This window comes from Lutjanus erythropterus, chromosome 12, assembly GCF_056507025.1.
Source record: "Lutjanus erythropterus isolate fLutEry1 chromosome 12, fLutEry1.hap2, whole genome shotgun sequence".
Lineage (NCBI taxonomy): Eukaryota > Metazoa > Chordata > Actinopteri > Lutjaniformes > Lutjanidae > Lutjanus > Lutjanus erythropterus.
Genome location: NC_139328.1, coordinates 3,562,139 through 3,704,388, shown reverse-complemented (window position 1 = coordinate 3,704,388; position 142,250 = coordinate 3,562,139). Strand labels below are relative to the sequence as shown.

The following is a 142,250-nucleotide window of genomic DNA, read 5'->3' as shown; positions in this document are numbered from 1 at the left end:
GAAAAACAGCCCAAATCAGTCAAGACCAGCCTCCTGTCAGCTCTACAATCAGGCCTCGGTCAGTATTAGTGCAGACAAAGAATGGCTCATTTAGCTCATTTAAGACAATATAATATGATTATGAAGGGTTTGGCATCGTTTGGATTTTAATTATCCTCTATTCTGATTGTTTCAGTGTCCTCTTTCATTCCTCACAGCAGAGTTGTGTGAAACATTAAAGGGATAGTTCACCCAAAAATGAAAATTCAGAGTCAGTTTTTGTTAGTCTAACAAACACTGCTGGAGTTTCACAGGAAAACAGTTTTGCAGAATCTTCCAAACAGTGGCCAGTTTTCAAATGTCAAAAATGCCTCTATGCTGCTTGTCCGGTGTAATCCAAGTCTCCTAAAGCTCTGACATACTGTTTGCACACAATCATAACACACACACACACACAGTTCAGACAGTGTGCACATGAACGTGGCTCCAAACTAAAGATCTACAGTGAAGATTTTTTTAGTCAACTCAGCATACATACATAAAAAAAAAAGTTTTTTAGTGTTATTGGCCGAGATGCCTCCTGCTTCGTATTCGGATTTCACTCTGCTCTTACATGTTTTCTTGTCACGCTCTTCCTCTATTACAAATGCATTACCGCCACCAACTGTTGCTCTAACGTCACATATGAAGAAGTTAAGAAGTCCTGCTGCCCAAATCACATCACCTTACGAGGCAGCTGGATTCGTGAGATCATGTCAGAATAGCTCCCACGGGTGGAAAGGAGATTATCAAATTTCTACCAGTGGATACATGCCGTCATATCGCCCAACCCTGCTCTGCACACTACATGGTGCTCTGAGGCCCACCAGACCATAGTGACGGTGGTCTCTTTTCTGGTTTCTTGAATACTTTATGATTTACTGAGGCAACTTTACTGTAACAAAAGAGAGTATCCCATAAAGAGATTTGTAGCATAGCATTTGTTGAATTGAGGTGATTCACACAATTGGTACTATTCACCTGTCAGTCAAACAACTTAGAAACTGAAAAGCTGAAAGCTGAAAAGGTTAACTGGCCCAATGCAGACAAAACTGTGTCTGAAACCGACCCAAACCTGCCCCTCATTTGCATATTTCAGCCTGAACCCGATTATAGCCCGACATTTTTCTTAACTTCCCTCTATGTACTAAACAGTAGGAGTTTTCTGTGACAGGGACAATACATGCATGGAATCGGAATTGGCAACGACTAAACTGGGGAGAAAATAGTACAGCCCAAACCCGACATGAGCCTGTGAAATATGTGAGAAATAAAGCCCGACCCAACCCGAACCTGTTGGGTCCCGTCGGATTTGGGCACAGAGCTCAAGCTCTAAGGTCAGTACACAGTTTAATTTGAAACTAGCGCAAGTGAGAAATTAAAGGTCGTAATTTTTGATTCTTATTTTGAATTGGTTCTTGAAGCCCAAGCCTAATCATGACAGCAGTGATGTGACTCACAGCGCAGGCATTGTCACTGCTGCATCCTCGCGCAACATTGGTGAGTTGCTCCAGGCTGTAAACCTCCACTGGAGTTGCTATGGGATAGAACTGCAGCCGTTTGCTGTTAATCCTCAGATCCTGGACACATCCTTTGAAGTAGCCGCCAAACGAGGCGGAGGCCCTCGCGTCTGGTAGCCCCCCAACGAAAACCAGATCCCCAGCATGGGCCTGGATGGGCCTGATGTGCATAGAGCCTTGGCTCTGGGCCGACTGGAGCAAGATGGCTTCCTTCGCTTCCAGCTTCACAGTCACCAAATGGAAATGGCCGTCACTGACCGCACCCCGACCGACAAGGGTCTCAAAGTTGTTGATCTGAACTTTAATCCTGCCTTCTTCCAGCCACAGGCGGAGGTACTGGCTGGTGCTGTTGGCCATGATGAGGAGCAGGCCGCTGGACTGTCTGGTGCGAATGAACATGGATACAGTCACAGTATCTCCTGGGTCATCGTCTACTGAGAACAAAGCATAACTCTCCAGGTCTCTGTTTCCAAACCTTGCAGTGATATACTCTGTGTGGATACAGAGAAGAGAGAGAAAAAATCAAACTTAAAAAAACCCTGAAAAGAACATCTTAAAGGAACTGTATATCAGTTTGGAAAAAAAACGTATTCCCTTTTTTACCAAGAGTTATTTCTGTGCATTAAATATTAAACTACAGCCACCAGCACCAGTTAGCTTAGCTTAGCATGAAGACTGGAAACAGCTATCCTGGCTCTGTCCATTGAAAGTAACAGAAAGTGCCTACCAGCAACTCTAAAGCCAGAGATGTGGACTTGAATCACATGATTTGGACCCAAGTCAGACAAATGTAATGACTTTAGCTTTGATTTGAGAAAATCTAAAGAGATTTGCAACTGGAATTGGACTTGATCCTCCCTGAATCAACTGATATTAGCGTTCTCAGCAAGTCTAGACTTAATTCCCAAGATTGACTTTGTTTGAACCTATCCATGAAGTGTGTTGACTTGTTGAGGACTTGGGACTTGACTCAGAACTTGCCTGTCTTGACTTGAGACTTGCTTGTGAATTGCAAAACAACCAGTTGGTGCCACCTGTTTCTAAGGTTCACTAATTACCATCTGTCTAATTTGTCTCTAAAACCAAAAAGTGTGAAAACTGTCTTGGCTCTTTTCCCAAAATATCAAACTATTCCTTTAAGTGAATACAGATTAGATTTTTGTGCATTTATCAACATCATGGACCTTAATCTACTCATTAAGCTTGTTTTCATTAACAGGTGAGGTTTGAAGGTGTATTCTGTGAAAAGAATGAAACTGCTGAGGATGCTGATGACAGTGACTCTGCGTAGCGTGCCTCTCTGCATGACATGTGTCCTTAAGACTCCCTGATTTGTCAAACTGAAGACGTTCCAGGTGAGCTACTAAAACCCACGTTTTTTTAATCCTCACCCCAGGTGTTGCTGAATGCCTTCTAATTGCATAACTCTGTGCTATTTCTACCAGGAGTATAATCTCCTTTAAAGTGTACAGTACTGAGAGACTTTATCACCCCGCAGGGTGGCTCTCTTTATAGCTAACCATTGAGATTTCTGCAGTGACGTGACTGAGGTTGAACTTGACTTGACCTGTGCCTGATTTTACAGCATGCAATTCTGACTAGAGAGAGTCATTTAGATGCTGCAGTTGATGAAAATCTCCAGTGTCTGTACTCCAGACTACAACTGGTATTTGTAGGAAATCTGACAAATTGTTATCATTTCAAGGCTCCCTGATTGATCAGCATCTGAAAAGACAATGGATAGAGAAAATATGGCAGAACGTGGGGCCATATTTCAAGGTAAAACAACTTTTTGTGTTAGATTAGATTAGAACAAAACAAGTCTTATCTTGCATTTTCCTTATCTTACTTATAAAACTTTTGTGGATGTAATCTATGAACACTGCACAGAAATTTGTGTTTCAGTGAGCAACATTTCACATAAAGTTAATGACTTAATCAGAACTTTAATTAACTTTAATTTCTGAGGTCAGGTGAAGAGACGCCAAGTTAGTTAACGTTGCATTGCTAGCTTGATTAGACCTCTCTATGTTGATACAACTTGCATCATGGAGTGTGAAGTCAGAGGAAAATTGGCGCTGTGTGAATATGGTGAATCAGCGGGGGCCGATCATGGGGTGGCAAAGGGTGGCACGGACCATAGCCACCATAGTTTGTTCTACATGCTTGGAAGGGGAGGGTGAGGTGAGCAGTATTCAGTTGGTTGCAACCTACATCTTCACCACTAGATGCCACTAAATCCTACACACTGGTCCTTTAATGGAGAGTGTTTTGGGAAGTGACCCTGAAGTATGATCTGGTTTTAGTCTATTTCAAATGGCCTGCAGTGTGTGTTACAGTGTGTGTATGAGTTTTACCCTCTTCACAGTTGCGTCCCTCATGTGGCCTGTGGCACTCGCACACGTAGCTCCTCCAGCCCCGGCTCACACAGCGCCCTCGGTTCTGACACGGGCTGTCATCACACTTGTCTTTGTCGCTGCAGCCCGCAGTGATGTTTGCCTGGGCGTCCGAATCTTCCGGCGCTATAACAGGCAACACCAGGTGTGAGTCCACAAACACATCTCTGAAGCAGCCTAGGAATGCAGGTGGGGGTTCTGCCTCATCCACCGCTCTGTCCAAACCCCAGTCGCCCCCCACCGCTCCTATGAAGAGGCTCTGACGAACTGCCCCTGGCTCGGGGAGAGCGGAGGCTTGCTCGAGCAGCTGGACGTCAGCGCTGGAGTCTCTGGTGCAGCTTCCCTCAGTGCAGAGCAGTCTGATGAGGCTGACCACGCCGCCCAGCGACGCTTCCACCGTGTGCCACCTGTTGTTGGACAAAAACCCGGGCAGCTCCTGAACCAGCGTGCTGGAGCCTGGACCCCTGAGGCTGCGCAGGCAGAGATGCCCATCAACCAGCTCGATGCTGAGGAGCAGGTCGTCCACTCTGCGCTGCAACAAGGTGCCAACCGGTCTCGCTGACCTGAAGCTGAATGTCACATTAAGAGGAGCCTCTGGGTCTAGAAGCCGAGTCTCTATGTACATGTAGCCTCGGGACTCAAATGAGAAAACGGTGGATGTCTGGCATTTTGGGCCTGTGAAGCCGGCAAGGCAGATGCATGTGTAAGTGTGCTGATCATCGATGAGTAAGGGGGAGCATATCCCTCCATTCTCGCATTGGTTATCATCACAGCCTGAAAGTGCAGTTGTGCAGGTCTCTCCCCCATACAGGCGCCCATCTAGGCTCTGCTGGGAGCAAAGGCATCTGAAACCTCCGTTGTGGCTCTCACATACACCACCATTTTGGCATGGCTGCTGTTCACATCCAATGATATCATCACTGGAGGAAGTGCCTGGAGCAAAGAATATGATCATTACTTCTTAAAACCATCCAAAATTAAACTGCTCTCACATTTTAAACCCCTGTGTCAGTCAAGCTTATTAAATTGAACTAAAATTAAACTAAAACCTAAAATTAAGTGTGAAGAAACATTTCAGTTTAAGGTATAATCTGGAACAGTTTCCTACAAAAATCAATATAGACTGACTGATGTAGGTGTGTGGCGTCTGTATTTTCAGAGGCCCCGCCCTTTGCCTTTATTTTCTTATTGTTTCTCATTGTTCTGCAGCACTCGAGATATTTCAGCGACCCAAAATACTGGTATTTGATGTCCTGATGCATTTATGAACAGCTTGGACAAATCCTGCTGACTGTATCTATAAGTAAAATTAAAATAATCACTAGACGTTAGCCAGAGACATTATGATTTTGGGTCTTCTGAATGCAATGTCTGAAGGCAGGGAATTTGTTCAAATGACCACTTGGACTTAGATTTTGGTGGTTGAAGGTCAAAGGTCATGGTCACTCTCATGAACGTATCTCAGGAACGCTTAGAGGTCAATTTGATCAAATTTGGTATAAACGTCCATCTGCTTTAGATATTGTTGGCCATAACTCAAAAATTCATCCACTAATTATGACAAAACGTCACATAAATGTCTAAGAGGATATTAGCAGTGCTGGAGAGTAACTACTTGAATGTAACTAATTACATGCAGTTAAATTCCAAAATAAATGTAATTGTAATCCATTACAGCCACTGCAACAAAAAAAGGCAATTAAGTTAGAACTGGCTATCAAAATATTGGTTATTACAAACATTACATCTGTTAATAATAATAAACCCAAAAAATTCACACTGAAACTAATATAAACAAAACTAAAATGGTTAGATCCACTCTGTAAACTAGCTGGAACTTAACTGAAATAGCAAAAACTAAAGAAAAACTAAAGAAAAAGGACTTTAACAACTCTATTCTCAGTGAGGTTCAGCCCACAGTCACATATGTGTGCATATGAATAAATTAACCCATAAAACAAAACTAACAAACAATGAAAAAGAAATGCCATGATAACTTAACTTAAAGTTTGGATAAATCTAGAGTTTAATATCATATAAATGCATGTCGTGCATTATACTTTACACTTATTTACGCCTGCAACAATTATTTTCATCGTTAATTAATCTGTTGATCTTTTTTTTTTAGGTTAATTGATCAGTTGTTTGGTCCATAAAATGTCCTAAAAAGGGTGAAAAATGGTTCAGTGTTTCCCAAAGCCCAAGATGATGTCCTCAAATGTCTCGTTTTGTCCACAACTCAAAGATATTCAGTTCACTGTCACAGAGGCATTAAAAAAAATATTCACATTTGAAAAGCTGTAATCAGAGAATTTTGACTTTTTTCTTCAAACTCAAAATGACTAATCTGTAAAAAAAAAAAAAAAAAAAAAAAAGTGTTCTGCAATTAATTATAATAGTTGAAACCTAATCGACTAATTGACAAATTGTTGCAGCTCTAAAATTGTTGAAATATGACAATAATCAGATGACAATCAGAAAAACAGGCTAACATATTTATATAGCTACATTGGCTAAAATATATGATAAACATTTGCAAACAACATTCACTTCTAATTACAACATAGTATGTGTATGTATCCAAACATTACCTGCATAAAGCAACCATAACATCCACACATGCACGCTGAATTTCAACATTGTCCTTAACAAGTCCTCCGAATCACAAGATTATTCGCAGTATCTTCATCTTAGGTCAAAGACAGGTGGGGAACACTTGTGTGTGCAGCTCCATGTTCAGCTCTGCTCCTCTGTGGATGTATGAGTTCACTGAAATGCTTGGCGCGCTGCAAGCCAGATAGGAGGGATTAAGCTAATGCACTTACAATGTCTTACACATTAAATGAGTTGGCGAAGGGAGGGGTTCATCCAGGAAGCTAATTTGAGCAACTCCAAACATTTTCCCTCGACAGAACCCTGATGTCCACTTGTATAACAACAACCGAGGTCCACCTGATGGAACCGATACAAGGATACAAGGAGATTTATTAACAGGTTTGTATAATGAGATTTTGGTGTAGTTCCCTTTTTGATAGACTGATTGGATTGGTTGAAGAGATAAAATAAAAATATATAACTTATTTATATAGAGTGTGTATGATGAATTAAACACTTTAAAAAAAAGTTGAGAGAACTCACAATTCAGTTTTGAAATGAACTAAATAAAGTTTTATTGACCTATATTCTTATGTCGAGATAAATGTTTAGTGTGTAAGATTTACTGGGATTTATTGGCCGAGTGCAATATTCATAAGTATTTGTTACCTGTAACAGAATCAGCTGTTTATAGCTGCAGAGCGTGAGGGTCCTCTTCCATGGAGGCCGTCATATTTCCACAGTAGCACAGAACAAACAAACCAAACACTCTAAATATGGACTTTTGCGTTTTTGTGTTGCCACTGTAGGTTCTTGGAAGGGGAGGGTGAGCTGAGCTGTATTCAGTAAGTTGCAATCTATGCCTTCACCAGTAGATGCCACTAAATCATACACACTGGTGCTTTAAATTTAAATAAATTTGAGTTTTAAAAACCTTAAAAAAGTTGTATTTCAGTGTTTCACAGTGAGCGGGGAACCTGATTTGTCATCATTTGGATGCGTGAAAATTAAATGGTTGCACTTGAAAATATTAAATTATTAAACATTATCATCACTTTTACCTCAGTGAGTTTACTCAACAGTATCTGATATACATTTTTCTAAAACACAAAGTAAATTATCTCAACAAAACATTATTAGTTGGTAAAATGTTTTCAAAACTTCAAAGTTGCTCTTCAGTCTGCGGCAGTGGATACTTCTGTATCTCTTGCCAGATGACAGCAGGGTGAACTGCCTTTTGCTGGTTTGGGTTTTGTCTTTAAGTATCTCTTAGGTTCTGCAGGCACTTCACCTTCCTGATACCAATAGATGCTCGGTTGATGGATACCAGTGATGTTCTGGGCAGCTTTCATCCCCTGCTGTAGAGTTTTCCTGTCTTGTGCCAGTTTGATTAATTAAATTTAAAATTTAAAAATAAAAAAAAATGATGGTGAACCTACCAGAGCAGTATTACGGTCTGTAGAAGGAAATATCCCCACGATTCAACTACACATGCACACGCTGGAACGCTGACATAAACATAATGCACGTGTACACACACATACACACACACACAAGTACTACAGAGCATGTGCTCAGCTGAGTACTACAGTATTTGGCTGCAGCAGTCGCCTGGACCGAGGCCCAGGCTTTGACAGAAGTAAACTCAGGCCAGTGGTTCTAATCTGGGAAGTATCTCCTTCATTAAAACATCACTGACGTCATTATGAGTCATTTCTCTGAAGCCCTAAGAACATTCAATCTACTCATCAGAAATACTAATGGCCTACCTGTTCTTTTTAGTGTTTCCTCTTTTACACTTGCTCCGGCTCAGGTTTTACAATGGAACCTATAGTCTGTTACAGCCGAGGATTTGGGGCCATGATCCAATATATAAATTAAGTGTATCATTATTATTAGAGCATGTTTATTTTGGAAATACGTATATGTATGCAGATGTAACTGATGTCTTTCTGCAGAAATTGATAGATGGAATAAACCCTGAGTTAAGAAAATCACCAGTGCTGCAATAAATAATCAGATGTTTTAACAATGTAAAAGTAATAATACCACAGTTTAAAAATCAAGTTTAAGTTGCACTCAGAATCTTAAAGTAAAGTAGATAGGTACTACTAACAATATTTACTTAAAGTTTAGGATTCACTGTGTAGCCAAAATGGACGCTGGAAGCGTTACATAAGGTAATTATATATTATACATTTGAATTATCATTAGTGATGCATTAACAATTAAGCAGCAATGTAACTGGCTGCACTTAAGGTAATTTTAATTTGTTTTAATTAAATATTATTTTATATACGTTTGGGTGCAAAACACATTGCGAATAGGTTTTTAAATTTTAATTTGTCATTTAAGCCATTGGACAAATGTACTGTAATAAAAAAATACAATAATTTCCTCTGCCCTCCATTCAGAACTGCAGGTCCCTCACACCTTGTACACAAACTGTTCCAACTTCTGCCCTCTGGTAGGCGCTACAGAGCAGTGTACATCCACCAGTTATCACTCCTGTGATCAGTTCAATCACTCTTGTCTAGTGACAATAAACTTGTAACACTAAAACATCCACTTACCTTGAATTATTAATATATAGACTATTTACAGTTTAAAACACACATAGTGCTTTAATATATACGTTGTACATATCATCTATAAATTCCACATGCGTGTATACATATATGCATATGTACACAGTATGCATGCATACATAACCACCCACTTAATGTACGTTAAGCAATCCAGTACTTTACTCATACAGTTGCACTATTTGTGATTTGTTTTCTACCTTGACAACACTTGACCTATACAATTATTTTCTGTTGGCTTTTCCTTTACTACCATGTTACTGCTTTTTATTGTTGTTGCTGCTTGTTATACTTGTATAATGGCATATAACAATAAGTCTTGCATTTTGAACAGAGAGGCCTAATAGTTTTACCTGTGTTCAGTTTTGTAGTCCTTGTTTTTAGCTGTGTCTGTTTCCATCTGTCCTGTAAGTTGCTCTGTATGTAAGAACACTGAGAGTAATCCAAAACCAGTGTCTTGTATGTTTACACTTGTACACTAGTAAAGCAAATTGTGATATGTAGGAGTATTAGTATAAAATATGTCAACTACATGAGTACAAGTCCCTCGGAATTGCACTCAAGTACAACATTAATACCTAAATGTATTTACTATTTATTTGCATTGCAAAAATGTAAAATACTGTAGACTATTCATACTGTCTATGTAAAAGATTGGTAGTATTTAATGGAAGCTATTAGCTTTCAGACTACATTACCCATGATACCCTCGTCTCACACAGCCTGGCGTGAGCCTTATGCTCGACAACACATCCTCTTTGTTTTATTCGTGATTGACTTTTCATGCATTACACACAAAATGAACCCATGAAGGTTCCAATGTTTGTATTTCTCACATTATTTTGTCAATTTTTACGTGTGTGCCCCCAAACAAGAGCTTCAGGAGACAAAAGCGGAAACAGCCAATAGGCGTGCGGTTTGTTACGGTGTCCGACATTTCTGGTAGGATGGGGTGGGTCCTGTCTATGAGGGAACGCTTAACCTGCGAAACTCTCGCGAGATCAGAACGTGTGGTTCCTTCCTTGTGGACTTATACAAACCAGTTATGTTTTATAACGTGACAACGCTGTGATTAAAATCAAAATAGATTATGGGACATAAAACACTCAGTTCGGGTTAGGAAAGGATCATGGTTTTTGTTCAAATATATATTCTCGCGAGATCTTTCGCAGGTCTGGGGTTCCCTTCTATATACGACCGATGTGGAGGTGGGGCGTTACAGATATTCTGGAAATTATTATTCCTCGGTTTATTTTCCACATTAGATACGCCAGTTGGATTGCACAGTGCTTTGTAAACGCTGCGCGTGTCTCCAAGGTAAGATTTTTATTTTAAAAAACGTCCCAATATAAAGGTTAATTTCCGGGGTAGCAGTGAGGGTCGTTTGTCAACACTCTCCTCGGAGGGGGGCCCGCCACCCGTCAGACTGATAACAAAATGTTAGGGGTCCTTGAGGTGGAGAGCGAATTTGCAAAGACAATCGACTAAACCGTAATAATTCAGGACAACAACACGGTTACGAGCTGAATTTCAGATCCACGTCAGGCCTGCATCGTCTACGGAGCGCAGTGTTCATGACAGCTGGTGGGAGACGTACTCAAAACGTTCCCAATAACCAAGCTAGGTTAACACATAACGTTCCCACAACATCCCCAGAACCCTCCATTCAGGTTTCCAGTTGGTAACCTTCCCACAACGTTCCAACAACTTTGTGCAAATGTTGTGATGCAACATACCATTTACAAAACATGGAACCAGTTAAAGTAACATTTTTTTGGTGGCAATTTTTGTGACGTTCTTCTTTGGTTTTTGTTCAATACAACAACAACAATAAACAAACAAACAAAACTTGCTGTTGTATTATGTAAGGAACATTAAGGGGAACATTCAGTAACATTCCTGGAACATGCTGGGACAGCAGACACAATGGTACTTCTACATCAGAAGAACCCTCTGTCATCATCCAGGGAACATTTGAAGGGGGAACGTGTGCGTTGGTTTTACATCAGACTTGCTGTTTTATTATCTAGAGAACAACAATGGTGAAGCGTTCAAGTAACCAACTTTTTAACCAGTTTTCCCAGAACGTTTTGGAAGTGTTACCAAAATGTTGGTTTTACGTCAGGCAATATTATTTTAACTTCCAAAAACGTTAAGGGGAAAATGTTTAAGTAACTGTCTTGGAATATTCAACTAACTTTCCCAGAACGCCTGAAAACGTCTCATTACCATAACATTATTTTCTACGTACGGCAAACTTAAGATTATAACTTTGAGGGAACGTTAAAGGGAAATATAAATAAAATTAAGTAACCATCCTGGAACATTCAGCTAACCTTCCAAGAATGTTCTAATTAAATAGGGAAACGTTCAAGTAACCATTTAACCTTCCCAGAACATTCTGTAAACGTAAAAATAACATTTTCAAGTGGGGAAAACTTGACATTTTAACATCCAGGGAATTTTTAAGAGAAATCTTCAAGTAACCTTCCTGGAATATTCAACTAACCTTTCCAGAACGTTCTGGGAATGTAACGATAATGTTTGTTTTATGCCAGAAAGACCAAAATGCCCAAAGACTGGGTCGGGACCCACAAGTGGATCACATGAAAATTTTTCTGGGTCCCTGCAAATTTAAATTGTTGTCTGCAGTACACCTTTTATAAAGCATTTAAAATGTTTACTGATGAGAGAAAAAAAACAAGAGTCTGTTAATTCTGTCTAAATGCACTTGATTTGTCTCCTTTAGTCTAAAATGTTTTATGTTGTTTTCCTGATAAGAGGAAATAAAAATGAGATGGCCTGTTAACTCAGACTAAATGAATTTATTTCTCATTTATAAAGTTTTTCCCCAGGAGAAAAGTTTTGAAAACACTACCCTGAATGTCACAATCCTGTCAGATCTGAATGAAAACTCATTACTTGACAGAGTTAGAACTGATTCAGCTTCAATCTCAGTACTTTTTCTTTCCCTCTGGTTTTCAGGAGTAACTCATGGTAGCCCAGCAGACACAGCAATGAAGAAAAAGCCGTGTAATCTTCTGCGTCCTAAACGCAGCAGGCAGGTCAGTGCCAACAGTGAATATGGTACAGAGGCGGACGCTCTCCTGGGCTCCAACGCCCCATCAAACTCTGAAACCGTCTCAGAACCAGCCTCACATGTGAGGCACCTGGTTATGACGCAGCACAGTCACAACCTCCTCAAGTTCTTGAATGAGGACCGGACCCGGCAGAGGTTCTGTGACGTGTCTGTGTCTGTGGGTGGGAAGCTCTACAGCGCCCACAAGGCGGTGTTGGCCCATGGCAGCAGCTACTTCCACGCTGAGCTGTCCAAGAACCCCGCCACTGCGCATGTGACTCTGGACCATGTGGAGGACTCCGTTTTCCAGCACCTGCTTGGCTTTTTGTACACCTCTGAGTGCGTCGTCATGGAGACGGACCTCCCGGCTCTAACCGAAGCGGCCCGATTCCTGGACATGATGGACATATTGAAGCTGCTGTGTGAGGAAGGCGACAACAACCCAGTACGCGTGATCCAGGCACAGGATGAGATAAGAGGGTCTCCTGAGGTGGAGATGACCTCCAGCGACTCGCCAGCAGGTGACGCAGACGTCCAGAGCCCGTCTGATGTTCAGTGCACCGTGTGCAGTCGCCGGTTTTGCTCTGAAAACTCCCTGCAGAGCCACTTGGCTGAGAGTCACACCGATGTGCGGCAGGAAGCCTCAACTGAGAAAGAAAAGACGACAGGTCAGGGGCTCGCTACCACGCGGAGATCAGCTCGCAGGAGGAGGGCACCCACCAAGTATCAGAGAGACAACGTGGAGTACGCTGTCCACGCTCCTGAGGACAAACAAAGGACTGTAGCACCAAGAGAGCAAAAAGAAGTAGAAGAAGCGGGAAGCGTGGCTGTGGAAAACCGAGCGCCCAAACCGGACGTGTTCGAGACATCCAGACCAGCTGAGGGGGACGACGTAGTGGACGAGGAGGAGGTGGAGGCGGAAGGAGACGTGAATGAAGACGTAGCTGCCCAGAGGAGAGCTGTTGATGTTTGTGCAGCAGACAAGAGCGCAGGTCAGCAGCGTTCATGATCATTTAGAATTTATCTAGGTCTGCAAATTAAAATTAGTTAATCATGTGTAATTATACTAATTCCTGTACATAAATAGACACTTAAATAACACTTCTGCAGGCTGAAGTTACAGCTAAAGTCAAACACAACAAGAAAAAAAACAAGCAAACAAACAAGACAAAACAGTACAACACAAAAAACTTACGAAAAGCAACTTGCATCCTGCAAGTTCTTGGAACATTCCCCTCTATGACAGTGTTACTATCTGATTTGTATTGTAATCAAACATTTGTTTAAATCTTCTTAATGTCCCACATGTTTTCAGTTCCTCACTAAAACTCTTCCATAAATAAACTCCTTTGACTGAGCCTGTTCCCGTCTTATTCCATATTTCTGTAGTTTCAGATGAAGACGGGGCAGAGCGGCAGGCCGTCCGAGAGGTGGAGCCACATGTGCCAGCAGCGGGAAGCTCCACCCAGAGTCCAGTGTACCCTGAGGGTCTGGCTCCAGTCATCATCCAAACGTCCAGCAAGAAGACTCTCAAGTGCCCCAAATGTGACAAGACCTTTGACCGTGCAGGTGGGAACCATGGAGTAAGGTCTAAATTATTGGAGTCATCATTAAAGGAGTAGTTTGGGTTTGAAATGAGGTTGTATGAGGTAGATGGCAGTCAGCACACCCCCAGTTTGTAGAAAAGTGCACCTAAAAAAATCAACATTATTTGAAGTTTGCACTATATTTCGAATATTTTCACCGTTTTACTTTGCCGCGAGACAGCAGCTTTTCCAAAAGAAAACCGCCGTTATATAAGCTAATTATCACTTTCTCCAAACCAACCAAACTCCATAGGTGAAATCAGTCATTTCACCTCACAGGACACTGCAGATGTTGGTCCACCACTGCCGTTACTTAGGTTGTGTTATTGTGGGAGTTTTGAGAATCCGAACTAACCTTTTAAAATGCTGAAGACACACAATAACACAAACAAACTAACGTATCGAGGCTGCGGTTGTTCAGCAGCTCCTGTGGTCTGCAAGGTGCAAATTAACGATTTTGCTAATGGAGGTTTAATGGTCAAATGAATCTGAAGTGGAACACAGAGTGTTATAGATGCAAGTATATATAGTAGTAGCATACTGAAAGTAGTGTGCAACCCTCCTCCTTCTGCCCAGGCATGGACTTGCCCGATTGATTGCACTATGGCAGATACTGAAACAGCTCATCAATATGACACCTATTGACACACTTACTGCTATAATTTCATGCAAAAAAATAAAGACATGACATGAAAAGGTTCAGTAGTTTCCTGAGTTAATGCATGTAGTAGCGTTTTTTTAATTAAATTTAGTAAAATGTGCACACACGTTTGAACGTTTTGCCCTGTCAGCTGTTTATTTATCATAAGACAACAAATACTGATAGCGCTGTCATTTATCCAGGAGCTAATTGATGTTTCAGTACTCACAGGTCACAAACTGTTACTGGTTTAGTATCCGCTTTTGATATCCATCCCTACTGATAAATGACAAATAATTATCAGAATTAGGTGTTTATTAGTGTTCTACCTGTTCTCTCTCCCCTTCTTAGAGGTAGGATAAGAGCTAATCATTAAAAAAAAAAGCAAATTTCCCTTGAGTGTGTCACCTGTTGCCACTGCCAGGAGCTCTCTCTGCTGTAAAAGTTATGATTGTGTTGAGTTGTAAGAGCAGAGGTTCCCTTCCTGTTTCTTCCTCTTAAGAATCACAACAAGTTTCCTTCAACTTCAGTGTAAAATTCAGTATTCATAAGAGTGCCGTGTGCGTCGGCAGTACTTCTGCTGTGGCCTCGGACGTGTCACTGCTGCAGCGTAATAACTAACACGCTTGTTCTGGGTTTTATAGGGAAGTATGAGAGTCACACCAGAGTGCACACAGGAGAGAAACCATTCCAGTGTGACATCTGTCTTCAGCGTTACTCCACCAAGTCTAACCTGACCGTTCACAAGAAGAAGCACGCCAGCGACGCCCCCTTCCAGAAGAAGGAGCACAAATGCCCCTTCTGTAGCAAACTCCACGCCAGCAAGAAAACCCTGGCCAAGCACGTGAGGAGGTGAGACACTGCAGCGTCTCAACATCCACTCAAGAATAATCTACCTTCCCAGTTATTTTAAATAGATTACCTCTGCAACTGTCATTTACATTTTCAAAATCTCTTCTTTATAAAGATAGAAAAGTGTAGCTTCAGGATAGCAGAGTGGAGAAAAAAAGAGTTAGAGAATTGCCGATCCTGCTTTTAATTTCAATCCAGTTTAATTTTATCATGATCATCTCGATTGGTTTATGTTTCAGAATTGAAATCACCTCTAATCTGAACTAAATTCAGTTTAAATTGGTAATTCCTGTGTTTTTCCTTGTAAATCAGTTCACAGTTACAATTTGTTTTTTAAATAACGTAGTCTTCTTGGTCAGCTACCTGTAGTATCTGGTTAGTTTGCAACGATTGTTGTAAAAGTGTGATTTGCACACAGCCTTTTCTGTTATCATCCATTTATTTTAGATGCCTTTGCTGAGTTAAGGAGGTAAAATATGTCAAAATCAATTGTTTGTACCACTTAAAAAGATTTGAACTTTTTGAACAGCTTTCATGATATTGTCCTAGTTGTACTCCACTGTTTACTAAAGCCTGATTGGATTGGATTTTTGAGGCAGGAGTAAAAAATTGATATATCAACCAATATTGCAGTATTGATCCCTGTGCTTATCAAACATCTGGGACAAAAATATGTAATGTAGGTGGGATATTTTACAGTTTAACAATAAACTTTATTGTTCAAAATGACAACAGGTCAACCTTCACTGTTCTGTGTATATTATATATATATGTGTGTGTGTGTGTGTGTATATTTCTGGTGAAATCTGGAAAAATGCTGCATGTGTTCCTTCTGATTATATTTGATTTCTAAGTTGATTTTGTAGAGCCGACTCTCATATGTCATATCTTCGCTGTCCTGCCAGGTTTCATCCAGACCACATCCAGGAGTTTCTTACCAAGAGGAAGAGGAAGAGTGAAGGCTGGAAATGTGCTGTAAGAATGAATTGCACCCTTAATATTTCATGCATATTTTGCATTTTTTGATCTTAAGTACAGACCTCAGATTTTCTTCTGAAATGTTACTATGTGATCACATAGAGATAAGATGATGAATAAATGCAATTTAATGTAACTGTAACTGTTGGATCTTGTGAACCAGATTTGCCTGAAGACCTTCACCCGCAGGCCTCATCTGCAGGAGCACATGATCCTGCACACCCAAGACCGGCCTTTTAAATGCTCCTTCTGTGACGAGTACTTCAAGTCCAGGTTTGCCAGGCTGAAGCACCAAGAAAAGTACCACTTAGGTGAGAAATATACAGTGGAATTACATTCTTAAAGTAAGGAGAAAGTATATGAGATAGCAGTTGCTGAAAAAATGTGAAAAGATGAAAACTATGTAGAACTGAATTGTGGTGGTAGACTGTTGTTCAGGAGCTTTTGGGCATGGCTCAGTGATGTACCAGAGCCATGAACGGACTCATGAGCGACACCGCCCTCCTCAACCCCCATCCTGAGATGTGGGTGCCGAGAATGAAGACAGCCAGGCTTTGTTTTCCAACTTAAATTCAGTGTACTGAGTCTTCTCATAACAGGACGACTTACTCTCAGATGATAAACAAAACCAAAACGGCAAAAAAAACAAAAAAACATTGCGGTTTCTGTACCCTCACTGGGGCAATCAGCTGATCTGGTTGTCATTATAACTTTGAAATGATGTCCCTGCTGTAACTGTGATATCTGTTAACAGATTACAGAAGTCAGGAACCAAGATTCTGTAGCAATCGATGCATTGGATGTTTGTATCCTTTCTCATTTTCAGGTCCGTTTCCCTGTGAGATTTGTGGCCGACAGTTTAACGACACGGGCAACAGAAAGAGGCACATCGAGTGTACACATGGAGGCAAAAGAAAGTGGACCTGCTTTGTTTGTGGGAAATCCGTAAGGGAAAGGTAGGTCTGTCCATCCCTAAACTTTCCCCACAATTTCCTGATTTCCACAACTCTTATTTTGACATGCTGAGCTGCAAGAACTCATGCATGACCCTGTGCTGCTTCATCAGGAAGTCTCTCCCCTTTCAGAATTTTTTGTTCCTTTTGAATTTTGTCATGAATTATACATCTAATGTTTGTTACTTTAAAAGATAATTTTACAAGTCAAGAATGTCACAATTTGTGGTGGCTTTGTCATTTTTAAGACTCTCTTGCAATATACTGCACACCACCAAAACCAACATTACTGTCTCGTGCAACGTTATCTTACCTGAAGTGTTTTATCCAGCGGCTCCTGGCTGGGAAGAGAAAGAACACGAGCAAGACCTGTAGCTCGTGTGACTGCATCACGGTTCAGCTGCTAATGTTAGCTTTGGAGCGAGAAAATATCTTTATAACTGACAAACTTCATATGGGTAATTCATGACACAATTCAAACAAGACAAAAAAAATCCCATGGTTCCCAAGTTCCCATGGTGGTCCAGTGGACGGGGCGCGACTTCACATCAGTGTGTTTCTCCTCCTATAGGACCACGCTGAGAGAACACATGAGGATCCACAGTGGGGAGAAACCTCACCTCTGTAGTATCTGTGGCCAGAGTTTCCGTCACGGCAGCTCGTACAGGTGGGTCTGCAGAGATGGGACCGATTTGCATTTTAAAACATAAAATAGCTAACTTAAACTTTTAACAGTGCATCATGGGAGATCGTGCAAATGACGCCCGTCTCTCAGACTATCAGCTCTGCATGTGAATAGGCGTGTTCGAGATGAGCCAGGCCTGCGCAGAATTGATCACTGGCGATCGCCACACAATGCATGCCGCTTAGATTCGTGTCTGTCTGAGATCAAGGCGGCTGCAGTTTTTGGGCCCAGGCGCCGTGGTTGCTCTCCACTGACTGCAAGCACCCGGCAGTCACCTGATCAATGAGCTGGCAGGCTTTTAATTTTGAGAACAAACACCATGTTTTCTGCGTAATTGTAATATTTAACACTGGATACATGAAGTTTTAATTTGTAAACAAGCAAATATTTGTGGCTGATAATTATAATAATAAAGGTTTATTTATGAGATATTAAACAGTTTCAAATTGCTTTAAAAGGCAGATAAAAGAAAAGAGGGTCATGTAACAGAAGGCCGTACTCTCTTCCTTCAGCTATGAACGTGGTCTGCAGACTACAGGTAGCCAACAGGTGATCTAACAGGATGTTAGTGTCTCTTCCTGTTTGCTCTCTGAAGTCTGCTGGAAACTGTCTGACTTGTCTGCAGCTTGTTGTCACCGCCTCCTGCTGCAGCTGCCTGATCTCATCTACTTTCCAGACGAGGCGCAGTTCAGCTCAAACAAGCCACAATCCTACAGCGCCCCACAGTGGTTGAAGGACTTCATTAAGTTACACTACACAAACTAGAGACTGAAGTTCAGTTTCACCTTCATGTAATCTTATTACCACTGCTAATAATAATAATGAATGATCATAAACATCAAGAAAATTGAGCACTAGTTATCAGTATCTGTATATATATTTCCACATTCAGATTTTGGGGTCGGATCAGAACTGAAACAGAAGTGGATCAGTACATCTCTACTTTTAAGCTCATTGGCTGTGTCATTGTTATAGTTGCCTATAATGAGCAGTCTGTTCTTTGGACAGGCTCCACCTCAGAGTCCACCATGACGACAAGCGCTACGAGTGTGACGAATGTGGGAAAACCTTCATCCGCCATGATCACCTGACCAAGCATCAGAAAATACACTCTGGTAAAGTTATAAGACACACAGCGGTGGGATTCTCGTGTCTTTCTTTGCCGGTTTCTGTTTGCCTCTTTCACACAGCTTTCGTTTTGCTTCCTGTTTACAACACACACCTCTCAGCGCCTCCAGTCAGTGTTTTACTTTAACTCAGCGCGTCTTTATTCCAGGTGAGAAAGCCCACCAGTGTGAAGAATGTGGCAAGTGCTTCAGGCGCCATGATCATCTGACGGTCCACTACAAAAGCATTCATCTGGGAGAGAAAGTCTGGCAGAAGTATGTTAACAAATCAGGCACACTTATTGTCTTTTTTAACCCTCTTTTTTTAACCGGAGTCATTATATTTTCAGGTTGTCCTTCCATCTCATTCTCGAGAACACAATAGATTAGAACACTTGGCACAAATGTCCACCCAGACATAGACAACATAACATATACTTGAAATACAAAATAAAGAACAAAAGAAAACAATCAAGTCATGACTGATAGCTCCGTATTGATGATATCAAGATAGCAGAGTTATCTAACTTCACTGTTATCTAACTTTGCACAAACAAGTAAAGTTTTTAAACTCAGATTTTATGCATATGGAGATGTGTTCTTTATACTATGACAGTTTTCCTAAAATCAGATTAAAGAAAAGTAGCAATATATCGACTCATAACCCCTGTGTACGTATCATACTGCCAAATTTCTTCAGTCTTCACCATGTTATACCAGTCTGGACAGACATGGATGTAAACTGGAACTTTTAGCAAATGCTCTTGGTTTCTGTCTAATGAGATTTTTTTTTTTTAAAGGTATAAAACTGCTGTTCATCAGTGTGAAGTTTGCAAGAAAGAATTCAAAGGGAAGTCCAGTTTAGAAATGCACTTCAGGACCCACTCAGGTAAGGAAACAAAGAAGTCACTGGATATTTTTGCCTGAAAACACGTATGAGATGAGAAAAGTGGCAGCAAAACCGGGGGTAGGTGGTTTATTTTTGGCCAAAAAATCCATACTAACCATTCAGGATAATAATTCAAGCGTCTGACAGAAAATGAGACCTCTGCTCCTCCTCTTGGCTCTGTTTTCAGGCCTTAGAAAATCTAGCCCGTAACAGGAGACTTGTACCGATCACAGGTCATTTCAGAGCGAGGGCGTTCCTGTGTGCTGTTATTGCAGGGCGGCCGACTCTTTCTGCTGCCGTTTGGACTTGTGGTTTTGGTTAGAAGGACTAAACGGAGTGATTTGAAGCTACAGAGAGAGGAGGAGGACGATTTTGCAAAGGTTTTGCAAAGGTTTTGCATGGAGAAGCTTTAAAGGGATAGTTCAGATTATTTGTGTTCATCATTTATTACTTTTTAAAAGTGCGGGTGTAATAGAAATGGTTATCTTTTTTGATCATGCTTTTTTGACTTTCTGTTGTGACAGGAGAGAAACCCCACAGATGTCCCGAATGCAACCAGACATTTCGGATCAAGAAGACGTTGACGAAGCACATGGTGATTCACTCGGACGCTCGTCCTTTTAACTGCCCCCACTGCAGCGCCACCTTTAAAAGAAAAGACAAGCTCAAGTACCACGTTGACCATGTGCACAGCACCCGGTTTACCGAACAGCCCCTTGGCACACTCACTGAGGACAAAATGGTCTCTATTCCTTTCGAGGAAGCCTCTAAGACGTACCGGGCTGAACCCAAGTCAGCCCTCCAAAGCACCCCTCCTCCCACAAATGTCTGTGTGCCCGTCACCTTAGTTCCTGTCCAGATGGCAGGAGGCGCGCAGGGCACCTTGAACGCTCACAGGCCCTCGTCTCTCGCCACCCAAACCCACGGTGTTGTAAGCATGCAGGCTCAAGGACAGCAGCAGAACTCTGGCTACCAGGCCGCCACAGACCTAGCATTCTTAGAGAAGTACACCCTCACCCCGCAGCCCGCCAACATTGTCCACCCTGTGAGGCCCGATCAGATGCTGGACCCCCGAGAGCAGTCCTACCTGGGCACGCTGCTGGGACTGGATTCAGCTTCTTCAGTGCAGAACATCTCTAACTCTGATCACTGATGCACCTCAGCTGAAAACTGAGCCTCTAAAGCTCCTTTTACACTGAACAAAAACACCCACTAACACCTGGCTTTTGTCTACGATGGGAAAGGGTACAATCGACAATCACTCCCGGCTCAGATGACTCTGCAGTGGTGATGGATATTTACCGTTTCAAGCACCGATCAGCAGTGATGGAAATTGCTGGCTGCACACGCTAATTTTCGCCTCTTTTTTGTGGAGTCAGTGAAGGCTTGTTGCCTCCCTCCGTAACGTTTGTGACCCTTTCGCCCCATTTTCATGCACACATGCTGCTTGGCTTGACTCATTTTTTTTTTGTGTTGCATCAGCGCAGCACCGTACGGCCAGTTCGACTTAGGTCTAGTGTCTGAACAGAAGATGAACACTCGCTAAAAGAACGTAGTTGCATGCAGCCCAGACCACCTCTGATTGTGCTCTGAGCGATCAGATCTTGGGCCTTGGACACGGTGCAACAAACTTAAAGAGTCATGTAATAGGAAGAACAGACTCTACAGTATTCAGGACAATTATTGTCCTCTGTGTAAAGTGATTACATTTCCGACAAAAACAACAAAACTGCATTTACTTTGGCTCTGCTGTGGCACAGGACAACCTCTTTGATGTTCAGCCTGATCTCACACCTCTTCACCAATATCAGCTTAACTCTACTAAAACTGGGGGGAAAAGATGTGGGAACATTTTTGTACCAAGCAAAAAAAAAAAAAAAAAGAGATTAAAACACAATTTTGAAAAGTTACAAAAACCACATGCAGATTTTGGATGTGTCACACAGGCTGCCAGCAGGTGTGTTTTCTTTTCAACATCACTTTTTTTTTTTTAAGCCTGTTGCTCCTGTGCACATCACAGGGGTCTCTTGTTTTAACTGATAGCTGGAGCTGAAGAATATGTTGTGTTTTAAGTGTTTTATTGTAATTTTTGAAAGAGATAAAATTACTTTATTTATCAGCTGATTAGCAGAAAAGTAAGTGATGACAGTTTTGATGCCTCGATGAATCACTGAAGTCATTTATCCAGTAAAAATAGCAATCGTGCAGGATCTAGATTTTTTTTCTCATAACTTATAAGGTATACAGTTAATATTTAAAACATATGTCAGATTAAACAAGTTTAGTAAATAAATAAGTATCCATAGCTTAATTTATAACAAAAAGAATCACTTGTGGCAGCCTTATAATACTGAGTAAAGTGAAAATGTGGCCTTAACATATGTTGTAATTTCTGTACTGCCTGTCCAACATGTCACTCCAAAGTTATGGGTTTATAACTGTGTGATGCAAAGTTAACATGTAGGGAAGACATTTTTATACTCATGCTGCAGATGTATGAGCACAATGACTGAACATTAGAAGTCGATGCACTTATTTTGAACACAGACTTTAAATCACATAAGATGTGATCTAAAAGTGGGAAAAAGACAAAAATCCTGCAGTAGTTTTTCTGATGGATTTTAGCGATGTGGCACTTACAAACATTCGGATGATTGGTGGACGATTACATTTTCAAATATCGTCGCATTCTGAAGTGATCAATAAAATCATATTTGAAAACACCGATGTTTGTGAGTTTTTTTTAGCCCTGTGACAGATGACAGTCGGCCCGTCCAGGATGTCGTCAGAAGTTTCTCTCTTGCAGTTATCTAAACTTTAGACAGTAGAAAATTAAAATGAATATGTTCTCCAATTTATTTTATTCCATTCCTTTATTTATTCAGGTCGAATGATTCTATCAGCAAATATCTCATATCTTATAATATCTATCATAATATCTCATCTTACATGTGATAGGAATATGGTAATATGACAATAAAAAACAATATGCCTGACCATCAAAATAGCTTCCTAAGTTGGTGTGTGAATAAAATAAAGAGACACGACCGATTCAAGTTAATGATCATACATTTTCGGACTGCATAGCCAAAACAACTCCAGCACAGAAAAGATAAACAAGACAGAAAATATAAAAACATACAGGTGGCCGGTCGGGAGACGCACACGGACAGTCACGGACGGTCTGGACTGCTGGCAGACTTCTGAGCCTGCAAAGGGGAGAAAAAGACAAAACACATGAGCCCATGTTGTTCAATTAACTTATACTATACAATATTATACCCATACTTCACAAATAAACACGTACAAATAGACACACCAAGGAAGGAAAACGTCGCTGTGCATTTTTTCCCGGCCGCTGGCTGACCTTAGAGAGCCACCGTAGTTGATAAGAGACCTGTAGCTAATAGTATTAGCCCGATGCTCTTTAGCTATTAAACGTGTTAAAAAGCACCACAACAAGACCTCCAAATAACCCATGTTTAATACAGTGTCACAGGCAACACTGTATGAAGCACCAGCAGAAAGCATGACTTGAAAATATGAACCACAAAAAGTTCGCGTGTATTATTTTGCAGTGCGGTCTGACCGCGGATAGCTTCTGAACTCCGGCCAGCTCTACGGGGGGGAGGGGGAGTGGGCATGACAGACACAACTGGAGTCTGTTGTGTTTTCCACACACCTACGTGAAGTGGACATTAACTTCACTTACAGTACAAACACACCAACAATAGTCCATAACCAGTACCAAACTATGAGAAAATGTTACACCGAGTCATATTTACAAATGGAGCAGAGCAGAGCATCCCTTCATTAGCTACCAGTTAACTGCTAAAGTTAACTCCGCAGCTGTAAAAACACCGAAGCCCACCAGCTACTAGCTAACAGCTAACGCTTACTAATGTTACCTGACCCTTTCCCAAATTCAGCACTGATTTGTTGTCTATATGGAGACTGTTCACGTGCTGGAAAGACTTATGGCTACCTAGCAATGGCTAAATTAAGTTAGAGCTAGATAGTTGATACATTTGCTGGTCAGGTCTAAGCAACTAATGTTTGCTAAGCTAGCTAGCTAGCCTGTTAGGAGTCGGCATCTGGGCTCTTCACCTCTGCTAGCGTACCCAGTCAGGGCTTAACAACTTGCTAAATCCCGATTTATCTTGCTAACCCTGTATGTCATATTTATAAAACAGCTATTTTTTTTTAAATATATTTACGTTAAGTGATCTTACCTGAAGACTAGTCCTGGCTGACATGAAGTAGCCTCTCCGTCTCCAAAGCCTGCTCTCAGTTCCGTTGACACTGGCACCAATTGGATAACGTGCAATGTATCGATCCACAGCCGACCTATCGCCGACTTTGAAATGGCGCGCATAATCCCGCCCTCTGGCAAACCGTGTCCCTGCTATGGGCCGATGCTTCTCCGATGCATTTACAGACGTCAGGAGGAAAATGCCGAGGCACGATCTGAGGCCGACGTCGGCGACACGTATGCGCGCTATCTGGGTGTAATATTCAGCTATTACTGTGTGTCATGTAACAACATGAGGTGGATTTTAAACACAAATCAGTGTTTTCCAGACTGACGTGCTGTCAGACATTTTGTCACGCACAGACACCAAGATACTTTGAACTTTATTTAAAAAAAAGTGTTGAACACGTAATGACGTCATCGCCACTGTCTGTACCGGCGCTGTTGTGACGTAATTTAGGTAAAAAGAATTCTATGACGTAGCGCTTTTTTGATGGTCCTTTGATGACGTCAGTATCTCCCTCCAAGCCACATCCTTCGATGACGTCATTATCTCCCTCCAACCCACATCCTTTGATGACGTCACTAGACCAGAGTTTATATATAGACCTTAAATTCCTTTAAAACATTTTTGCCACTCCTTCTACACGTTTCTATTTAAGTATAATTACATCCAACTGATTAAAATATGGGAGACATTCATGAGTTACCGCCGACAGATTTAGAGATTGCTTTGGTTTGCGCTTCTGCTTACGTAGTTTACAAGCTCACAGCAACTTGTGTTCGTTATCTTTACAAACAAATTAAAATGATTGTTCCTTCTGGCAACGGCATAAAAACGACCATCGTTTTTCCAGCACCAGAGCATGAAGTGACGTTAATTATTCCAGAATTAAAACAACATATCACTCTGACTTTAGGCCAACCAGAAGAAGAAATGACGGTGGTTTATCCAGACTTTGAAGGGAGAGTGAGTCTGTCTTTTCCGCGTTCTGGCCATCGCATTATGCTGCCTTTTCCAGAACATGAGACAGAACTGAAGGTGCACCTTTCAACATCACAGCAAACGATGTCTCTCATTTCTCCTCGACCCTTTGCAGCGATCCGTGACGCCTTTTCTGCGATAAAACAGACAGCTGCAGCCGCTTTTACCACAATAAGAGACACGATTGCGAGTGTATTTTGGTAGTTTTTTAAACCTAAAACACCAAAAAAAAAAAATAAAATAAAAAAAAAATAAAGATTTAAGCATTTAATAATACTATCTGGTTTTCTCCGGGCGCTCCGGTTTTTTCCCACGCAACAAAAAGACCATCGGGTTTTCTCCGGGCGCTCCGGTTTTTTCCCACGCAACAAAAAGACCATCGGGTTTTCTCCGGGCGCTCCGGTTTTTTCCCACGCAACAAAAAGACCATCGGGTTTTCTCCGGGCGCTCCGGTTTTTTCCCACGCAACAAAAAGACCATCGGGTTTTCTCCAGGCGCTCTGGTTTTTTCCCATGCAACAAAAAGACTATAGATAACAGAAATGAATAAATAAACAGTATAACATAATAATAATAATAATAAAACCAATAATAATGAATGAATAAATGCATCGATTCTGCGATAAAACAGACAACTGCAGCCGCTTTTACCACAATAAGAGACACGATTGCGGCTGTATTTTGGTAGTTTTTTAAACCCAAAACACCAAAAAAGATCAAGAATTTAATAAGACCATCGGGTTTTCTCCCACGCAACAAAAAGACTATAGATAATAAAAATGAATAAATAAACAGTATAAAATAATAATAATAAAAAATAATATTGAGATGCATGTCATTCTTTTCAAGTTGACTCTTTGCTTTTATACAAATAGTTCTGTTTTCAGAATTCATTAACGTCACACACACTTAAAGTTCTGTATGCGTTTTCATGATTAGGAAAGAATAGTGTTCACTCAAAGGTTAATCTCATGTTTTGATGGCAGGTGTCTCCATACTTGTCCTCTTTCATTCATTCTGATCCACTCACTCTTTGTTGTTTCACAATGATCATTTTTATTGAAGGTTTAAACAGAAATAAAGCAGACAGGATTTGAGTCACCATCAAAACCAGATATCACTGCTTTATAAAACAGGGAAATAAAGGAAAAAACACACACAAACACACACGTTCTTTTGACATGTGTATGTGTTTATGTTAGTTTATTATATTTCTTTTTTTAAGTTTGTTTGTTTAACTTGTCATTTGCTGAGGATAATAATGGAAGCCTGTCAGGGCTGCAGAGCAACAAGCTGCTCACAGTCAATGTGTGGTAGAAAGGTGGCAGTGTGGTCTGTTAAAGGGTCTGTGGCACTGTTGGAGGAGAGGGACGTGTCTGTAGTGGAGGCGTTAGTCCTGTAATAGTGTCTTCTCAAACTGTGGAGGACCTCAGTGAGAAACACCTGACCGTCCACCTCGTACGCGCTCACACCTGTCTGATCCGGAAGCAGACGGCCGCTGGAGATCAGATCTCCAAAGGCCTGGAGGGGAACAGCAGTGAAATAAAGTACACATAAAAATGAGGTAGACAGTGTGCAGTGTTACACACACTGACAGTAGCTCCTCAAGTTAATTTTAAAATGTGGCATCCAGCGTAACTCCCTCATATATATTCCTTTTGGTTTTATGAGAAAATGTGAAATGTTGCAGGATGATTATCAAAAACAAACCTCTGCAGACTCAGTGGAGAAAGATTAGAGTTGAAGACTTTATTCAGGCCAGTCTATCAAACATACACCATATTTATCTGCTCAGTTATTTTTGCAGCTTTAAGCATACAGACGAACAATTTGATCCCATATTATGTTATTAGGCATTCACAGATCAATCAGACGAGCCAGAAACGGTTTATTGTGTGGCAGCATGATTGTAACTTAGTTATCTCTCCAGGCTGTCATGTTTTCAGTCAGCGGTGAGCGAATCCAAAGGCAGCAGTATCTTCCCCTCAGTGATGCAGCCTCAGCATATACGCTAATTCCAAAAGAAAGAGGTTTTACAAACAATTAGAAAAAATATAATTAAACCAAAGTGAAATATTTACGCAGAATCATAAAGATAAATAAAAATTAAAGAGTAGCATTGCTTCAACACTTCAACATGAAAGACAACATCAGTGTGTGTTTCTTTACTCACCGTCGTTATTTGAAACCTGTTACAACCTGAAAAAAAATCACATAGAGGCACAGCAGTGAATATGTGGAGCATCTTATTGGAATTAGAGGAATAAATCAAAACCATTGCATTTAGGTCAGGGCAATAAAACCATATGAATCTATAACAGACACTTTATCAAGAGCAGCAGGAAATATGTTCAGTAAAATGTTCAGTGGTTTGATTTAAATGCATTAAATGCAAACCGTCATAAAAGCACGTAGCGAATATACCGTGGCTTTATCGAGCTCTAAAGTGAGGTTCTGGAAGTGAAAATCTCCGTTCACATTCTGACCAGAGGATTTAGATTATTAATCATAATTTTGTAATGATGCAGGGCCGATTTACTTCGAGTTATGAGATAATATTCAATATGTTCCTAACAGTCCAGATGGTTTGGTACACAGGGAGGTTGTCCTTAGAAGCTGTTTGGAAAAGGGCATACACTTTTGAAAAAGACTTGAAGGTGATCAGGTGAACCATCAGTCTATCATGTCTAACACGAGCTTCAACTTCAACCCATCAGATCAAACTCGGTGTTTTGATACATGAATATTTATTGAGATACTTACATCTGGAAATAGTTGCTCTTCCGTCGGAGCACCTGACAACAGCAAAATTTTTCGCAAAATATTTATCCTCGCAGTCCAATTCCACTTTTTCACCATCTTTTATATATTTAACTCCATCAGATATCAGATCCGGTTCTTCAGCAGTGTTCACAGTGCAGTAGGTGGCTGAAAAAATAATTTAAAAAAAAGGTTTTACGTTTTCCAGCCAACATCAAACTTTTGGACTTTTGATGTTTTTATACCTTTGCAGATGGGAAGTTCTGACCATGTGCCATCATGGTAACACTTCACTTCCTCTGGACCCTGCAGTCTGTAAAATGAGTCACACTCGAACTTCAGAAACATGTCGTGAGTTTGCGCAACTTGACCATCAGTAACTACGGGAGGTTTCCCACAGTGGCTGACTGAAACAGAAAAAAAAAAGGTTTTCTGGAATCAAATATCTCAAGCTGTCATAGTCAGTCAACTTCAAATCTCACCCCACACTTTGGACCCCCAGTGAGAGACATGAATCTGCATAAGTACCTGCAGTAAATGGAGAATCAGTGGAGCTGATAGTAGATCCTGTAAGACATGGTGAACACAGTTAGTATCACACAGGAAGGATGTTTTATGCATGTCTTCCAGAACACCTGAACATTTTCCCATCATGCTCTCTTAAATTTAAATATAGTCCATTTCCCTTTGCTAGAGGAAATGTATTTCTCACACAGCGACATTTAAAATATTATGTCCTTCATTCATATCTCGTATAAATCAAAGGCCACCTCCACCCACAGGCCGTGTGGTGTGTCCCTCACCTGCAGATCCACCATGTCCAGTACCTGGTGTGCTGCCTACATATGAGTATGTACACATTCTGTCTAGAGGTTATATACTAAATAAATATTCAATGCAGATCAATAACCTACAACATTTTTCCAGAGACCTCGCAAGGTTTTGTTGTTGAGACTTTCAGGCAGTCTCAAGTGCCAGTCAAGGTGCTCCCCGTATTTCACACCTCGACTCTACATCGAATTTAAAGAAACATTTACAGGTAAAACCAGTCGCTAACGTTAGCTGCACTGAAGTCCAGTTAGCAAGCTAACCTGTTCATGACCTCGACCGCCACTACTGATAGATATCCGGGGACTGTGGGTGGAGAAGTTGGTGTTGTGCAGGTAAATACACAAGCCCTCTACGACAGGTTATTAAGTTTGAGTCTGCAGTATGAATTCCATACTTAAAGGCATAGTTCCATATTTTTGCTCTTAGCTGTGGTGCGATTTACCTGACAGATCTTTTCATCTATAAAACTACTCGTGATTGTTTTCTAAAATTATGTATTATGTTCTCCAGCAACATTCTTTCAAACGTCATGCGACCCAGTACAAAAAAATTGATCATTGTTATTGATTGATCGATCCACTTACTGCATCTTGGGAGTTGAGACCAGGATCCACTGATGCAAAAAACTGAATTTTGGAGGTCCCCACCCTCCACAGTATAACCATCTTCACATTCATACGTCACTTCTGAATCTGCAGCAAACACCTCCTGGTATTCTTGAATGATGACGGCGTGGGGGATTTTAGGGGGCGGATCACATGCATCATTACTTCCTGTAAAAATGACCAGATTTTTCATCAGTAGGTGCTCAGATGGCTACTTGGTTAACTTGGTTTGTGTGTGTGGTGAGAATTCAAACCTCAGAATTTATTATTCTGGTCTCTGATAGTTTCACAGCTTATTGTTACAGAACATTTGACAGACTTACTCTCACAGACCGGAACTGAGGACCATAGTCCATTTGTGCATGTGGCTGTGGCTTGATGGTCTCTGTGTGTATATCCTTCATCACATGTTATCCTTATTGTGTGTCTATTTTCATACCAACCGCTTGGACTTCCTGTGACTTTTGCGTGGGGGATAGTTGGTGGAAGGCAGGCTCGTTCATCTGAGGGGTAAAAAGAAGAAACAAATACACCAGAGGTTTTTAACTGATCATCAACAGCGAATGTTAGCTTCGCCCTGATGAATGTCTGAGCACTCTGGGAGGTCCCATCCTCAACTGAAGGTTATACAACCTACATGTAGGAAGTTCACACCAAGCAATCTCATTAGCTCAAAATAAAATAAATCAGAACAACAGTGGGCTTATAAAGGAGCAATATGTGGCCACTGTGTTTGCAAAACCGAGTACAGCAGTCCAAGTAGTGAGTTGGAGCCACAGACTGTATATTAATTAAATAGGTTGTAATCTTGTTTAATTTATTATCTGTGGTTGAAGCGAGTTGTGTGCACAGAGTATTAGCAGCAAAAAAATCTGTGAGAATTTACAGTATATTGCACAAGGTAAGGTAAGTGTGTGCAACAGGCCAGAGAGCTTGTGACCGCAGTGAAAATGTTGTTCTTTGAAAGGCTAAAGGCCAATAAGTGTGGACTGAAGCAGAATATTTTGTAAGATAAAACCATGTTGTGATCACACGCGACAGCTGTTCAGCATCCTCCATCAGCTGTGAGTCTGGCGTCAAATAAATGCACATGAAGTTTGTGAACGTAGGAGGTAAATCTGTCTGTGTAAAATTGTTTTTTTTTTCAGCAGATATCTCAGTTACAACAAGACTGAGCTAACAAAGCAGTTTTGTGTTTGCGTATGTGGAATTTATTCAGTTTGGAAAATCCCACAAGCTCTAGAAAGCATTAACGTTAGCTCAAATTGGCTGCTGACTCAACAGGGACTAGAAATTGTCCCTGTTGCTTGGTCTTTACATAGGGTCGGTCTACTTGCTGGAGTAAAAATAAAAATATGTATCATTAGTTCTAATCACTAATGACTGATTGTTTTCCAGTTATTAGTCAGACCCCATGACCCTCATGTAACATTGTTTAAGTAAACAACTGAATGCTGCCAATGGCCAGCGAGAAGATGAGAAGACATGGAATTAAAAAAAATATGTCTCATTCCGGCAGATGGACCCCCACCCTGAATAAAGAGCCTGGATCTGCTCGTGGTTTCTGACCTGTTTAAAGGAAGTTTTTCCTCGCCACAGTCACCTCAGTGCTTGTGCTCTTGGTGGGAGTAAAGTGCCCTGAGACAACTTTGACTTGGCACTACAGAAAGAAAAACTGAACTGAATCGATATTAAAGTTAAATTATACAGTTAAAAATATTTAAGTTGATTTTTTTACTCTATGGCCGTACATCCTTTTGCAGCATTTAAACGTGGAATAAATAATAAAGGTTTGAAAAAGAAACATAAAACATGAAAAGTGATTTACAATTACAGCTAGAAAACACTTCTGCAGGATTTCAGCATTCAAACAATAATATAGTGGATATATTATAAAACACTTACCTATGCATTGTGGTTGATGAGACCATTTGCCATTCTGACATGTGATTGTTGCCCACCAACCCTCCACTGCAGGTTTAAATCCTTCCTCACAGGCATAAGAGAGCTTGGTATCAGTATGGTTTATGGTTTTGGGCTCGGGGACAAAATATCCTCTTTCCAGTGTGGGAGCAGCGCAGGACTGTGCTGCACTTTGTGCTGAAAATAAATACACATATATTTATTAAGATGATGTTTTTATACCTTTGCAGATGGGAAGTTCTGACCATGTGCACAAATAAAGACACATATATTTATTAAGATAGACAATATTATGATTGAAAGAGAGGCTGAAAATAAATTTCTTGATGTGATAATTTGCTGGAAACCACATACGAACAAAGCTAATGAGGAGCTTTGGAGTTCTGGGCAAAGTCAGATACATAAATTATTGTGTTGAGGTTTGGGGCGACACCTACAAAACCACCTGACAAGCATTATGCATCCTGCAGAAAAGAGCCCGACGAATATTCAACAATGTTGGATATCAGGAACACAGTAATAACCTGTTTCTAAAGTCACAAGCATTGAAATTTTTTAAATGTGGTGGATTGTCAAACTTGGACAGAGAGAGACGGGGGTTTAACTTAAGAGGTAAATTATATTTGAAACAACATCGTGTTCGCATCACTCTTAAAAGCATGCACACATCAGTTAGTGGGGTGATTTTGTGTGAAATCAAACAAAGTAAAGATATCAAACAGTTTAAAAAGAGGTACAGCAATAATTTAAAGGAATTTAAATCATGCTAAGGGTGATACAGTTATGGGTTTTCTCAGTTTTCTAATATATGGGGTAATATTGATTATCAGGCAGTGCAGTGGTGTAAATGTGGGACTGTTCGATGGGGAGGAGAGTATATTTATGAAATAGATTGATAGATTAGGATTAGGAGTAGGGATTGTTGTTTGAAGAAAACTAGAAAAGCTCCCGCACACTGTCTTGCTTTCTACTGATTTATTAAATATCTACTGATTTATTAAATATCCAACGTTTCAGTCTGATGAAGGTCGTCCAGACCGCCGTCCGCACAATACTTTTAAAACACTGAAATGATAGATGAGAGAATTTAATGTTCTTACCTGGAAACCAAACCAGAAGAAGAAATCCAAGATACCTCATGCACATTTTGGCAGGAATTAAAATCACAGCAGAGCAGAGAGTCCAGTATAAATCAGAACTAGTTAATGATTATTGAGGCCATTTCCCCCCAAAACAGTTAGAAAAAAATCACGCTGTTGGTCTGATGCCAACGCTGCATATAAAATGTGGCAGGTATTTACATTACAAACACAAGAGCAAAGACTTTTTTTTTGCATATTGATCTGAAAGAACTCTTTGACAACTTTTTTTTTAAATAACAGCAACACCTATCGTTTGTTTTGACGTCTCATAAAATTTAAGACATATAAAGTGGTGTATTTATGATGATATTATCTCCATATTGTGATGTTATCGCACTATATGAAAGAGGAACTGTAATAAACACATGAACACTTTAGTCTTGCTCTGTACATTTGTATTTTTTTACACTTCAGTAAATGTAGCGGCGTTCAGCAGTGAATCCTCCGTGTTTGCTAACACAGAGTGGCGCCCACAACAGCGATTTGTTTGTTTAGAGTCTAGATTTCAAAATGATTTCCCGTACTGCTGAGATCAGAGGTCAGAATTATGAAACAGCAAACACAGTCGGGCCTAAAGGTCAGACTGCAGCAACAGAAGGTTTCAAAGTGAGACTCCAGAACAGTTTCAGAGGAGGCTCACTGAATAGAAGTGAAAAAATATTACATCAATTACTACATTAGTCATCAAAAGGGGATCACATGGAATAACCTAAATGTGTTTGATCTGGTTAAATGGATACATTTGACTTTTTCTCACACTTTCACAGTCAAATGTTTCTCCGTCGGGTGTAGCCTAGAGGATCATGCAATTGCTTGTGTGCGTGTAAGTGTGTGTGTGTGTGTGTGTGTGTGTTTGTGACAAACGGACCTGCAGCTCGTCTTCAGTTAATCTTAAAAACTACTGGTCCCACTGGTGTAGAGCAGTGTTGCCCGATCCTGGTCCTCAGGGCCTGCTGCCCTGCATGTTTTAGTGTGTTTCACTGCTCCAACACACCTGAATCAAACAATCAGCTCTTCATCAAACCTCTGCAGAAGCCTGAAAACAACCTGTCCATTTCAGTGAGGTGTGTTGGAGCAGGGAAACACCTAAAACGTGCAGGGCAGCGGGCCCTGAGGACCAGGATCAGGAAACGCTGACCTAGAGAAAAACTTTTTAAGCCCATTTTACACTGGTCAAAAACACCCACTAACATCTGTTTTTTGTCCTCAGTGGGAAAGGGTACAATCACTTCCACCTGCAGGTCAAACAACTCTGCAGTGGTGATGGATATTTATCAGCTCCAGCTCTGATCGGCAGTCACAGAAACACCTCGGTGAACACACAAATTTTTGCCTGTTTTTGCTGGAGGCAGTGAGGCTTCTCGCCTCCGTCACGCTCTCCGTCTCTCCGTCAACTCTTTTGTCCCTTTTTCATACACATGTGCTGCTTGGCTTGACTCAATTTGACTCGCTGCGTCAGCCCAGCAGAGCCGTGTTTGCAGGTGTGTAGGTCTAATCTCTTAGGTCTAGTGTCTGAACACTTTATTTCCCTTAAATACTTCACAATAAAAGTCACCCACTATTTTATTATCTAAAAGCTTTTATTCTGAAGTCACAAAATAAGGAGGTGTTGTATTTTCATTGGCAGTAATTTAGCACGACTCAGCTGAAAGTGAACACGAAACAGTAAAATAAAGCAGGTACCTGAAAGTACAAACACCACCGAATGTCCATCACTGTCCATTTGACCGTTCAGTATGAAGGTTTGGCTATTTGTCTCAATTTGTTTAGTTCAGCGCCACAACAAACTCCTCTATCAGCCCACCATGAGCCTCACGATTTACCTGCAGAAACACTCCATGGTCTGCTGGGATGAGCTTGTATGGATAATGGATGAACGGACTGGTTTTGCGGGATGATTATCAAAAACAAACCTCTGCAGACTCAGTGGAGAAAGATTAGAGTTGAAGACTTTATTCAGGCCAGTCTATCAAACATACACCATATTTATCTGCTCAGTTATTTTTGCAGCTTTAAGCATACAGACGAACAATTTGATCCCATATTATGTTATTAGGCATTCACAGATCAATCAGACGAGCCAGAAACAGCTTATTGTGTGGCAGCATGATTGAAACTTAGTTATTTCTCCAGGCTGTCATGTTTTCAGTCAGCGGTGAGCGAATCCAAAGGCAGCAGTATCTTCCCCTCAGTGATGCAGCCTCAGCATATACGCTAATTACAAAAGAAAGAGGTTTTACAAACAATTAGAAAAAATATAATTAAACCAAAGTGAAATATTTACACAGAATCATAAAGATAAATAAAAATTAAAGAGTAGCATTGCTTCAAAGACAACATCAGTGTGTGTTTCTTTACTCACCGTCGTTATTTGAAACCTGTTACAACCTGAAAAAAATCACATAGAGGCACAGCAGTGAATATGTGGAGCAGCTTATTGAAATTAGAGGAATAATTCAGAACCATTGCATTTAGTGCAGGGCAATAAAACCATATGAATCTATAACAGACACTTTATCAAGAGCAGCAGGAAATATGTTCAGTAAAATGTTCAGTGGTTTGATTTAAATGCATTAAATTCAAACCGTCATAAAAGCACATAGCGAATATACCGTGGCTTTATCGAGCTCTAAAGTGAGGTTCTGGAAGTGAAAATCTCCGTTCACATTCTGACCAGAGGATTTAGATTATTAATCATAATTTTGTAATGATGCAGGGCAGAATTATTTTGACTTATGAGATAATATTCAATATGTTCCTAACAGTCCAGATGGTTTGGTACACATGGAGGTTGTTCTTAGAAGCTGTTTGGAAAAGGGCATACACTTTTGAAAAAGGCTTGAAGGTGATCAGGTGAACCATCAGTCTATCATGTCTAACACGAGCTTCAACTTCAATCCATCAGATCAAACTCGGTGTTTCTTTAATGATACATGAATATTTATTGAGATACTTACATCTGGAAATAGTTGCTCTTCCGTCGGAGCACTTGACAACAGCATAATTCTTTGCAAAATATTTATCCTCGCAGTCCAATTCCACTTTTTCACCATCTTTTATATATTTAACTCCATCATGTTCCAAGTCCGGTTGTTCAGCAGTGTTCACAGTGCAGTAGGTGGCTGAAACAATAATTTAAAAAAAAGTGTTACGTTTTCCAGCCAACATCTTTGACAGACTTTTGGAGTTTTGATGTTTTTATACCTTTGCAGATGGGAAGTTCTGACCATGTGCCATCATTGTAACACTTGACTTTCTGTGGACCCTGCAGTCTGTAAAATGCAGCGCACTGGAACTTCAGAAACATGTTGTGAGTTTGCACAACTTCACCATCAGTAACTACGGGAGGTTTCCCACAGTGGCTGACTGAAACAGAAAAAAAATAAAAAGGTTTTCTGGAATCAAATATCTATGGAAGCCCATTTCTGCCACTGAAACGAAAAACATCCCCATGATAAATCAAAATTATGAGATAAAAAGTTCTGACGTTTTATCTCATAATTTCAACTTTCTATCTCATAATTTTTACTTTTTGAAAATCTCATAATCATTTATTTTAATCTCACAATTTATTTTTTTTAATATCATAATTATGACTTTTTAAATCTCATTATAACTTTTTTATGTCATCATTTCAACTTTTTTAAAAAAAAAATCTCATAATTATTACTTATTATTTTCAACTTTTTATTTAATAAGTTTGACTTTTTACCTCATGATTTAATTTTTTAACTCCCATAATTCTGACTTTTTACCTAATAAATTGTTTTTTCCTCATAATTATAACTTTTTTAATCTCATAATTTCATAAAAAAAAAAAAAAAAAATCTAATCTAATCTATTAATTTTGACTTTTTATCTTATAATTGTGACTTATCACAGGGACATTTTTTTTCTTTCAGTGGTGGAAACAGGTTTCTATAAATAATTCAAGCTGTCATAGAGTCAATCAACTTCAAATTTCACCCCAAACTTTGGACCCATTCTCCGCCAAGTGAGAGCCACGGCTACAGATTCAGCTTTGAATGAAATACATCTTCTTTTTTTTCTTCTGTGGTCCACAAACATCTCCACAAAAAGTCAGAGATTATCTCTCATATCTGTTGTAAAAGGAGAAATGAATCTATTTAAGTACCTGTAGTAAACGGAGAACGACTGGAGCTGGTAGAAGATCCTGTAAGACATGGTGGACACAGTTAGCATCACACTGGAAGGATGTTTTATGCATGTCTTCCAGAACGCCTGAACATTTTCCCATCATGCTCTCTTAAATTTAAATATAGTCCATTTCCCTTTGCTAGAGGAAATGTATTTCTCACACAGCGACATTTAAAATATTATGTCCTTCATTCATATCTCATACAAATCAAAACCCACCTCCACCTCCAGGCCGTGTGGTGTGTCCCCCACCTGCAGATCCACCATGTCCAGTACCTGGTCTGCTGCCTAAGTGTGATTATTATGTGATTATTCAGTTTGTACATGGAGATTAGATAAACTGATAGACTAAATTCGTATGTAATGCAGATCAATAACCTCCAGCTCCTGGTTGTGTTCCACTGCCATCAGATGTCCCGTGCCCCCCATCTGTTGATCTCGCCGTGGCTCCATCGTGTCCAGCAGAAGGTCTGGTTTCTCTGACTACGTGGGGAAAAAAAATTATCCACACATACATAAAATATATTTTAACGTCTATAGATGACAAAAGGAGGCGCTCATTCTTTGATCTCTGGCCAAAATCATGTGGTGGATTATCTCTCTACATTCCACTAAAGTTACAGAAAAAAGGATGTAATCAGATTACAGATACATTTAGTAGAAATGGAGGATTGTAATTGACCGTCCCTGAATCTCGTCCCTTTTGAACCCTCTGACAGTTTTGTCCTTTCCCGTTTCCTGTACTTGTTACAAGCTCGGCTTCTCTACATTGACAAGAAAAACACATTTTTGACGGTTAAAACATGTTGCTGGGGGACCTGTAAAAATGGCGTATACACTCACTGGCCACTTTATTAGGTACACATGTTCAACTGCTTGTTAAGGTAAATATCTAATCAGCCAATCACGTGGCAGCAATTGAATGCGTTTAGGCATGTAGACGTGGTCAAGGCGACCTGCTGGAGTTCAAACCGAGCATCAGAAGTGATTTTTGAGCGTGACATGGTTGTTGGTGTCAGACTGGTCTGAGTGTTTCAGAAACTGCTGATCTACTGGGATTTTCACACACAACCATCTCAAGGGTTTACAGACATGAGGTCTGAAAAAGAGAAACTATCCAGTGAGCAGCAGTTCTCTGGGTGAAAACGTCTTGTTGATGCCAGAAGTCTGGCTGGTTCAAGATGATAGAAAGGCAACAGTAACTCAAATAACCACTAGTTACAACCAAGGTGTGCAGAAGACCATCTCTGAACGCACAACACGTCAAACCTTGAAGCAGATGAGCTACAGCAGCAGAAGATCACACCGGGTTCCACTCCTGTCAGCTAAGAACAGGAAACTGAGGCTACAATTCACTAAAACTGGACAACAGAAGATTGGAAAAACGTTGCCTGGTGGTGAAATGGTGTGGGGGATATTTTTTTGCCACACTTTGGGCCGCTTAGTACCAACTGAGCATCGTTTAAACTCCACAGCCTACCTGAGCATCTTCTGATCCTCTTCCAGCAGGATAACACGCCACGTCACAAAGCTCAAATCATTTCAAACTGGTTTCTTGAACAGGACAGTGAGTTCACTGTACACCAGCGGCCTCCACAGTCACCAGATCTCAGTCCAGTAGAGAACCTTTGGGACGTGGTGGAACGGGAGATTCGAATCATGGATGTGCAGCTGACAAATCTGCAGCAACTGTGTGATGCTCTCATGTCAATATGGACCAAAAAATCAGAGGAAAGTTTCCAGCACCTTGTTGAATCCATGACGCAAAGAATTAAAGCAGTTCTGAAGGCAAAAGCAGGTCCAACCCGGTACTAGCAAGGTGTACCTAATAAAGTGGCTGGTATATATAGTTACATCTTAAGTTAAGTGCAGTGGATCCCATACTCTTTCTGGCACGCCCTCCTTTAAGAGGCATAATAATTGTGGATGGAACTGATAAAAAAAAATAAAAAATTCAAACGTTGCATTTTAATGAAATAAATGTCAGGAGAATAGACTCAGCGAACTTTTTTTCCCTCATAGATCACATTCATTCAGCTTTGTTTCATTCTTTATTTCTCCCCTGGTCTTCTGCCCGAGATTCTGCCAACTTTGCTCAGCTGAGCTGAGTGACAGGAGGCAGAACTGAAGAAAGAAGAGGTCCATTTTAAAGGACATGCAGCAGGTCATTATTGTGAAATAAATCCAGGCAGGACGATGTACAGACTCCAACACCACATTTTTCCAGAGACACCCCCCCCTCCTCGTTGGTGACTGGGATGGTGTGCAGGTAAATACAGTTTATTAAGTTTTAGTTTAAAGTATGAACTTAAAGGGACAGACTGCATATTTAGAATGACCTATTTTTCCTCTTAGCTGTAGTGCTATTTAACAGATCTTTGTATTTGGAAATCTACATGTGATTGTTTTCCCAAATATGGATTATGTTCTCCAGCATCATTCTTTCAAATGTCATGTGCTCCACTACAAAATATTGATCATTACTATTGATTGATTGATTTACTTACTGCATGTTGGCGGTTCAGTCCAGGATCCATTTCTGCAAATAACTGATTTTTGGGTGCCTCCTCCCTCCACAGTATAACCATCGTCACATTTATACGTCACTTCTGATTCTGGATCAAACACCTCCAGGTCTCCCAGACTGACGACAGCATTGGGGATTTGAGGAGGCATATCACATGCATTGAGACTTCCTGTAAAAAAGAAAACAAATCATGAACGGGTACAGGGAAAGGTGTCCTCATAGAGAGCTACTTGATTGTTGTATGTGGTGACATAAGTTCAAGATGGTCACTGATTTTCTCATCGCTGCTATCGTTTGTTTCACAGCTTATAGGTTGAGCACATCTGACAGATTTAACAACTTTAAAGGCCACTGTGGCTGGTTTAATCTAGAGCAATGCGTCACGGTCTATAGGACCGTAGCATCACTGTCCTGTGAGAACCATGTATTTCTAAAAAAAAGTCAGAAAACCTTTTTCTTTGGCTTTGTGGATTAAAAAGTTCAGTATTTGCCTCTGAGATATCTGTAGAAGCATAAAGTTGGATAAACTCGAAGTAAAGTACAAAATAAGTTCAGTACTTTAAATCTGGACTGAATGAATCAATTAACTGAGTAATTTCAGTAGACAAACACAATGGCTGCCTGGATTATGTTCTTCAGCAACATTCTTTTAAGCGTCAGGCAATCCATGACAAAAATATTGATTATTGTTATCGATTGACTGATCTACTCACTGCACTTGGCTTGTTCAATCCAGGTTCTGTTTATGCAAAAAACGGATATACTGCTCTCTTCTCCCTCCACAGTATAACCATCCTCGCATTCATATGTCACTTCTGCATCTGGATCAAACAGTTCCTGGTTTCCCGGACTGATGACGGCGTGGGGGATTCGAGGAGGCTCGTTGCACGAACGGATACTTCCTGTAAACAAGAAAATAAATCACGAACAGGAACAGGAAAAGGTGTCCTCATGAATAACCACGTGATTATTGCATGTGGGTTTCAGTGTTGACAATGATTTTCAGACACAGATGATCTGGCTGAAATCGAGAACGCTGCCACGATTCTCAGGAGAGGTGAAGCCAACTCAAAATCTGCCCTATTATCCTGTAGTGTGGGGCCAGCCTAACAGCACCACTCTCCCTCCTCGCGTTGCATTCAGGGACCGCTTTAGACGTGTAGCATAACATACAGCACTACTGGCTACTGTAAACACCAGTCAGTGTGTGCAAAGAGTTTCTCCCTGGCTGCCTGTTTTGCAGGAAACATGTAATTAATAAGCGCTCCATTAGCAGTTTCATGGAAAATTGAAATAGTGGGCCATAAAACCAAAACCAGGAGCTGAAAGTTACTGCAAATCTTTGCAGAGCTGAGGGGAACTGTAGAGTCAGGTGATATTTCTCTCAAATATACTTACTTACTTGGTGCATTGTTAATAAAAAAATATTGATCTTAGCACCTTTAAAGGTATAATCTGCAACATTTTCCTGAAAAAAAAAAACAATGCATGGACTAATGTATCCCCTTCATCACTTCTGACCCAGTAGAAGTGGTGGGTGGTGTGGATCTGCAGACACCCTGCCCTCTGCCTGTATTTCTTTATTTTTCTCTTTGCTCGAGACGCTTCTCCAACCCAAAAACATTGGTATTTGACATCCTGATGCACTTACGAATAGCTCGGACAAGCCTTACTGACTCTTCTTTTCAGAATACCAGAATTCACCAGTGTTCAAAACTGCAAACTTTGCAGAATTATGCATCGAGCAACGACGACAGCACTGTGGATCGTGTCGCTCAGTGAGACGTGCCATTTAATGAATTCACTCTTGCATGTCACTGTTAAATTCAGCTCTATGTGCAGCAAACAGCTTCTATACTGAATAGAAAACAATCAAAAGTAATTCACTTGTTTTTTTTTTATGTTTGATTTTATTTTATATATTTTATATGACCTGTTTGGCAGATTTCCCACTGCACAGATCTTTCCATCTGGAAAACGACATGTGATCACAGCAAAAGGAAACACTGTCAGTGTTACAAACCTGTCTTATAATTTGTTTTCCTAAATGTATTCTGTCCATGACAAAAACATTGATTATTATTATTATTATTATTATTATTATTATTATTATTAATTGATTGATCTACTTACTACACTTTGGGTGTTTACTCCAGGATCCACTTGTGCAAAAAATTGATTTTTGGCTGTCTCCTCCCTCCATAACATAACCATCTTCACATTCATACTTTACTTCTGAATCGACAGCGAACACCTCCTGGTAGCCCTGACTGATGACGGCGTGTGGGATTTGAGGGGGCTCGTCACATGCAAGGTTGCTTCCTGTAAACAAGAAAATAAATCATGAATAGGAAGAGGAAAAGGTGTCCACAGGTTCACAGCTTACAGGAGGAGAACGTCAGACAGACTTACTCTCACAGACCGGCAAAGAGGACCACGTTCCATTTATACAGTTGGCTGTGGCGTCGTTGTCTTTGAGTGTATATCCCGTGTGGCATTTTATCCTTATTGTGTATTTGTCCTCATACCAACCATTTTGGCTGGCAGTGCCTTCTCCATTGGGGATAGTTGGTGGAAGGCAGGCTTTTTTATCTGAGGAAAAACAGAACAAAACATTCTCAGACTTTACAGAGCGACTTTCATGAATTAAGTAATATCTCCTGAGGTTTGGAAACCCTGTTTAGTATCAATAAATGTCATTACAAAGTTACAAAGCATGTGGTTTCTCCTACATGGCATTAATATTTGTACTTTTAAAGCATGTTACAGGTGGAGCGACACGTTTGATTTGCAATTTTACCAATAATGACTAAACTTGAATAATCCATTAATTTGCAGACACAATAACTCTTCAGTTCTGTGTTGGTGTCTGATTAGGGGCAGTTTGTTTTTGCCAGTCTTCTTCTTTTTCTTCTTCCCAGAGACTTGAAACATGTACAAGGATGTACAGGCCTGTCTTAATTGAGTGTGACATAAAAGGTTTTTAAGAAATTTTACTGCATGAATAACAGTTGTTTTGGTTTAGAAATCTTGATCCATGGATGCTTGACTTTTATACACTGCCTGGCCAAAAAAGAAAATCAAAGTAATATTTCATTGGTCCGCCTTTAGCTTTGATTACGACATGCATTCTCCATGGCATCGTTTCAATAAATTTATTCAATGTCACAACATTTATTTCTGTCCAGAGTTGCATTAATTTTTCTCCAAGATCTTGTATTGATGATGGGAGAGTCGGACCGCTGTGTAAAGTCTTCTCCAGAACATCCCAAAGATTCTCAGTGGGGTTCAGGTCTGGACTCTGTGGTGGACAGTCCATGAGTCAAAATGATGTCTCATGCTTCCTGATCCACTCTTTCACAGTTTGATCCTGATGAATCCTGACATCGTCATCTTGGAATCTGTCCGTGTCATCAGGGAAAAAAAAAATCCTTTGATGTAAAAACCTGATCATTCAGTATATTCAGGTAGTGAGCTGAACTCAGTTTTTGGGCTCTTTACGTTGCTGAACCTCGACCTGAGCGACTGAAGCAACCCCAGATCATAACACTGCCCCCACAGGCTTGTACTGTAGGCACTATGCATGATGGGAGCATCACTTCATCCGCCTCTCTTCTTTCCCTGATGCCCCCATCACTCTGGAACAGGGTAAATCTGGACTCATCAGACCACATGACCTTTTTTCTGACCACGTTTCTTCTTTGAAGATGATGGTTCACCTTTATCCTTCCAGGTTTTAATAATGTGTTGGACAGTTCTTAACCCAGTTTTAGTTTTTTCATCAGTCTCCTTAGTTGTTTTCTTTGCTTGATGCAGGACAATAATTCGACTCTTCTGAAACAGAGTCACACCTTTTCCTCGACCACAGGATTTGTCTTCTGACATGTTTGTTTAAGAAATGAGAAGCTGCTCACTGCATCAGTTAGGGTTCAATAACTTGTTGTCAGCTGAAACATATTAATTACTGCAGTAATTATCCATTGAAAGGCTCCAGGTGGTGTCTTTTTTTATCCAGGCAGTGTATATTCTAGATTTTTTAAGGAGGCAAATAGATGTCGGATGCATGTACGGTTTTAGAACCTGCACAAGGCGATCAACACGGTCAGCTGTAAGGTACATGGCTTCTTCTTTGTCAGGAAGGGACCAGCGAGTCGAGGCTGATGAACAGTTATCAGCGGCCGCCTCCATCAGTGCCTGTTTTCATCTTCGTCCTTCTTCTTCTTCCTTCTGAATCCAATCTGAATTCCATTTAGACACTCGATGTAAAGCTGCTTGTTTTCTTGAAGTTCTGTAATAATCTGACGTCTTTATTGTAATTTCATTGAATCTGTCCACCTGTTTTCAGTTTATCTTGAGATAATTTATGACACGATTTCTCAGGCAGACCAGCAGAGATATTTCTGAAACACTTACCTATACACTGCGGTGTGTGAGACCATTTTCCATTGTGACATGTGACTGTCACCCACCAACCGTCCACGGCTGGTTTACGTCCTTCTTCACAGGCGTAAGTGAGATTTGTCCCGTGAGCATAGGTGGTTTGGTGAGGGACAACATACCCACGCCAGAGCCTGGGAGCCTGACAAGGCTGAGCTGCACTTGATGCTAAAACACACAAATAAACAATGTACACACTTAGATAAATAAAAGCACATATTACACATATATTTACCAGATTACAGTGACAGAATTAAATGTTCTTACCGTGCAAAACTCCGGGAAAACACGCAAAGAGAAAAAATCCAAGATACCCGAGGCACATTGTGTCAGGAATTAAATCAACGCAACGAAGCCGAACGAAGAGACCAGCTCAAATCTGGACCGATTAATAATTGTCGAGGGTATTTCTCTAAAAAGCCAAGAGGTTGAGACATAGTAAACATTACACACAGTTACTATCATCATGTTGTTGCTCAGAAGAACAAACAAATGCACAGATAGGCTTGATGTACTCCGGTCAGACTTTTCTCGTTGCACATCAAATCACAACTGTTGCTACATCTGCTGTCATTTTTTTTATTTTAATTTTAAGCAGTTTTCCCAGTTTGGTGCACATGGCAGTATACACCTGCATGCACATATTTAAGAGGTTATTTTCATTGTTTTCACACAAAAAGATTCATCTGATTTCCCAGAATAGTTTCTACAAAAATCAATGAGAGTGTTTACAGTCCAGATAACATGTTGGTTTCCCGGACAGCTGTGACCAGAGGTCAGCCATGATGAAATCAGCACAGTCACGCCAGATGACAGACTTCATAAACAGAGGTGAAGTTCTACAACAGCAGTTGAAGTACAAGTACTGTTGCACTGCTAAAATATTACTCAGTTACAAATAAAAGTACTGCTGTTAGAAAAAGTAAAAGTACAAGGTGTTATAGGCACAAAAACTACTCAGAGTTACTTCACCTCTCCAAACTAGGGCAGCAAATTTTGTGCATTTTCCTGAACCAGTTGTTGAAAATCCTAATAATCAATTAATCACTAATCATTTATAAGATACAAAACACATTTTTTCCCCCTCATTTTCATTTTTTGGTCACTATTTCTCATTTTAAGTCTAAGAATGGCTGCAAATGGCTGAGGTGCTGTTACTGTCATCTGTATTGACTGAATACGCCTGAATACATTTTTAATCGATTAAATTCTTAACAACAATTAATCAGTTAGTGCTTAATCATTAGCTTTAGCAATACTCTGAACTTGAGGGCAACACAACAATAACCTGTCAATAACCTGTCAATACTGAATCACCCAGTTTATATACATCTAATATCATAACAGCTGCATTTATCTGGATCACGATAACGTCATGTCCTGTTGTGTTTGCTCTTATATTCTTACTTATCCTCTGCATTATTTTACCTGCTCTGTGCTGTAAATTATAACCATCCAATCTCTTTTTAACACGTTAAAAGCCCTTCTTGGGTTTAGAGGGGGGAAACAAATCATGTCTGTAGTGATAATAGCGAGATTTCTGCCAGAAAGGGCTATTGGCACAACGCCATTAAGGCCAACTGCTTCTGTGTGCAAAGGAAATCAGTTTCAGCAGATGATCATGTTAATACCTGACACACCTCTTTCAGGTGGTGAATTTTTTACATCTAATAATAACTATAATAATAATAATGATTGATACGGTTGTTATTATTATTATTATTATTATTATTATTATTATTATTATTATTATTATTATTTATTCATTTATCTTTGTATGTTTCTCAAAAAATACACTGAGCAGATGACACAACTTTTATACTCTCTCATCTTTATTTGCATGTTTGTTATTGAAGTAATCCAAAAGTAACTGAAAGTAATCAGGTACATTACTTTACATTTTTTAACAGGTAACTTGTAATTGTACTGGATTACATGTTTAAAGTAACCCTCCTGGCCCTGGCTTCTTCTGTCCTGAGGCTTCAGGCTCTAATTCTCCAGACAAGCTGCAAATAGTTTTTGGACGTCTGTGTTTTCAGTTTTAAAATGTATTTAGTTGTGACACCATCATGAAGCACCGATCAGCAAGAACAATCACTGATATATTCATGTTTACTGGAAAAGACTTTTATAAAGACTTTTGTGGACAAAATAACACAAACGTGTTTGTTAAGATTTTTATTCAGTTAACTGTAGGCCTTATAAACTTCATGTGTGTATTCAAAGTATTGATCATGTTATCAGCGTTCCAATCATAAAGATACACATCGACGGTTTAAAGAACAAACAGCTCCAACATTGTGTGTATGTGTTTAACATCAGAATGAAAAAAGCAACAACTGGTTTGAAGAAGTCAAATAATTTTTTTGGGATGTATAGTTGTTTTCTGATGGACGTGTTTCAACTCTTGGCCTTTGTTGTCGGTCCGGCAGTCACTCCTCTGCTGTGCTAGTAGCAATATCTCTGGTTACAACACAGACAAGATAACAAAGTTAATAAAATAAAGAGTTATCTAACATTAAACATACAAAAACATTGAATAATAATGCAAGTTTTTAGAATCATAGAACAACACTTACCGGGTCCGGATCATAACAACCTGAAAAGAATCCAACAACACAAGTGAATATTTCAGTTTAATTCACACAAACTTTAATTCATGAAGTCTAATTCTTTACATTTCTACTGAGAAAAATCTGTTACAGTCTTAAAGGAAAAAATCCCATGAGAAGATTTGTTGATGTTGATTTGTGTTTTGAGGTATTTGACTCGTCATAAACTGTGATCTGTGGGGTTGTGGGGTGACTGGACCTGTGTGGTGACACAGCAGAGGGTTGTGTGGCTGAAATGGTGTGAACTGGGAGCATGGAGGAGGATAAAGGGAGAAAACAAGGTTTGTTTGGTGGGTTGGTGACTCTGTAAAGTTGGAATCGTTTGTCTTTTTGCTGTTTCCAAGAGAAAGAACGTTCTTATCATTGGGAGCACGATGTAAGAGAGCGACTGTCCAGTCGGACATGTTTGGTGTGTGAGATGGAGCGGCGTCCAGTTCACTATATTTACATGAGAAGTGAACTGAGCTCGACCAGCTGCAGAGTGGTGGTCTACAATAGAAGAGTGACGTCTGTCTGGACACAGGGAGGATCGGGAGTTATGGACAATACTTAGCTGACGTATGTGGATCATGGAGCAGATCTGGAGGTGATTATGGATTGATCAGACTCCTACATGATTGGATCAGGTGTATAAATATCACTGTCTGATGGATCGAGGAAGGCCTCACACTGTACTTGGTGATGATGATCTGATTCTTTTGAACATCTGTCCTGCCAATTCTAATTTTAGCTGATGCTGATTTTCAGTTTCTCTCAGAACTAAGCGAGCAAAAAAACTGATACTAGAGCATTGTAGCAAATGAAAGGAGTTTACTTATACTTACAGTTCCTGGTAAAAGTTATCTCTCCATTTCTGCACTGAGCAGTGGCGCTGTAAGAGCGGTGAATACAGGAAATCTTGTTTTGTCCTTCTGATAAATATTGCTTAGCAGATATTCTAACATAGCCCCTGAGATATTGACCAGGCTCCAGGATACAGAACGCCTCTGCACAAAATCAACAGGAAAAAAACAGATATGTATGATTATTTGATTAACATATTTGATGGACTTTTGGAATGAAAAATGATTGTATTTAATTGTTTATACCTTCACAGACGGGTAACTCTGACCAACTGCCATCGCTGTAACACGTCACTGTTTCTGAACCGACCAGTTTGTAAAAGACAGCACATTTGTATTTTAAAAACATTGGTTCCTGTTCCACAATAACGCCGTCTGGAACAACTGGAAAGGCTCCACAGTGGGTGACTGAAATAAGAAAAGAGGTTATTTAACAGAATCTCAGTGAAATAATGATCAAAAAATCAAAAATGTTGTGTAATCAGCCTGCTGTTTTTGTGCTTTTTAAACTTTTTTCTCCCCATGTGTAAACTCTACTTCACAGCTCTGAGGTCTTCGACACCAACTGCTTGAAAATTCCACATCAAATCCTCCTCATGCAGGCGCCTCAACCAATCAGTAGAGATAAAGACGTGATCCCTCACTGGCTTCCCACCAACAAACACTACCAGCTTTAAAACCAGGTCTCCGCAGCAATGAGCAAAGTTTGACCCAAGCTGTCCCCAAACCACTCAGTAAGGCTGTACTGAACTGATACAGATTTCTTTTGAATGACCAGTCGCCATAAATCGAGGTTTTTCATTACAGCAACAAGAGAAGAAATATTTGAAAAGTTACACCAAATAAATACAGAAACAAAGTCTGATACATGTGATGTAATAGGATCAATGAATGTTATTTACTGCTTGTGACTAAAGGTTGACTGTCTCTCCCATCCGAGCCAGAGGTGGTAGAAGATCCTGTAAGATACAGAACAGATAAAGGTAAATACACAGAGCTAAAGACTCACCAGTTAGGATCATTTTGGGATTTTCTTTAGCACAATTTTAATGTGTTTTAAATGCATTTTGAGAATAAAAGACTGGCGCAAATTAAATAAGGGGAACAATGACTACAATGATGCAAACATCATTAAACTACCTCCACTTCCAGGTCGTGCCGAGCTGCCAGATGAACCTCCACCATGTCCTGGTCTGGTTCCTGTGTCTGACAGGAAGAGAGAACACTCATTAGACATATATAGAACTTATTCTATAGAGGGACTGGATTGGAGAGATAAATGGACACTCCTGCATGTCCAATACTCCACCTGCAGGTGGCGTCAACACAACCCTACAACCATCATGCATACTGCAAAAAAGAGCCCTAAAAATATTAAACAATGTCGTATATCGAGAACAAACTGATAACCTGTATTTAAAGTCAGAAGCATTGAAATTTATAGATCTGGTGGATTTTTAAAACTGCTAAAGTCATGTGCAAAGCAAGAAATAACTTACTTCTGGGCAACACACAAAAAATGTTCCAAAAATGCATGTGCACATCAGTCTGTGGGGTGATTTTGTGTAACAAAGTAAAGATATCAGACAGTTTAAAAAGCGAGACAGTATGTGTGGTATGTTCAAAATGAATAAATAAAATCAACAATCAAGAACCACCTGTCTCTGGTCCAGTTCCTCCATGTAAGTGGGTTGCAGGCTCAGGACACAATGGGCGCTTGGCATTTCTTATTCAAATTTCAACTGAGGGTGCAGAACATTAAAATGAGGGTGTGATGCGTGCTGTCGCACCTGTAGGTCGCGTCGTGCCGCCAGATGTACCTCCACCTTGTCCAGTGGTTACTCTGTCTCCTCTGTCTGACAGGAAAAGTTAAAACTCAGCAGACATATATAGGTCTATACGGGGATTTGATCAGAGAGAGAAATGGATTCTTCTGCGTACCAAATGAGTCTGTTGTTTCCACTGTGGATCCACCCTGTGAAGTCCCTGGTTGATTTCCTCTGCCTAAGTGGAAAGACGAAAAGTTATTAGATATGTAATAAATATTCTATAGAGCAGAGGTGAAAGAACAACACACAAGAATATATGAAATTATGTGATGATTTTCAGAATAATATTTATTACGGGTTAGATCAGAACATAATCTATGAATTATTTTCGATTTAAATAAACACATCTTCCCCGGAGAGATCAGACACATGGATATTCTTCTTTATTTCATATTTAATACAGATTAGTGAACTTCCTCCACCTGCAGGGAATGTTTGACGGTCATCAGTTGTAATGTCTCCCTCGTCTGGTCCAGCAGGACCGTCCTGGTCAGTGCTTCCCCTTACGCCTAAGTGGACAAACGTTAGTTTTACAAACAGTTCTCAAATTTAACTGCAGTGATAATCTTTTGTGTTTTTTTCTTTTTAGGACTTCAGTGATTAAGATTTAATTACTTCGAAATATGAACTGTATTTTTTTTTTACATGAGCAAGGATAATATTATGTATCTGGTGGGTAAAATATATAATCTGTGAAAAATGTTCAGTGTTTTCTAAAGTTATTGATGGTGGCCTCGGATGAACGCTGCTGCTGCTGCTGCTGCTGATTTACTGCTGATTTACACACTGTCGACCTCTGGGTGGCAGCAGAGAGCGACTGGCTCGATCTGCAGCCGATAATTAATACGTCAGAGTGAGACGTGCAGATAGTTGGAGGAGTTTGGTGCATCAGCTGCTGGAGTGGAGGCATAAAATTGAGTGATGTCGCTGTAAATAATGTCATTCGAGAGGAAATCATTACAAGAGAAGCTCGAGTTAAAGAACCCAGACCTGATCGGCCCAACATCATAAACTAACAACGTTTAGAGGAGGATGATAAACTCTGACAGTGTGACTCTGCAGCAGCTGGGCAACAAACGCCTCACACTGGGATCAGGTGATCTTCAGACGGGTGAATAAATTATTCATATGCTTTACTTCAGTGAAACATTAATGTGAAAATACTTTAGTCTTTCATCAAAACAAATTATAGCATAATTTGCACTGAGCTACCTTAGCTTACCGTAAGTAAGCATGTTTCATTCACCTCAATATGCAATACAATACTCATACAAATAGTTTTTTTTGTATGTTAAAGTACACTGGTGTGATACCTTTAACACATTACCCTGATTTTCAACATAGCGCCTCCCCCCTCAGAGAAAATGCATCTGCCGCTATAGTTCACCCAAAAATTAAATTTCACTCAATATCTCCTCCCCCCTGTGCCGATGTGAGGATGGGTGAAGATCTCCAGTTCACAAAACTCTCCCGGAGCTTCAGCAGAAAACAGCGTCGCAGCCAAATCCAGTACGACTGAAGTGAATGGTGACCAGTTTTAAAATGTAAAATAAGAAAACAAAAAAACACAAAATGTCTTGTGTGGTGTAATCCAACTGTCCATAAGCTGCGACATTAAAATTTCACCCAAAAAGACTCTTAGACCTGATCCGCATGCACAAGCTCTCACCCAAGATCTTGCGATACCATCACACCTGTGTTTACCTGCTACCTGGAAGCAACCCTTTCTCAGAAACAGTGACTTGTACGCGCACAGTTGACTTTGCAAACTTTCAACAAAGAAGAAAATGTCAGAGGACTTCGACATAGAAGAGGAACATCATTTCTTTGCTGCAGCCTGTGTACCTGCTTCAGGTGTGTGCACGCGGCTCAGGTCTGAGAGGCTACAGTTGACATCTAGGTTAAAAACATGGTAAATGGTGTCTTTTTCAGTCAAATTTTATTGTCGCAGCTTACAGACACTTGGATTATACCACACGAGACATTTTGAGTTTGTGTTCTTTTTTTACATTTTAAAACTGGTCACCATTCAATTGCACTGGTTTTGGCTGCGACGCTGTTTTCAGCTGAAGCTCCAGGAGCGTTCTGTGAACTGGAGATCTTCACTCATCCTCACATCGGCACAGGGGGGAGGAGATATTGAGTGAAATTTTGGGTGAACTATCGCTTTAAGGGCGAGTGATATGGACCTAAAATAATGACACAAAAGTGAGCGTGTTTCTGCAACAACGATATGAGAAAAATCCATAAATGTATTTTTTAGCTGTTCAGCTCTCCTTGCTGGATTGTTTTTTGTTTTGTTTTTTTTTGAGTTTTTTGAGATGGGAGAGGTGTATCAATACTGTTTCAGTTCACGCGTGAACGGTACCCAGCTCTAGTTGTAGTGCCCATTACACATGATTACATTTGCTGTACGTGATCTTTTGTTATCATACCACTTCCACTGTACCACCCTTTTTGGAACTAACTCCTCCACCGTGCAGCCAGTAGAGATGCTCGTTCTTTCTGTGTGTGTCACGTTATTCTGTCCACAAACTGCCATTATCACAATATACATTTATTCTTATTGGTAAAACATTATGATGATATATAATATCACTTACTGCATGTTGGACGTACATTCCACTCTTTATTTATGCAATAGATGGATATGGATGTGGTGTCTCTTCCTCCTACAGTATATCCATCCTCACATTCATACGTCACTTCTGCATCTGGATCAAACTGCCTATCGAATCCCCGAATGATGTGGGCGTGGTCAACAACAGGGGCCTCACCACATGTACTGTCACTTCCTGTAAAAATAAGCACATTTTTCAGGTTAAAGGTGCTCAGATGGCTTCATGGTTGGCTTTGTTTGTGTAGCTGGTGAGAATTCAAACCTCAGAATTTATTTGCAGCCAACAAATACAGATTTTGTCGCTAGCTAATGTGAAACTCTATGAGTTGTAGGGCTGCAGCAGTAATTTAGAAATGCAAAAAAAGCTCTGTTTAGTTTTTTCTTTTTTACTCCTGTTATTATTTTTTTTTAATGAATGAATAATTGCTTAAAATATTTCCTGTTTTTTCTATTTTTGTCTGTTTCTGGTAATTACACAAAATAAAACAGATATAGCTAATGACAGTGCCCTTATCTTTCTCAAGCTAGTTAAGCTAGTTTTCTGGGTATGCTAAGGTTTGTATGCAGATAGACACACAGTTTAATCAGTTCCTTACACTTTTGATTTGTTGTTTTTTTTTGTTGGTATTTTAATGTTGGGTAAAAAAAAAAAAAAAAAAGACGCTTCTCAAACTGTAGATACAGAATATTTCTCTGACTCATACAGGAAGAAATCCAAAGTTTGACTTCTATAAAAAGCAAAGTTAAGACAACCAATGTCTGGGGGGTTAGCAAAGGATCAATTTTTTTTCTACATTCAATAAAAAGTATTTTTGTCACTGCATACCCCAACACTAAAATAATGGTACGAACGTTCAGGTATTTCTGCAATATTGATATGAGAAAACATAGAATAGTATTTTTAACCCTGTTGAGCTCACCAAACTGGATTTTTGTCTCTCCACATACTGTGTTTCTGGTGAAATATTTTGTTATTTTTAACCCGCTGCTTTTAAGAGTACTGACTAAATTATGTTGGTAGTCCCACTTCCCGTTAAATCAATCTGTGCCAAATTTTGGTACCCTACGGTGGCTGACAAGGGCAAACGTGTGGCATACACAGAAAAGTGCTGCATACAGGAAAAGAAATGCAAAAGGAAAACACTGCATATCCAGTCATACAACAGAAGTGCTCCAGGCCTCTAGGGGCAGAGCTGAGCTTCTGACAGACAGACAACGGACGTATCAATGTATGTTATGGAGTAGATGAGGGAGTGAGTGAGAAGAAGTTATGGTTGGAGGAAAGTTGGAGAGTCGGGAGAGGCCATATAAAAAGATATGCATTACTTTGTTTCTTTTTCTTTCTTTCTTTCTTTCTTTTTTTTTTTACATTTGGCCTTTTTCTTACAAAAGAGCAAAAAAAAAAAAAGGCTAGGCTCAGCACTGCCCCTAGAGGCCTGAAGCACTTCTGTTGTATGACTGAATATGCAGCGTTTTCCTTTTGCATGTATTTTCTTATATCCAGCGCGTTTGCCCTTGTACCAGAGACAGAGAGAGAGAGGGCACCTGGGTAAGAGAGCGACGTTCCCTGTGCAGCTTGTTGAAGCCACAGTGAATCAGGGCAAGAGTGAGGTGAAAAAGTGTGGTTAAACTTGCAAAACTCAATGCAGACGACACTCCCTGCACTAATTTTTAATGCAAAATGCAAAGCTGACAAGAGCAGGACGTCTAGAAGCTGAAGAGTGTACAGCTAACGTCTGCAGCCTAAAAGGTTTAACCTAACTCTCCACAGACGATGAAACTTGTGCCACCGACAACTTCATCAACATCTAAAGGAAATTATTTAGCGTGTTGGATAATTTGTTGTTGGACGTAACTGAGCTTTTTCACTGTCGTAGTTCATGTTTGCTCAAAAAATTAGTTTTTTTTAGCATGAAACTAATATTTGTGAATTGCATCGTATTAACAGGGAAATACTTCTGTACACAAGCACAGTGGTGGTAACAACAACAACAACTACAACAACAACAACAACAACAACAACAACAACAACAACAACAACATAAGAGGACGGATATCACATGTGCTTCCTGTGAGACAAACAGCAGCGTTGCCCTGGTGGCTGACTGACAGGCTGCAGGGATCAGTTTGAGACATATAGTGTGTAAAGTGCGCTAAATAAATAAATAGAGAAGTTTAGACTTTTTTTTTTTTTTTTACAAAATTACCTTTTTGATATTACAGAGGAAGTAAAGAGGCAAAACAGGGCACTGTAAGGTACCAGTACTGAATTCCAGGTAGCAGTATCGGTACTGTATCGTTTCACATGTGACTCCAGATGTACAGCCCACCTTTGTTGTTAGTCTTCTTACATTTCTCATATATTACTGTGTTTGCTGTTCATCTGATCTTTTGTAAGCAAACCACTTCCACTGTACCACCCTGTTTGAAACTAACTCCTCCACTGCGGAGCCGGTAGAAGTGTTTGTTCTTTCTGTGTGTAACTGTGTGATGTTATTCTGTCAACAAGTCATAATACTACTTTTATCGAAATATATTTTTTTTTTATCAGGAAAAACAGCATGACAATATATCATGAGTGAATGATGCCACTTACTGCACGTCAGGTTTTCATCCCAGGATCCACTCGTGCACAAAATTGATTTTTTATTGTCTCTTCCCACTATAGTATAACCATCCTCACATTCATACGTCACTTCTGAATCTGCGGCAAACACCTCCTGGTATTCTTGAACGATGACGGCGTGGGGGATTTGAGGGGGCTCACCACATGCATCATTACTTCCTGTAAAAATGACCACATTTTTGATCAGTAGGTGCTCAGATGGCTACTTGGTTAACTTGGTTTGTGTGTGTGGTGAGAATTCAAACCTCAGAATTTATTATTCTGCTCTCTGATAGTTTCACAGCTTATTGTTACAGAACATTTGACAGACTTACTTTTACAGCCCGGCACAGAGGACCATTTTCCACCTGTACATGTGGTTGTGACTTGCCAGTCGTCTTCGGGTTCATATCCTTCATCACATGTTATCCTTATTAATGCTTTATTTTCATACCAACCAGTTGCACTTTCTGTGACTTTTGCGTGGGGGATAGTTGGTGGAAGGCAGGCTTGTTCATCTGAGGGGTAAAAAAAAAAGAAACAAATACACCAGAGGTTTTTACTGATCATCAACAACCCTCTTGTCCTCAGACTCGGCAGAGACAGGCAGGCTGCAGGAGCTCTGCAGGAGCTCCGCAGGAGATGAGAGATGAGAATAACACTGAGCTGATCAGCTGATCACTGTCAATTTTCACACGCTCTGGAAGACGCCAAACTCCACTAATGTTTTGCTCAATTTACCAGCTACAGGGATAATTCACCCAAAAATGAAAATTCAGTCATTATCTACTCATCCTCATGCTGATCGTGGGTTGGGTTCATTTTGTTTGTCTGCAAAACACCGCTGGAGTTTCACAGGAAAACAGCGTCGCCGAATCTCCCATTCAGTGGAAGTGAATGGTGGCCAGTTTTTAAATGTAAAAAAACTGCCATCATCCAAGCCTCCTTAATTTTAAATCACCTATCTATTTCACTTAAAGCAAACAAACTGAACTGACTTTTGAGTGACCATTTGACAGTGAAGTATACCAGGTTTATTTGGATCATTATTACAGACAGAATATATGATGGTTAAATTATTAGATATAAATATAGATAGTTGGGCTCAAGATTAAGATATGTAAGCAGATTTTTTCTCTACTGTTGTACATCATTTTGCAGCGTTTAAACATGGAATAAATAATAAAGGTTACCAAGGGGTATAAAAGAATTTCAGCGTTCAAACAAACCAGTGGATATATTATAAAACACTTACCTATGCATTGTGGTTGATGAGACCATTTTTCATTCTGACATGTGATTGTTGCCCACCAACCCTCCACTGCAGGTTTGTAACCCTCATTACAGGCATAAGTCAGCTTGCTGCCATGATTGTTTATGGCTGGAGGTTCAGGGACAAAATATCCTTTTTCCAGTGTGGGAGCAGCGCAGGACTGTGCCGCACTTTGTGCTGAAACAGTGATAAGACAGAGAGCACAATACTGAAATCCCTTTAAAACAATGAAATGATAGATGATAGAATTTCTAAAAAAACAAACAAACAAAAAAAAAAAAAACAGTTCTTACCATGCAGAACTCCTGGAAACCAAACCAGAAGAAGAAATCCAAGATACCTCATGAACATTTTGGCAGGAATTAAAGTCACAGCAGAGCAGAGAGTCCAGTATAGATCAGAACTAGTTAATGATTATTGAGGGCATTTCCCCCAAAAGAATTAAGAAATGTGAAGTGAACAATGACTCTTCTGCTCTGACGCCAACGCTGCATTTAAATGCAACATTACATTACAGACAAGCAAACAAACAAACAAACACATACTGATCTGTAAGAACATCTGGAAGAACATCTTTCTGTGTTTAACAACAAGTTGAACAAAGTTTCTCAGTTATGTGAATGTAAGTCGATGTATTTATGTAACAGCACCTTAGGATTAAAAGTTTCTTCAAGAATAAGAAAGTAATAATAGTAGTTAGAATAACAGGCAGTGTAATAAACACAGTCTCTAATTTTGTTTTTTGTGTAGCACTTCAGTAAATGTAGCAGCATTCAGCAGTGAATCCTCCGTGTTTGCTAACACAGAGTGGCGCCCACAGCAGCGGTTTGTTTGTTTAGAGTCCAGATTTCAAAATGATTTCCCGTACTGCTGCGATCAGAGGTCAGAATTATGAAACAGCAAACACAGTCGGGCCTAAAGGTCAGACTGCAGCAACAGAGGGTTTCAAAGTGAGGCTCAGACTTCAGGGGGGTTTAGCACTGCCACATGTAGAGCTCTATAGAAGGTCATCTGAAATAGCTAAGTTGGCTAAACAGTGGGAAAATGTAAATGATAATCAACTGGCACGGATACAGAAACAGATACCGATCCATTCCAGAGAGACGAGGATAAAAGTCCATACGATGTTACATATCTCTCTACATCATCATCTTTGATTTGGAACAATACAAATCAATTCAAATAGGGGACCAAAAAAACTGTGGGAGTCATGGTCGGATAAAAATATTAAAAAAGTCAGTGACTTATATAGAGCAGACATTTTAAGATCATTCCAGGAGATTAAAGATGATTTTGGTCCAACAGACAAAAGGGAAGTTTGGTGTTATCTACATTAGGAGCTGTGTTAAGAGTTTGGGAGACAAACAAAAAGGAGAACGGACTGGTATCCTACTTTAATTTGCCAAAGAGTACACAGTGGGAAACTCTGTGAAAGAGAGTCAAACGTATCGGAGGGTGGCCGCAAAAGCCACCGTCACAATTTCCTCGGCCGTTCTGATGAGGGGTGTGGAAGATGAACAGTTTTTATTATTAATCGATGTATTGATTTTGGGGATTCTCCTTGGGATACTTCACATTTGTGTTCAACCTCTTCTTAGTTTCTTCCTTTTCGTGCAGAGTAATCAAGGAGGAGGGAAATAAACGTCCTCCAGAACATGAACTAATCGGACAGTGTATTCAGGAAGGCTGGTGTTACACATCGTTAATGTGTGGACGAAGGAATGACTGAATCAGTCAGTGATGGACAAAGTACTCAACACACCAGTAGTCAGAGTACAGATACTCCTGGTCAAATATTACTCAACTACAAGTGAAAGTCGCTCAGTCAAAATTTTACTTGAGTTAAAGCACTAGAGTACTTGCTTTTAAAAATACTGAAGTATTCAAAAGTACAAATTACAAAGTACATTTTCTAATATCAATACATTGCTGTACCACTCTGCTACACAAAGCCTATAGAAACACCTATAAAAACTTCAGCAGAGAAATACAATCAAAAACAAAACGGACAGCTGTTGTCATTTTCTGATGTAACTGTATTAAAATCACATCATAAAATTAGATTGAAGCCGACTGTAAGGATTTCTCCAAGTCTGTTAAATAACTGAGATTTCTTTCTGTCTTCAGAGGCAGTATATACATTCATTATGTGGTATTTTAAAACAATCCAACATTAAAAACCTGCCTGGAATTATTTCTCTTTTTTCTAATAATAATAATAACATCTTTAGATTTAATTTAGTCTTTCTCCTGCCGTCACCATTACAGAGTTTTGTTTGAATGAAGGAGGGAGAACTTGCTTGTTCTTGTTACAGAGCACATCTGGATGACGTATTTCTGCTTTTACATCAGTTGAGAGCGAGTACTGTGATTGGTTTCCCTCTGTGAGGAACGCAGCGTGCGGCCAGTTGCATTTTAGAAAAGAAAAAACAGCAACAGCTGACTTTAAGGCAAGGCAAGTTTATTTATATAGCGCCATTCAGACACGAGGCAATTTAAGGTGCTTTACAAGAACTTAGAAATACATTAAAATAAAACATTAAAGGAGCATTAAAATTGTGTTTGAGATAATTAAAAACAAAAGCTAAAGGCAAGCCAATAAATAGTTGAAAACATTACAGAAATTGCATTTACCGTTGCCACGGTAAACTGCATAAATGCAGTGCGAGAATGGAAAAACTTGGCCGACTTAACAACCGTAACTGAGGAGGGCGGGGCTTAGCGAAGAGTTAGTTCCATAAAGGGAATTTCATCAAACTTGGCACAGACGCCAACTGACCTCACATCCATCCCACTCTGAAAGGGACATCTGAGGAACGCTCGCGGGTGATTTCTTCAGATTTTGACCACGATTTCAAACGTCAGTTATGACAAAATTTCACACAAATGTCCAAAGGGATACAAGCAGTGCCGGAAAGTAGCTTCAAAATAGAGTCACTTACATGTAACTACTTACATATAATTAATTACAAAATTAATGTGTTTGTAATCCATTACAGGTGAGAAATAATAATTACATTACAGCTGGTTACATCCAGATGTTCTTTTGGGATTGAATGGTGGGAATCTGCACTCTGAGTCATAAACTACAACTTTTCAGTTACCTGTACTTTACTTTAGTATTTATTTTTACTTTTACCTCCAACGTTTTAAGGCAAATATCTGTACTTTCTACTCCTCACATTTTCAAAACAGGCTTGCTACTTTAGTTTTAATGCACTTGAGGGGAATTATTAATTATTTAAAATGATTTAGAGTGTCACATTTCTGAAATCATCTCCATGTTGTGATATTATCACACTATATAATATAGGCAGCATAATAAAAATATGAACACCTCAATCTGACACTGTATATTTGGTGACTTTAATTTTGTATTTTGTGTAACAATCCAGCGAGTGTAGCAGAATTCAACAGTGAAACTTCCTTGTTTGCTAACAGAATCGACCCCACAGGAGTGATTTGTTTGTTTAGAGTCCAGATTTCAAAATGATCAGAGGTCACAGCAGCTCGGGATGGATGGATGGATGGATGGATGGATGGATGGACGGATGGACGGATGGACGGACGGATGGACGGATGGATGGACGGATGGATGGATGGATGGATGGATGGATGGATGGATGGATGGATGGATGGATGGGACAATAACACATAGAGAGGATTTTCAACCAATTCCAAACAATCAGCCAAAGAGAGAACTACATTAAAATCTCATGATCAAACCTCATTGTAAACGATAAATACATCTCCTTGTATTCTTGTATCTTTGTAATAACGATCCTGATGTGAGTCAGGATGTCATGTTCACGTCAGGGTTTGATTGCCATCTGCTGGATCCTTGTGCGCTCTGCATTGCTTTACTCTCTCAGTCACAAGCTCCTGATCGTTGCAGAGCAGCACACTGTATCGTTTATGTTTTGCCACACATTGGTCCTGACAGGACTGACCCGTACATCCTGTGCCAGGATTTTAAAAAACACACCGTCAGAGTTACATTTAAAGGGATAGTTCACCCCGAAATGAAAATTCAGTCATTATTTACTCAGTACACAAAACACTGCCGGAGTTTAACAGGAAAAAAGTGTTGCAGAATGTCAGTGGAAAACAGTGGAAGTGAATGATGACCATGCCTCCATACTGCTCGTCTGGTGTAATCCAAGTCTCGTGAAGTCCCAGCATGCCGTTTGCACACCGTCACACCACACACACCCAGTTCAGACAGTGTGCATGTGAACGTGGCTCCAAGCTAAAGATCTACAGTGAAGCTTCAGGCTAAAAACATGATGTAAATAAAATTTTTTTAGTCAACTTGGCATGTTGGGGCTTTTGGAGACTTGGATTACACCAGATGAGCAGTATGGAGGAATTTTATGTTTTTAATCTGCTGTTTTTTATGTTTGAAAACTGGTCACCATTCACTTCCATTGTTTCCATTGGGAGATTCTGCAGCACTGTTCTGCAGACTAAAGAACTAAACCTGACCTCCAATCTGCATGAGGCTGAGTAGATAATGACTGACTTTTAATTTTTGGGTGAACTATCCCTTTAAGACAACCACGCTTTAGGAGACATTTGCATGTCATGTGGCACTGCCAGGGTTCCTCAACATCACGTGTCAGTTTGAGCTCCAGGGCCACGAGGTCTTGCTGGACATCATCATCAAAAACCAGCGAAAACCAATTATTGATCCACAAGGAGAAGTGCTGTATCTTTTCCGAGGGCGACGGACGATGTGAAAGAGGAAGTTAAGAGTCTGGATGTAATTTGTCCTGCTGTCTGTGCGCGAGACCCTCGGCCTCCAGAGGTTTGTATTGATTTCTCTCCCGCCGTCTGCTTTACCAATTTCATCCTGCCTTCGCTGATTGATGAGGAAGCTCACTTGCCAGTTCCCTCTTTTTTTCCCCCCCTCATCTGTCTTGCACCACGACATCTTCGCCATGGATTTTCTTCTCACGCCTTGGACCGTCCACCCAGCCCGATGCAGTGAACTGAGAATGAGGACATAATGAAGACAGTGTTGTTGTGCAAAGTGTGAGAAAAAAACGTCCCTGTTGACATAATGGAATTCATTTGTCTGGTTTCCCTCAAGAAAACATGAATCCTGATATTTTTTGATATTTCATTTTATTTTGTTCTTTTTAATTTGTGCAAATTGCCTCCAGTTTTCTCCCATTTGATGCTTTTTTCCCCGATTTATCCAGAGGCCCTGGAAGTAGCTGTTTAATCAGCCGCTGTGTGGACTGAGCAGCGCTGATAAAGAACTCATTACTCTTCATTAAGGAACCATCGCCTACAGACTTCATCTGACAATACGGCTGGAGAACAATTACTGCGGTTCCAACACTCAAGACTGCAGCCACACTCTTAGAAATAAAGACGCTGACTAGAACCATGAAGGGTTCTTCAGCTTGTCCCCATTTTGGTTGCTAGTAGAACCTTTTATAAAGGTTTCACCTGGATCCTATCTACCTAGTTCTACCAGAAACCTACATCAAGGATTATACCTAGAACCATCTGTGAAAGGTTTCACCCAGAACCTCCTATAAGCGATTCTACAGAGAAGCCATCTATTGTGTAATGGGTCCACAGAGAACCTTCTCTGGTGCTAACAAGAAGCCACCCAGGGGGTTCTACCTAAACCCTTTTGTATTCCAAAGGTGTTATACAGAACCCTCCCAAGGGATTCTACTTAGGACTTTATCTAGAACATTCACAGGGTTCATTTATTCTAATATTCCCAAGGTTTTACTAGAACACATTAAGGGAGGTTCTACCAAAAACTTCTTTTTTTTTTTACATTCCAAGGATTTTGTCTAGAACACACCCAAGGGGTTCTACTGAGAGTTCTGTCATATTCCAAGGGTTTTATCTAGAACACACTCTTCTACCAAGAAGGGGTTCTTCTTCAGAAGCACATGGTTCTGGGCAGATCTTAAGCCAGAAGCTTAAGCTTAAGTTCTAAGACAGAAAGAACCCCTTTGGAACCCTTATTTCTGTTAGTGCAAGTCACCCAGTTAGGAGGATCTTCTACAGAAGCCTTGCAGTCAGGCTGCAGTTGCCGTCAAAGACTGTGGAAGGAACACATACAGAGAACAGCTTAAGTTAATATATCAAAAGTTTATCTTGACCTTGCAGCAAAAAGCTGTCAGCTGAAGTTAACGGAGAACTCTGGGATTTTTTTTTTTTTTTTTAAGGCTTTAAACACGTTTTCTTCACAAATCTTTGAGCAGCAGAACAGGAACATCAGAGAGCTCTGATTCTGCCCCCCCTGAGAAATGAGGCTCATGAGATGAATATTTATCCTCCGAAGTGTGTGATACACTCTCTTCACTCCCTTCTCATCCTCATTAAACACGCAGACACCACACGTAAAGACGGTCACACGGTGGCCATTTTTCTCTGACATCACAGTCAGGGATGGAGCACAAATGATTCATTGCTGCGTTTAGGTTCCAAGTCGCGTTACGTAGCAATATGACAAATCATTATCCTTTCATCGCCTTAGGACTGATCAGTAACTGAAAGATGATGGATACGGACGTTAGGCCACACAATATATATAAAACAACATATTTGATAACCTTTTAGCAAGTTAGACAACAGCTAAAATTAGCACTGGTGTAATATCTAGACAGGACACTGCTGCTCAGCCTTGCTTCCATTTTCTGCAGTGGTTCCTCATGGTACTACAGTACTGTTGACAGTACAGTGTTGATGGGGGCATCAGGGTAAGAAGAGAGACAGATCAAGTGATGCTCCCATCATGCCTAGCACCTACCGTACAAGAATGATCAGGTTTTTACATCAATTTTTTTTCTTCCCTGACGACACGGACATATTCCAAGATAACAATGTCAGGATTCATCAGGATCAAACTGAAAGAGTGGATCAGGAAGCATGAGACATCATTTTGACTCATGGACTGTCCACCAGAGTCCAGACCTGAACCCCACTGAGAATCTTTGGGATGAGCTGGAGAAGACTTTACACAGTGGTCCAACTCTCCCATCATCAATACAAGATCTTGTATGTTGCTTTCAACGTACAGTAACTCTGAGTACCCCGAGGTGCCAGGACCCCCCATTTAAGACCCCTGATCTACAATACTGGAGGTCTAAGAACTAGATTTCGACACATTGGCTCCTTTCATGAGACTGGTCCACAATATTAAGTAATATATTGAAGGAGTCAGCTGATGTTGTACTTCAGCGCTGCAACTTCCAAACAAATTAAGATGTAATATGGGATAATCCATCCTGGTTTCTTGTCTCCTAAAGAAGTAACTCCTCTCTGCCAGATTGCACTTGTACATTTTCATTCTTTCATGATAAAAAAAACCCTACATTAAACTGAGAAACTTCATTAATAAAGTGGACACAAACATCTACAATAGGCAGGACACAGATATTTGTTTCTGAGGCTTTATTGTCTATTTTCATGTGATGACATAAAGCAATACTTTCCATCACTTCTCTCCTCTAGCACAACACCAACAAAGAAGAAAAGAAAAACTTTAACAAGGTCATTGCATGACCAAGAAATGTGCTGATCTGTCAAAAAACTGAGCTAGTAACTGAGCTTTACTGAGCCAGAGCAGAGTAGTTTTCTGAAGTATTAACAAAATCACTTACCTGCATCCTCGTCTCTGCTCGAAGAGCTTTGGCTCTGACAGCTTTTATCATATATGTACATTCAGACCACAAACACCCAAAATAAAAAAAAATTATAAGTGTAAAGGAAGTCTCTTTCATTAAACTTGGTGGCCGACTTGTTTGTACCGAGAGCTGTTTTCACATTTCTCTCAATCTAAACACTTTTGGGTTGAATTCACCAACAATTCATGAACAAAAATGCAAACCACCTCTCCCTCCCTGTTATGTTGCTTAAGATCTCATTTAATGTTTCCACAGTATGATGCCTTTTTTATATAAAACATATTTTGGTATTTTGTTTATAACTACATGAAAACATTAGAAAACAATTACAACAAAAACACAAAAATCCCCTAAATCTCCCCTCCAGTGTCCAGAACAACATATCCAGCGCACTGCATTAGGAGTCCTCGAGGAAGTGTCGGAGGAAGTCCACTGGATAATCCGTCCTCCTTCTCCTGTTAAAATGGGGATCGTGTTGGAAGATGGGATGGCAGCTTAGATGAGCGGGGTTACCTCTGCAAAGAGGTGGTCTGAGGAGAGCTGGAAGGTCGGAGATGGACGCTGTGATCTGGGCTCAGAACCTGAGGTGAGATTTGTGTTTCACCATGTATCTGATGAACGACAAAGAGAGGGGAAGAAAGGATTTCAAAGACGCGTCATAGAACTGCTAAATAAAAAAATAACAGCAGACAAACAAACAGATGAAAATAATGAACAAAGAATGAAGATAGACCTGTCGAGGGTTTCCCAAAAGCGCAGGAAGACAGGCCGGTCCAGATGGCGCCGGTGGCGGCTCAGCTCCAGGACGGTCACATCCCATTTCTGCACGTTGGGATCTGTCTTTGCCTCATCATACTTCAGATGAAAGGCTCGAACTGGAGGGGAACATGAACGCACACGCTTACAGATGAACGCCGGAGGACAAGAACAAGTCGCCATCGCTGTCGTAGAACCTCATTTTTAACCCACTGTCATGTGTGAAAGGATTTTTAACCGAAAATGAACGGAAAAGATCCCGTAGAATAGAGCTTGAGATCTGGGCCCGAACCCAGTGAGTTTGGGTCGGCCCGTATTTCTCACGTCGGGTTTGGGCTGTATTACTATTACATTAGTAGCAATAGTAGTAGTACATACATAGAGGTACATAGACTGAAGCTTGTTAAGAACAATGTCGGGCTGTAATCGGGTTCGGCCTGAAATGAGAAACGGGTTTGGGTCACGTATGAACAGAAATTTGTCCAACTCTTCAGACCCGATTAAAGTTTTACCGTGAAACCTGTTTAAAATCATTTTCTGAACTCAATTCATTAGTTTTTTGGTCTGAATCACTCACTTTTGGCGAAAATGTCGACAGGAGAGCCATCAGGCAGCAGCCACGGCCAGCCTTTGAACTGCCAGGCAGGACCCTGCACGAACACAGCCACCACTCGGTCCCTGCAGGAAGGAACATTCACAGGTTGATGCCTTTGTTTGTTTATTTCGTAGAGTTAATGCACTTGATACTGTCTGGTTTGTGTACAGCCGGTTGACGTCTTTTCACACCACACTGTCAGTGACTGTAACAGTCAAGTGAACACGATGCAACTGAAAGGAAACTGAGAAGAAACCACAAACCGGACAGACATTCTGAAATACCCTCAGAGACAAAATTTGTGGTTATAATACAGGCTGCATGTCGCACACAGGCAGAGCCACATTTGTGAAACATTACTGAGTCAGTCTCACAGACTCTGGTATCAACAGCTGAGCCGACAAGTGGTCCTTACATGTGATGACTTATGGCCGACAACAGGCTGTGCTCATTATTTTCAATTAAAATAAGATTCAGTTTAAGCTCAAGACTTTCTTTGCTTAGACAATACAATACAATGTCCTGGTTGTGATTATATTCCACAACCTCCACAACCACAATCTTACCTTGCTGTGTAAATAAAAACAGGCTGCAATAATTTACAAAAACTTTTCAATCTGTTTGGTGAAAAATGTTGACGGATCCATCAACCAAACAAAAAATAAAAGCTCACCAGTCTTGTGGAGCCAGTTTGAGCGGCTGATCAATGATGCGGTACGGCACAGTGACGCTCAGGGTCGTGCCGCCCGGCTGGATCTGGTCTTTGCGTCTCTGAAGCAGAACCTCATTGTCGCGCTGGATGCCCTGCTTCTTCTTCTCTTCTGGTGTGACAAACCTGTTACGGTGCAAAAAAAAAAAAAAATCAAATGCATGAGGTTTTTCTGCTCTTCTCACTGGTCTGCTAACCTCATTTTTGAGTTGTGTTAAAAAAAATGCTTTTTTCTTGACGCCGATTGTTGATTATTTACACTTAACAAAAACATTCGCTCCCATTTTACATGAGTTAAAGCAAAAAAAACTATGGTTTACTTCTCTCAAATCTTGACAAATTTGTTAGTGAGCACTGCTCCTGACATACCGTTGCATATAAAGATGTTAATTAAACTGCAGGATTTTTGCACAGAAAGCTAATCTACAAAATGTCAACACGGCCAGACTTTCTTTGCATGAGCTGGCTCGACAAAATCTAAAACCCAGTCAGAGATAATGTGTCACAACGGTGGTTAGCAACTTCTTCTCCAGGCTCTGTGCGCGCTCACATACAAAGGTGCTATATTTATATACATATATATACTATATTTGTGTATATTTTTGTCCTCTCGTCACTCTAACATGAGTAATACGTTTCCTCCAGCTGACATTATGTAATACGACAAAAACCAGTGAGAAATGCGAGATGTATTCTCATGATTAATTCATGTAGAGATGAAAGAAGTTGCAAAATTTCCTATCACAAGAACAGTCATCAAAATTATGATGTGATTATCGATTACTGATTGATAAAATGTTCAAAAAGTGCTGCTGCACACGCTGAAATCGTTTCACCGAGGCCTGAAACTACATCCTGTCCTCTGTGATGTCAGTGTTTCTAATGACGCAGAACAAACCCACGTTGCTGTTGCACCTGAATCTGACAGACTGTTGCTACCTTCGGTTGATGCTGGACGGTATTTACTGAGAGTTTTTCAAAGCGCAGCAATCAAATTTGAAACGGTAATTTTTATCATGACACCAATAATCAGTTTGTCAGTTTGCCCCACAAGCCAACATTATTACAGAACGTTTCTTCTCCTGTGGGCTCGAACCTCATCGTAGCTGCTATATTAAGTATTTACAGCTCATTAGAGTGTTTCATTAACGAGATCTTTTCCAACCCTCATTATGTCACTGTCACATTAAAAACCGACGTTCTTCCTTTGTCATCCCTTGTTATTTCGCAGCTTACAATAAAAAGTGTATCCGTCTTTTCCATCGGGGCTGCTGCGCATCACCAGCATCTTCTTCTGCAGTTGTTATATAACCATGAGCTGTCGAACTGTCACCATCCCGTTAGTACATTACTTAATTGCTGTAATTATTGAGAAAAGGGGAAATTGTGCCTTTGGGTGTATCAGGGCACAGTGTGCACCGAGTACCTGATGAGCTTGTGTTCACTTCAGTTCATTCAATTTAATGACTAGAGTGGAACACAGCTGGCTTCAGTTGGTACACCGAGACGCCTGCCACCGTTTTTAGGATTTAAAGTGGAAAAACTTCATGCAGCATCATACTAAGCTGTGACTGTTGTGCGAGTGTGATGTAATGAAGAAACACTTTCCTAACGGTTTGATGTTTTGACAAGATAATCCTCCAATTCCTTGCCCCTAAAAAAAATCTATAAAAGGGGGCTGGTGTTCCACAGAGATCAATATTGGGCCCCGTCCTGTTTATCATTTTATACAAATAACAGCACCTTCCCTGACGGTCAACACTCTCAAGACTTATAAAAAACAGTGTGACTCAACAGTACCTATTTAAAATGTTCATTTCTATTGGTTTATATTTTTTAATGAGTCCTCTCTCTCTCTCTCTCTCGTTTCAACATGACGTACTAAAAAAGGGCAGAAAGCTGACACGCGTCCTCTCACCTTTGGTATTGCACTATATTTCATAATTAGTGGAAATGATCATCTTTGCGTCACAACTTTCTTTTTCACTGAACAAAATATTTGTTGAGGTCCGCACTAAATAAACGTTTTCTTCTCTGCATCAAACAATACTTCATTATACTGCTGTTCTGCCACACTTATTTCCTTTACCAAAAAAACGCAGCTTCTGTGATTTGGCTATAGCACTTTTGATAATATTTTCAGCGGCTGTGCAGCTCTAACATGTATGTAGACTTACTTTAGATCCTGCAGAAGATCCTTAGCATTGAGCATTGTGATGAGTGAGGTGGTGGCGGCGGGGATGATGACGATGGGTGTCCGGGACCCTGTGGAGAAAGTCACGAGAAAATCTTTAAAAACTGTCGCACAGATAGTCAAACAGAGGCAGTAACAGGACAGATTGGTATTATATTTATTATATTTATTATATTACACAGGGCACTGTATTTTGCATGAACGCGACATCTAACTGAGTGAGAGCAGTGTACCTTTCTTCTGGTTTGGTGGAGGTCTGGCTTGTGAAACTAGAGAGAAAAAGACAAAGAAAAACAGGTAGCATTACATTTCACAGAGATCAGGGAAAGAAATGATGCAAATGATCCTGAAGTGAGACGGCTTTGCTCTTCTACTTTTGTCCTATTTTGATTTGTTTTCCCACCTGTAAATTTTAAAGGAACAAGACTGTGCTGAAGGGCTTGACTAACTATTAAATTGCAATAACTAGTGCAAATATTAAATGTTGCAGCTGCACAATTCCTCAGAAATAATTTACTGCAGATGGCACACTTTTAAAAAAAGAAACTAAAAAATAAAATCAAAGACATAAAAGTGCTCCAGGCTGCATTTCTTTCTCTAGACCTTATTTGTCTGTCGAGTTGAGCTCCTCTATTAATCTGCATCACCGCAGTCAGGTCATTACTCACAACACACAGACTGACGCTGCTTTGACATGCTCTCACATATTCTCAAAAAAAGAAAAAAGAAAAAGAAAAGCTGCAGAGGAGCAGTTTGGGTCAAACAGACATGTGATTCTTCTCACTGAACAAAAGTCCCTTTCACAGAATCAGTTCCATCCAGAAATCATGTGCATATTTTCTATGCTATGGGATAATCTTATATTTCAAATATGAGGTTCCAGTCTTTTGCTCGAGGCTGAATGGAATTAAGTTCCTTGTAATTTTCCTCTGTGGGTGAATGAAAAGCGTCGCCTAAAAATTATCAGTCATGCATCTTGAAAGGACCACCTCGCCTTGTTTAATTCTACATGGACGTTTCAGATAGTGGCCAATAATGCGAACACAGAATAACCACTAGAGTCACTAAAACTCAAACATAGCAGCTGCTAGTGTCTGAAGAGTGCGACTGATTGGTCGGTAGGATAATGCGGCGGTTTTCTCCTCGTTCCGTTCCCGTAGGAGCTGTGGGTGGGAGATCCGAATGAGTGACACATGCAGACAGCTGCCCAACATTTACTGACAGGCAGCGCTGGGAAGGAAACCTCCCACAGCCAGGACAGATGGAGCTTTGTGGCACTTGGTTAAAAATTACCAGCGGCCTCGTGTCAGTCAGGTCAAGGTTACAGAGGATAATGACAGAAACACGAGGGTGCTATAATAAGACGAAATACATTTAATTTGGATTCACAATGGCAGGCAGTGATGCTGAGATACAAGGACAGTGGTGAAAACATGTCCTGTTTATTTTTTCTCCTCCTTTTTTTCTCGTTATGTGTTCCAGAAGTGGACTGTCAGGAAGCTGACATTAACTGTATTTTTGAATATCCATAAAAATGAAAGTCTAGTACTACCAGCAGTGGAAAGAGTCCTGAAAATGTACTCAAGCTCAAATACTGTTACATTACTAAAACATTATTTAATTACAAGTAAAATTACAAACTATTTGACACAAAAACTACTCAAGAGTATTAGTTACTTTTTCATTATTGATGTTTAACGTATTATCAATAGCAGCATTCAATCAAAGAGGTTCCTGTTTCTCCAAATCTCCAGTCTGAATTCCTCCAAACTTCCTCTCTGTTCTGCTCAGTGGTCACACTCGCCTCTACAAACCACCAGTAAGTTTCCTTATTCAACAAATGGCTCCACCACTGATTTTAAAAGTATAGATTAAATAAAATATTAAATAGGCAGTTATTAAAACAAACCAGCATTTTTCAGCCTTTACAGAAACACTGTAAGGAGACACAGGCGTGAATGTAAAAGGACACTAACCTGGACGAGGGACAGGCTGCAGCGCCGGGGTCTGGGCCTTCCGAGCAGAGGCTCCTTCCTGGAAAACACAAACCATGCGATGGTCACAGTCACACACATACTATGTCTTTAATGAAGTACATGTTGCTTTTTGTGTTGCTTGTTGTGTTACGCGAGAATCCCAAGGCTTCACACACAAACTTTTAATGAACAGCTGCTCAACAACCCTCATTAAGACTCGGAGACACAAGTTATTGAGCATCTTTTTGCTGATAGCTGTTCCTCCTCCACTTCCCTCCAGGTCACGACTGATTCCATGTAGAGACTGAAGTGAGTGTGTGAGTGATGGGTGGAGAAGGGGGGGCCGGGAATTTAAAGGGGGCGACAGTCCAGCAGTAATCCATCATCCAGTGACAATCCCGCAGGCTGGAGCTCATGCTGACAGAGGAGCTACAGAAACATGCAGACCTGGTTGGCCTTTGGCTCTGGCTTGTTCAGTTCCAGTGCTGTCAGGCTGTCGACAGTCCACAACGTCCCAGAATCCAGATATTAAGTTTTTAATGAGCGCCCGATCATTACTGCGCACGTCTAACTCTCAACAGAGATGACAAGGAAGCAACTACAAACTACTTCCATCATGATTGCCCAGGCAACTGAGTTGCTAAAGATATTAAAGTATACCAGGATATTAAGAAATCCCAACAGTGTGATTTTCAACACTCATAAAAACATGTGGTCTCTTTCTATTAAACTGATAGAGATGCTGCAGTGTAGCGTGCAGCTTACACCACCAGGGGTCAGTTTCTGTACAGCAGCAAAGCTGAGCAGACAAACACTGCTTTCATGTGAGGAAGAAACATAACATTTTGGGAATAAAGTTACAGGACTAACTAATTAAAAAGAAGAAAAATGCATCTGCCACTCTTCTGGATTATGTTGCATTCAGCCCAGGTGATAAAAGTAAACTAACAAACACTGCAGACTACTCACTGGTCAGAGAAGCGTTTTGTTGCGTAACTTTAGTGAGCATCACAGCGGGTGAGGCCCAGACTAATTACTGGCGACAGAGTTACGATGATTGCGTGCTGAGCGGATGGAAAGGTGAGCAGTGACGCTGCTGTACAGAGACCGGGCTGGAAATTTATAGTTTAGGTTTGTCCGTGAATAAAGGCTGCATCTCCTCAAGACTAAAGTGAAGCTCCTGCGTGTTCCTGTGCCGTTTCCCCGCTGTGGGAATTGTGCCGCTATTATGATCATCAATGCCTGGAGGTTATGAAGGCATAAAATTTAATTCTGAATGCATAACATGTCAAACAAAGTCAAATATGGCCCATATCCTTTCACTTATGAAACCAAAAAAGATTAAATTCATATTTCACTACTTTATAGGGGCAAGGAGGTAATATTGTTAATTATCATATGATTAAGAATTACAACAAAAATTTGTTCAAAGACTTCTGAAGTGTTAAAAATGTAAAAACATTTGGGTTGGTTCATAAAAAAAATCTAAAAAAGTAGCTTCAAACTGTTAGATATGCAAGAGACGTGTGTGTGTGTGTGTGTGTGTGTGTGTGTGTGTGTGTGTAGCTCCTGTTATTCTGCTCAGGAGGCCCTTTGAAATACATTATTCAAGCCATGTATCTTTGGCAAAAATAATGAGCACTTAATATTTTATGAGATTTCATTTAGACTGTCCTTCAGCATCAGCAAATAAAAAATTCTTCTGAAGGAGCAGGAAGGCCTTGTCCCCAGTGCCGTCCACTGATGCCAGGACAGCTCATCCCTGCCAGTCCGACCAAATCTGATGTCAAAACCACTGAGCACTGAGAAAACAAGAGCTCTGTGCCAAAGCTGACGTTTAGAGGATACGCTGTCAGCACTTGTGCAATAACGAATAAGAAACAACCAGTACAAACTATTAGTGCGCCCCTAGCTATCTTGATGAGAACCAAATTTATTTTTTCTCCTCCCGTCCCGTTAGCTGGAGGGCAGAGTCTATCAGCAGCACTGCAGGATCACTGTCAATTACAGATAAACTGCGTGTCTGCAGCTCAACTGCAGCTTGGACACTTGTACTTCCTCTCCAGTGATAGCACACTTTGCACCATAAGAGGCTCTGCTCCACATTACAGATTTACAATAGAGTCTTTAAAGGACTGTAAAATGAAAAGGACCACCCATCGGGAACTTTATAGGTGGATGGAAACCATTAAATTGATGCACAAATCCCCTAAATCCAGTTGAACTGCTCACAAGAATAACAGAACACACAGAGCATGTAAAATAAATTGTATTAGACAGCTGTGCTTGCTTTCATGGTCCGAAAATCATAGACACCACACATACAACCAAATTTACTGTATAGAAAGTGCTTAGAAGAACTGCGGTAAGAATAAGTATTTGGTATCAGTGAGGCATTTCTATCAGCAGCTAAACACTGGAATTTACTCAAAATGTGCCAATGCTGCGTGTCGACACCGAGTCATGCAGACAACAGTACTTCTGCTCAGAGACGTTCAGTTTTCATGTGAATAGAAGACAAAAGTTAACTTTTCCATTAGTCTTACAATCAGCTTATAACAAGATTACAAACTTGAGCATGTACAAGTGTATTTTTAATAAGATGGAATGATATAAATTAAGTTCATTGCATATGAATTCTTTAGTTTGACCTTCTAATCAGGCCACAGGTGTTTCCAACACTGCTAATTAAAGTATCATCCATTAAACTATGAAGCCTTTGTAAAAATAAATAACTAAAATACAATGTTTTTTTATACCATGATAATTTGAATAAATGAATCTGAAAACCTTTCACAGACCCCCTGGCAGAGTACCACAGACTCCTGGGGGGGCCAGCATTTCTGTGCAAACATTTGTAACTGTTACCCAGATCTGGTCACATCCTGTCACAATTGCAGCAGTATCATTACAAACTACTTCTTTTTATTTCACAAATTCTTCTGTCAGTAGGTTTCTCATCCTCAAAACTCTTTCATGAACTTAACCAGACAACCCAATTTTGAATTAGCGAGTTTCTTTTCCTGCCGTACAGTGGGGCGTTTTGAGAAGACCTCCTCACACTGCAACAACTTCTGAATCTGCCTCCTGCTTTCTTTTCAAGGCAGCTGTATTAGAAACCATCTGACTGGTGGCTTGGAGTTGACATTTCGTAACATTTTGTGGTGAAACACATAGCGCTGATTTTTTTTCCCCCTCGTCCGTTGCTGGAGGCCCCCAAGAACTCATGAGTGCAAGAGAGCGGAGAGAAAGGTGCTTTTAATAATCTGTGTGGTCAGCTCTACATACTTTTATATCTCTGTGTTTTTAATTTCTCTTCTGCATCAGTTTCAGTTCTATTTCCCCTTGTTACTGTTTCATGTTTGCTTTCAGCTGTACAGGAGTCGTGTTAACTTGCTGCTGATGAAACCCCAACATTTCCAGATTTCGCTGCTTCAAAATAAGTGTTTATATAGCAAAATTGGAAAATATAGCATAGGAAATATAGAATTTATAGGGAGCTCCTCTTCAGTTAAATACAGACGTTCAAGCGGGTGCACACTCAGCTGTGCCAAACCAAGTCAGGCCAAGCAGCATGCGTGCCGATGGAAAAATGCCAAAAGAGCCGTAGAAGTTTCTGAGAGAGATGACAAGCCTTCACGACATTGTGTTGGGAAAACGGCAAAAATAAGCGTGTCCATCTGTGTGTCATGTTTCCATGACTGCCGATCAGAGCTGGAGCCAATAAATAATAGAGCTGGGATGATACATTTATCTCCTGATACAATACTGTCATGATACCTGTGTGCTGCTGTGATACGTACTGTGGCTCGATTTTACAATTTATTACGATTTTTGATTGCTTTTTTAACACTTGACCAAAAGGAAAGAGTTGAATCAGTTGAATCACACGTCTAGACTGTATATTGTGACTCATATTTCCAAAAACAATGCACATCACATGTCAGTTTTTCTGGGGGGGGTTTTCTCAGCAGCATCACTGCTAAACTGCATATAAATGTAGCAAATACAAAACTTTTTAAAGTAAACCCTAGCTGTTCCTGCTCATCAAGATGGTTCCATAAGAAAATTCAGTAAGACGTTTGGCAAAAACCAACAGAGCCAAAGTGCACAAAGTACAGAGAGGCTTTAAATGAACATCCTTCACACATGAAATTGATATTTGAAACTGTGGTTTTGATCCTTTGAGCTGTTCAGTGTAGATTATAGAAACCATTCAGTCAGCAATGTGAAGTCAGCAGCTACAAGTTTGTTTCCACAGATCAGAGGAAATATATGCCTATAATTAAGAGCACACATGTCGTTTTATGCTAAGCACATGAAGTAAAATGGATGTTTGTTATGTTCCATGATGATTGTAGTGGCTAAACTCTAAAAGCTAACATAATGTTAACAAAGCTCGTCATCAAAATCACAAAATAAAACCTTAGCGCTTTGTCTCGCACTATGTCAGTACATTTAAACTCCTGCTGCACTCGGGGTTTAACTTATCTTCACAGTTCAGCAGCAGAAATCACTGCACTTTGGCATTACTTTCCAGACATGGCAACATACTGCCCTGACAGTGTGTCAGCCTTTTGTCCTAGAATATCAGAAGAGTTTTGTAGCAAAGAAGAATAATAATGGCTAAATTTTATTTTGGTTTTTACTGTGGTATCCAATTGGGCATAGAAAATCATGTAAAGTCATTGCTACTGGCATCAAAAACTAAATTTCTGGTACTGTGACATCCCTACTTCAAGTTCATATTACTGAAACTGTGGAGAGAGCATGCCGTGAGTGTTGTTCGGGGTGGATGTTGGTCTGTGTGATGGAGCACTTCCAGCCAGTCGCACCGCATTCTGCACCGGTACAAATGTCAGCTGAATGTTCTGAGAGACACCTCTATACATGTGCGGGAATTTCTTGCATTATAAGTGCCAGATTTGCAGGAATCAATGAAACACGAACGGGATTGAGCACACATGCCTCTCGGTCCCAACCCTCCTTCAGAAAAAAAAAATTATATATATCGCCCCCATTCTTAACCTTGGCAGAATTAAAATGACGATACCCAAACATGAAAATTTGGGCGTTGCAGACCAGCACGGCTGAATGAGTGCGGCCTTGTAACTGTTGTAATTATCTGTGTTCTGATCATCATCCAGTATGAGAGACAGAGGCGGGAGACTAATAAAAAGACTTAACAGGGTTCTGAGTTGCACTGCCCATCATTGTATAAGTAAGAAGATGCAATCTGCCATCTTTCAATCAGTTCAATTAGGCGATCCGCAAACCTGTAAGATTTGTGTGAGTGCTGACACGAGGGCTTCTCTCCCTTCTCCTCTTACTTCACAGCACGCCAAACAGAGATAATGCTTTATTTCTTTTTCTGGAGAGTGGGCGTGAATACAAATAGGTCAGCAGCCCACCCCCCAACCACCACCCCCCACCCCCTCCCCTTTGAACAGAGCAGGCAGCAACAGCAGCAGTGACGGCGTGACGTGGTGTGAGAGCGTACTGCCACCAAGCCTGGAGCTGCCACACTACTCACAGCGCTACATCCTGTTCACAGTCCTCCTCCCCCGCTGCTTGCTTTCACCCCTCTAGCCCTCTCCCAGACACCACAGCGACAGCACAGAACGGAGTGCGAAGGGCTGCTGAACGAGGAGGGTGAGAAGAGGAGAGTCGAAGCAAAAAAAAAAAAAGAGGAAAGGGAAGCACATGGGGGGAGGGACATGAGAGCATGTGAATCAAAGACGAGGACTGAGAGAAAACGAGGATCAGCAGGGAAATGGAGGAAAAGCTGAACAAATGGAGAGATATACGGCTTATGCCTCATCCAGAAATGATCACCATCTATCCAGTGCTGTGTTGATATACACAATACAACAAGCGAAGACAGCAAAAGGATCCAGGGCTGCAGCTAACTGCCAACTAGCGACTCTACAGTCGGGGGAAGAAAAAAAGGCAGCAACGCAGCACCGTTAGCATCAAGCCTCTGGGGACAATGCGCCAAGGCAGATGGAGAGACTGCAACACTGGAGCTCTACCACATGTTCTGCCAGTGCATTCACATACAGACACAGTTCTGCATGCATGTGGTAGATAGCTATCAGTGCCTGGGAGAGGAATAAATTTCTCAGTCTGAGTAACGGCCACACGTGGGTTGGGTTAAAAGAAGAGGATGGTCGGTCACACGTTGTGGACGAAATAAAGCAGAACCCGAGTCCTCATGCACAAGGTGTATTGTGGTTTGGCAGTGAGGAGGAGGTTGGTCTGTGTGTGAGCATTGTAATTCATCACATTCTCGAAGGATGGATGCCAGAAATAGACGAGCACCTACATTAAAACAGGTGAGTTTATGCTGTGAAGGCTTAAAATGCAAACGCACACATCAACATTAACGCAACGCTGAAGTGGTAATTCATGCTTCAAAATCAGTCTGCAGTTGTTATGTACGTCTCAGGATGTGAAGGGTGTGCCTTTATCAGAGAAACACTAGTTTCTATTTCTGTTGATGCATGCAAGAGAGCCAACAGAAGTCTTTTCAGTGCTTCTGTGAGCTCTCACAAACCACTCTTTGTCTCGTTGGGATACTTTAAGAGGGTAGTGTGTAATTCAGTAAAAAACTGAGAGAACACATTCCACTTCAGGGTGCAGGCCGCAAACATAGGCTGTTCTTCAAAAAAAAAAAAAAAAACATTCCCCATCCAGATACTGTTCAAGAGCAAGACTGTAGAGTTGCTATGGCAGAACTCAGTCTCTTCATTTTTGGTCTGAGAGCAACCTAAGATATTCCTCAAACCAAAGAAAATGATGAAGATTATGCCCCTAAACTGAAGTTCAGCAAACAATCAGTAATCATGTCGATGTCAAAGAAACTTCTAGGGAAGTATAGAGAGAACACAGTTTATTCTGTTCCACATTTGCCTGCTGTGGAAACTACAGCTGAGTCAAAGCAGGAAGGAAATGAGACTGGTCAATATTAAAGGTTACTTTTCTGTATTATAACAATATATAATATAAAATGTATACTAGGGCTGGGTAATATAGCTTGTAAATTTTATCTTGATATTTTTAGGTTATGTCGTGATATACTGTATATATTATACATCATGATATACACATTTAAATTAGGGCTGGACAATGTGGACAAAATCAAACACCACAATTTGTTTGACCAAATACGTAAAAAACGTATTGGAGCGATGACTATAGGTGCTTTCACAAGATATTAACACAGAGTTTTCAGATAAATAATCATTGGTAATGTGTAGGGGTTTGACGACTCATCGATGTGATCAACATCATCGACTACGGAAATACGTCGATTTGCATATTGTGTGCCGATGCTTCGTTATGAACTGCTGCGCCCGATCAGGGCACAGATTCAACCGGAGAACAAGCCTCACCGTGATGATCAAAAGTGTGGGATTAATTTAGTCAGAGATACAACAGTTTGGCTGTCTTTAGCTCCACAAACTGGACCGGACTTATCTCAGCAGGACAGCTGCTGCACACGAGTGCTCAAAGTGAAGCACCAAGCAATATGTCGTCCTGCAGCTGCAGCAGCAGTATCTCCCTGTTTTTACTTTCTGACAGCACCCAAGCACGATATATGAGGCTTATCAACACATGGAAGGTGTTTCTGTTATTTCTGTCATAACTAGTTTAAGTTTTAAGTCAAAATACTGATTTTTCAGTTCAGTGAAGGGTTGACAGCGATTAGTTATTTAATTAACATGAATCATGGCTCCTTTTCAATTTGAGTGTGTCCAGTGTTTTTCTGATCAGGCATCTGACAAGGAGTCTATTAAATTAGAAAAACTTTAAAACATGCCACTATTATCATTATTCCAATGTGCTTTACGTGTCTATTTTTCAGGATATTGATTGAATAAAAAAAATTAAATATTAATGAGACAAGTTTTTATATGTATTTTAGGTAACTTAATTATTATATAATTGAATAATTAAAAAAAAATCGTTAGAGTATTCAATAAAAATAATCATTAGGTGCAGCCCAAGTAACGTGAAAATAATGTCCAAGTGGGTAAAGGCAAATAATAGAACAGCTAGAAAATTCCATCACTTTACTGTAATTTAAAACCAGTAAAAGACAACACTCGTGCCACATCATGATCTAACACCAGGACGAGGAACGAACCTTCTTTCACTTTCTTTAAATGCCTTGTTGTTGTCACAACGCAAAGATATTCAGTTTACTGTCCTAGAGGAGTAAAGAAACCAAAAAATATTCACATTTAAGAAGCTGAAATCAGAGCACTAAAAAAGAATTACTAAAACCAATTGATCCATTGTCTCAATATTGGCGATTAAATTAATAATTGATTAATTGTTGCAGCTCTGATCATAACCCCCGTATTGTGATATCTATCATATCGCCAGATTCTTGCCAATAAACTGCCCGAATTATCACTGATCTGAAGTTATGTTTAGGGCCAGTTGAGAGATGCTAATCCAATATTCTGTTGTCACTATAAAAATATTGATTATAGCAGCTTTAATGTGACATGCTGTAATATATCCTCTCATCTGTTTTCTAGGCAATCAAAAGAGATGCAACATTACAGCTGGCTCTTCAGTCAACAACAAAGTGATTTGCACACGCGGGAATGATATTTCAGCACTGGATCGAAGTCCTGTAGGCAACCCACTGTATAACGCTTCACTTTGCCTCAGGGCATCAAGGTCAGAAGCTGCAGCCAACTGGCCTTCCAAGTGTGACAGCCGTCTGGGTGAATTACTCCTGTTCTCATCATGCAGTGGAGACGACGCCACTGCTGCACTCACACAGCTAAACTCTTCTATCTCCTCTCACTGCTGGGTGTGCTGGTCTTTCTGGTGCACCAGGTGTGGCAGCCAAAGTTCACGGGTATGCCATGGTGGAGAGGCCATCCTGTGGTGTATGGAGGTGGTGAACTTACCACTAAAGCCAAGTGGAACGTGAGCTCCCAACATTCAGGGTGGAGGTTTGTCATCGTTCCCCAGCCGACCTTCAGGGCTGATGCCAACATCAGCTCCCGTGAGAAGGAAGGCGTCTCCTCTCCTCCAGGAGACCCAAGTTCTGAGAACACTTTGGCGGCCAGTGTTGAGGGAGAAATTAGCGGCACTGTAACCCAAGGGCCTTTCACGTTCATCATCAATGAGCCAGACAAATGTGCGGAGAGCCGACCCGCGCCGTTTCTGGTGTTGCTGATAGCCACCGAGGCTCGGCAGGTGGAGGCAAGAAATGCCATACGGCAGACATGGGGCAACGAGAGCGTGGCTCCAGCTCTGGGATTCATTCGTCTGTTTCTGCTGGGGAAAAATGAGGGGGAGCTGGGAGTTTTACAGCAGAGGATGCTGGAAGCAGAGAGCCGGCGGTATCACGATATCATTCAGCAGGACTTTATGGACTCCTACAAAAACCTGACCATTAAGACATTGATGGGAATGAACTGGGTGGCAATCCACTGCCCACGAGCAAGCTATGTCATGAAGACGGACAGCGACATGTTTGTCAACACAGAGTACCTCATTTACAAGCTGCTCAGACCAGAAACTAAACCCAAGAAGAACTACTTCACGGGCAACAACATGAGAGGCTTTGCACCCAACCGAAATAAAAATAGCAAGTGGTACATGCCCCCCGAGCTGTACCCAAGCGAGAAGTATCCCACCTTCTGCTCTGGGACCGGCTACGTCTTCTCTGGTGACTTGGCGAGGAAAATCTATCTAGCATCACTAAGCATCCACCACCTGCATCTGGAGGATGTCTATGTGGGGATATGCCTGGCTAAGCTCCGGATCGAGCCCACTCCTCCGTCCAACGCATTCCTATTCAACCACTGGCGGGTGTCTTACTCCAGCTGCAAGTACAGCCATCTGATAACGTCACATGGGTTTCATCCCAATGAGCTACTCAAATACTGGCATCACCTGCAGAGCAACAAAAACAACGCCTGCATCACTGCACTGAGGGTGAGAACAGGCAGGACGCACGCAAGTAGGACGAACAGAGAGACTCCAGTTCGGTAGCTGAAAACTCTCCTTGTTAGACACAAATAATGATCTATATCTCAGCACATTCTCGTCTTAATGTGACATCAAGGGATTAATCCACACCCCGGAACTCGTGATGGTTGCCAATTTTGTACAAAGGAGGTGGAAAATGTTTATATGTGTGAGTCAAACCACTGGAGAGTTTATGTATACAGTTATATTTACAAAAGAATAAGTTGTGTTTCACTGTGGTGCAAAAGCTACTTTTTTGTAATAACATACGATCTACTGTATGTGTTTTATAAATGCAAAGTGGACAGGGTACAGTGCCAATAAAACATTTCCATGCAAGCATCAAATAAATCAATGAAGTCACTGGGTACAGACATTTTTATGTTTCAAATGTACCAAAACAATGTGCCGCTGATTTTTGGAAAAAGTTGACATGATGTGAGGACAGGCCTGGGCAATACAGCTGAAAAGTCTATCATGACAGAGAAGTTTCATATCGGTTGATATCAATAATTATCAATTATGTAAGCCATGATTGACCACATGTTGTGTACTCCAAAGGTGATAGCGTAAGTTTGTTGTATTACCAGTCTTATTCAGGAAGGTATTTCTGCAGTTTACACACATCTCTGTTCAGATAGTTGTCCGTACATCCATCCATATCTGCATACCAGTTGCTGTTTTAGCTAATCGAACATCACATCCCTCTCCTCATCAACGCTTTTCAACTCCCTCCACCTCAGTCGGCTCTTTTCAACGCAATGGGGGAGGGTTTCTTCTCCGGGCTCCCTCCAAACGTCCGAGTCCCTCACCCTCTGATAGCTGTTTGACTTAAAACAAAAAAAAAACCCCCAATACAGCCACACCGGTGCGCTGGCCTCTCCATCTTTATCTGCACTCATTTTGTCAAAACTGTCTCACATCGCACGTGCCGTTTGTTGCCTCATGTGCCGACGGGGCAAACGAACAACACACCTGTTAAATGATTGGCTGTTAGCGTGTCATCTGTAGTTCACTCTGCTATCAGGGGCGTATTTGTTTCACGAGTTGATGCTGGGTTGCACCAACTTTCTTACTGATTTTGATAATGATCGTTTTATTGCTCAGGCCTATGTGAAGACTTGATGAAGCACAAATGTTCTGCTTTATTCTTTAGTGAGGTGCTGTCTAATGTAGGGCTGGGCCAGGGGTCAGCAGCCTTTACGCTCAGAGGAGACATTTTTGGCCAAAAAGATAAAATACAAAATATCCATCTGGAGTCAGAACTATTTGACTTTTGTTTTTTTGGCAGTCATAGGTAGCCTAGACAGACAAGACACTAGCCACTAGTAAGGTTTTGAGGACAAAAAGCTGAGCTGTAGATGCACATTTGAGTTGATGAAACATTTTTTTTTAATTTGGTTAATAAGTTACACATTTTTACAATTGGCAAATGGAAGAATCATCTAAGGCCTACAACAAAGATAAATGAAAATTTAAATGGTAAAAAGAACCGTCTTATCAGGTTTCTGACCCCCAGGCTGAGCTGTATGGTCTAAAAATTATCCCTGTATGATTTGAATTACAGACAGTATCTGTACATATCACAGTACATTTGCTTATCTTAAACATTCAAATGCTTCTGAAGGGGTAAAGCACTGGTATGACACCTGCATGGCAGCTATTACTGTTCACTGTATTACAAGGACATATTTCACACAGTACAGAGATATTTTAAGAATATCTAATGCTCAAACAGGAATAATAAACATTAAAAACCCCCACAAAACTTTTCCTTTCTTTTTCTCAAATATACCACTCCTTGAAACCGTACCATTCATACTGTCCACCACAAGTCAGTTCCATTTAAAAGAGTTTTAGACACCAGCTGGCGAGCAGTAAAGTAAAATGTCACGTGATTTCAGACGACGCACCTTTTAAGACGGCCTTAAAAATGTTAAAAATAAAAGGTTCCTTTCTGTGGTTTATGCCAATCGTCTTTGAGATGGTAAAGTTGAATATGAAAAACCAGCAGACCATCTTTTATCATCGACTGTTTCTTCTATTTTATTTCTCACACTAAGATTGTGATTATTTTGATTGACTAATTACTTCTTGCCAAAGAGAGATCAAGTGAGTGCCAAATGACTGATGCTGTGAGTCACTGTATGGCAGTAACTACAGGGACCATATGTACGTTACACAATTTTGATTTTACTGCCTCAGAAACACAGAGGCCCTCAACAAATAGGTCACACTGAGGCGTTGGTGAGCTGCCACTCTAGCAGATAACTGATGATAATAAACGGGTCATTCCAGATGCGCTCAGAATGAACTTCACACACGGTGCAGCTCTGGCACCAGTCTTCTTACAACACTATCAGCAAAGAGCAGAGCCGTAATCTTACCGTCACTGACTTCAGGGTCATGCCGTGGTACGTGCCCATGGTGTCGATCTTGAAACCCTCCGTTTCTGACAAAAACAACACACAACAACATGCAGATTACTAGCAGAACAAAATGGGTTATGCTCAAAACTGCAAGTGAAATAAAAAGAAAATGCCCAAATATGATTTAACATGTTTGCATCAGCATCTCTCTTAAGAAAAAACTTTACATGCTCTCTGAATGCACTTGCATTTATTGATACTGGGTGCAACTGGGGTAAAAATTGGTGTAAGTCAAATTTAAGTTTTGTTCACTCCCACACACCGATGTTAAGCCAACTCAGTGTATTCCTTAATTGCCACACACACATACATTCCTTTGTAAACATTTGAGACTAAAATTAGCTCCAGAGACATACGTAAAACTCACCTTCTTTTCCTTTGAATCGCTCCTGATCGTATCTGTTGTAGGCAGCTGGGACAGGCTGCTTGTTCCTTAAGGACGGGTCCTGAAAACAACATGAAACACAAACAATGACATACTGTACATACCTGTCAGTGCACTGTGCAGCAAGCCTATGAAGTCATTTACAGACTTGCCGCTGCTTTAATGAATGAAACGGTAACTTCAGTATAGGCAACTGAAGGGGTAACTTTTGTTTTTGAATTTGGTCCAATACTGAGTGAGAACGCTGCAGCCAGTGAAACAGGCTGTAATCCCAAAGTATGTCCACTGACAGGCTCAGATTGTTATTGCAAGTGTCTGAGAACTTTTTTATCCCAAGATCTCCATAGAGATGGAGCTTTTTGTTAGAGAATAAGAGAATAAAGCTCCGTTTAACTAGAAACAGCTGTTTGCTCTCATGAAAGCCACCAGACTGCATTTGCAGAAACAGCAATTTCAGTATCATAAAACACACTTCATTCAACAGAAACAAAACAAAGCTTGACAAAAATTGTCTTGACTGGTCTTTACACTGCTGCAACAATCACCAAAATAAAATGAACCCTTAATTCAGGCAGATGTGAAAATATGGCTGTACACGCCGTTTCTTCTCGTCCTCCCTCTTGCTCCTCTCATGATATTTTAACATCTTAAGAGTTTATTTTGACCAAACCAGAGCTGGTGATTGCTGAAACAGTGCTAAGTTATATTTTGTTTCCAGTTTGAATGATGATAAAATTACCGTTTCTGTAATGGGGCTTTTCCACTGGCATTTTTGGCCACACCCAGTCAAATATCCCTTTTCCATACGCATGTGCTGGCTTGGGTTGACTCAGTTCGACTCGGCACGGCAGGGATTTGCATCTCCATTATGACAGGGCTACTCGCTTGAAGGCGTCAAATCAACTCAGCATGGTTTGATTTGTTGTGGCCAAAAGTGTCAGTGGCTGATTTGCATTTCCATTAACACTTTTATCACGCCGATCTGTGCCGTGTCCTGCTCGACTCGACCTTCCTCTCTGCTCATGTCTGTGCAGGAGAGCAGAGACAAAGACATTTTCTAAAAGTATCTGTGTGTTCGACTCTCAGTTCTCTGTGTTTTAGGGTCTCTTCTGTGTCACCATTTTTACACTCTGGTAAACTGCTGTATGTTACGGTCATGTTCGCTTTCAGCCGTCGAGTGCTGACGAAAAAAAAGAAAAAAGAAAAAAAATCCTAGTTTTGCTGTTTCATAATAAAAGCTTTTGAATACCACAGGACTTTAATTGTGAAGAATTTATGGGAAGTTCAGTGTTTATTTTCCATTTTACAGCTGCTCGACTCAAACTAAGCTACTCGTCTTCAGCTAAAGACACACCTTCAAGCGAGCAGCTGTGTTGTAATGGAAATGCAAATCCCCGCCGTGCTGGGCTGACGTGCTGAGTCAAACGGAGTCAAGCACGTGTGTGGAAAAGAGGTGCAAATGGAGTCTTGTGGGTTTGGCGGGAGCAATAAAACGGCTGTTTCTGGTTAAACGGAGCATATCTTACTCTTTAACAAAAAGGTCTCTCTGTGCAGGGATACATTTCATTATGTTGTCAGACACTGAGCCCATTAGTGGCAAAACAAGCACTTTTAGTGGATGTACTCTGACGGTGCACAACTGCCTCAAAGGATTACCGGCTCATTCAATACTGGACCAAACTTCTCGCCCCTATTCGTCACTTAGACCCAAAAACATGGGAAAATAGGGTCCAAGTTGCAAGTTATCCTTAAATGACTACTGACGTTTTCTATGCAGCTACAAATGTACACACACACACACACACACACACACACTTGTTATTTTGACTGATGTCTGGCTAAATTTAATCTGCTTTCAAAACTTAAAACTAAACACACAGAGACTGTTGTTCTTACCGCTTGAGTCGGGTTCTGTGCTGGTCTCTGCTCCGGTGCTCGTCCTTCTTCTCTGGCTTTCACTGACTGCAGGATGGCAAAGATGTTCTTGGAGAAGTTCTACAGTAGAGCAACACAGATTAGGATATGATGAGTTCTTGAACAAATAATTATTGCTTTTCACATCATTTGAGGAGTGACAATAAGTAAAATACATCAAAGTTCCAGGGCTGTGAGCAAAAGGCCCAGAAAAAGATGAACAACATGAAAGCATCCTTCATTTGAACTGTTTAAAAACACATTTAAAATGGTGTCCTGTGTGGTAATCAGCTTTCAAGTTGCCTACTTAATATTACAAAAGAACACATGGAATACTGCTTTGTACGGTCACACTGGAGTTTGAAGCTGATATAATGAAGCCAGACACTGTACAGTATGTAGGGCTGAGTATCGTTTTAAAAAGTACAGTACCAGTTTTGGTTCCAGTACCCTTTAAGAGATACTGATACCAACAGAGTACTTCATTAGAAACATTTTCTTCTGCTGCGGTGGCATCTCAGCACGCTGAACTGCCAACTCTATCAAATATGCCACACTTGACACCACCATCACACACCGCAAGCAGATGGTAGCTAACCGCTGTAGCTGCGGTAGAGGGCCAACCACACATTTCATTATATGAAAGATCACTTAAAGTGATAGGCTGTGAGTAAAACCACGCGAATGCTATCAGATCTCTGAAGTGGCCACAAGTTCGATTCCAGCTCACGGCCCTCTGCTGCATGACATCCCCACACTCTACCCCTACCATTATCTGCAATATAATAACAGAGGCAACAACAGGCAAAAATATAATTCTTTAATATTTTTCTCTAAATCTGGGTACAAAAAGGTATTGCAACTGGGTTATATCAGTAGACACCTTAAAGGTATGTGTACCAATACTTCCAGGCCTTCAGAGAAGGACTAACAAATCAGTATTTCAAATGTTATATTTAAACATATTATCATTTAATTATTAGGCCATTCTCTTATGCTTCTAATTTAAACCTCATATTCTATCAACTTTTCTTCAGAAATGAAAGGGTTACTGTCGTGAAAACTGTAAAATAGAATTATCCAATGAGATTTTTTTGTTGTTGTTGTCTCTAGGCAGACAAAGGTTAGAGCTGGCTCACTTGATGGCTAGGACTTCATTACTAGAACAGGAAGGCCACAGTCTGTGTGTTTGTTTAGAAAGTGGCAGGTGAATTTACAACCATCAATTTGGAACCAAAAATAACCCCCCTAGGCCTTCCTGAAGGACAGTGACATCTTGCTCCTCCTTTTTCAAGGAGGACATTTGCAGCACATTTGTACCATGTACCATGACAGAGGGTTTTAACACTACAAAGCTGGACTGGTGTGAGAATAAATATTAAGTTGTCTTTTGCTCAGTTTTAAGATGCTTCCACAGATGTTTCAAAAAGTACACTCAAAAAGTACCTGATTAAATGGTCAAAACAGAGTGGAAAAGATTTTTAGAAATCAAATTTAAATTTAGGCACCCTGGTGTGGACATTACATTTGGGAAGTGATTTATATAACGCCAGAATAAGCACAGAGCTGATAAACACTGTGTAAGCTTTGAGATGAGCATGTCAGACCTTCTGGTTTGAGAGTAAATACACACTGGATGAACATAACATCACTGCTGCCATCTAGTGGTTGAGATTTACACCTTGCTGCAGCCTCGGGGTATTTTCACAGTTGTGCTGTGTGGAGGTTTTTCCCACACCCAACGCCAGTAGAGTTCAGCAGGTTTGGTGAAATATTTTGAACAGCTGCTTTCAAACTCAGGTATGTGCAGTAAAATGGTCTCAAGTAAAATTCCAGAATGGAGGCCTGAAATTGAGAAGAAGAGATGTGCCTTGTTTGGAGCTGCACAGAATGTGCCAATGACTGCTTTTCATGGCTTGTTTTTGTTGTGGCGGGACAAAAGCGTTAAAAAGAGAATGGTTTAAATATCGCCATTGTTATGAAAAAGGCACTGCTAGCATTGTAAGCAAAAAGAAACATGTCTTCATGACTTTGTTTTTATTGTTGTACCAAACCTGCACCAAACTGTGACTCCTAAACTGGTACATGCTCCAGAAAGGTCACTGTGATCTGTTATCAACAGCTTAAAATGGACTCTGACCTTTCCTGTGCTCTGGAGAATGGTTGTCCTGGTCCTCCAGACCCTCTCCCTGCTGACAATATCTCTGGTGACATCCACCTCGGCGTCCACAAAGCTCCTTTGCTTCAGGGTTATGTCATCATCCAGATCTGTTTTGATGGTGGAACGTTTCTTGGCCATGATCTTGGCTTTGATGGCTGCGATTTTCTCCACTGACATGGCCTCAGACAGTGATCTAGAGGAGGAGGAGAAAGATTTTGATCACTTAAACAGCTCAATGCTTTGAGGAAGTGGTCTGTGGGTGTCAATGTGTAGTAAAATGTCATGTTTTACTCAAGCACTCAGATTAATATTGGCCAGTTCATACTGACACTACACTAGCTTGAAAAACTAATCTGAGCAGTAAAACAGTTAATATTGTAGAGGTTATTGATTCATACAAAACAGCACATTGCACAGATCAGTCAGAACATTAAAACCTCCTGCTGAACACTGTAATAGTGAGTAGGCCCCCCTTGTGCCTCCAAAACAGCTCTGACTCGCCTCCAGCAGCAGATCCTTGAAGTCCTGTAAGTGTGGGGCCTCCACTGAGCAGACTTGCTGATCCAGCACATCGTCAACACCAGGTCACCTCCTTCCAGGTCCAGTGCCGTCACTCACATACCAATTGTGGGCGCTTTTGACAGTGGACAGGATTCAGCACGGGCCGGTCTAAGGCTACGCAGCAGGCCATGATGCACTGCTCTCAAAGCTCTTCTCTGGGATCAGACCAGATAGGCTAGCCTTTGCTCCCCACATGAATCAATGAGCACTGGACGACCCTGACACCAGTTCACAGTACACACTTGTTGTAGATACTAACCACTGCATATCAGGAACACCCCACAAGACCTGCTGCTTTGGAGATGCTCTGACCCAGCCCTCTACAATGAAGCCCCTGTCTGCGTGACATATATTCATGAGCTGAGGTTGTTGTGTGGACATCCACATACCCCCAGTTTGTTGTGATCATGCAGACTCATCCATGTAGCCACAACAGACACTGATCTATTGTGCATAATGCATTATAAACAGAACTAACAGCCATACGCGGTGTTCATGGACGTATCTGTTCAGGACTAAGACAGAGCCCTTATCCTTGTCTTTTTTTTTTACTGTAGCCCAGTTATTATTATATGTTACTCACTTTACCTGTCAGTGGCTTTTTAATGTTTTGGCTGATCAGTGTACATTAAAATGCAGCTAGGGCAAATCCATCATACCTGATCTGGTCAGTCTGCACGATGCCCTCTTTGTGGCCCTCCAGACGGGCAGCCAGACGCTCCTTATCCAGACGCACTCGCTCTTCATCCTTAAAATAAAACCAGCGTACACACCATTAGCAACTACACGCATTGTGAATTAGGTAGTTTATGGTATTGTTTGATCAACTGGACTTTTGTGGCTTGATCTCAGACTATAAAAAAAATCAACTCATGCCTTGCTGTTTTTCACTGACACCCACTTTGATGAAACTTGAAAACAAAAAGATCCATTTTATTGTTTTGTCTGTTACCAATACACTAGGAGAAATGTTTTGGAGAAAATGTAATGAGTTGCACTGAACACCACAAGGAACCTGAAGAGTAACTATTTAACTGTTCCTTTTGCCTCATCGGGGAGGTGAGCTGGAATCAGTTCAAAGTTTTGTAACTGCAACAGTTTCATTCCTTACTAAACTTACACGCAGGACTTAGAGACTGTTGTGCAACCCTAAGTCCAAAAAAGCTGGGAAGTTCTGTAGAACAAATAAAAACAGAATGCAATGATTTGCAAAAACATGGTGAAATCCCTAAATTCCTTGCAGTTTTGCGTTGAGAAACGTTTGTAAACTGCTGGGACTATTTGCCCACTTTTGTATAAAGTGGTGAACCTCGCCCCATCCAAGCTTGTTTACGACTGAGTATGCAAAGATGCCTCTTTCATGGCCAATCATGATACTATTACCTGTTACCAATTAACCTGTATACCTGTGGAATGTTCTAAACAGGTACTTTTTGAGCGTTCCACAACGTTCCCAGTGTTTTGTTAACCTTGTCTCAACTTTTTTGAAATGTGTTGCAGGCATCAAATTCAAAATTTGTGTACGTAAGTTACATTATAACATAAAAGTTTATCAATTTGAACATTTAATATCTTTGTACTATATTCAGTGGAATACAAGTAGAAAAGTATTTGAAAATTATTGCATTCTGTTTTTTACACTTTACAAAAAGTCCCAACTCTCTCGGAGCCGGGGTTGTATAATGTGGGTATAGCTTTGATACTATTAGATGAAGATATTTTATGTAAATTTACCTCAATCCTTGGTTTTTTGGCTTCAGAAGATACCTCATCAGCTGCTCGTTTGACTAAAAAAGCAGAACAGTGGTGTTATTTCACTGCACAAAATCCATTTGTTATTGTACCAGCTTCCCTGACTGAGATACTACTTTGATAGAAAATATGTTGTAGATAGCAGCAAGATATAATTTATTAAGCTTTAACCAGTTTTCAGTTACAACAATTAATCCATGCTCATAAAACTATAAAAACAAATAAGGTGTGACCTTACCTTGTGTTGGCCTTTGCAAACCTATTTCTATAGGTGCACTTCTGTCAATACTTGTTGATGTAGCTGTGAAAAGACAAAATTAAACTGCATTAGTGAGTTACCAATTAAACCAACTACACCTGCTCTCCTCCTCATAGAGCTTCATCAGTAAAACCTGACAATAATGCTGTCTATAATGGTTTAATCAATCTAAACCTAAACAAAATAAGGAAATGGTATAAATACAAGAAGGATACACAAATTCTAAACATTCTGCACCAAATACAAATAACATAAAATCAAAATAGATCTCCAAAGTACTTACAACTCTCGCCATTGAGATATGACAACAAGCCTTTTCGATCAGGTCGTCTGACAACAGGAATGTTCTCTGTCTAGAAACAACATACAGCCACGTCACCCAAAAATCACATTCAGGGCATTTGTGATTTATATTACATATGAGACAAAACAGACGCTTAAATAGGGGGACTGTCCGCAAATAATATTTAGGTACTAGCACTGACAGGATAAAGCAGTTTGATAATTATTTCAGAGCACTTACTGCAGCCCTTCGCACATAGGATGGATGCGGAAGATGCACATTGTTCAGCAAGAACAAGATTGAGTCCAAGGTATAGTACTCTTTGGGCTGGCCCTCTTTACCAGTACTGAAGACAGAAACACAAGCAAAGAAAAACATAAACATCAATAACACCTCAAGTTAATCTGACCACCACAGTGTAGGAGAAAATCAAATTGCAGGTTGCAGGCCAAATCTGGCTCCTGACAGGGTGCCGCATGGCCCTCAGACCATTTTCTAATTCACAATGAACAACAACTGACTGACCGTGTTTTCTCCAGGAAGGAGAGACAAACGTGCCAGTTTTGTATTAAGGGATAAATTAGGCTGTTAGTAACAGAAAGCCTTCAGGTTGTACAAAGTACAGTAGGACGGTGAGCTGTGCAGGGGAAAACAACTATTAGCTGCAGAAGAGAATAAATTACATAGAAATCAGGATAATTCTGATGAAGACTCTACAGATTTTACCAAAGATATGGTTCAGGCCTTTCTGTCAGTCCTTGCATGAAGTTGATTCAGTTTATAAGTTAATATGTCAGTTAATTTAAAATTAAATAATTTCAGAGAAATATGACTTATGTGTAGGGATGCATTTTATTGATTTTTTTCAGCCAATACTGATAATTTCCTGGTTCTCATAGCCGATACAGTAAGACAAGCAATAATTATATTTTTTTTGCTTTTTAAAAATAAGTTCATATAGCCTGCAGTTTACACATAACTGAGGGTAAGACAGGCTACGATGTAGACAGCAAAGGTGAATGATCTAATATTACTAACTGACAGCAGTATCACTTCAAAAGTACATCCAAAACTTCAAATACACTTCACCTTTTATAGAGCATTTTGACAAAGAATTCAAATGAAACGTTTGAGGTAATCTGTCAAATCAGATATTATTATAGTCAATATTTATGAGCTAATACACGGCAATACAAAAAACATAGACCAATACAGCTGTGATAGGCAGCATCATGCCGACAATTTATCGGTTTCGATATTTATTGTGCTTCTCTAGTTATGCGCCTCTTTATGTGTATTCATTTTATCTCATAAATAACATTGTAAGTATTAATGTTTGTTCATTAGATGGCCTCCTGTCATTTTTCAAAAGTGAACACAGAGTGAAACAAGTTGAGTATCCCTGCTGTGCACAGACTGCTGCAGGTGGCACATTTAAGTGAGTCTAAAGTGCATATATATAGTTAGGCAACTTGCTTGAAATGACAAACACTGGTTCTGACGTGACACGACTTAAAACACGGAACTATCAACAGTTGTGGTTGGCTAATCTACTAATCCTCATGCAACTTCGTTTTTATAAATTACATGTGCAAAGTTGCTTTTCGTCGTGTACACAAAGTTGCTTGTAGTCATGACAGCAGAAACTAAAAACTCAAGTCTTTCCCCACGGGCCACTGGACCCCTGACTCCATGGGAACACAACTCAACCTAGCTAAAGTCGCTAATTCGTTAGCATCACATTACTACTGCAAGTTTAGCTGTAGCTCCACCTCTTGTAAATACATTTTAAGTTCAAACTGGAAACTGTTATAAGCTAGCTAAGAGGCTCTGTGCTCTGGGGTACAGTACTTAAGTATCATGCCAAAGTAACGCTCACAAAAGTGTGCTTAAAGTTTGAAGTAGCAACAACAACGGCGAGAGCAGTTAGCTTAGCATCTTGTAGCTAGCGAGCCTTTCGCCGTTGCTATCACCACAAGGCAGCTTCAGCTGCGGGCCTACACAAGCCATTTAAAGATATTTTAGCGTTGACATACCCCCAGATTATGTAGTTGGTCTTGACATTCTTCGGCCAGGAGAACTCTCCGAATATAACCTCATCTCCTTTAGCGACGATTTCTTTTTTCTGGATGTTATACTGACGGAGAACACTCAACACATCCGCCATCTTCACTTGTCTTGATGTGGTGTGATTGCGAGGCCCCCAGTTATCAACATCATGTGGCCTCGCAGGATGCCTGATCTGAATCAAACTTTCTTTTACACCAATTTCCCCTTAGTTACAGGATTGTCAAAGCTGGCAGCAGATATGTTTCAGCATGTCTGTTAAGTCGAATTAAATATCAGCCGTTGTTGAACGTAGATAATTCTTGATTTTAACTAGTTTGTTTGTCCACTGGCAGACACAGTATTCCCAGTGCCTTGCTCAATGACACTTAAACAGGATGGATACCATGGAAAATCCCAGAGAAATCTATAAAACAAACCCCAATTAAAAAAAAAAAATATGGAACATTTTTTAACATGGAAATAAAAAGATTTTCAAATCCTTTTTGACCTATATTCATTGAAATACAGTAGAAATACAAGATAGTACACCATCAAACTGATTCATTTTACGGATTCTGGTAAATACACACTCATTCTGACTGTGATGCCTGCAACATGATCCAAAGAAGTTGGGACAAGGGCGTGTTTTAAGTTTTGAAAGGTTTTTTTTCTTTTCATTCTTTTTTGCTTCATAATGCACCACACATTTCCAGTGGGAGACAGGCCTGGACTGCAGGCGGGACAGTCTAGTACCTGAATTATTTTACTACGAAGCCATGCTGTTGTAACACATGCAGAGTGTGTCCTGGTATTGTCTTGCTGAATCAAGTTGGGACGTTCCTGAGTGAGACGTTGTCTGGATGGCAGCATATGTTGCTCCAAAACCTCTGTAAAGTATGTGCCTGTCAGAAGTGATGGCGCCTTCACAGATGTGCAAGTTACCCATGATACCACAGGCATTAACACATGACTTTACCCTCACAGATGCTGGCTTTTGAACTTCTGTCTAGAAGGTCCGTTTCCTCTTTAGCCCTGGAGGACAAGATGTCCATGATTTCCAAAAAACAATCTGGACCCGTCAGGTCAAAGCACACTTTTCCACTTTGCATCAGTCCATCTCAGATGAGTTCAGGCCCAAGAGAGGTCTGCAGTACTCTTGGATGTTGTTGTATATGGCCTTCTCTTTGCATGGAAGAGTTTTAACTTGCAATTGACATATGTGAGGTCAAAGGTCACAGGCATTCAGTGTTGTTTTTCAGCATTGCTCCTTATGTGCAGAGATGTCTCCAGATACCCTGATTCTTTAAATGATATTATGGATTGTAGATGGTGAAACTAACTTCCTTGCAGTCGTATGTTAAGAAATGTTCTATTTCCCCAGTCAGTTTTCCACAGAGTGATGGACCTTAACCCATCCTTACTTACGGACAACATAGTCTTTTCAGGATTTCACAGTCAGTCATGATATTGTCTTTTACAATTAAACAGGTGTTTTTTGAGCATTCTGCAACTTTCCAACTCTTATTGTCCTTGTCCCAACTTTTTTGAAACATTTTGCAGGCCTCAAATATAAAATAATTATGGCTTTTCAGCTGTTAGCCTCAGGCTAAGAAAGCTGTCACACTGGCACGGTCCTGGAACATTCCAAAAGGGGCTAACCCCGACTGAAGCCAAGGGCTTGCTGGCCCAGGTTTAGCCCTGAGTTCGTAAGGTTGTCCACCAAAAATCAACTAAACCCAGGGCTAAAAGAGTGAAGTAGTCAGGGGACATTCTAAAATATTTACATCAGTTACTGCACCAACAGATATGCAAACCAGGCTAGCAAAAGTGCAGTGTGAATCATATAGCCCTGTGCTTAGCTTAATCCTGGCTTAAAAATATTTGTCAAAGGTGGCTTCGTTAGCTCAAGGTTAACTCTTAGCCCAGGGCTATGGATGCTCAGTGTCAGAAGCCCCAAGTGTATAGTTACATAAAAAGAAAGTACAGCAGTTTGAATATTAAATATCTTGTCTTTGTGCAAAATTTGATTGAATATAGGTCAAAAAGAATTAGCAAATTGTTGCACTGTTTTACTAATGTTTTACACAGCAGCCTAGTTTGGAAATGGGGTTGTTGCATGATGGACACTGAAGTCACAGTCATATCCACAACAAAGTAATGTTAACTTCAAGGACGTCAAAAGCCAAAATCACAACAACATCTGAAGAGCAGCAAAGTGTTTATTAGGGGTTTTCATTGCCACTACAGTCAAGTACTTGAATGTTAAGCAAAATGGATACAACAGACAATATGATGGAAAAGAAGTTAATCATGGTGGTAAAACACTTGTGAACTACCAAACCTCATAACTACCTCTCGTGTCAGATTCTCAACTACAAACGTATCAACGATCATATCACACAAATATTTTAGCTTATAACATTTTGACCGTGTCTTAACATTGAAAATGACAGTATCAGCATGTGGGGACAAAAATCCTTCACAGTAACATGGTCAGAAATGTAGTTTTCTTCATTGAATGAATGTTGAGTAACACGTTTAGTGAATGCTGTCAGCAGTTGCTGTTGACCAAAACAGCGTTTCCATTTCACCAAAATGATTTGATCCCTAAAGCTCCGTGAGCCGTGTGTGTTTATTCTGTGTTTGAGGAAATATAAAGCGGTGTACTTTAAATCTCTACTGTTATGTGTTTTACAAAAGTACATTCAGTTCATTTTATTCTGGGAAGGTAGCAGTTATCTGTTAGTTTTTGCATAACGAACATTCTTACATCAAAAATACAGAAACGTGTTCCGTGCAGATTTCAGTCTTGGTAAACATTTGTTATTTAATAGCTATGATTTGTCCTTTCCTGGACACAATAATACAATGAAATCCAAATTGTAATGCATAGAATTCAGACTAATATATGAGAACGAGTCCATTTCTCCAACTTACAGTAAACTGACTTACAGTCCCAGACATTGGCATTATTGTTTCACAAAAGGGAAAAATCCCAAATATTCCCCCAAAAATGTATCAGCACATTTAAGAGCACCAAGGGTTTTTTTTCTTGTACAGAACAAATTCAACAAGAGCAGAACAGACAACTGCGTTTTAAAATAAAATTGGCTTAGGGTGGAAATAAATGTTAATACAGCAACAAAATAAATGTAGCTATGCTAAAGGCAAGAGTTGGAATGGAATTCTAGACATTAATATTACTATTAAAAATGACTATAACTATTAGTGTTTTTGGAACAAATAAACCAAAGAATTTTAAAAGTCAAAAGAATATATAGCAGTTTTTCAACTTTTGGTGCTTCGTCTCTGTTCCTCTCTCTTACAGTATATCTGTTAATAATTTATAATAATGATACACGTAAAGCAGAGGGACAGGCTTTCAAATTTAAAAATGCCTCTACCATCACTTCAAACCTGCTAAAATCATATCATAGATACACACTAGAAACTATAGTAAATTCCCATAAAATAAACCTACAGTTGCACTAAGCCTCTAGTACTCCGACTCTTACACTGTTCCTCTTATTTAATTTGCCAACATCTTGTTATAAATTAGTGGAATTCACTGTTGAACGAGTTAGTGTCTCACCAAAAACCATCAAAGCACTAAACAGCCTGTCACACTACGCGCCGTTTGCCCTTAAAATCTTCCTCTTCATCACTTTCCTTTTCACATTTCAGAAAAGAAAAAAAAATATATGCACATAACATTTCCAGAGTGTTGTCCAGCCCGCTGGACACTTTGTCAATCGACTTGTAAGTGACATAATACAAAAAGAGGAAAACTGGAATTGTAAATGTCAACATCTTTTGGATTAGTGCTGTTTTAGGGCACCCTACATGCTAAGTGAGCCACGTTGGTCCACTTTGTGCCTTCTTTTTGTACTCTAACCACTTGATTCGGAGACAGTCCCAATATTTCAGATCAGATCCTGGGCGAGGTTACGGATGACGTTCAACGCTCCGAGGTCAAAGCCGCAGACGCTCAGTAAACCCCTGTCTTCTGTGTCCGCGATGGCGTGTCCAATCGAAGTCAGACCACACATCACCAACTTGGAATTGGCTCCTAATTTCTGTTGGGGAAATACATGTTATTTCAGTTAGTGGAAAAATATGTAAGACCCTATAGTGTTCAAAAACGAGTACTGCAGTCCTCAGAGTGAATTGGAGCCATATGCTGAATACTGAATAGACTGAATTCCTACTTAATATATGAAATATGGCTGAGAAGAGATGTTTTTTCTCGCCCCGTCCTCCCCAGGCTGAAGCTCAGGCAGGCAGGGAAATTAGTCGCCAGGAACATCCTTAGTATAAGGTTCCAATAAGACTCGTGTTTTAACACCTTTTGTTGCCAAAAAATCCTGAAAACTTGACTGGAAGAATCGCAGTCGACTGAGGGGTCTCCGACTAATGATTCACATCTTGGACTATCGAGGGGCAGCCTGAATAAAGATTACTAATGTGAACAAGATGTTAATTGAGTGTGGCGGACAGTTAAGCCAGCAGTCAGAGTGTGTATTTTCAAGGCTGTGGGCTTTTGCTTTCAGGATATTGAGCTTAACTTTACACTAACAGACAACTGACAGCTACAAACAGCTGATCAACTTACAGTGTAGGCATGGTTGTTGCTTGTTATTGTCAGTTTGCAATGTTGTGATCATACTGTGTTCCTGCAGCCTGCCTGAGCTTCCCTGAGTCTGGGGAGGAGGGGGCGGGTTTATTATGACCTGTTGAATAAACCGTCTACGGCCTCAACTCACTATCTTAACTGCAGCGCTCATTTTTGGATGCCACATTGCTCCTTTAATGAGATAAAAAAACAAAATCTGAAATGGAGCAGATGACAGAGCTGTGAGTCTTTTGTCAGACAGAAATCTCAAGTTACGTTTCGTCCGACTTGGCATGTGGACGGAGAGACGTGCGCGTGTTTTCGGTAACTTTCATGTAAAACATGTGTGATTGTGTCCCGTGACTCAACCGTGTTACAACTGTCTAACACAGCAACACGAATAACACGATCTGTGACATAAACTGCGCACAGGTCAAATGCTGTTCTGTAAATTCAGACCAGAGGTATCAGCTTTAAGATAAACCTCAAACGATCCTCATCATATTTGCTTGATTGGAGCAAACAGGATTAGTGTGAAGTGATGCTACCTGGTGATTGTGTGAGCCTTTTTTCAAAAACAATGTTTATCACAGAAGGACATTTTTCTGTTAATCCCCCTCCTCAAGCAGACATGAATGAATCAATGAATGAATGGATGAATGAATGTACCTGTCGGTGCTTCTTTAGAGACTCCACTGGGCTGGCAGTGAACGCCCACAACGGGTTGTTGGTCAGAATGATGAACACATCTACTGCTTTCTCGTTCTCTGTGGCCCATGTGATGGGAAGGGTGCAGTCTGTGCTTCCACCCGGGATCTGGAACATACAGCCCAGTAGACATTTCAGAAAGAGTTCAAAAGCGAGTCATGTGTCGTAACTTTGTGATACTTTTGTTTTTCTTTCATGCCGTGACGTGCTTTACCTTAACCAGTTCAACCGTCGCTTGTGCTAGAGTCATGTCAGCGGTGATAGAGCAGGGAACCAAGGCTCCTTCAGAGTAGGCCAGCATGTGTGTGTCTGCCTCTGTCCTCGCAAAAATCTGTGCCAAAAGAAAAGCACGGCATCACTGTTACAAAAAAATTTATCTTTCTCACATGTGCGCACACACCAGGGCTTTCCCTGCCCGTCCAACGCAAAGGTTACATTATCTATACAGCAGCTTTCAGACACAAGGCAATTCAAAGTGCTTTACAGGAGCATGGAACATTAAAACTGCATTTAAAAGACTAATAAAATGCAAAAGCAGGCAAATAAAACTAGAGCTGCAACAAATAATAGATTAATAAACAAACTGAGCTCTTTTAAGAAAAAAAAGTCAAAATGATCTGATTCCAGAAATGTGGAAATATTTTGGTTTATATTCTTTTCTATGACAAAAATCTGAATATCTTTGGGTTGTGGGCAAAACAAGACATTTGAGGACGTCATCTTGAACAGTGATCAACATTTTTCACCCTTTTCTGACATTTTATAGGCAAACAACTATAAATTGTTTGATCCAGAAAACAATCGACTGATTAATCAAATATGAAAATAATCGTTAGTTGCAGCCCTCGTTCAAACACTGAAGAAACTGCATTTAAAAGACAAAAACAAAAATGAAAGCCTTTGTAGTTTTGGCTGCCACCAGACTTTTTTCTTAAACACCAAAACAAGCCAATTATTACCAAGAGAGTGTGGAGGCAACAGGGGGATGACACATTCACATCTGAAAGATGGAGGAGTTGTGTTTGAAATTATGGATGCATGATAAATATTGAATATATAGAAAAAAATACTTGGAGGAGTAAGAACTGTTCATCCATCTTTGCTCACTACATCTTCATCTTTCTAACCCTCAGGAGCGCATAAACTGCCGGTTATATGAACTTCTTTCTTAAAATACATAAATGTGAAATTATCGGCCATCTTGTCGTTAACGGCCATGAGAAGCAAATCATTATCTGTTATCTTATAGTCTGGAAAAATACATATTGTGCATCCCTATTTATAATTAAAGCTAAGTTAGAACCTCAGTTGCATACCTTTTGAGCATAAGCACTAGACAGATTACCTTTTTTCTACCTGATCAGACACAACAGATGCTGCAGAAACTTCTGTCAGTGCATTAGGGACCATCTGAATGACACATAATCAATGCTGTTTCAATACAATTGCACTGATGTGCCCATATTAGTGAAAACTACGACAAAAAAATTGTTCAAATTGGTCACTTGCGTACTTTTGATTGTTAATGTATAATTTATTTATTTTACACATTTATTTGACAAGGACATAACTGCATTTTTTTTAATAATAACTGCTTCCGTGTTGTGTGACCCACTGACTACAAATCTACTCTGGATTACAGACCTACACCAACAGGACACACCTCTTTTTATTGGATTTTAGTGTTTCTATCTGGAAAATTCAAGGTCAGGCTCTCTGCCCTTTTTTCCTCTCTACTTTCTTTGCTTGCCTTCAAGTTGCTGAGCAGAAAGTGAAATTGTGATTGTGATTTTTGTACAGACTATTTATTCAGAGGAAGGTTCACTGAGAGTGATGATCTATTTTCCAGTAAGATCCTGATCACATTCACACGTGGAAGCTGCCCAGTACAACCACAGTCTGATCTGCCCGTCACTGAGCAGCTCCACTGGAGCGGTTGGGGGTTAAAGGCCTTGTTCAAGGGCACCTCAGCGGTGGTAATGAAGGAGGGGCAAGCACTGTCTTTCAGTTTCCCCATCCAGATTTATCCTGCCGGTCAGGGGATTGAAGCAGCAACATTCCAGTTCTCTGACTTTCAGGCCACCAGTGCCCCACACGTTCTCCCGCCTCCGCCAGCTTCGTCTCAAATAAGTCCTGCACACAATGCTGCAAAACAACTACAACTGCTACGCAGAAGTGTTACACTTCTGTCGACAAATCTGAGACTCATTACTGTGGTGGCGCGTCTCAGAGCTAATATGTTGTGGAGGGCCTGTGGATAGATAATCACAATGTGGAAGGAATTTCTCAGGAATCCACAGTATGTATCAACAGACCAATTCCTTGACACAGGCTTCCTCCAAAGATGGGGCGACCCGGGCTTTGCTTACAGACGCAGCTGTTCCAACTGGGAGCGACACTTACACACACACTGTGTAGCCGTCTAGCTGTAGTGTCATCTTACCATGGTAATGGCTGCAGCAGCGACAGCAGTGCTGACTGACGTGCCGGGGACGATGCTGCTCAGTGATGTGCTCACGTCTACTGCCACTAAGAAGCGTTTACCCACAGGCTCCACGTTCTGAGGACAGAATTGCAGAAACATGAGAGGTTAAGTGTTTGCTGCTGGTTGCTGCCTTCTTCAAACGCCCGTAAGAAGCTGTGAATAAAAAGAACCTACCATAAAACTCTTGTAAAAGGCAGAGTCCATTGCTTTGAGGATGCTGCTGTCTGGTTCCCATTTTGTTTTACCCTGGTAGCCCTGGCCTCTTTTGTAGTTTTCAGAGGACAACAGTAGGCTAAACGGGTGGATCTTTGCCTGTTGGTTTCAGCACAGACATTAAATAATTTCCAGCACCGACTCTGGCCGTTTAATTAAAAGCACAACTGTAAATGAATTAGTGAGAACAATGGGACCAACCTTTTTTAGTGCCGTCTCGCTCTGGATTCTGTCACATACAGCTTGTGTTTCTGAACTTCCTGGTTCAAGAATTTTGTTTGCCGTCATCTTACCCAAGATCCTTAGCAGTGATTGGAGAGGCATTTCCTTCAACAAGGCTCTCCATACCTCCAGACAAAAACACAACAATATTATCAGATAAAGGCTGCAAAGCACTTACAGCTGCGTAACAGGGGAAAAAAAAAATCAAACATCAGAATATTTTGAACCACATTGTCACAATATTGTAGGGATGACTACTGGTGTAAAGGATGTCTAGTCTTATATCACAGCATCAATATAATATTGATATGTTGCCCAGCCCTAAAATGTGCCCCACGCAAACCCCACCCCAAATATTCTAGAGATGTACCGATCCCCGTTTTTTCAGTTCCAAACTGTATCTGATACCCGAGTTTAGATATCTGCCGATAACAGCGCTCTTTTTTTTGTGATGGTTGTGATTATTATCATTAGTAGTAGTATAGTTACATGAGGCTGAAACAGATCAGACTGGAAAGCTTGTGTAGTTTGTGTAATGTAACATATGTAATGGCGTCCTTCGACACTAGTAAGACGCGGTGGAATTTTGGCCTGTGACATTTACATGTGCAGCTGTTAGGCTGAGAGACGGCTCTCATGATGTTCCCATGATGCATTGGTGCAGCGCTGATGGTGGTGATCCAGTGGTCTTTTCTCTTTTTGCTGTTTTTGGTAGTATAGTAATTTGAAACACTTTTTTTTCCTTTTGTTACATGCAAATGCAGGGTAAAGCACTGTTCAGCTCTCACTTTGCACTGTTTAGCTCATGTTTACAAATAGGAAACACACAGCAAACATGTGGCGTTGTGGAATTTAAGTCGGAATGCAGATCAGTAACACCAGTCTGATACCCGATGAATGCCTTACGTCAGTACTGGGCCCTCACACTGATACTGAATCTGACTAATTTCTACCATATTCATTATTTCTGCAATTCTCAGTTGTACTGATAACAAAATCCAAATGACAAATACCCAATTCAATACTGTTTTCAGCTGATTCGAAAGCACTGGAACAAATATTTACTTGTGGGAAAGACTCCTGACATTGCAGAGTATTATTGGTGTATAAAGCTCTGAAAATAATCCACCAGCTTAAATCTTAAAAAGACAACGATGATTTTAGAATATACATGCAAAACACTCACCTGTTTGGACTTAAGATGGTCTGTCAGCAGCTGTTCCCTCTCCAGTTTGTGCTCCTCTATTAAATTGATGACCTCTGTTTCATCACAACTGTGCTTGACCTTTTCCACCACTTCAAGATATGACAGGACTTTGACAACCTCTTCTGAGTTCTCTTTGTCCGAGTACGCGACCTGGACTTCTTTCCATCCTTTTGTTACATATTTGCTGATCAAGGCAATTGCTGAAAACACAAAAGAAATTACCTTTATCATCTTACTTAAGTAGTCTTTATTCAACTAAGTCCTGAAGACTGAAACACATCTAACACATTGTTATTTGGGACAGGTTCACAATATGCAGGGCCAGGACAGATATAATAGATGCATCTTAGAGTTAGGGATGAAATGATTGCCAGTTTTGCGATATAAACTGTGGTTAAATCCTTGATGATAATTACAACCACATTTGATTACCACACTTTGAAAAAACTCACTATAAATACTGCCCAGCATCAAACCAAGTCAGCAACAGTTTCCCCAGATGCAGCAGCAACAACGTGGGTTTGTTTTGCATCAATAAAAACATCGACAACGCAAAGGACATGATGCCATTTCAAAAAGTTTACAGCTGATTGGTATTTAACTTTACTTCCGTTACTGAAATCTTGACTGTACCTGATGACAGTCTGAGGACTGAAAAGATAAATTTTGGATAAAATTTATTGCTATTAATGGGGATGCTCAGAATCGGATTTTGCTGATATCCAATATGCCGATATTTTCCAACGCACATATTGTTTTACCCAACTAATTGCAGAGAACATCAAGTCTCTCATGAAATAAATTAACATATTCTTGTGCTAACTCTTATTGTGACACTCCACTGACAGATGCAGACATACAATACAATGCTTTTCAAATTAAAATATAATGCTTTTCAAAATATACCCATTTACTGCAAAAAAAAGAGAAAACCATTTTTTTTCCTCTTTGTTCTTCACAAATTCATCATATTGATTGGGATAATGGCTCTTAAGATGGCCAATTATATTTGCAGTGTTGAAGGCTCTTCCTCACATGACCGACACAATTATTGCAGACAGCAACTTTAAACCCCCGCCACCCCCCCGCCAAAAAATCACCACAGTAATACTTGCATCACATGTGCAACATAACCTCATCATATTGCCAGAGATATCATTATTTCAAGCTGATGCCCAAGTTTGTCCCTAATCTCCAACATTATAGGAGGAGTTTTTGATTGACATAATTTTTTGGACATTATATTTTGTGGTTATTACAGAGTAAACACTACCGCTTTTGTCCACAGAGGCCTCTAAAATCAACACAATATTAAAGTTTCTTGTAGTAGCTTTAATTAATACCTCTAGTTGCCCAGGGGAAGCTGAAAAAAATTATTTTTACCTTCACAAGTTATTTATTGCAAGGAAGGGATGTTGTAATCTGAGATAAATGATATTTTTGCCCTTCCCGTCTGAGCAGCTGTGTACACAATGTGTGTCTGTGTAAACTCACCTTCATTAGCTGGTTTGGTGTGAGAGAGCCTGAGCAGATCCTGGTGTGACCATCCCTCTCTCTGTTTACATTTGGTCACAGCCGCAGCCAGACTCATGGCATCCTGCTCATTGTACCAGTCAGACACTGCTTTTCTCAGGGCACGTCCCCAGATCCCACACTTCATCCCCTCTTTCAATTCCTTCTTGTGTTGGATGAAAGCAAACAGGTGGGCGGGGTCCCGGCAAACTTCCTTCAGGGCTTTGAACGCCGCCTGTCTGGTCTTCAGCTCCGAGTGTTGGGAGCACAAAGCCAGGGCGAAAAAGGAGGGGCCGAGTCTGACGGCTTGCCCATCCTGAGCGAACCTTTTTATCTCCTCCACCACCTCAGCGCCGCGACCCTCCTGCAGCAGGGAGAGCAGAGCTCCGGCGCTCTCCATGCTGACATGGCCCTCCTCTCTGGCAGTGTAGATATCTCCCTCTGAGCCATAGCAGAGAAAGCGGCACAGTCTGGCCTTGTCACTGACCTCCCATGGACAACCACCACCTGTTGAGTTCAGGGTGTGGTTGCTCGATGAAGATATCGTAGTACTTCCCGATGGCTCCATTGTAACAACAGAGAAGGCCTGAAACAGAAAGCAGTGAAAAAGGAATTTCACTCAGTTTTACATTCACTGGCCACAGTTGCTGGTTGATCCTTAAAGGAGCAATACAAAACAACTGCATGTCAAAAAATGAGTACTGCAGTCCAAATAGTGAGCTGGAGTATATGATCTATGGTTAAAGCAAGTTGTTTCATGCATTTCACATGCATTTACTCAAGGACAAGAGGCTTGTTTTCGTGCAAGTGCAGGATGTAAACACTAACGGTGTACTCCTCATTAGAGCTATAATGTTAGCACCCCTGACCTCGCTGGCAGAGTGACATGGTTGGCTTGTGTAGTCCAGCAGAAGCAAAGTAGTTTCTATTAAGGCTGCCCTTGGGAAGTGGAATGATCAGCTGGAGTTTAATCTGTTGACTGAGATTCCTCAAGCCGAGGTGTCATGTTTTTTTGGTTGGTTTGTTTTTGTTTTCCTTTGTCAGTCAGTGTGCATTAAACAAACATTTAAATGAGAAATTATAAATATGGGGACTCGTTAAAATAATAGTGTTGTCAAGTACCATTATATTTGAGAGAAGGCAGACATCTCTATGGCTGATATCTCCAAAAATCAGCAACTTATACGAAAACTATCTAGAGGAATAAGTAGTGCTACAGGCCAGAGAAAAATTAAGTTACTTTGATCTGGGGGCGAAATGTCCCTTTAATTTCCCTATTGATGATGCTAGCGTGGTTTGGGACCAAGCAGCCACGGGACACGGTGAATAATGGAACCTACCATGCGTTTGAGCTCCAGTAAGCTGCTGTCCAGCTCACTGGACAAGCAGAGAGCCTCCATGAACCTAACGTTGACTTAGTTAGCAGTAGTGTCAAGGGAACCCCTGATCTACGAGTCTCTCGCGAGATTTGAAAGCGTTGTTTATTTTTTGCGCAAGCTGTACAAGTAGGTTGTGTATTATAAGGTGCAAAGGCTAGGTCAAAATTGGATTAGGCTTAGGGAAAGAAAACACATGGTTACAGGATGGAAAAAAACAGAATTTGGGTTGAAAATTTCATTCTCGCGAGATCTTTTGCGGGTCTCGGGTTCCCTTCTTGACACGACCCAACATTTCTTACTCATTGCCTCAGTGCACCGACAGAAATAACTTAAAGCCGATTACAGGACATGATGATAAACATGAGACAGATCGAAGCCACACCGACCTATTAATAGAGGATGGTATAGAACCCTAACTAGCAACAAGCTAGTCAACTCTACGTAAGCCAGCGTTACCAGTTCTTGTTTGCTAATTAGTTAAGCTAGCACAGGAGGGCAGACTGGGCAAGGCGAAGTTAGTTAACGTTAGCCAACTGACTTAGACTAGCTAACAGATTTAAATAGGTTCCTAGCTAGTCATGTAGCAAAGTATACCCAGCCTACACCCGGCGTTTCTCAGCTGCAGGTCTATAGAAGTGTTCTCCATCCGGTCTCCTCTAAACACGAACTCTAAAGTCCCAAATCTGAGCTTTTTCCAAGCCGGATGGCAGAGAGATGTGCTGGGCGGCTTGATGCAGCTCGCCTGGGATGGGCAGCTGGCTACCTAGCTACGCTAACCCTTATCTCACAATGTTACAAGCTTACAATCCGACCTTCACAGTGTTATACCCTTACAGTGTTTACTAACCAAAACATCTCCACCAACGATTACATGAAACACAACGCTCCGTGAACTTACCACAATATGTCTACACAGTGCTCAAGTTCTTGATGTAACGTTAGCTTGATGGAAAGAGGCCTCCCCTCTGACCGTCAGTGAGATAACAAGGGGCGGGGCCGCGATGGATGCTGGGATTCTGAGTACCATCGGACACTTTACTAGTTTTACCTCAGGCAGGGGTCAGCATCCTGCATATCCGTCGCATTTTTTGTCATGGGTACGTGACACGTCAAGTGATGGCGCCAAGTCCACAAACAAATTGTATGAAAAAGTCATTAAAACTAAAAACCACACGTGAATTTTGTTATGGCAGTTTTGGAACGTTTTTGTTAATTTTGCTATTCATTTGGTGCAGTGTGTATGTGACAATTTTTTAAACTCATCCTTTTGTCTTCATTTGGGGATGAAATTGAATATTACTGTCTCATTGATTCTTATAATCGATTATTTCTTCATGAGCTTTTTTATGACGCCAAATAACAAATATTCACGAAAGAACCACTGAAGTGCTGCAGAACCTTCTGACAGTCACTGGACTTTGATTTCCCTGCGTTTGTCCTGATGATGCAGGATGACAGTCCCTAAAACTGTCCAATCAACATCACGCCTCTTGATCAAAGACTTCCGCATAGGATACACAGTGTATCCTCGCTCTGAGCTCCTGCAGGAGCCTCTTCTCTCTTCTCTCTTCAGGAACATTTAAGCAGTTGATTGGAAGATTCTTCATCATGTCGGAGGGGAAACGACGGAGGAGACAGGAGATGAGGAAGCAGAATTCAATGTAATGAAAAGCACCTATGATGAATGGTGACCTGCGACATAACTGAAAACACCAGTGAAGCTGTGTGAGGCCTGTAATCTGTATGCATCATATTCAATAAGTTCCTCATATGTTTTGTATGTATAACTAGTAAGCAGTTAAATAAATGTAGTGAAGTAAAGATGACAGTATCTCTCTCTACTGGGGTAGAAGTATAAAGTAGCTTAAATGAAATATACTTGAGTAAAGTAAAACGTATCTCGAGATATAGTTACTTTCCATCACAGCATTCACTGACTCCCCTTGATACCCAGATCACACAGACACATGATCACATGCAGTCAGAGTTGTACATTTGGTACATCTGGCCCCAGATATCCTCTGCTACGTCCTTCTACTCTAATGTCTGTTTGCCTCTTTGTGCCCTCCTACATTCTTCATCTCATTGTTTTGTTTTTAAAACTACTATTTCCATAATCAAATTAGAGATGGTCAGAGGTACAGAGCACAGAAGGAGGCCTGGAGAGGAAGACAGCGATGCTGAGTGGTGACCCACTGCTCAGTATAAAGACTGTTTTGTCTCTGACACCTTTATGACTTTGGTTTCCTTCCCGTTCATGTTATTTCAGTCTTCAAGTTTTGATGAAGCCAGGTTCTATCTGACAAATAAGGAACAGATTGAATGGAGCTCATTTCAGTCTTGTTATTTCAAACGGACTGTTTGAACAGGTTTTTTCCACTGATAAACTGATTGTTTGTTTGCAGGAACAGACCTTTTTCACAGCAGCCATGTTGATATGAAACACTCTGTTCCATTCAGGGTGCTCACACTGGAAAGGCTCTGCTACACTAAATGGAATGGGACCTTTGAGGGATAGTGCACCCAAAAATTAAAATTCAGTCATTATGTATTCACCATCATGCCAATTGAGAGTCAGGTTTATTTTATTAGTCTGCAAAACACTGCTGGAGTTTCAAAGGAAAACAGTGCTGCAGAATCTCTCAAATCTCTCTCTCCTAAAGTCCCAACATGCCGTTTGTACACCGTCACACCACACACACACACACACACAGTTCAGACAGTGTGAATGTGAACGTGGCTCCAAGTTAAAGATCTACAGTGAAGATTCATGATAAAAACATAGTGTAAATAACATTTTTTTAGTCATCTTGGTATGTTGGGGCTTTAGGAGACTTGGATTACACCAGACGAGCAGGATGGAGGGATTTTATTTTTTTCACGTTGGAAAACTGGTCACCATTCACTTCCATTGTTTGGGAGATTCTGCAACACTGTTTTCCTGTGAAAATCCAGCAGTGTTTTGCAGACTAAAAAATGAAACCCGACCTTCAATTGACCAGAGGATGAGTAGACGCTGACTGAATTTTCATTTTGGGTGAACTATCCCTTTAATTAATTAATATGTTTTACCTCAATATGGCTGCTGTGAAAAAGTTCAGGTTCTAACAGTGACATTAATTAGGGAGTTCATAAATAATCACCTCAGCACACAAATAAAACAATACAGGTAGTAATATTATAATTGTCACAATGTTTTTATTGTTATTGCACACAACCTTTCTGACCTATTGTTCTGCAAATATTGACACCAGTGGCTCAAAATTAAAATTTGATCATAAGTTTTCCCAGTAACCACTGGGTGGCAGTAGCACATCAGCTGTCCACAGGATGCATTTTTTTTAACACCCACGACAACAAAGATAGACCAAGTTGTTCCGTGTGTGAGTTTTTGCAGCGGTTAAACAATATGCATGAATCTGCCACAAAATAAAGTCTGTAGCACTGCAGCGCTTCATGATGCAAACATGACAAAAATCACTTACCAGCAGACTACAGAGCAGCTTCTTCCCTCAGGCTGCAAGACTCCTGAATTCATCCCCTGTGCTCCGTCATGCAAAATAGTTTTAGTTTTATTTCTACGGCTTATTCTTTATCAAAGCAATCTTTGTGACATGCAAAAAGGGAACTATACTTTAATCTCATTTAACACAACCACCGTGTTGTAAAAGGATAAATCATCTACCTGGTATCTTGTATTTCTATAAATACTGTTCAAGGACAAACACACAACAGTCCTGCAGTCATGTGCATTTCACTTACATAGAACAATGAAGGTTTACATTCCACACACTGGCAGCAACACATGATTAACTAGAATCATCGCCTCGTGGTCGTGTGCCTCCTCGAAACAGTCAAGTTTACATCCTACATGTCCAGACTCATGTGATGTATTTAGCAAAGACTTTGAAGGAATTAAAGAAAAGTCCAGTGAATAATTTCCAGTGAGAGACAAGTGGTCTTCTTTGCAGAGGACAGAGACAGAGCTGTACAACATTATGGATGTCACAGTGACGTTGACCTTTGACCTTTTGGATGCAAAATGTCATCACTTAATCATTTTAATTTCAATAATTGTGGGTAATTTTGTCATAATTGGCATATGAATGCTTGCAGGGGTGGAAATAACTCCTCACAAATACCCAAATTACTGTAATTAAGTAGTTTTTTGGGATACTTGTTCTTTTATGAGTAGATACTTAAGTATGCATTACAAGATGTAATCTACTTAGTTACTTTTAAAATCATAGTTGAGTCCTGAGTACAATTTAAATTAATATCCAAACCTTTCGTCTGCATTTTAGTAGCCAATCAGGTGATCCGATTGCAAACAGGCCAATCAAAACAAGGACATAATGATTGAAAACAAAGCAAAATGCTTTGATGGCACACATCTGGAGTAAGGATGTTAACGATTAATCAATAATCACTTATTGCCATTAAGAATTTAATCAATTAAAAATGTATTAATGGATATTTAATCAATAGCCATGGCAGTAGTTGCACCTCGTGTGACATTGTTTTGTCTGACGTGGCTGAATATAGACTTAGAATGAGAAAAGAACTGAAAAGAATGTGTTTTGTATATTATAGATTATTAATGATTAATCAGTTATTAGCATTTTCAACTATTGGTTCAGGAAAACACACAAAATGTGCAACCCTGAGTTAAAAGTAACTAATACTCTGAGTAGTTTTTGCGACGAGTACTTTGTGCTTATAACACCAGTACTTTTACTTGTAATTGAGTATTATATTAACATTTGAACCAGATTTTAAGAAATTACATCCATGTGTTTCTGAGGTCACAGTGACCTTGACCTTTGACCTCCAAATTCTAAAAGATTAATTGTCGAGTATATGTGGATATTTGTTTGAAGTTTGAAGAAATTTATGTTCACAAGAATGAGATGGACAGACGGTTGAACATATGGATGAATGTCTGGACGGACGGACAAACCAAAAACATACCTACGCCTACGTCCAGTGTTCACTGTGCACCACATGGCGCTACCTGCATTATGTTATGTCCATCGCACTAGCTCAGCTTTCAGTCTGGTCAGACTTCATGTTGTTGAGGGGACATTTTGAGGGACGGGGACGTCCTTTCATAGTGTCTGGTCGTCAGCAGCAGTTTCTGAGTCTGTGCCTGTGCAACACTTTCCACCATCAACATGCATGATGCCAGCCCTTGTGCACAGATAGAGCTCACTCTGCAGAATGATTGGTTCTGAATCGTGCTGTATTAGATCTCCAGTGCTCTTTATCTTCAAGGCCTTTCGGTGCTTTCCGAGGCCTCTCGGCTTAGAAGCTGCATCAAATAGGACTTTGTATTGCTCGGATTGAATGAAGCGTGGGAAGGAGCAGTTCTCCATCAGGCTGTAGATTTTCCTTTGTGCCACAACAAAACATGATGGACTTGGTTGCTGGAGACTCTGACTGATGATGTCTCTTGTGTAGAAATCTAGGTTTACCTGCAAAGACATGTTAAGCTACTGAACAGACTGTTTCAATATAGACATTTATTGCATGCACATTATGTGCAGCCACCTGCACCATTACCACAGTCGGAAAGTAACTATTTAAAATGCTGGCAGCTGTGGTACAGTAAATGAAACAGGTCAGTGTTTTTTTTTAGCACTTTAATTGCTTGAACCTTCTTCTCAGAAATTGTACCTGTTGTCACTCTTGCAGTAAACATGTTGAATATTCATGTGGCAACCAGGCTTTTCTGACAGTCTTATATTTGGGTTTGAACACATTCTGCTGCACAAAAAATTCTCACTTTTATTCCGTCACCTAATTCCCTATTTGTACAACACAGTGTCACTTACATCCATTTTACGAGATGCAAGTTTGTTTGCTTCCTGTCAGCGCTGTAGTAACATGATTTTTCATCCTTAAAGGAATAGTTGGCCTAAAAATGAAAATTCAGTCATTATCTACTCACTCTCATGCCAATGAGGGTGAGGTTTAGTTTTATAGTTCACAAAAAACTGCTGGAGTTTCAACCTTTTTTCCTGGGGAACCACTTTCAAAGAATGACAAACCATCACGACCCAATCTACAATATAGACCTTATTAATAAATCTTGGTAAGACTTAATTTGTGCAATAATATTCTGCCCCATTTCTGCATCACCTTATATTATCATGACTTGAGCTGCAACAATGAATTGATTATTAAATTAAATGGCAGCTATTTTCATAATTAATTCATCAGTTTGAGTCAATTTTTAAGAAAAAAGTCTAAAGTTCTCTGATTCCAGCGTCTTAAATGTGAGTATGTTCTGGTTTCTTTACTCCTCTCTGACAGTAAACTGAATATTTTTGAGTTGTGGTCCAATTTTTGGACCTATTTTTCAATTCACAACACTGTGACAAGATTAATTAATCAACTTTCATTATTTTCTGACATTTTATGGACCAAACAACTAATCAAATAGTGGAAAAATTATCGCCAGATTGGTATTTTTCACCATTTTTCACCAACAACTGACCGATAAATCGTGAATATAATGAACAGATTGATCAGCAATAAATTATTTGCATCCCTAATCTTGATGCATGTTATTTGCAAATATATACACACGTTTAATACTTTATAATTAAGAAATAAATGACAAGATATCTCATTTGTTTTATTTCCTCTCATCAGGAAAACAACATAGAACATTTTAGACTACTGAATTATCAGAATTTAATTAAGTTACTACTAAATTTCTTCCATAGTCTTTTTATTTATTTGACCCAAATAAAATATCCTGTGACCCAGCTGTGGGTCCTGCACCAGTGTTTGGGAATGACTGATTAAAGACACATACAGATAAGGTATAAGTTACTGTTGCTCATAGCATTGACAGGAAGTATCACATAGAGAACAGAGTTTTTTATTCACCTGTTTTGGAGAGTCAGCCCTGATGAACTCCTCATAAATTCTTGATGCTCTCCGTTCCAGCTCCTGTGGACTGTCGAAGGTTTTGAACTCTTGACAGGCGAGCCAGAAGTCCAGATTTTCCTCGCAGAACTCTGTCTTCAGAAAGTCCCGGAACGCTCTTTGTCCACCTTTTCACACAAGGGAACATAAAACTTCATTATACATAAAAACAGTAGCCGACCATGATATTAGCTCTGTGTTGCTTGAAAGCAGATGAAAATTACGTTTCTGGGAAAGAAGTGTCTCCAGAGATTCTCCCAGCAGGCTGGCTTCATTTGTCTCCTGTCTGCAGACGGAGAAAAGGAAAGGTTTTTGAATTTGTTCACATTTTACAGAAAACATGAGACGGTGCAATATTAATATGCGGCGTGATTAAATTAAAAAAGAAAAAGTCACCTGTTGATTTTCCTCCATGGTAATGGACTCTGGATGAGGTTATGTATTCTGGATTTCCATGCGTTATGTCTACAAGAGAGGATAATAGTAGGAATATTAAGAAGGTCTAACTGTCCCACATGCATAAAACACAGAGACAAAGACTATACACTGTAAAAAATCACATAAATATTGTGGAATCAACTAATTTTCCTATCAAGTTAACAAAAATATATACATATATATAGTTTTATTTATCAGTTTATTTCAGTGTAGTTCAATCAACTCATTAAATTAAGCTTCTAAAGAAACATGATCAGTATATTAGACTTCCCAGCATGCATTGTTGAGGGTTAAAACTCTCCTGGGACCCTTCTTTTTTTCACAGTTTGAAGACAACATGCTTCCTGTGTGTCTCTCACACACTTCAACAGAAGTCACGGTTGTTTGATTTCACAATAATGAAAACCACAGTGAAGGTTAGTATTGAATTCACTCACAAAGTTAACACAGTATTGTCTTTGTGTCCATGCTGGGACAAAGTACTGAGTTAATTTGACTGTTTTAAATCATTAATGAGTTTTTTTCAAATTCAGTCAACTTAATTTTTTCGGCAGCATGGACACTAACTTTTCAAAATTAAAATAAAGATTTTCTACGGTGTACTTACATTCTCTTTGTGTACTGGAGGTCCAGGGGTGTCTTCGAGTGCCCGTTCATTGTTGAATCTGAATTACACTGCCTCCTCTGTGAGTTATAATTTGACAGTATCTCTCAGTATGCATGGCGCTCTGATCCTGATCCTGGCCGCCTCCTCTTCCTCCCGATGAGGGTCAGAGCCAGAGTGGAACGCGACCGTGATGTCAGACACCACGTTTGTCCCCTGCGGAGCTGCAGGTCTCCTCTCCTCCAGGCCTTCCTCTCCCCCTCCTCCTCTTGTTGTCTTGCTATCTTTAACCTCTGTTGACACGCGGCCTGATTCTTACATAATTATGAGGAGCCACATGAATACTCAAACTGCGTCAAACCTTGTGCAACGCCGTGATGTATCACAACCCCCATCACATTCTCCACAGTTAAACGCATTACACAGCCTGCTGGAAGTCATTGGGCCTCTAAGTTATTTAGCTCACCATTCAAGTCTGTGCTATTCTTAGTCACAGGTCAAGGAGTCATGAGTTTCTTTTAGCAGTTTTGCTTTTTGTTTGCCATTCCTTCTGTCTCGCTTTCTTTCCAAGTGATTTTGTGTTTCAAAGTTTTTTTTTTTTTTGCAATGATTTGTTTATTGGTGAAGATGCAGGTAGCGTACAGCAGTTCTCTTCTTTAACATTTTTCCAAAATATTAAATTAAAAAACGCAAACAACAAAGTGAGAGAAAGAAGAAGAAAGGAAAAACAGAGGATCAAAAAGAAACGAGATGTACAATGCACTTTCTTCCTTTAAAATAATTTTGACAACACAAACAGACAAGCAACCCCCTCAAAACCCCTCTGTTTAATTTGGTTCTTTGTACTTAGAGTAGCAAAAAAAAAAAGTTCATTCTACTGATGTAAATGTGAAAATATATTTGGATATAGAACAAAATCAGGTCCAGCTGCAAGTCAGCCACATTTGAGACGAGGCTCCTCAAATCTTCCAAAACAGTCTGGGTCTTTTTCTAACATTTTAGAGGATCTTTTGTCTTTTTTTCTATTTATTTTTTTTTTTTTGCACCAGTACTTTTACGTGTAATTGAGTAAAATCTTAGCGATGTAACAGTGCTTGTAATTGAGTACAGATTTTCAGTGCTCTTTCCACCACTGCTCAACACTGTATTCAGCTCCGTCGTCTTAACGGACTGAATGTCCGTGTTCGAATTTTTTGAGACCAGCAAAGTCTGACAGCAGTTTAAAGAGGAATTTATTGTTTTACTGGTCACACCTGAAGCACACGAATGACACAGGGTTGCGTGAGTCATAAGGAAAACAAGACGGTGAGCTTCTGTTTCCGGATGATCAAGTCAAGTTTACAGTTATGTAAGGGATAAAGCTGAAAATGAAAATTCAGTCATTATCTACACACGCTCATGATGATTGAGGGTCGGATTTTGTTTTTTTAGTCCGGAAAACACTGCTGGAGTTATGTAAGGGATAAAGTTAAAGGGATAGTTCATCCAAAAATGAAAACTCAGTTGTTATCTACTTATTCTCGTGTCAGTCATGGGTCAGGTTTATTTTGTTAGTCCACAAAACACTGCAAGAGTTTCACAGGAAAACAGTGTTGCAGAATCTCCCAAACAGTGGAAGTGAATAGTGACCAGTTTTCAAACATTAAAAATGACAGAGAAAAAAACATAAAATGCCTCCATCCTGCTCGTCTGGTGTAATCCAAGTCTCCTAAAGTCCCAACATGGTGTTTTCACACCGTCACACCACACACACACAGTTCAGACAGTGTGCACAAGAACGTGACTCCAAGCTAAAGACCTACAGGGAAGATTCAGATTTTTTACGCTGGAAAACTGGTCACCATTCTCTTCCATTGTTTGGGAGATTCTGCAACACTGTTTTCCTGTGAAACTCCAGCAGTGTTTTGTGGACTAAAAAACTAAACCTGACCTTCAATAAACATGACGGTGAGCAGATAATGACTGGATTTTCATTTTTGGGTGAACTATCCTTTTAAGCAACTGCCAGCTGATACTGGGAAAATAAACTCAGACATGGTGATCATCATCGCGTGATCGCTCTGTTTATTTTAAATTCACTTTTATAATTTCCCTGTCATTCAGTCTCCTTTGTCAGCTATTATCAAATGAAGCAGGTGAGAGGAACAGACCAAATAATAACAGAAAAACCAAACTGCAAATAGGTTTGAGTCACATAGCAATGGTTTAATAACCCACTTTATGACCTTTCTCTGCACAAAAGGGGCACACAGACCTTGTGTAAACAATATAAATAGAAGGTCTATTTTTATGTTTGTGGAACAGGTTATCTGAACACCTGCAAAGCAGAGTAACACATGCAGTTAAAAGTCACAGTGTCATTTGACTCTATCTGCGCTCATGGAACGGCCTCTTGTCCAGTTATTTGGTCAGAAACCAGCTGTTGTATAATTGGATTCATCGTCTGGGAACACTGTGCAAAATTTACTGAAAAACAAGCATTTTGTAAGCCAGTAGCGGGGCTAAAAATGTCTAGTCACAAGCTCCTAATAACCTAAGTGTTAGGTAATGATAGTTACAGTTTTGTGTAACAATCTAAAAGTTACAATTACATCCTGTTTTGTCCAGATCTTTATCAAAAACTATTTAATGTCACCTGTCTCTGTGTCCAGATACACAGAATGATTAAAATCTATATATGCAAAAACTGTTCTTTTAATAGGCTCTGAGAGTTAAAAATAAAACAGTCAGTGAATGAATGCGGTCTTGGAATGTGAACATGAACTGTTGAACAGACCGACATTGTGAGCGAGCACGCAAAGCCAAACAAAAACCGGTCTGGACGAGATTGAACTTGAACTCGCCACCGAAACGAGGACCTGATGCACACGACTGGGAAGTGAGGACTGTGAGGGGGGAAATTTGCAGCTGCGCACACATCCAATAAGTGAGATGTAAAGTTTTTACGACCTGTGATTTGAATGGGAGAAAAAGTACAGTTGACCCAATGTGCTTTGAGCATGCTTATGTCATTCCCAAACAAAAGTGAAAAATGGAGAAAAATATCAACTTGGCAATCATTTTTCCACTATCTGATTATTTGTTTGTTCCATAAAATGCCAGAAAATAATGAAAATTGTTTAATTAATCTTGTCACAGTGTTGTCAATTGAAAAATAGGTCCAAACATGTGAAAAGCGCACGGATCTGTTTTCACATGTTTGGACCTATTTGTCAACCAGGGATCAATCTGGCAATAATTTCTTCACAAATTAATGAGTTGTTTGGTCCATATAATGTCAGAAAATATTGATCAGTGTTTCTTGTTTTGCCCACAACTCAAAGATATTCAGTTTACTGTCAGAGAGGAGTAAAGAAACCAGAACATACTCACATTTAAGAAGCTGAAATCAGAGAATTTTTACTTTTTTTCTTTAAAAAAAATGACTTAAACTGATTAATTGATTATGAAAATAATTGGCGTTTATGGCACAAATTAAGTCTAATTAGGTATGTTGTGGGTTGTGATGGTTTGTCATTATTTGAAAGGAAAAAAAAATTGGGAAACACTCTCTTAGATGACTGTTAGCAATGTAAGTTAGCTAGCTAGCTAACTCATCTTTATTCTCTTCAGACTCGACAGAAATTAAATGAAACTCATCCAAAATGCTTTGTCTCGTTTTTCCACTGCTCCAGCAATCACCGACCCCGGTTTGGTTGAAATAAACCTTTAATTCACTTCGTTAGATGTGAAAATATTCTCGCTGTGCTCCCTGTTTCTCCTCGATGCTTATCTGATGTCCGACTCCCCTCTCGCTCCTCTGCCGCTGATATTTTCCCATCTAATCTGATGAAGTAACGGTTTATTTTGACCAAACAAGAGCTGGTGATTGTTGGAGCAGCGGAAAGACGAGCTAAGATGTTTTGGTTGAGTTTTATTTTGTTTTTTGTTAAGTTTTAATAAAGATCAAAAGTGATACAAAGTGCCTGTCTTCCTGTTTTAGTTTAATTTTTAGTGGCTTGAAAACAAAAACCAGCCAGTAATTCTTAAGAAAAAAAAAACCCCAAAGAGTTGAGTGAAGTAGAAATGTGAAATCTCATCACAAAAAAATCTCCCTAATCACAATTCTCCTCACAAGGAAATAACTTGACATTTTTGGGGATTTTTTTTCCTCCAGTGGCAGAGAATGGGCTTCCTATTGTTCAGCTGCTGCGCTACGCCACTATTTAAATTAGTCCAGACATTTATCATTTTTATAAAAGCACATTAAAATAAGGGTGAAAATAAAATGGACCAAAATGGAAGAACTGAGAATGGGATTGCGTGAGTTAACATAGACGTTTTACAGCTCATATGATTCATTATTAAGGTCACCGGTGAGGAAGTAGTGTAAACAGAGGAAGTGCAGAGACGCAAACCAGAATATCTAGGTCTGCTTTCACATGAGTGTTTCACCGTTACCTAAATAAAACCTGTGTAATCACACTTATTCAGGCCACAGGAGGCCAAAATACGCAACAGATGTGTGAATAAAACTCAGAATGGGTCACCATCACCTTTGATCATTGCCATCATCATGTTAAGCTTTTAGTGTCTACGTGACTATCACAAATAATTCAGTAACATTTTGCACAAAAAACTGTGTTGTTCTAAATTAAGAAGTTATATAACCCTTATTATACTGTATATACAAATATAAAGCCTGGGTTTGCATGATAGACTCTGAGCTCTGTAGTCAGCGGGGTAAATTTGTTATCACATATTTGTTTTACATATTACAGCTCTGGCAGCCAAAACCAAAGCTGAAAAATGTTTTCCATTCGCAGTTTGTTCACTGGTTAGCAGGTGCAGGTATCAGCAACATGTTAACATGCAGAGTCATGTGTGCTTTCCCAGCTTCCTCTCAAGACTTTGCTGTCGACTCTTTTTGTGTTTAGGTTGTTTTCCTGTCTTCCAGCTGATGCATGCTGGGATAGATTTGATAGATTCAGGACCTGATCCCAAGACTGAATCTTACCATATGGGTAAAGACACTGAATCAAAAATATCTGTCATTAAAGAGACAGTTCAGCCCTAAATCAACAGTATGTTTTCCTCTGGCCTGTGGTGCTACGTATCCATCTGGTTTGTTTTAGTGTGAGCTGATGAGCTCTGGACATATGGGCCGCAGAGACCAACAAAAAAACCCCAGGAAACCTCAGCAGAAATCATGACCCAGTTACTCAAGATAACCTTCAGATCTTACCGTGAGCAGTTTCATGTAGGAACTCTTTTCTTAATACCACAGACTAACTAAAAAATATTCTTAATCGACTAGTAGTGGTTAGTTCAAGCCAAACAATGGAAGGGAATGGTGACCAGTTTTCAAATGTAAAAAAATAACACAATAATAACATAAAATGCCTCCATACTGCTCGTCTGGTGTGATCCAAGTCTGCCGCCTAATAATACCACTACGTTTCCCAAACTCATGGCTTATTCCCAGGGCTTAAATTAGGGGTTTTTTAGGAGGAAGATGTGGGCTGATACAGAATCAAACTGGGTGGACGATGATGCATCTCTCTCTGGCTCTCTTAGCCAGGTTAGCTTAGCTCTTATCCTGACTCTCTTCCTGGAGCGATCATGGCCCAGCTGGTCTGGCTGAGTGACCGTCTCACGATCTGCTGCACTTAATCTAATCCCTGTAAAAATCACTCTAAAATTGCAATTCATCTTGCAATGTTTTTAGACTTTTTTTTTGCAATGAAATTGAAGAAGGAAATAAAAATTGCAGGAGAAAGTTGCAGTTTCTTCTATATAATTCATTATGAAGAAGATGAAGAAGTGCAAAAAGCATTGATAGATGTCAATAACAATGACAGACATTTTGTTCTTTTCAGTATATTTGACAAAATAAAAAAATATAAATGCAAAAAAGTAGTGAATAATAAAACAAAACACTGACTGGGTTCATGAAGACTATGATGTCTAATATGCGGAAAAATTTCAAGGCTGCGCAGAATTCACGAGAATTGTTTTTGATTGAATTTGCGCAAATTGTTGCGATTGCAACCTCACAATTCCCTGGAGGGACTGATATCACGTACGCAGCTGTTAAGTAATTTCAGACACTTTTTCAGGGCTTTTGTTTTAAAATGCATCAGATGGGAACATTAAAACCTCAGCTGGAGATTAGCATTAGCTTACATTAGGTAGCCACACTTATGAAATCTGCTAGTGAGAATCACAGCCGACAAAATCCATGGCAGCTACAAATGAGAAGCTGCTTCTGTTTACTTCCTTGTGATCTTTATTGTGATTGATTATATCACTGATGGGAAATTTTAAACTCTTGTCGGTCTGAAATAGGTTCTTGTGTTACCAAACATTTTCCACATTGGAATATTTTTCACCTGCCTGAAAATAGACCTGAAACAAAGCCTTCCTTGTTGAGCTGGCCAAGAAACATCACACACTAATCCAGTGACCTTCTGTGCACAGCCCATGTGGTGTCGAAAGGATGACTGCTGTCTCATGACACACATCACGGCAACTTAACCAATAACTCTGACTTTCAGTCTCAGTGGCTGAGAGGTTCATGCAGTGGATGGTCGTCTTTAAGATCAGCGGTCGGCAGATATGCGTCCTACATTGCGTGGCAACTCGAACATCCTATCTCTTAGACGTGACCTCATTTCTTTTTTTTTTTATACCTTCTCACAGTCATATGACTAATCTATTGCAGGATCATGCTAATAAGGAAATGATGACTGGGTCCAGCCACGTCAGTTTAACACCTCAGCTGCATCTAACAACAAGATAAGGACCTGCGTAAGGAATAAAAAAGATGTTCTCATCCTGCTGAAAGCTCTTTTGGCAAAAAATGCTAAATTACTGCGGTCCCGTTATACTAACAATTTCTTTTCTATTACTCCCTAAATGCGCAGGAGAGTTTGAGAGACATTGCAAATGTGTATGTATGTCTGCCTCTGCGTGTGTGTGTGTGTGTGTGTTTGCGCAAACACCAGCCTGCACGAGTGAGTAAAAGAGGATGTGGCGGAGCAGTTGAATTTTAAAAAGTCTTCCTAATTTCTGCAACCTTTAACAGAGTGATACTTGATTGGTTCCCACAGATAAACTTCCTTCTTGGGTTTTTTTTTTTTGGTTATATAAAAGCAGTTTCAGTTTTAAACCTTTCTGTTTCATGCAGAACAATGTCTGAGGATGAAGTCTGATTGCTGCACTGATGTATGGAAAAGACTGAATGGTAAAGTGGCGGCTGAATGAATGGTGGGAAGCTCTCGAAACATTATTCAAAAGCATGAAAGGCCAATGATACATGAAGGCTGATGTAAGAACAGATGCTGCGTAGGTGGGAGCATTTAGCGTCTTATGAGTACAGCTCTCGCTCGTTGTTAACCCTTTAAATCTCGCTGATCTGTATTACAGCATCATGCTGTTATAATGATGTTTTTTCTTATTTTAAACTGTGGTCATCACCTCAAAATTACCAAAGACGTTCAAGGCTCAACTTGAGTAAATGTGCACAAAATAACATAATATTTCAGTAAAACTCACTCAGTGTAAACAGATTTTACTCTACACTCTTAGAAATGAAATTGTTAAGTAGAACCACATGGGGTTATCAGGCTTGTCCCTCATAAGAGAACCATTTTTGGTTTTATAAATGTTCCATCTGTAACTCCTTCAGAGAGTTCTACCTAGAACCCAACATAAAGAGTAGGAGAAGTAAATCAGCTAAACAAAACATTATTAATTGGTAAAACTATTTCAAAACTTAAGAATCTGAGTTGGGATCAAACCTCATAAATCTATTGTAGTAAGTTATCAACTGTGAGAGGTTCTGTGGTGTAATGGTTCCTAACCAGAACCTTCTCATCTACTAAGGGTGCTAACAAGAACCCAACCAGGGTGTATACCAAGAACCCTTATATATACACCAAGGGCTTCAGTTTAGAACCCAGTACATTTTATAAGGTTTCAGCTATAACCTTCTTGTTGTTCGGGTTCTGTGAAGAACCATATTGTGTTACAGATGAGACAAGAAATCATCAAAATTATCATCCTTGATTTTCAACAATCCTTGAAGAACTCTAAGGGTTCTTTGGCTGAAGAAGGTTCATAATGGAACCTCTAGTCTTAGAAAGATCTCTTGACGAACCCTTTCTTCAAAAAAAGGGTTCTTCATATGCAAATTGCTCTGGGTAAACCTCAGAGAACCCTTTTGGAACCCTTATTTCTAAGAGTGTAGCTTCAACAAGGAGTAGAGACAAGCTGGTGCAACATATAAAGTATATCTGATAATGCTGGGCAATGTAAAGAGGATTTTTTTCAAACCTTGAGGCTGTTTAAGGAGAAAAAAAAGGGGGAAATCTTCTTGCTGAAACTTAGATGAGAAGATTTAGGCCCTGATCTGCAACTCTGAGAAAGAAAACGAGCAAACATAACCCCCAAAACTGTTTGGAGGGGGGAAAAAAATCCTTTCAGTAAAGTTTTAAACTTTTTAAAGTTATTAACTTATAAATGTAACGAGGATTTAGTGTCAGACATGAAGCACCGTACGCTGCTCAGCACTGCAGGTGTGTGAGTAACTCACACTCATACTGTGCTGCTGTAGGCATTTCTAAACCAGAAAAACCCCATCAGGTGGTACACATCATATCTGTGAGTAAATATGTGAAAGAAAGGCATGAATGAATGGACGTATGAATGAACCGATGACTAACTTACTTCCAGGATTCTTAAATTGATGTGTATGTAAAGACTGATGGGAATCTGACCCTGTGGCTGTGTGTCTATCTGATAAGAGAGGATTTTAGTCACTGTGGCATATGTTTTAAAAAATGTTCACACGGTTCAATTTAAATGTAATATCTTCTTTATTAAATATGTACAAATCCATCTTATTATTCACATTAACAACATTTTCACAAACTGCAGAATACATTTCAACATATAGCTTATAGCAGATCAGAATACACTGAAAAAAAGAAAAGTTGAGACAACTCAAAACTTCAAGGCAATTTACCACTTTTGACTTATGAATGGACTCAAACTTTCAAGTTTCAAGTCAAAAAAGAAAAGTTTTTCTGACCTGTAATCTTTAATTGAGATAAATAACGTTTCTTCTTTAGAAAAACTTTTAAAAAGTTCAATAATTGTGAGCTGTGAAGCTTATTTGTCATTATTTGGATGCCTGAAAATGACCTTTTCAATGTAAAATATTAAAATATTAACCAAGTTTTTTTAAATACTTTAAATCTAAAGAAGAAAATTATCCCAACAAAACATTTATAGTTGGTTAAACATTTTCTAAACTTTTTTTCAGAAAATGCAAAAATGTTTTGCTGTCATATACCTTGAAATTTTGAGTTGTCTTAACTGTTTTATTTTTTTGCAGTGTAGCTGTAACATATCAGTCATTTCAGTGTGACTGATGTCAGAATGTAAAACTTCAAAATGTATAACGTTGCACATCTGAAGAGCGTCTACTTCTCTATTGCCTTAGTGAGATAACAATAAACAGTAAGATGGAGTGCAATTGTAGATACCAGCTCATGCACTTGCACGTTGGGTGGAAGGCGTTGTTTGCACCACATCCACTTCCTGGCGTCTCTCACAGAAAGTCCCCAGCACTTTCACGACATCATCGTGGCATCTTTGGAAAGTCTTTTGCTTTCCAACAGCTATCACAGCATCTGCTGTAGATTCATGTACAACTGAAGGCATTTTTGGCCTCGGCTCGGTCTTTTCTGCTACACTAGCCGGTTCTGAACAAACCCTCTTTAGCTTTACTTCTCCTCTATAACTCCTATGTGGCCACGGCCAACCTCAGTTCATGTCCGACTCAGAAGGAAGGTGTCAAAAATGAGTTTTTGGTGTTTTTGGCGTTAAAGAAACGCCGCCAGTGGTCCCAGAATGAGCAAACATGCAGCACAGCTGTAGTCTCAGGTATTCCAGTGTCAGGCTCAGCTTTACAGTCCAGACTGTACAAACACAATGTCTCTGGCGTCTTTACATCTTCACGGATTCTGACGTGGAGTCCAGCAGTGCCTGATAGAGGTCAGACCTGAGGAAACGTGGGTAGGAGTCCCGCTCCATTAGGCCGAAGACGATCCTCTGGGCGTCGTCGAAGCACACCGCCGTTGGTGCCTTGATGTTCCTCCTGATCGAGTCTCTGGTCTTGTGATCGATGTTGATCTGGAAGCAGAGGAAAAATAATTAATGCTAAAGTCGCGGCAGAGGTGGAACATAGTGCAAAAAAAAAAAAAAACCTCTGCAAAGCTGCATCGTATGAAACCTCTGCACACACCTCTCTGACAGCCTCGGCTTGAATGTAGCGTTTGAAGATCTTTTTGGCCCTGGAGGACATCCTGAAGGAAGACTTGATCTTCTTATAGTCCTCACACACCAGCCAAAACTCAATGTTTTCATCACTGAACTCTGACTTCAAGAAGGCTTGGAAAATCTTCATGCCATCTAAACAGGAAGAAAGAAATGAAAGAAATGAGCAGCAGTTAGTCGATGTTAAGGAAGAATACTGACCAGGAATCTTGAGTATGTGACGAGGTATAGATGAACTTACATTTAGACGATAGAAGTCTCTCTAGTGACTGCGACCACTGGGACATCTCCTCGAAACAAAGCCTGCAAAAGAGGGATATAGTGTCACTCACATATGCAACAACATGTCATTCAGTTTACATGTTTCAAGCAGAGAGGTTTTCTTCACTTACCCGTCAGTGTTAAGGGCTTGAGACGATCTGCACCCAAACTTCAGGTTTCCTCCTCTGGTTAACCAAAGAAACACAAAGCAGCAAGATTTATTTTACTGATGTGTTTGTCTTTTACTAAAAGGTTGAGTGAAAGGTTGAGTGCATCAGATATAATGAAATATTTACCTGTCTTTTCCCCTCTTCTTGTTGTCAGCGTTCATGTTGAGGTGCTGCAGCTCCCTTGTTGGCGATGGGACTAGACTTGGCATGGCGACAATGTGTGAATGTGTGCTGGATTCGAGAGCTGTGAGATCTGCGACTGCCTCTGCGTCTGTTCGATGAACCCACTCAGCGTCAACTTATATGTATAGCGGGAGGCTGAACTAAGGTCGGTGAGTAGCGTCACAACATGAACTAACCACAGAAAAAGAGGAAGTTGGGTGTGACGCAAGCATGCACATAGGTTACTGTCTGTTCTGTGCTTGGACCTGCATCTTTAATTGTTTTGTTTAAAGTCTGCCAATGCAAATAGGGCCGTGGAAATTTTTGCAGCAGATAGGCAAATGTATTAGTCTCTGTTCCAGTATGCATCAAGAGCCAGAGTCACTGTTTCAGGGTTTGGAACCATTTTGTGAACTAAATACTGAGGTTATTTTAACACTCACACAGTAAAATTGAATTAAAACAGAAAAAGATATCCTCTTAGCTTTGTGGAGCATGTTTTCATGTGACTATACAGGTCAAACAACCCTAAAATCTAGCCTATTGATTTCATCTTTGCAGTAAAGATGGAGTATCATCATTACGACAGCAACTATCCTTTCATAGCAGTGTGTTGCTTTACAGTGAGACGGCGTCACTTCTGGCTAAGCAAGTCAGAAAAATAAATATTTTTTGAGTGTTTCACAGCAGTTACATTATAAAGTACAAATAAATTTGCCCACACCTTTGCACAACGCCATAATGCATTGTGAGAAAACCACCGAAACGACTGTCAGTCTGCGCGATAACCGGTAACTGCTGGTACATGATGCAATGACCAAAAACCTGACCGCAGGCTTTGAAACATTTTGTGAACTAAATTCTTTCATTCACAGGGTAAAATTTAATAAAAACAGATAAAAATATTCTCTTAAGCTTCATGGAGCACTTGTATCAGGTAGTGAAAAACATTTCACTCAGTCCTGGTTTGCTCCAGGGTTTGCTTCGACCCCAAGCCTGGATAAGTGGGAAAATATGCAGATCCAAACCCCCTTTGGAGTCACAGACGTGTCTCCAAAGGGGGGTAGAGAGAGAGACGGGACGATACGCAGCAAATGGGCTGCAGGCAGGAGTCGAACCAGCGGCCGCTGCAGAGAACCAACAGCTTTAATGCGTTGGGCGCACGCGACCAACTGTGCCCCAGTTTTTAGACATTTTAAGACAGAAACATACATGTTAAGGCTTTCATGCACCAAAGCAGTGACTCAAAGAGCACGGCTGCATTGTTTATTTCATGATTTGTTCACGTTAAGATCAGCACCTGACCTTCTTTGGTTTGGATGTGCGTGCGCGCTCTTATTAGCATAAGCTGGCTAATATTAGCACAGTGAATAAGAACATTTGTCAAAACATTGAACTATTCCTTTGACTAGTTCACAGGGTTCACTTCAGAAATGCATTGCTCTATAACGGACGTCACTGACGCACTTCTCTGACTTCCCTCTTTCTTACGCCATGTTTTTTTTATCCTGTCATTTTCACTTGAGGCTACAGCAGCAGCTGTTCAGCAGAAGTTACATCTGAGTTTTAAGGTGTTCTGACTCTACGGTGCAATCAAATTAAACACAGTGTGGTTCTTTGGTTCCATAAATCTCTCAGCTCCTGTCACTGAACCCGTCTAAAAATGGCAAACTGTTGATACAGATGATTTTATTTACTCGTCTGTGCTCTCACACTCTTGTCTTGGTGTTGTCACATAAGAACTAACATGCAGTTCTCACACGCTTGTATTTCTGGCCTCTCCTCTGGCTTTTTTTGTTTTGTTTTGTTTTTTTTTGGGTTTTTTTGCTTCAGACAGAATCATAACACCACAAAATCTTGCTCTGGGTCAATCTGAACCTTCTCTTTCTACTTATAACATGTTACACAACTTTAATCATGTCTTTGTTTCTTAGCTTCTTGCCATTATGTGATCTTTGACAGTGGAGTCAGACAGGAAATAGGCCCACAAGGGGAAACAGAGAGGGGGACGACATGGAACTGATGTCGCCCACCAGAGTCAAACTGTGAGAGACACTGTGGTTGCGTGGTTTATGTCTGTGCAATTATGTCACCCCAGTGTTTCCAATTTACACACATAAAGTGCATCTGTTTCACTAGTAAAATAAGGTATCTGGTGCTTAAAGCTCTGGTGTCCATCAATAAACACACATAGAGAGCTGATAAGATTTAACACTGTTTTATGTCCTTCCTACTTAAGTGTTGACAGGAAGTTGTGACAAACCAGAAGCTGTCATCTGGGCATTTCTCTGGACTTTTTTAAAAAGAGAATGTAATCAGTCCTCTGTTTGATTTATACACGTCTCAGGTGTACGTCCTTCCCTTTCTGCTCTAGGTCAGTACCAGTGATGTCAGCAATGTGACACTGATCTGAACTTTTAAGGAGGAAGAGTGAAATTTATCTTTACAGAAAATTGTATGTTTTTAGGAAATGAAAAATGAGTCAGTAGCTCATTTTAATACTTTTCACAAGCTTTGTTCTGTTTATAAAACCCACAGGCAGACATGAAGGGTGACCAATAGCATTTTTATTTACAATTTGTAGACCCATCTATGTTTGAAAGAAAACCAGATTTTGACGATAGTTTCTAAAAGTGACAATAGTAACATCTTTTATTAGCTAATGTTAGCGAAATGCTAGCTAATTTAAAACATGACTGTATGTGCCACCTTCACAGGAAAAGGAGAAATTTGACTGAGGTACCAAGTAGAGATACACTGATACCACTTTTTTTTCAGACCAAGTACAAGTACTTACATTTGGGAACTTGAGGTACTGAGTACCGACACGAGTACTTTAATAATGCCGTTACAGTTCTTATAGTAAAAACTGGACACATTATATTTGTGTTTTACTGTGTACATGATATAGGTAGGAATAATTCCACACATCATTACAGACTTGCAGAATTAAGTTTATTGTTACAGACAGTAATTATTTCATCATCATTTACGGCACTTTAACTAGTATTTTAATTACACATTTACATGTGTTGTATTTAAAGTTTCTTCTTCATGTCCCTCTTGTCTAATTAGTTCCTACCTGTCATTGTTTAGGGGGGACAGGTATGAATGTGGTGCCATGTGTGCAACTGTTTTGTTTACCCTGCTGTGAACCCCAGAGAGTGAAGTGAAGGTGTACTGAGCTGTCAGGCCGTTTCAGTGAGGAATAACAGGAGAATAAAGAAGAGGAGTCCATTTATTACCAACAATTGAGGGTTACAGACTGGTGGCAGTGGGGTTTTTTCTTTGTCTTTGGATTAATTAGTGGAGGCATTCAACTTGTTTACGTCCACCGGAACTGATTGGACAGCGGCTGCAGCTTACAGGTGCACGCTGTCAGGTTGTTTCATGGACTTACGAGGAATTATACGGACAGTGGCCAAAGTCGCTGCGGTTGAACTCTACGTGGCGTGGGTTCTTTAGGTGTTTTATCAGTTTGCTTGTCGAACTGCTATTTTTCGTGACGTGGTATTGGGTGTTGGGTATCGGAGAGGTTTTATGGTATCGGTGCCTTCTTAGTGCCAAAGTTGGCTCAACTGCTTTCAGAGCACGGAGCAAAAAGTGGCGGGACGTAGGAAAGGTCAATAGTCAGCTTTAATTACAGGTGTGTCAAACTGAAGGGTCTTATCTGGCCCAGTGAATGGCTTCACAAAGTGTTATAACTGCAGAAGAGGCAAGAATACAGTCCTCTGACAAAACCATGAACATTTATTGTGGTCATATTTAAAGACATTATGCAACTTCAGTACAAAACATTATTGGTGGGACCTTGTTGCTAAGGCAACGCAAAAACTTTAGATTTGTGTCCAAATTAGCTTCCACTTTAGTAGGTGTGGAAAATCAGAAGAATTCGACTTGTTTCAATCATAAAGAAATAAAATATTTTATTACTGAGAATGAATTTGGCCCAGAAACTAAAATGATTTTGACACCGTTGTTTTATCATATGAAATTTGAGAAATTTCCAATCTTTGTACATCTCAGTGCAGCTGTTGGTACAGAAAAAAACATCCATCACAGAGCTGAAGCTCAAGTGGCAGCTTCAGAATTCAATACTTCTTCTTCTAGGGAAATTATATTGCTGATTATACAGTATGTGGAAACTCTAACACTCACCGTTTGTTGTTTAAGACGAACACTGTGGCAGACAGCAGTGGACAACACGTCCATGACTGAATGTCCAAAAGCCTCATCTTAATTCTTGATCCTCACATGCAGAATACTTCAAATCCCTTATTTTCAATCAATCAATTCAGGCATCAATTTGTGACCCAGACGAGTAAAAATCTGACATTGGCAAACCTGCTTCTTCCAGATCCCTGTTCCATGTGGAATCATTTACTGCCATTCTCTAGTCAGACATGTAACATGTTGGTTGAAACAGTTGGTCAAAAATGCAGCAGTAAAGGTTTTTTAGTCGCACTAAAAACTGAAACTCTTGCATCCCTTTAGTACACTGAGAAAACTTTAAACTAGCAAAGCAACCCGCGAAGCCATTTTGAGTTAACTCAGGTAAAGGTTAGCATGTTGTGTCAACTTAGCATTACTATTCAGATCTACTTGTGTACTTAAGTTAAGAAAAGTTAAATTATTATTTGATGAGCTGGAAACTGTGTGTTCTCATAGACAAAGAAAACTACAACTAGTAATGTTGAGTTTGATAAACTTTAGATTTCAGCCTTTTCCACTAATATGGAACATAAACTGTTCTGAAAAAAACAAACAAAACAAACAAAAAAAAACTCATAAAAAGTTTTCCTTGAAAACCTGCAATTAAAGTGTGTGTGTCCTGATGACAATGGTTCCACTCAAACCTGGTGGAAACATGGGGAAAGGTTTCAAGGGTCTTGAAATGTTCAAGAGCCAGAGCTTATTTGATGGAAAAGGGCCTTATAGCTATCAGGAACCCTGCACTCCAAAACAAGACAAGCACTGAGAGTGAATGACCACGAAGTATCATCAGTCCATCCAGTACATGTTGGGATATTTAATTCTAAACCAAAACAATGAACCGAGTGACAAACCGACGTTGCCTTTCTTAGAGCTTCGAGCAAAGTTGAAAACCCACCAACCCCTTAATCCTGAGACATCTGTTAAACTGAGCTTTAATTAGAGCGCAGAGGAACTTTGGCAGATGAATGTGAAAACAGTCTTCCAGTCAAACTGCACAGTGAAGCTCAAACATCTAAGAAAAGAAGAAATGAACAAAACCCATTTTGAATGAAGTAGAACTTTAAGTTTCTTTACAAAATGTATTTCCTGACCTTCGATTTGACTCTATCCTGATGTAAATACTTGTATTGCACTACTACTTCTTTTACTTTCATTTTTCAGTTTTCAGTTTAGAGTTAATTACTGCAACAACACAACATGCATGCATGATGAATACCTTCAGTATCTGATGCCTTGGTTCTCAAACTGTGGTACGTGTAAATTTATAAAAGATCAGATTACAGAAATGTTTCAATATCCAGTCATGATTATGCACATAGCGTGTCATCCATTCACTAGTTACAAGCTGAACTGTGATGGCAAAGATAAAAAGCAGAGGTAAAATAAAGAGAATGAAACTAAATGCTTCAAAAACATTGCAATTGTGGCTCCAAACGCATAGAGTGCAGCTCAGGAGGAGAACATTTCGACCAGACGTGTTACAAATGAAACAGGCGAGCGCTAGAGGCTACTTAACCTGCTGGCACCAAACGGCACAAAACACGTGGTTTGTGGTGTAAGAAGTTTAAGAAACCCAAGTCAAAGTTTCAAGTCACTTTTCAGTTTGTGCAAAAGTGCATATCATTTCAACAAGAACTGCAGAAAGCATGCAATTTGAAGTATTTTCATGGGATAAAGTAAATAAAATAAAATGCAAGTCCCTTTAAAATCAGATTCTTAAATCTAATGGTTTCCTCTGAATCAACACATCTTAAGAAGTTAAAGTGTTCTGCAGAATACAGAAGCGTGTTGTGTGGCTAACAAGCTGCAAAATAAGCCTGATAAATGTAGTGACACATGAAATGTATTGTTTAAGCTTAATGAAAAGCCTCTGAAGAGGAGGAAAATACTGTTTTGTCACTTTGCTCATGCTTGTTTGCTTGACAGGAAATGTTTTGTGCTCAGAACACAGCTGTCGATGGCTTGCTGTGGTGACAAACTGTTATCTCAGACATTTTCTTTATCGGCAGCGACAACGCCCTTCTGTGGGTTTCCCGCATCAACTGTTTTCACTTTGAGAATTATAACTTTTTCTTTCATTTTTTTACGTCCTCCTCAGTTCCTGTAAGCAAAATCTTCTGCTGTGCTACACGCCACTAACTTTGCGTCATAACTGTGAGCGGCGGGCTCAGGTGAAGCATGTGGCTTGTCAAACGCGTCTTTTTTGTTGTTGTTTTTTTTACAGTACCCAACAAACTTAACCCTTCACCCACAAAGAGGCAATTGTAACCAGAGTTGCCTAAACTAGAGGAAGCTGTGGTGAGCTGTCTGCACAACAGAGTTTTGTACATCTTAATTTAAGTCCCTCAAACGTTGTGTCACCAACGCAAACAGAACAAAATGTTCGTCTAACACCCAGCGGTCTCGTGGAGAAACCACACTGTGCCTACTTCCACTTTCCAAACACACAAAAAACACATCAGACAACAAACAAGTTATGGTTCTACGCACAAAAAAGGAGAACAACATGACTGGAGCATTTTTATGCATCAGGTCTATTTTAGTTCGTGCATGTTGAGTTTATCCTCCTTTGTGCATCTGAACATGTCGTCTAAAAACTGTCTAAAAGCTCAGGAGCCCTGCGTCACTGTGCTCTTTTGAATTTGCATGATATTTACATAGACGATTACATGAGTTCGTGAAGTTCATCATGTCCTGATCAGAAGTGACAGGATAAGAAAAAAACAAAAACAAAACATGAAACATCAAATACAATCTCATACTATCTAGGGGAGACTGGGGTCAGTCGTAACCAGAGGCAATTGCACCCCACTCAGTTTCCTCTTGCTCTGCACATGCTCAGTAGGACTCTCTCTCTCTCTGGTGGAGCAGGTGCAGGATCATTTCACCTCAGCAAAAGGTTTTGAGTATGAAAGTTGCTTTTTGCATGTGGAGTATTTTTCGAAGTTACCGGTTAAAAATTAACATGGACAAACTTTTAGCATGGGTGCAAGATAGGGGGCAGTTGTAACTGTTGACAACTGTTGACTGTTGACTGGTTTGACAAAGTGGAGGACCCAAACGCAGACAACGGGAGGCAGAGGGTGGAGTTCAAAAGATATTTAATACGGTTGACCAAAAACAAAACTTACAAGCGTGATGAGGGAGCATCCAAAAACAGGCAGGGAGGAAGAAAACCAAAAATCCATAAATCCAAAAACACAGGAAGACACTGACCAACACGGAGACAAGACGAGAGAATGAACCAACAAAGCAAATAGGACAAGACACAGGATTAAATACACTAGGGAGGGGGAGGAAAACAAGACACAGGTGAGGGCAGTCAAAGACAGGTGAAACTAATTACTGAACACAAAAGGCGGGAAAACAGACAAAGACAGGAAGTAAAAACAGGACACACGAGGGAGGACCAGACACTACCAAAATAAAACAGGAAATAACCCAACAAAATCCCAAACCATGACAGTAACACTGTGTTGCAGCTGACCCAGTGACAGCAGCTTGTTTGTCTGTGCACTTTTCTTTTAGAGATTAAACACACAAACACTAAATCACTCAGTTTACACGTTAAATAACTTTAAACTCAATTCAAATAATTAAAATTACCAGTAGAATAGTTACCTAGACCCGATATCCAAAAGAGTTGGAACCATATACAGAAAAACTTAAGTAACATTATTAGTTACCACAGCGGTAATGTGATTACTTTTAATTCTAAGGCAACTACCTTCACTAGATTTTTGAGTTTTTAATCAAATTCTTTAAAGTTTTGGAATAAAATTAGCAAAGTTTTGCAGACCTGTAATCTTTTGTTGAGATGACTGACTTTTCTTCTTTAGATAAATTTGAATCTTTGAGTTTTAGAAACACACCAAATTAATTATTTGCATTTCAACAATTGTTCACGTTGAGCTGTGCACATGATTTATCTGTCACCTGTATTGAAATGATTTTGTTTTTTATTTTGTTATCACTTGGTAAAACTTTCTCAAAACTTAAGAGTTTGAGTTCAAAACTCAATATCTATTGTAATAAGTTGCCTTAAATTTTTTAGTTTTGTTTTTCAGTGAAGCCGACATCTACGCTCTCTTCAAAGCCACCAGACTTGCCGGACCACCACGTGTGCATGTGTGTGAGAGACTCTGGTGTTTTAACACCTTAGTTGAGGTGACTTGCCACAGGTGGAGACGGCGGTACGCCAGCAACTTCTGTGTCTGGTGTGGTAAAATCACCGCTCTTGTCAAAGGACCCTGAAGCAATAGTGGTTATTAATGGTTGTTGAATCGGCTCAAACTGATAAGTGATTACTGAGAAGTTTTCTCAATAAATTACAGAGCACAAGTTCACCCAATTCAAAGCCGATACAAGATACGATTCAAACTAATTTGTGAAACTTTTAAGGTTGCTGTTATGTACATGAGGCCCTGGATTACATGGTTAGAAGGATATTACTGATTCTGTCTCCAGGTTGAGGTAAATTCATGATGATTCAAACTTTTCTACATGTTCACTGAGCCTCTGGTTTTAATTTGATGAACTCTGACAGATGCTTAAAACATTTAGCACCATTTAGTGACTTTTAATTGACTAATAAATCAAGTGCTCGTGGTTTGCAGTGTTTTCTATTATTGCAAAAACAAACAACCATGATTTATCATAAAGTGCATCAGAGAAAAGCCTCAGGAGAGTTTTAACTGTCAAATAATGCATGCTGGGAAGTCTGCTGATCATGTTTCTTTAGAAACTTAATTTAATGAATTGATTGAACTGTACATTCATTCAACTGATCAGTTCAAGTCAAAAGACTGTCAGAAGAACTCATGTTTATAAGTTCTGAAATCTTAAGTTTAATCAACTTCAACAAATAAAATTGCATATTTATGTTAAGTTAATGAGAAAAGATTAGTTGATTCCACTAATTTTTTTAGTGTACCCTAGTCTTTCTTTAAAAGGAGTACATGAACTACAATATGCATATTTAGAGATGTTTTTCCATCACATCAGATTCAAAGTTGTGATTTGAATCCTCTCAGATACTTTTTTATGATGAATGAACTCGCCTGGCAACATGAAACCAACTGCATGCCACCGAAAGTGCACTACCGCCCACCCCACCCCTCGCCTCCCCGCCCCGCCACCCTGCGTCTGGCATCTCAGGCAAATTTAACTCCAGACAGAGTCGACGAATTCACTTCCTCTTCACATTATATTTAATGTTCCAGCTTCTTCTAAGTGCAGCTGAGGTGTTGCAGAAACACGCGCAGGGCCTGAGGAAGTGTGCAGTTTTTTCCCCTCTCCTTTGTTTAGTAGTTTCTTCTTGTTCTTTTTTTTTTTTTTTTGAATGATGTTGCTTGAAGGCCTCTGTTGCCCTCTGGTGTACCTCCTGACCAATGACCATCCTGCAGCCTCCTCTGACAACATCCAAGGTGATTTGCATCACATTCAAAAAGACCACACCCGAATGTCATTCAGCTGAGTATATTTAGTTTTTGTTTTGATGAAGAGAAACTACACAAAAACAAGACAGATGTTTTAACAATACACTCACATTTTTATTTGCATGTGAAAGTTTGAATTTCTTGGCGCAATCAGATATATATTTGCATAATCAATTAGATAAAGTGTTGATAATACTTTACAATGAAGAAATTCTTTTTTATTATTAACTTCATGGGGTGAAAAAGAGAGAGGAGATAATCATAGAAGAATATGTGCACAATCTCTTTAAAGACTTTTTTAGACTTAACATAATTAAAGAGATAAAGTATAATACAAGCCACAAATTCTCTTGAGCTGTAACTGCCTACTGAATCACACAGGTTGAGAAAAGCTATTTCTGCTACGCTTAAGGATCTGGATTGTAATGGCATGAACCCGTTATCCACACTGAAATGAAGGAGTGCTACAGCAGATCAGAGCTGGAGAGAAGATTTCGCGAGCCCCCCTCAACACCCCCCTCGCCCCTCAGCCGCCTGAGAGGCTGTCAGTTTTGAAACAGTCACCTTGAATCGGTTCTCCTCAGGAGTCCCTGATAGATGTCAGATTTTAGGAACCGCGGGTAGCAATCCCTGGCCATCAGACTGTAGATGAGCTTCTGCGCCGTATCAAACGAAGTCAGGGTCGGCTGGGAGATGTTCTTTGTTATGTTTTCTCTGGTACCGCAATCTATGTTGATCTGGAATCAAACAACAACGCCCAGGGGCATCTTACGGCAACTCTTTTCATTATTATTCACTTTAATATTCAATGAGGGGGAACTGCAGTTAAAACTCTGCTGTTTCACTTCTATAAAAATACATGCACTGTAAAAAAAAAAAAAAGTTGAGAAAACTCATAATTTTAAGGCAACTGCCTTCACTATATAATTATAATTTACCTTTCTTCTTCAGATAAACTAGAATATTTGACTTTAAGAAACCCCGCAAAAACTGTGCTCCAAAAATTGAACCTGATTTGCTTGAAAATTAAATGGTTGCATTTGAAAATATTAACTTATTAACCATTATTCACTTTAACATCAATGAGTTTTAGGCAACAGTTTTTGAAATGCAGTTTTTGGGTGTTTCTAAAACTCAAACATTCAAGTTAAGAAAAGTAAACCATCTCAACAAAACTTTACTAGTTTTTTTTTAACTTAAGAGTTTCAGTCGGGCTCAAAACTAAAAAAAAATCTTTCACAGTGCAAGAATACACAGCTTCATAGCAGCCACTTTATCTGTACAGGATTACTAAATTCAGATTGTAATAAATGACTGTCTTGGTTCTTTTCTCAGCTTGCAGTCGTTTACCTGTTTGGGCGCCTCTGTTTGGACAAACTCTGAGTAGATCCTGTTGGCGGAGGAGATCATCTCTGGGACTGTCTTGATTTTTTTGTACTCCTCACAGGCGAGCCAAAACAGTATGTTCTCCTCACTGTACTCGGACTTCAGGAACTCCCGGAAAGCGATCTGTCCGGCTGGAAGTCAGAGAGGACAGCAAGCAGTTAGAAAATGTATATACACTCAAATATAACCCTAATATTTTATAAAACTGTATGCATTTATTTGTTCTATATTTATACATCTTATTACAAATTTTATTATTTTGTATTTTATCTTATAAATGCACATGTTGTAGTCTCACTGAAGGTGCATCCAAACTTTTCCATAAAGGGCCGAGTGGCTGCAGGTTTTTATTCCGACGAAGCCGGAGCTCACCAGACTCGACTCATCTAATCAGCTGATTTCAGTCTTCAAACAGCTGATTGATTGAATCAGGTGAGCTCCGGTTTGGTAGGAATGAAAACCTGCAGCCACCCGGCCCTTTATGGAAAAGTTTGGACATGCCTGTCTTACTGTATAGTCTTATTTTCATTCTTCTTCACTGTAAAAAAACTTCAAGGTAACTGCCTTCACTATATTTTTGAGTCAAACTTTCACATTTTGAAACCAACTAAACAAGTTTTTCCAAACCTACAATCTTTTGTTGCAAGAATTTACTTCTTTTTCTTTAAATAAACTTGAACCTTTGAGTTCTTTGGGTTATTTTTATTCTTCTTCACTGTAAAAAAAAAGAAAAAAAGAAAAAAGAAAACTTTATTTCAAGGTAATTGGCCTCACTAAATTTTGAATCAAACTCTCTCTCTTACATTTTTAAAAAGTTATAGTAAAACTTTTCTAAAGTTTTTGTCAGTTTTGTGAAGTTTTGCTGACCTATAATATTTTATTGCAAGAATTTACTTTTTTTCCTTTAGATAAACTTGAGTTCTGGATACCTAAAAAAAATATTTTATAAACATTGTTCACAGTGATCTGTGGGACTTATTTGTGTAAAATGTTTTGAGTTTTCAAATACTCAAAGAATTAAATTAACTAAAGAAGAAAACTACATTATCTCAACAAAACATTATTAGTTGGTAAAACTTTTTCAAAACTTTGACCAAAAGTTTGAGTTGATCTCTAAAAATCTAAAATCTAATAAAGTTGCCTTACAAATTTTGAGTTTTCTGGTTTTTACAGTGTTCTTCTGTCTCCTGTCATTTAACTAATCGTTATTTTTGCCACCAACATTTTCCACAAGGTTGCACTTGTATAAACGTTGTGACAATAATCATCTTCAGTGTTGAATGTTTGCACAATGAGAGGAGCGTCTCACCTTTACAACTGAGGACTTTGTCCACAGACTCACTCCAAGTCTCAACATCCTCCAGTGGATCCTTGGGGAAGCAACACAATCTACCCTTGAAAAGAGCATCGAGATCTATCACTAGCCCAGTTATCTGTGAACTCCACCTGCAAACCACACTGGCAGGCCAGATTATCAACCGGTCATAGTATGTGATATGTTTTAAGATGATTCACTCTGATGAATTATAAGGCACCTGACAGCAACCTCCCATCACTACAAACCCCTTCAGACACAAAGGCACAACACAAGGTGAGACTTACAGTGAGTGAAAACCTCCTCGGTATTTTCCACATGGCTGCTGTAAAGCTGTTGCCTGCTGAAAATGGTAAAGGCCCAATAATCAAATATGCAGTAACTCACTTTATCGCCATCTCCTCGTCCTCTACGAAGGGAGACAGAGATAAGATCCTGCCAGACTGAAGATGGGGTTGTGATTGTTTGGAAATAAGGGAGTTAAGTGACTGAACAAATCTAAATGACCCCCACCCAACATGAATGGAATATATGGAAATCTGTATGCAAAGTGTTGTTGTTGGGAGAGACAGGGCGTCCTTCCTCGAGGAGACGAGACCTGAGCTGTGATTTAACCTGAACGCACCTGTCGTCCAGAATAACAATCGACATTAACATGAACGTGACAACATAAAGGTGACAGATAGTAAAACAGACAGACTGAATAAAGAAATTAAGATTATTTAAACATGTTAGATCAGTCATTCCCAAACACTGGGTTGTGGCCCACAGGTGGGTCACAGGAGATTTTATTTGGGTCCAATTCTGCAAAATGTAAGATTTACATCTTTTATAAACCAATGAAAATGTTTATATTGTTTTGCCGATGAGAGGAAAATACAAGAGCCTGTTAATTTTGCCTAAATGCATTTATTTTGTCTCGTTCATGAAGTAGGCTAAAATGTTCTACACTGTAAAAACAAAAAAGTTGAAAAAAGGCAACTTACTTAAATATATTTTTGAGTTTTGAGCCCAACTCAAACTCTAAAATTTAAAAAGAAAAAAGTTTTACCAACTACTAATGTTTTGTTGAGATAATTTGCTTTCATTCTTAGAGCTTTATTTAAAAAAAAATGTATTTTAAAATTTTGAGTGATCTCAACTTTTTGTATGTTTGTTTTCTTGATGAGAGGAAACAAAAAGATCAGACTGAGCCTGTTAAATCAGCTTAAATGCTTTAAAAAAATGTGTATATGCATTTGTTAAAGATAAGATATGATAATTTGGAAATGATTAGGAACATTCATTAATGCCCAAATTAACTCTCCCAAGATTTATTATTGAGGCGCCATGATAGTTTGTCATTTTTTAAAAATTGGGTCCCCAGAAAAAAAGTCTGGGAAGCACTGGTTTAGATTATTGGTAACACACACTGTAAACTGATCAGCTGTTAATAACAAACTCTATCGATGTAAAGTTCAGCCCAGTGCTCTTAAAACACACACTCTGGACGGCTGGATATTTTATGATTTATTGCACCAAATATATTACACATTTCTCACTTCAGTCAAATTAAAACTTAAATTTCTATTTCTTATTTCAGAAGACTTCAGAACTTATAAAGCTGAAGTCTTTTAACTTGAGCTGAATCAGAAACAGAAACACGATGAATATATTTGCCGAGTTCCCAGCATGCACCTTTCTATGGTTTGAGGAAAACATATATGATGAAAACCTGCTGCGTGCCTCAGGAAGTGTAATAAGTTAATTTTTAGTTATTACTCTTTAAAAAAGTAATATTACTTTACTTATTTCTAGCTAGCAAAAGTAATTAAATATGTTACTTGTTACTTTCATATCATCCACAGTGGAACAGCTGATCGGGTGAACTGTTAACACACACAGAGTTTTTGTTGTTGGCTGTCCAGATGTTTCGCTACGTCCTGTCTGCCTGGTATACAAACAGCTGACCTGCCCTCAGCTCTGGATTAGTTCATAAACTATGAGTCACAAATTTATCGCCCAACCTGACTGTTCACATTTCGATCATCGTCTGTTTTTAATGTTGTGTCTGGAAGGGAACCCTCGATTTGCAAAACTCTCGCGAGATTTGAGTTTGCTGTTCCTTCATTGTGACGTTGCACAAACGTTAATATGATCAGTCTTGCGAGATCTTTTGCGGGTCTGGGGTTCCCGTCAAGACTCGACTCCTCTTCTGCTTGTGTCACTTCCACACATCTGTGGTCTCTTCTGCCTGCGGCGTCACTTGTTATCTCACTGGTTACGCTTTGAAAGATCAGCGGCAAATGAGATGGTCAGCAGCACATCCAAGTGGTGCAGCACGCCAAGGATAGTGGTTCCGCTTAGTCGGGCGCCACTGCTGTCTCCATAGGAAAACAATGGAACAGCCAGCATGAAGCGTTGTGCAGACACTGCAGTTAATTAAAATTAACATTCTGATTAATTGCAGATGGTGGGAAAGACGCGTCTCTCCCCAGAGAGAGAGAGAAAGAAACTGTGTGCGCTTTTACGCACGAGGAGACAGCAGCATAACTTCTCTGATTGACTGAGTTTGTGTGCTCTGGAAAGTTTCCTCTGTCCTGTTAAGTTCATAACTACAGGTCTTAGTTTTGCTGCTTGAATGTCCCTCATATTTTCTGCAGTGACATTAAGAAACAAAACTGAAAGCAGCCTCTCTAATCATTAGGAAGACATTAAAGAAAACAAGTACAACACATAATAAAGACACGAAAGCTCGTCCTACTCGACATCATTTAAAAAGTAAGATAGCCTGTAAGTAGTGTACAGTAGGTGTGGGTACACTACTTGTTATTTGTAATGTATTACTGAGTAATGTGTTACTGCCAACATTTGCATTTAATAAATGTATTTGCAGCAGTTTCACATATTGTTTTTGTGGTGATGATGGAACAAAGTATCTCCAGCTGCAGCTGTGAGCTCTTTGTCTAAAATGAGGAACTGACTTGACAAACTGACAAAATGTCAAAGAAATCAAATTTGTTTGTAATGTTTGTCAGTGTGTTGTTAGTTCAACTTAGTATCCTAAGCTTACTGAACATGTTTTCTGAAGTACAGCTAAATTAATACTAATATATCTTTATTTGTTATTTGATTTGAATTGTTACAAAATTACCTCAACTTTTGCAGGTTAGCTTAATTGATGGTGACACGTGAATGCGAGTGTGTGTACAAGTGTTTGTGTCTGTTCGACCAGTCCAGAGTGGTACCTCCCCTCTTACCTAATGTCAGCTGGGATTGGCTCCACCCCCCAACCCCAGTGACCCTGCAGAGGCTAAGCGGTTATAGATAATGGATGGATGGATAAAACAACAAGCAATGGTCAGGAAGCTCCCGGAGAGATCCTGACCATAAACAAATAGCCATAAACAAATTCACTATTAAGGAAAGAGGCTCGTCATCCAGACCATTTGCATATCTGCAGTGTTCCTTATTCATCAAGGTGACAAAAAGAATAAACACACACCGACTCATTAATATGCCTCATACCACACCTACACTTCATGTAGGTGATCACTGAAAGGTTGTGATTGGGATTTTTGCACGTTCACAGATTCTGTCATCCTGTGGTGCAAACAGGAGAGCTGACATTTTATTCTTGGTGTGTATGTTCTGGTGTGTGTGTGTGTGTGTGTGTGTGTGTGTGTGTGTGTGTGTGTGTGTCTGTGTGTGTGTGTGTGTGTGTGTGTGTGTGTGTGTGTGATGCTGCATGTTGTTGTTCTTTGATTGTACGTCTGTGCTGCTTGTGTTCTCTTGTCTCCAAAGGGAGACTTTTAAGGCTGATCTAATCTAATCGTACGGGAAATCTGGGGGATTTCGAGGAGAACGAGAGAAATTAGGCAGGGAGAAGAAATTAACAGAGAAATTACCCTTCATTAGATGCTTATTAGATGTTATTTGGGACACATTAAAACAGAACTGCACTGTAAACTAAAGGGCATTATTTCCCTCTGTTAGACACTTAGTAAACTTTAGTAGAGGGTAATTAGAGACACATTACGAGTGAACTGCACTGTAAACTAAAGTGTAGTATTTCCTGCTATTAGACACTTATTATAAGAGAGTAATTAGGGACACATTAAAACAGAACTGCACTGTAAACTAAAGTGCATTATTTCCTTTTGTTAGACACTTATTAGAGTTTATTGGATGGTTAATAGAGACATGATACAACCAAACTGAACTGTAAATTAAATGTTATTATTTCCCTGTGTTAGACTCTTATTATTAGAGGGGAATTAGGGACACATTACAACTGAACTGCACTGTAAACTAAAGTGTATTATTTTCTACTGTCCCACTGGATACACTTTAGTTTACTGTGCAGTTCTGTTCTAATCTGTCCCTAATTACTCTCTACTGATGTCTAATAAGAATCTCATAAAGGCTCTAACATATTATTTTTAGTTTTGTGTAATTTCACACAAAGTAGTAAACCTTTTTATGTCTTATTAGTGAACTGTTGGCTGTATCTATTCTAATTAGAGTATAGCTGTATTTGTGCAATGACTAATAACATAGTTCAGTATGATTTGTTATGTCTTATTAACGCACTGTAAAATAAAGTGCCACCACATCATCATAGAGCTCGTAAAGTTCTGTCCTCCACTTGTATACAAGTCATGTGAATTGTAATAAAAATATCATCATGAGTATGTCCAGTGCATTTGAACCTGCCCTGACCTTCCTGACCACTGCTGGAGACGTGATGGTCCCAAACAAAGCCAGAATGTAAATCGCAGCAGGTGATGGAAAACACCCAGGCTGCCCTTATTTGCATGTCTGCAGATGCACCAGGTCGCAGAATTTGTTTTTCAAAAAAGGCATCGCCAGGAAAGATACGAGGACTGCTGGTGCACACTGAGCAGTGCTGCCTTTGTGCGCTCCAAGATGTTTTGTGATTTAGCCTTTTCATGCTCTTAAATCAAAAGTTATTCTGAGCGTTCGGTGTCACGGTCCCAAAGACAAAAGGCTCATTTTGTTAAAGAGGACAGATCTGTTTCCACGCTCACATCTACAGTGAAATGTCCTGTGTGTCATTAGTGACACAGAATACACTTCTAACCGAGCTGCAGTTTTCTCCACCGCACACAGGGTGGCACTCTAGTCCTCTCCAGACCCCCCCCTCTGTATCCACTATATTTTACAACAGTATCATGTGTCCACCTTCCTGACAGCGATGGATTTCTTGTGTTTCTCAGCTCTCTCTATTCATCACAACATGAATAAGGTTTTGACTCTCTTCTGCTGAAGCTGCTCAGGACCTGGACTGCGGGGTTGGGGGGGTGGGTGGGTGGTATTGGTGGGTGGGTAGTTGGTGTAGCCGGAAAACCTATTTAAATTAGATCTCAGCCCCCCTTGAAAGTAATTCAGCGAGGCTTAATTAGAAAGTATTTCTTCTTTCTTTCTCTCTCTTATGAAAACAGTGAGCAGCAGGGATCCTGAAGTGACCTTCTTTTCTTTGTTTTGACCTACATTGTACAAAAAAGAAGAGATAATAATATAATTTCAAGGCAACAGCCTTCACTAGATTTTTAAGTTCTGAATCAAACTCAAAGAATAAATTTCCAAAATTGTTCTCAGTGAATCTGATTTGTCATTATTTGAGTACCTGAAAATTAAATGACTGCAATTTAAAGCTACTACGAGGTGTTAATCACTGGTTATAAAACAGTCTCAGTTTATTACTGATGTCTCTATATGACTTACATGAGTTTACAAGACCAGATATTTCTCTGTCGTTGTTCTTCTACGTCCGCCCACTGGGTCGTGTTCTCCTTGAAATCAGATGAAACAAGCCTGTGTTTACATTTTCTGAGACATAATTACAGCGAGTTGTTTGTTAGCCAGTTCAAAAGAAGCAGGATGGTTTTTTTCTTTGGATAATTTTATTTTTCACATTATATTTTGTGGTTATTAATGTGTGTTAAAAATGAACAAAAGATGAAGGTTCCTTCCAGTAACTTTAAAATGTCAAATTAGTATAGGAACTAACAATTATTTTAATCATCAATTAATGTCTCGAATATTTTCGAGGTTTGGTCGGTAAAACGTCAAAAATTGTGAAAAATACACAAAGATATTAAGTTTACTCTCATAAGAGGATAAGAAAACAGAAATATTCACATTTGAGATGCTGATATCAGAGAATTTGGACAAAAATGACTCAAAATGATTAATCAAAATAATTTGGTGATTAATTTAATAATCGATTAATAATAAATTCTCTACATTTTAGTGAAAAGCCATGAAATTTTTTTGTCTTTACAGTGTACTGTCACCTTTTCAGCCTTAAAATTTTCAAATATTTGATAGAAATAATAAATAATATATCAAACCAAACAAACGACAATAGAAAAATTCTGGTATAGAAATTGATTTAACCTTGGTGAAAAACAATAAGAATTAACTTGAGTTTCAGAAATATACTGCTTTTATACAAACCTCGTTTCCCCTCCTGCTAGTTGACGGAAATAATTAATAATTCTGTTATATAAAAAAAAATCCCAATGCAGCTGACGTACACAGAGTTTTTCATACAGAATTGGTTTCATTGATATTTAGCCTTCAGCCTTCAGAGTTTGTTCTTAAGAATCGTTCACTGCCTCCACAAACCTGCCACCCATTCATTGATAAATCGAGGGAATATGTCCGTCAGGCATTCAACTGTCTCTTTCTCTCCCCTCACATAAAAAGGTGCCTCTAAATTTGCTCCCAACACTTCAGTTCAAGTGCGTTGTACAAAGTCTCACCTTGAGATTTTTTTTTTTTCACGTGGCCTTCTGTTTGCAGTTGCACTGAATTTTATTTAGGTCTGTCGATACCGTTGCGGGCCAACAACTTCAAGTGCAAACAGATTTGTGAGGGCAAAATTTCACAACTCAATACCTGAGCCCGGGAGTCAGCAAATCCATCACTAAATCTGGCTCACGTATTGTTGGATAAAAGCTTCTGAGATGGTTCTTAAAACGAGAACGTGTGGTGTAAAAAGTTCGGATAACAAAGCCCAAGGGTGAAAAAATACTGGCAGACTTTGGCTTCGGTTGATGAATCTTTTAAAAAAGAATCCCATTTGTTTGAGAAAAATCTGCTTTAAAAGCTCCATTATTAGGCACCTTACAATAATCTTTTGTTTTAAACTCCTCTTAGACCAGAATTCAACTTGTTTTACAAGCCTCATATCTGCAGGCAAACTGCTTTCTTACTCTTTTGTTTCCCTTCAGAGGTTCCACAATGCATCTTTAACTTGGGGATGGTTTCAGAGGCTTTTAGCACAGTCCCAAATTTAAATACCAATGGGAAAGAAACAAGGAATCTGCCAGCAAATTCTTAGCGGGCAACTAATCTTAAGTTGTGATGAATTTGGCAGGCCAGCTGAGCTCCTACCTTTGTTAACACATCATTACATTTTCCCTCCCTCCTCCGCCTGTTTGTGCGAGGAGACAGCGGGAGCAGCAGCATACGCATGCCGCCGCCGTCTAGATGGATGCATAATTAATGTGAACTGCGAGGTATTCCACACAGGTTTTTGAAAAATGGCAGCAACTTGGACTGAGGTGGACTTTATCCCTCTGAAGGCTACCAGAGAACCCTGACATCTGTGTTAATGAGCCGTGTGTACACAGCTTTATGCAATGCACACGTGTGCACGGCTTTACATTTATTTCTGCATACATATGCAAGA

General features: G+C 40.0%; 11 protein-coding genes across 12 annotated transcripts in view; 2 read left to right on the top strand and 9 right to left on the bottom strand.

Annotated features, from left to right (window-relative positions):
• Positions 1–5,005, bottom strand: part of LOC146317339 (protein crumbs homolog 1-like) — a 19,074-nt gene extending 14,069 nt beyond the window's left edge. The window contains exons 1-2 of the mRNA XM_084732279.1: positions 3,896–5,005; positions 1,479–2,029 (exon numbers count right to left, since the gene is read on the bottom strand). Coding sequence (XP_084588405.1) covers positions 1,479–2,029; positions 3,896–4,889 — 1,545 coding nt within the window. The 5' untranslated portion in view covers positions 4,890–5,005. The remainder of the gene's footprint in view (positions 1–1,478; positions 2,030–3,895) is intronic.
• A 5,274-nt stretch (positions 5,006–10,279) lies between these two features.
• On the top strand, positions 10,280–21,679 carry zbtb41 (zinc finger and BTB domain containing 41). The gene is made up of 12 exons (XM_084733035.1): positions 10,280–10,431; positions 12,100–13,185; positions 13,583–13,762; positions 15,064–15,271; positions 16,177–16,246; positions 16,413–16,560; positions 17,076–17,205; positions 17,774–17,869; positions 18,896–19,002; positions 19,164–19,269; positions 19,794–19,882; positions 20,407–21,679. Exons 2-12 carry the CDS (start codon positions 12,132–12,134, stop codon positions 21,033–21,035), a joined length of 2,817 nt encoding a protein of 938 aa, XP_084589161.1. The 5' UTR covers positions 10,280–10,431; positions 12,100–12,131; the 3' UTR covers positions 21,036–21,679.
• A 5,173-nt stretch (positions 21,680–26,852) lies between these two features.
• On the bottom strand, positions 26,853–32,490 carry LOC146317337 (complement factor H-related protein 1-like). The gene is made up of 9 exons (XM_084732433.1): positions 32,338–32,490; positions 31,220–31,414; positions 29,638–29,817; positions 29,181–29,482; positions 28,682–28,717; positions 28,124–28,310; positions 27,882–28,046; positions 27,292–27,317; positions 26,853–27,129 (listed from the first exon to the last, which is right to left on the bottom strand). The coding sequence occupies exons 1-9, from the start codon at positions 32,381–32,383 to the stop codon at positions 27,118–27,120; spliced, it is 1,149 nt and encodes a 382-aa protein (XP_084588559.1). The 5' UTR covers positions 32,384–32,490; the 3' UTR covers positions 26,853–27,117.
• Positions 32,491–34,316: 1,826 nt separating this feature from the next.
• Positions 34,317–43,826, bottom strand: LOC146317336 (complement factor H-related protein 1-like). Its single transcript, XM_084732432.1, has 14 exons — positions 43,769–43,826; positions 43,478–43,669; positions 41,477–41,656; positions 41,193–41,386; positions 40,998–41,034; positions 39,778–39,966; positions 39,045–39,239; positions 36,916–37,020; positions 36,757–36,825; positions 36,515–36,553; positions 35,584–35,745; positions 35,337–35,501; positions 34,742–34,767; positions 34,317–34,593 (listed from the first exon to the last, which is right to left on the bottom strand). Exons 1-14 carry the CDS (start codon positions 43,824–43,826, stop codon positions 34,582–34,584), a joined length of 1,623 nt encoding a protein of 540 aa, XP_084588558.1. The 3' UTR covers positions 34,317–34,581.
• A 2,239-nt stretch (positions 43,827–46,065) lies between these two features.
• On the bottom strand, positions 46,066–56,002 carry LOC146317335 (complement factor H-like). The gene is made up of 11 exons (XM_084732431.1): positions 55,576–56,002; positions 55,265–55,459; positions 54,345–54,527; positions 53,994–54,189; positions 51,388–51,623; positions 48,897–48,959; positions 48,746–48,811; positions 48,096–48,161; positions 47,858–47,914; positions 47,202–47,363; positions 46,066–47,099 (listed from the first exon to the last, which is right to left on the bottom strand). Exons 1-11 carry the CDS (start codon positions 55,631–55,633, stop codon positions 46,924–46,926), a joined length of 1,458 nt encoding a protein of 485 aa, XP_084588557.1. The 5' UTR covers positions 55,634–56,002; the 3' UTR covers positions 46,066–46,923.
• Positions 56,003–62,692: 6,690 nt separating this feature from the next.
• On the bottom strand, positions 62,693–91,124 carry cdc73 (cell division cycle 73, Paf1/RNA polymerase II complex component, homolog (S. cerevisiae)). The gene is made up of 17 exons (XM_084732621.1): positions 90,950–91,124; positions 89,154–89,259; positions 88,914–88,983; positions 88,610–88,672; positions 88,354–88,406; positions 87,279–87,367; positions 86,038–86,251; positions 83,880–83,978; positions 81,966–82,044; positions 81,557–81,621; positions 69,171–69,228; positions 67,428–67,463; positions 67,178–67,265; positions 64,965–65,126; positions 64,274–64,374; positions 63,674–63,815; positions 62,693–63,551 (listed from the first exon to the last, which is right to left on the bottom strand). Exons 1-17 carry the CDS (start codon positions 91,078–91,080, stop codon positions 63,515–63,517), a joined length of 1,593 nt encoding a protein of 530 aa, XP_084588747.1. The 5' UTR covers positions 91,081–91,124; the 3' UTR covers positions 62,693–63,514.
• On the top strand, positions 74,629–79,532 carry LOC146317334 (beta-1,3-galactosyltransferase 2-like). Its single transcript, XM_084733018.1, has 2 exons — positions 74,629–75,505; positions 77,720–79,532. Exon 2 carries the CDS (start codon positions 77,934–77,936, stop codon positions 79,191–79,193), a length of 1,260 nt encoding a protein of 419 aa, XP_084589144.1. The 5' UTR covers positions 74,629–75,505; positions 77,720–77,933; the 3' UTR covers positions 79,194–79,532.
• Positions 91,125–94,594: 3,470 nt separating the features above from the next.
• ro60 (Ro60, Y RNA binding protein) lies at positions 94,595–104,332 on the bottom strand. Its single transcript, XM_084732624.1, has 9 exons — positions 104,199–104,332; positions 101,904–102,507; positions 100,389–100,609; positions 99,182–99,328; positions 98,942–99,079; positions 98,726–98,842; positions 96,497–96,613; positions 96,244–96,390; positions 94,595–95,038 (listed from the first exon to the last, which is right to left on the bottom strand). Exons 2-9 carry the CDS (start codon positions 102,487–102,489, stop codon positions 94,886–94,888), a joined length of 1,626 nt encoding a protein of 541 aa, XP_084588750.1. The 5' UTR covers positions 102,490–102,507; positions 104,199–104,332; the 3' UTR covers positions 94,595–94,885.
• Positions 104,333–108,126: 3,794 nt separating this feature from the next.
• On the bottom strand, positions 108,127–111,553 carry LOC146317331 (regulator of G-protein signaling 21-like). The gene is made up of 5 exons (XM_084732391.1): positions 111,282–111,553; positions 110,633–110,701; positions 110,461–110,522; positions 110,198–110,364; positions 108,127–108,774 (listed from the first exon to the last, which is right to left on the bottom strand). Exons 1-5 carry the CDS (start codon positions 111,329–111,331, stop codon positions 108,409–108,411), a joined length of 714 nt encoding a protein of 237 aa, XP_084588517.1. The 5' UTR covers positions 111,332–111,553; the 3' UTR covers positions 108,127–108,408.
• Positions 111,554–120,787: 9,234 nt separating this feature from the next.
• LOC146317330 (regulator of G-protein signaling 13-like) lies at positions 120,788–122,320 on the bottom strand. Its single transcript, XM_084732864.1, has 5 exons — positions 122,159–122,320; positions 121,994–122,047; positions 121,843–121,904; positions 121,570–121,736; positions 120,788–121,457 (listed from the first exon to the last, which is right to left on the bottom strand). The coding sequence occupies exons 1-5, from the start codon at positions 122,239–122,241 to the stop codon at positions 121,272–121,274; spliced, it is 552 nt and encodes a 183-aa protein (XP_084588990.1). The 5' UTR covers positions 122,242–122,320; the 3' UTR covers positions 120,788–121,271.
• A 9,483-nt stretch (positions 122,321–131,803) lies between these two features.
• rgs1 (regulator of G protein signaling 1) lies at positions 131,804–135,425 on the bottom strand. 2 transcript variants are annotated; one of them, XM_084732229.1, is made up of 4 exons: positions 134,936–135,425; positions 134,543–134,622; positions 133,198–133,364; positions 131,804–132,584 (listed from the first exon to the last, which is right to left on the bottom strand). In XM_084732229.1, the coding sequence occupies exons 1-4, from the start codon at positions 134,944–134,946 to the stop codon at positions 132,408–132,410; spliced, it is 435 nt and encodes a 144-aa protein (XP_084588355.1). In that variant the 5' UTR covers positions 134,947–135,425; the 3' UTR covers positions 131,804–132,407. The 2 variants fall into 2 exon arrangements, with proteins under 2 accessions (XP_084588355.1, XP_084588354.1); XM_084732228.1 differs by having other exon boundaries at positions 131,805–132,584; positions 134,543–134,627; positions 134,836–135,425.
• Positions 135,426–142,250: the final 6,825 nt, after the last annotated feature.

Bases quoted from the DNA above. Each gene is read 5' to 3' on its own strand.
- LOC146317330 (XM_084732864.1), bottom strand. From the start codon at position 122,241: ATGCCAAGTCTAGTCCCATCGCCAACAAGGGAGCTGCAGCACCTCAAC. The intron at 122,048-122,158 runs GTAAATATTTCA...TTGGTTAACCAG, and splicing joins AAGAAGAGGGGAAAAGACAG to AGGAGGAAACCTGAAGTTTG. The intron at 121,458-121,569 runs GTGTGTGCAGAG...CTCTGCTTCCAG, and splicing joins AAGCCGAGGCTGTCAGAGAG to ATCAACATCGATCACAAGAC.
- rgs1 (XM_084732228.1), bottom strand. From the start codon at position 134,868: ATGTGGAAAATACCGAGGAGGTTTTCACTCACT. The intron at 134,628-134,835 runs GTAAGTCTCACC...GCTCTTTTCAAG, and splicing joins CGAGGAGGTTTTCACTCACT to GGTAGATTGTGTTGCTTCCC. The intron at 133,365-134,542 runs GTGAGACGCTCC...TCTGACTTCCAG, and splicing joins CAAAGTCCTCAGTTGTAAAG to CCGGACAGATCGCTTTCCGG.
- LOC146317331 (XM_084732391.1), bottom strand. From the start codon at position 111,331: ATGAACGGGCACTCGAAGACACCCCTGGACCTCCAGTACACAAAGAGA. The intron at 110,702-111,281 runs GTAAGTACACCG...CCTCTCTTGTAG, and splicing joins CTCCAGTACACAAAGAGAAT to ACATAACGCATGGAAATCCA. The intron at 108,775-110,197 runs GTGAATAAAAAA...ATGTCTTTGCAG, and splicing joins GGGCTGACTCTCCAAAACAG to GTAAACCTAGATTTCTACAC.
- ro60 (XM_084732624.1), bottom strand. From the start codon at position 102,489: ATGGAGCCATCGGGAAGTACTACGATATCTTCATCGAGCAACCACACC. The intron at 98,843-98,941 runs GTAGGTTCTTTT...TTCTGTCCTCAG, and splicing joins CCTTTTACAAGAGTTTTATG to AACGTGGAGCCTGTGGGTAA. The intron at 95,039-96,243 runs GTACATTCATTC...TTTCCCCAACAG, and splicing joins CTCTAAAGAAGCACCGACAG to AAATTAGGAGCCAATTCCAA.
- LOC146317334 (XM_084733018.1), top strand. From the start codon at position 77,934: ATGCAGTGGAGACGACGCCACTGCTGCACTCACACAGCTAAACTCTTC.
- zbtb41 (XM_084733035.1), top strand. From the start codon at position 12,132: ATGAAGAAAAAGCCGTGTAATCTTCTGCGTCCTAAACGCAGCAGGCAG. The intron at 16,247-16,412 runs GTAAGAATGAAT...CTTGTGAACCAG, and splicing joins GTGAAGGCTGGAAATGTGCT to ATTTGCCTGAAGACCTTCAC. The intron at 19,883-20,406 runs GTAAGGAAACAA...CTGTTGTGACAG, and splicing joins GCACTTCAGGACCCACTCAG to GAGAGAAACCCCACAGATGT.
- LOC146317337 (XM_084732433.1), bottom strand. From the start codon at position 32,383: ATGTGCATGAGGTATCTTGGATTTCTTCTTCTGGTTTGGTTTCCAG. The intron at 28,047-28,123 runs GTATAAAAACAT...TTATTTTTTCAG, and splicing joins AGAACTTCCCATCTGCAAAG to CCACCTACTGCACTGTGAAC. The intron at 27,318-27,881 runs GTAAGTATCTCA...ATTTTTTTTCAG, and splicing joins AAGAGCAACTATTTCCAGAT to GTTGTAACAGGTTTCAAATA.
- LOC146317335 (XM_084732431.1), bottom strand. From the start codon at position 55,633: ATGTTCATGAGGTATCTTGGATTTCTTCTTCTGGTTTGGTTTCCAGGA. The intron at 54,190-54,344 runs GTAAGTCTGTCA...TCATTTTTACAG, and splicing joins CTCTGTGCCGGGCTGTAAAA to GAAGTAATGATGCATGTGGT. The intron at 47,100-47,201 runs GTATAAACAATT...GATTTTGTGCAG, and splicing joins AGAGTTACCCGTCTGTGAAG to AGGCGTTCTGTATCCTGGAG.
- cdc73 (XM_084732621.1), bottom strand. From the start codon at position 91,080: ATGGCGGATGTGTTGAGTGTTCTCCGTCAGTATAACATCCAGAAAAAA. The intron at 89,260-90,949 runs GTATGTCAACGC...TTCTGTCTTCAG, and splicing joins ACCAACTACATAATCTGGGG to TACTGGTAAAGAGGGCCAGC. The intron at 64,375-64,964 runs GTGAGCTTTTAT...TCCTTCCTGCAG, and splicing joins AAACTGGCTCCACAAGACTG to GGACCGAGTGGTGGCTGTGT.
- LOC146317336 (XM_084732432.1), bottom strand. From the start codon at position 43,826: ATGTGCCTCGGGTATCTTGGATTTTTTCTCTTTGCGTGTTTTCCCGGA. The intron at 37,021-39,044 runs GTAAGTAAATCA...TTCCCCACGTAG, and splicing joins GACTGAACCGCCAACATGCA to TCAGAGAAACCAGACCTTCT. The intron at 36,826-36,915 runs GTTATTGATCTG...AATCACACTTAG, and splicing joins AACACAACCAGGAGCTGGAG to GCAGCAGACCAGGTACTGGA.